The following is a 144,179-nucleotide window of genomic DNA, read 5'->3' on the forward strand; positions in this document are numbered from 1 at the left end:
CTATCCGGAAAACAGCAGACGCTGGGGAACCACATTTTCCACGCCATGAATTGCGCCCGTGGCTCTTGCTCCTTAGCCATTTCTTATACAGTCAGAGGACGGACGACACCGACGTAACGAGAAGAAGAAAAAGATACCCTGTTTCTGCGAAGGGGAGCTCGCTTCGGCGCGCCTGACTCAGCAATGGAAAAAAGACTCATTGAATCAATCCGTAGCTATCAAATAGATCCCCTTTACATCTTTATAAATTGCATTCTGGTTATCGAGACCATAGTAGACCTCGGCCGCATGGTTCCATATGAATTCTTCTTCTGGAACACATTATATGCCGGCTAATTATCACACAGTTTACATGTCGACAAGTAATTGCAAATAGTAATTTTCCTTCAGAGGACTTGGAAACGGTGTGCGTATTCCACAAAAATCATTATCATCATCATGATCTTCTTCTTCTCCTAAACGCGATATCTTGTCCCTGCTGCCATTCTCCTCTACTTTGCTCTTTTTTCTTAATCCCTTGATAATTGTGGCTCTTTGTTTCTTCCAATAAAGATTCTATGTTTATTTTCCATCACACAGCAAACTAACAGATGAGTGATTCATGAGATCATCAATGAGGCCTTAATTGAATGCCATTGTCTTATCTCTTAGACATTCCCCGAAATCTTTGTTATCAAGCACATGACATTAGTTGTTCCGCCATTCTGCCACAGTTACGTGAAAAACGTATGTAATCTCGACCTTTAGTCTCTTGATTAACTGACAAAACGGAGTGGAACGAGGTAAAGACTAGGAAATAGTAATCTGGCCATCCAGATTTGGTTTTTCCATGGTTTCCTAGAACCATGTATGAGCGTAATTAAAACTGGTGCTCAGTAAAGTTAGTTACGAAGATTTTGTTCTTCTTTAAATATGAAGAATAATTCCATGCAATTTACTGCGTGAAGCAGTGCGCATACGAGCAACGAGAAAAAGAGAGATCTGAAAAATAACTAGTTTTTAAATGTCTTAATTAACAACTGTAATTTAACCCTGCAACACATTGTGTTTTATAGCTGTAATATGTAGATATAACATTCACTGGGATCATACAGTGACTCCTTGTGGAAACCGTTGTATATGAAATTGAGTTCCTTAACCGCTTCATATACCGTATTTTAGCTTTCAAAACTAAACGCCTTTTGATCTACAGAGAATTTAGTGCATGTTGTAGACCATCATAATTTGTGTACCTTCTGAAAATAATGATTCATGCATTAGGCAAAAAGCTACCAGGGAAACGATTTTGTAAGTAGGATACGAACTGAGAAAATCAACTTAGACGTTGAAAAAGTTATACTGTATGGTACCTTAGGCTGACTTCTGCGAACAAAAACTGCCCAAGAGAATGATACCAAGTTGGTCCTTCTCCTTTCCTTGTTTCAACTTGTAGTTTTTTGCATACCTTGTTTCCTTGGTGAAACATTCTTCCCTCATTTTAGAAGAGTTCATTTTAAACATGTCTTCATTCTATAAATAATTTACGATATTTGGCTCCACAAGTGTGTTTAGAATCAATAATCTTTAATAACCTTTAATCTGCCATCCATTCAATCACTATAAGTAATCTCATCATCTCTAGTTCCTAATAAAACTCTTCTTACTTCACAAAGTGCCTGTTTCTCTACGTATTTCCCAAACTTTGGAATGGAACAACTGATTAGAACTTTGAGTTCATCCACCCACAAATCTCTTTAGTAGCTTTTGATGACTAGGATCGTGAAAAAGTGATTTAAGTTCTTCCATCACTGCCTGTGGAAAGTTGTTTTTGTGTTTCAATTTAGCTAAAGACTTCTCCTGTAGGCTTCTTGATATAGGCACCAACTATCACCTGCTTCAAGACAAATTGTATGCACTAGCTTTCCCATTGAAGAACTTTTGTGAAACCACACAGCCCAGACACCGCGTTTCCTATCTTCCACATACAAGTTATTAGTCCAAGTTGCATTGCCATACAACTGGTTACAGTAGCTATGCTGTCAAGCGACCTTTGCACGAAATCCCTTTCCCATCTGACGATGTGATTTTTCCCTTACAGGCAAAGCCTATAAAAACAGTGAATAATTTCACTGCTCTGACATACACATAGCGCATACCCAAAAATGCATCTTTTTTATTTACTTAAACATTACATGTGCATTAAAAATTATATTTCAATTGTTTGATGCAGATTCCGTAAAAGTGAAATTGCTTTTCGGTTTTTTTCCCAAAAGAACTTGACGTGTTATGATTATTAGGATTCTCCAGCAAATTACTCTGTTGGTATCTGTGAAAGCATTTTGTAAGATGCTTTGCGCTTTCTCACTTCTAAATAAAAAAGTATCACCTCGCAAATAGCACTAACACAACTACAGAAATAGATCTGCACACTCAATAACGCCACTCAATTACGCTACGAACAGTTCTAAAGAGAGCTATAGAAGAACTTAACCTTGCCTACATGGGATACATCTAGTTCCGATCTTCGACATGCAAATATGAGAAATACATGGTAAAGTAAAATGGAGAGTCAGAAATCTAACACTTAGGAACATTTTTAAAATTCTTTAATTCTACTAGAACATTTAGGAAGTACTGGATGAACTGGGATTATACTGTTCAGATGTCACATGCGCACCAACATATATACTTTCCTTTACAACCTAAAAAACTGAAGAACTCTTCAGCAATTTTTTTTAAATGTGTATTTTGAACCCTAATACCAGTCTCTATCCTTCGGCAATTGTGTTGACGGTTTCTTTGAATACGTTACGGTCTGTTTAATTCCTCATCCTTTACCAGCCCAAATTTGTGCTCTGTGAGCGGTCCCCAAAGATCTCAACGTAGACTCTAGCTACAAACTGCCTTCCGTGAAGCGCTCACGCAGTTTCTGAGAAAATATCATATACGTGCTCATGAACTACTCATGTATTCCAATAACAGAAGTCCAAACACTGAGATGAATGCATAACTGTGCTCATAAACTACGCATGTATTCCAATAACGGAAGTCCAAGCACTGAGATGAATGTTTCCAGTCTAAAAACGTTATTTATTCTGACTTTTTCTTTTACGTCTTGTGTTTTCCGATCAAGACGAGAGCATATGATAATCATTCTTCGATGTACCGCTTGTCTGTAAGGGTGCCACAGATGACAAAAAAAGGATTCCTACTGATAGAATAACTGGGCTGGTTCACAGAAAGAGCATGTCAATCATTACATCATTGATGGGTCACAGGATTTTCCCATACCACCCGCAATCCCACCTCACCCCAGCCCAGCCCACTGACCCCCATTCCAACCCCAACCCAACCCAACCCAACCAGACACAACCCACATCCACACCCCCACTCGCACCCACACCCACATCCACACACATGTCCATCTTCATCTGAGAAAGGCAAAGTGTCCTATGTCTACAAACTCGGGAATTCCAATTCTGGCAATAAATTCAAAATTTTGGCGGAAGTTTCTAAAATAACCCAATTGCAGCAGTACGGAATTACGATTGTTGGCTGCATAAGTATAAACTGGCGAGAAATTCAAAATGGTGCATTGTCATGTTGGTTGACTTTAAATACTGCGACAGGGAATCTGAAACTTGGAACACTGGAACAGGATCTGTGATGTCTTACTACGAGGTGGCTATGCAACATGATGGAGCTGGATAAAATATGTATAACACAAGATGACAAACCAGGAGTTCTGGTGCAGTCTTAGTATGTCGGAAGATAAGATTTGAGTTTTTACGCATTCTTGAATTGACGCTAGAATACAAGATAGCGATACAAGATGTACGACCTTGAATACTGTACGGCGGAGAGGTTTCCTTCGTCCATTACCTGCACCTACCTGTGAACTCGTTGCAGCAGATCGCCCGTAGAAAAGCCGAGCAGAAACTTACCGTACTGCAACTCGCAACAGACTGAATACAACGTAACTATTCCAGAAATCTGGAAAATGTCTTAATTTTGAATGAAAGGTGGAAATACTGGCAATACTTCATATATTCGGAACCTTGATCATGCACACATTTACCGCCAAGCCAGTGCTAATCTTAACACAGTCATGCTCAAATCCTTTCATTCATTTTAGCAAGTTTATGGTAACGTATTTCCTGAAATCTAAATAGCTACTAAGTACGAATTGTTCTTACATGAAAATGCTCCTTGTACTACTAAGTTTATCGGTGTCTAACGCAGTCAAGTTTTTAGTCACTGATATGCTCAAAATGCCACGCGAAATTAACTCACACACAAAATTACTTACAAATCTGTACTTTCTAAAAAAACACAACAGATTAAATATGCCTTCACTTTAGAACACTTTTGAAGCATGTGGCACAACTAAAATCGGCAAATTACAACTTTCTTCGGAGCTCATACTACACTCGACCGTATCATTGAAAGGCTGGCTCCAACCCCTTACACTGTTGTAGGCATTCTACATCTCGAAGAGAAAAGACGTGCGAAGGATATTCTGTTCTGACTGCTCGTTTTTTTTAAGGCCAATAGAAAACCATTATTGACCCGCGTTAGTCCACACTTCTCATGACCAACCAACCTACAAACAACACACTTTCGAACTGTACTTTTTCCCGAAACAAATATTTAACATTCTCATAATTTGTTTATATTCTGCGTTATCAACTACTTTAATTTGCACTCGAATTAGCTTTCCTTTTACCATAAACTTACTAAACATATTATGATACAAAATTTCGCGACGTCTGCATTCACACTGTGTTAAAAATTTGTCAGGTTAGTTCCTACAGCATTTATCAGTAGAGCAGTGATCTAAATACTTACTTTAGACCATATTCACGCATCATTCGCACTACTAAAAGCTTATACAAAACTGTACAAACATAAATAAGCCATCAAGAAACAAACTGAACAATTCACAAATCATTCTCTTGACCTGTTTCTTGAAAGTCTCTGTTCACTACTGTCCTCTAGCAGATGAAAATTAGAACTATATACACGACTGAACCCGCTTCAGACCATCTGTCACTCTACACGCAGGATTTATTTTCCCAATACACAGGCTACATACAGGAGCGATATAAGGTGCCACTCCTCACACCCCCTATGATGATAAAATTTTCTCCAAAAGTTTTAGATTTATAAAAATTATCGATCCAGGCTTCAAATTTAAATCTTTCAAAATATTCTCATTCTTATAAACTACTATTACAAATCTCTTACTCCGGACTTGGCAGTCTACAACTAGCATAGGCTAATATCTTAATTGCTTTACGAAAAATTATTTATTACGTGACAAAGTTGATAAATATTTTCAAAACAAATTTTCAACATTACAATGTTACAAATTTCCAGCCAACCGGTTGCAAATAGAATTAAAATTCCTTAACTATGTTTCAACGCCAACTAGGGGCACATTCCTCAGAAGAAACTGTTACCTTACTTGTGGTTAAATGGAAATTTGAGCGACATCGCTCTAGTCAAAACATTAAAACAATTAAAACATTTTCCAACTGAATACATAACAGGTATAGTCAAAATTTTAAAAAAATATATAAATATGTCACTAAGGCCACTATAGTAGTATAGGACACCAGTGATTATGGCACCTTTGCATTGTCGAGTCCATAAGATTCCTCCATTCTCTACATATCTGTCCTTTCTGGGTTTACATTCATCGTTGTCCCTGAAAGCATACTTCCGTCTAAGACTACTTTCTTTACATGCATCCTGATACACAATCACTTATTATTACAAGAAATTACTTAGAAATTTTATATTATGTTCAACTTGTCTTCAAATGAAAGTAAATTAAAAGAGTGTTGCTTCCTTATTTGACTTCAATCAGCAAGATCAAATCTACTAGAAATTTTTTTAAAATTTATTTCCTTTAGAAAACTTAATCAGTCTTTTTAAAAAACTAGTTGCTGCTGAAAGCAAACCTGGAACTTTTTCTTTACTTTAACTCAACTTGAGAGGATTTAATTGAGAAAAACACATTTCACACAAAGCAATTATTTAAAAACATATTATAATACATAGTTACCATTTTTACACACTGTCACTTTGCATCACTTCTTCTTCATATTCTTAACCACAAGTGAACAGAAATCAAAAATTGTATAACATCTCCACATTCATTCACTTTCCTTTCATAATCGATGTTCTTCAACTTTATCCAGGTATATTTTTCGTCATATTTGTTAAACTTCCTTTAAATGCGTGGTCCCTGTATATCACTTTTCACCATTACAGCACGCCTTTTCCTGACCACTACACTTCAGTGTTCATCATCAAAATTTCCTTTATTAACTGCAATTGTCACCTCATGTTTCTTTCATTTCCCTACATTTCATTCAGCCTTCAATTTAATTTTACATATTCCAACAGGATATTGCTTCCTATCTGCCATTATTTTAACTGATTCATTAATGCTTTGTACACTTCCACATATCATGGGATAACTTCTCATATTACTTAAGTCTATCGTTACTGTCAGCTTTCAGTAGGGTAATGCCCCCTTTTTCTACCTTCCCTTCGTACTGTAATTATTTTCCTATATCAATATACTCATGTCATCACTTCACTCCATTACAATTTGATCACCATTTCTCTCACCATAAAACTTATTACGTCATTAGACACCATAATGCCCTCCGAGGCTGTCATACACTTTACCTTCACTGTAGAGAAGAAAATTAATGATTATAGATTCAGATCAGAATGACAGAGATTGACAATACGGAAAGAAACAGAAATAGCATTGTCAATAAATCAAGCACCTGTTGTTCGTCGAACACCTAGTATTGCATAGGTTGCAACGCCCTATGAGGCCTCCATATTTCTTTTTTATCTTTTGCACCACTTTCATTTCCTCAGGATCCACTTCTACATCATCCCCATTCTCACTGTAGCCCTCTAAATCTTCCATAAATACATAATTGGTATACTGGATACTTCTTCTTTGGTCAAATAATTTTTTCGTAAAATGGTACAATCACATCTTTCTTATTTATTTCAAAAATTACTACATTTCTTTAAAATTTAATTTCCCTTTGTATTGGTTAAATAAATCTACGCCAATTAGCATTCTTATTAATAGCTCAGGGATTATAAGGAAGGTATGGAGTACTTGCACACCATTTATTTTTTCTAGCAACAGAAGTTCGTGTTTAACAGGTTTTTTTAACTTTTCCCATAGCTACAATTATCTGCACCCACATTACTGGCATTATTACTAGTTCATTTCCATTTGGCAACGATTCTAGCCAACTTTTACTCACAACACATTAATCACTGCCACTGTCTGTTAAATATTGCACTTCTTCATTATACAACTGCAGGCTAAATACTAGCTGACTCAACACATTCCATTGATTGCTAGTGTCAGAACCCTCGAATTGCAGAATTATCCTCATCGCTTTTCTTCCCCAGACACATTATTATGTTCACTAATGACAGCTCAAAAATTTTCCGCCGTTTAATCATTGTATCATTCCTCTGTCTCTTCCTTTTTTCCACAATTAATTGACTGACCCATTTTCGTCACCATTTTCCTGCCTCTCCTTTATAGCCTCACAAATGTCGCCATTTATAGACGCTAGTATTTCTTCTACACTGACATAACTAATCTACCGTAATTCTGCAGCTTCTGTACGTCCTCCTTCTCCTGAACATGACTCGACATCAACTTGGTTGCTAAAGACTTTCAGGAAATCAGGTTCTGTCACATTTTCCGCTAATGCATCACCCATTTCGTCTGAAATACAGTGCTTATTTTGTTTATGTCTGTCCAAAAAAATCCCCTAAACTCCCCTTAAATGCACAGGTTTTTATGCAGCTCGTTTCGTCTTTTGTAACTATCTCCTTCTCGTCCTCACTCATAATCCCTGTCTGTTAGTGCTAACATGTACAAAGGGTTTTGCCAGCGGGTTCAAATTACTACTTCCCTTTCAGAGATGGCATTTAGTTTAACGGATTCTGCGATTCTGTACCATTTCTTACGTTTACCCCAATTGCTGTCACCTTGCCACAGGATCATCCTCTCGCACCTGAGAATACGATCGATCATTGTGCACCTGCTCCCCATTATTTCGTCTGTGATTTGCTGGATAGCGCCACCTCCCAGCACCTCTGCTCCTGCTACACTCCTGGAAATGGAAAAAAGAACACATTGACACCGGTGTGTCAGACCCACCATACTTGCTCCGGACACTGCGAGAGGGCTGTACAAGCAATGATCACACGCACGGCACAGCGGACACACCAGGAACCGCGGTGTTGGCCGTCGAATGGCGCTAGCTGCGCAGCATTTGTGCACCGCCGCCGTCAGTGTCAGCCAGTTTGCCGTGGCATACGGAGCTCCATCGCAGTCTTTAACACTGGTAGCATGCCGCGACAGCGTGGACGTGAACCGTATGTGCAGTTGATGGACTTTGAGCGAGGGCGTATAGTTGGCATGCGGGAGGCCGGGTGGACGTACCGCCGAATTGCTCAACACGTGGGGCGTGAGGTCTCCACAGTACATCGATGTTGTCGCCAGTGGTCGGCGGAAGGTGCACGTGCCCGTCGACCTGGGACCGGACCGCAGCGACGCACGGATGCACGCCAAGACCGTAGGATCCTACGCAGTGCCGTAGGGGACCGCACCGCCACTTCCCAGCAAATTAGGGACACTGTTGCTCCTGGGGTATCGGCGAGGACCATTCGCAACCGTCTCCATGAAGCTGGCCTACGGTCCCGCACACCGTTAGGCCGTCTTCCGCTCACGCCCCAACATCGTGCAGCCCACCTCCAGTGGTGTCGCGACAGGCGTGAATGGAGGGACGAATGGAGACGTGTCGTCTTCAGCGATGAGAGTCGCTTCTGCCTTGGTGCCAATGATGGTCGTATGCGTGTTTGGCGCCGTGCAGGTGAGCGCCACAATCAGGACTGCTTACGACCGAGGCACACAGGGCTAACACCCGGCATCATGGTGCGGGGAGCGATCTCCTACACTGGCCGTACACCACTGGTGATCGTCGAGGGGACACTGAATAGTGCACGGTACATCCAAACCGTCATCGAACCCATCGTTCTACCATTCCTAGACCGGCAAGGGAACTTGCTGTTCCAACAGGACAATGCACGTCCGCATGTATCCCGTGCCACCCAACGTGCTCTAGAAGGTGTAAGTCAACTACCCTGGCCAGCAAGATTTCCGGATCTGTCCCCCATTGAGCATGTTTGGGACTGGATGAAGCGGTGTCTCACGCAGTCTGCACGTCCAGCACGAACGCTGGTCCAACTTAGGCGCCAGGTGGAAATGGCATGGCAAGCCGTTCCACAGGACTACATCCAGCATCTCTACGATCGTCTCCATGGGAGAATAGCAGCCTGCATTGCTGCGAAAGGTGGATATACACTGTACTAGTGCCGACATTGTGCATGCTCTGTTGCCTGTGTCTATGTGCCTGTGGTTCTGTCAGTGTGATCATGTGATGTATCTGATCCCAGGAATGTGTCAATAAAGTTTCCCCTTCCTGGGACAATGAATTCACGGTGTTCTTATTTCAATTTCCAGGAGTGTATTTCCTCGGTGCACACCGATTCTGTTAACGTGTGCATTCTGGAGCGGTTCTGCGTTATTTGGTGGACTGACATTACGATTTGCGTGCTCCTTCTCATGCAACACCTTCTCAACTCTCTCCAAATAACTAATGAATTTATGAACTGCAATAGTTTGGTTTCGCAGGTTCATGGACAGTTTACCTTCCAGGCCCATAACAATTTGTTCAGGCTCAACTTTGTTGATTAAATATGATAAATTTGCCATCTACTTTAACGCAAAATTTCTTACGCGTTCTTTTCTGAGATTGAACTTTTCACCAGCCCACAAGCAATTTAGTAAATACGCTTGTATTTGCTCGCTACAATGTTCTTTAAAAACCGCTTTTTTAAAATTTATCTAGAGTATCGTACTGTTCTGTAGCCATAACCTGGAAGTTCTAGCCTCTCCCAAGAATTTTGACGTAGTAAACCCTATTTTTTGTCTGTCTGACCACAAACTAGGTAGATCATCTTAAAAGTCATTCCAAAATTCTTTTAGATGTCCATTTTCTGTTGAATCAAAACGTGAAACTTGTCTATTAGCGTATTATGACATTTCAGACGATTCTGCTACTAAACTACACCCACTACTGCTAGTTCCATGTCTGAGGTTAGTTTCAACTTGGCACAATCTACTGCCACGCTCATCCAACTTATTTTCAACCTCTTCTACGTGGTTAGTTAGCAGAAAAACATTTTCTTCAGACACCCCCCTCCCACCCCACTCGGTCAGAGACACTTTTTACGGCCGGCCGTGGTGGCCGAGCGTTTCTAGACGATACAGTCTGGAGCCACGCGACCGCTACGGTCGCCGGTTCGAATCCTGCCTCGGGCATGGATGTGAGTGATGTCCTTAGGTTAGTTAGGATTAAGTAGTTCTAACTTCTAGGGGACTGATGAGCTTAGAAGTTAAGTCCCATTGTGCTCAGAGCCATTTGAACCATTTGAACACTTTTTACTTCATTCATACATTTGGCACATTCAGAACTGATTTTATTGTCTCACAATCTGTGATCATTTGCATATATAGACTCCACCGCCGCTATTTTGACCTCTACTTTCTGTTCACTTTCTTTTATCAAATCTACCCTTTCTTTGTTTCCAATAGCAACTATTTTCAGTGCAATTGTTAATTCACTTTTTACAGTTGTAATGAAGTGTTGGCAGTTATTCTCAACTGCTGCGAGTGTCTGGAACAGCAGCTGAGTAGCGACAGGTTATTACGCAATTTGTCAATAAAAACGTACACGAGGCAGTTATTTTGATTTTGTGATACGAAGTCTCATTGGAACTGTGATGAACTTTAGAAGAACGGTAGAACTACGTACCACAATCAAGATTCAGTCTAATCGTCTTGGGTATGTGATTTTTTGCTTGATTTGGCGCTGGTGTGTCTTCAAAGAATCACGCAAGATGGCTGTAGAGTAGAATGCAGCTAAGCGAATCTAAATTAATTTTATAATGTGGTAATGTTCAGGAGAGCGAGTATTTGTTGTAGTTGCTTCATTAGGAGTTACGTGTGGCAGTACAAAATTAATTTTTAACTCTGAGTGAAATTGGTATCTAAATTCTGTGTACGTAAAGAGAAGACAGATTATTCTAGAAGGGGCTAACGCATATTGCACTGTTCTGAAGAATAGAGCCAGATTCATTGTGAAGATAATTTATCAGCATAAATGAGAGATGTGTCATCATAAGGCGTGTAAGGAAAGACGTTATACTGGTACTCTGTCATTTGTGTGCTCTCGTATTAAGTACAGGTGCCAATTATTACTGTAAAAGCAATCCCTTGGAGTTGTAACATGCGCTTTATTGTAGAAAACTGCGCCCCTGAGTTATATTTCATTTACCACGTTAGGTCCATGTTCTCATTTCCTGCAACGCCCTTTTCAATTACAGTTATTTACTTGATTGATTTGTTGCTTCTCAAGATTGCTTACAGTGAGTTGTATTGAGAGCAGGACTATCTTTGAGAGCCAAATATCTTCGAGAAATATAAATATCGTGGTCTGTGGTGCTTACGAAACATAACAAACGTTTGGTGGACGTTCGCCCGCTGCGCGCCCGATTTAATAGAATATATATGGCTCCAAGGCTCTCCAGTGACTAACCACTGACAGCGATAAATTACTAATAGTATGCAACTCATGTTATATCACATTCCAGAATTCGGTTTACTCATAATGGTTAGTCAGATGGAATAAATCTCACAGTGATTAACTGATCCACCTACCCTGCTAACGTCCATAGTTCATCGTACTTAAGTGTACTTATACTCAATATCATGTGCTGTAGTATTCTTCGATGCACATATACAGACGTTGGAAAAGAAACAGAGTATATGTGAAGATCTTATAAATATCTAAGTCGTCAGAGGGTGTAGTAGCACCATTCAAGGAAAAAAACTGCCACAAGCCGAAAAAATAGTGAAACGCGTAAAAAGAGACACAAAACACCTGGAAGAATATTAGAGCCCTGTTCAGAGTGCTGATTTAGTCTTTTAGCTCCAACATCACCTCTATCATTAGTACTGAAAGCTAATAAACTACTTTTAGAACGTATCTTGACATTAGTTACGGTGCGGCGAATCTGATTAGGAAACAATGGTTCATTTATTGTTTTATATGGCAAATCATAACAAGGAAGTCTCACACCAGCAACTTGTTTCAGTAACAATTGAGGGAAGTGTTGCGATTGAAAATGCTTAGTATTGTAGACTCAGGATTTAACAAACATTCGCATGGTATACTGATCGGAATCCGAAGCTGTGACATGTATTGTGTAAACTCAAGGTGGAGACGGGAGGAAGGAAATGAAAGGGAAGATATTATTGACGTCAGGCGCATCGACGCTTTATGTGAATTGAGCACACATGTTCAATTGTCGTCGTCGATTCCGCGTAAAGTGCCGGATGCAGTTGACATCAGTAATTCCTTCCCTTTCCTTTCCTTTCTCCCACCTCAACCGTCATTTTACATAGTATAACATCCTTTTGTCGAATGGTAGTGTTCCCTTCTTTCGTTGAGGTAAACAGAGTAGCAGTTGGTTCCAAGGAATAGAACACATAGAACAAACTGAAGACCTGATATTTCTAAATGTCCAGATTTACCAGCTTTCTGTGCGTCAGTTTACCGCGGATCCATTATTCATCAGTGTCGAAGTGAGTACAGTGAGAACCTACGAGGTTGTCTGCCTGAATGATGTGTTCATGTGAAGTGTGATACGCTCGTGTTGGTATCAGCGATTATGGAAATGGAAAAGGGCAGGGAATAAAATTCAAAGGCTCCGCTATTATACAGGTAAAGAAATCCATATTTGTATTTTACTCATTTTATGATCATTTATGTTCGTAATAAAAGTTTGCAGTCATCTTGTTAAAAAGTTATTTTCTTTCCTATAAATCGAATTTGATGTTTTGGTATCTTTCCTTAGTATGTGTCATTTATTTTACTTACCTTAACAGTCACCACCGCTTTTTTCTGTGAGATAAATGCGATATCCGTACACAGATTTAGCAAATATCTGTTGCTGTGCCACCTTTAAATTGGGTGACGCTGTGTTTCACTTTCTATAAACAAAGTCAGTTTTTCATCTGTGTACATAAGTTTATTACTTTAAAGGTCGAGGGCAGCAAGCGAAATTTAAGAGCGATTGACGTACAACGCCGAGCAACTATCGGTAACAGATACGCGTCCTTAAAAACGTGAAGTTTTCTGAAGTAATTCACTTATAATTTCATGGCTGACCTTACTATAACTCCAATGCGTCACTTCACGGGAAGAAAAAGTTGCCGGAAACATTGGAGAACTAGAAAGTATCTCTAAAATTGTTCTAACATTTTTAAGTATGTATTGGGGATTTGAAGCAGAAAAGTGTTACTCTCAGGTAACACTAACTGCATAACATGTTTTCTTAGAACGTTTATTGAGAAAGTGTGATTTGTAGAGGTAATGTTGGTGAGTCAGTACATATCGTAACTGAAAGAACGATGAATCAGACAAGAAGCGACAGAAGGACTAATCCAGTGCGGAAGGCAGTATAATGTAGGTTAACGCGAACTTCAAACGTAGGTTAAGTCACAACAAATGTTTAGAAATTAGTGCTGCTGGACTAAATAAAATTGTCATAGGAAGACTTAGAGTGGATCCTTAGTTAGCTTACTTCTCCTAGTGTCAGAACCTTGACAACTCATCTCTTTGTTCTTTCAACGGATCACGTGAAAAGATAAGCAGCATTTTAAACAAATCACAGTATTTATTTTTTTATTTTCTTTTACATTTACCTGGAGGCACTCAATTTGCAGAAGTGCTTACCTAAGATTGTATTCTTCTCAATGAGCCTCTCGCTGATGTATGGAGTTATTTATTTCTCTCATCACCCACTGACTAAACGTACGTCGCAAAATGTTAGTCGCTATACGACCGTTATAGTGTAGCAGTTATGCCGATTGCTCTTAATAAAAAGGCACAAAACTTTCAATTTCCTGTTTCTTTCATTTGCTTTTCTGTTCTAATTTAAGGGGAAAACCTTGTCTCGATATTTTGAACGTTAAAAATAATTTCATTCTAAAGTACATGAGGTTATGTAAATACGATATTAGAGTGCTTGTGTTAGTCCGAATTACGATGAGAAGTTCCTGCAACTATCGCGACCGAGCACAACTCACGGTCAGGCCCAAACATCCATACGTTGTCAACGATGTGTCTACATGCATGCATATATGTCTGTCCGAAGAAACTTTACATCGTAACTCGGAAGAACAGAGGCAATGTAATAACATATTTATTCGCCAACACAGGGCAAGCGTCTGTCAAGTAAAATGTCTCCTCCGTATGGGAATGTACGTGATGGATGTACGAGTACAGGTTGTAGACACATAGTTGGGTCTGCTCGTGAGTCGATAAGAGGGAAATCCAGTTTCCAGCCTTGGTCCGGCACAAATTTTCATGGTCGTCACTGCATTATACAGATGATAGTCCATATTCGCAACTGCGAGTATGTTTAATGGGTTACGTAAATGTTTAATGCGGTGTTTTATTTATTCTGCGTAAACAGTAAAGCAGGACAGTAGAAACAATACGTGATTATATTTGTAGGTGTTTGTGGGAACACAGAGTCCGGTATTAGTACCCAAGGTTGCTACCTCCTGCAGGAGCGATGGTTCTACCTCACCATAGCATAACCTTACATGACGAAAACTGGTACATCATTCCACGCTGCTTCAACTCTATGTCACAGCTCATCGATAGTGGTGTCTGGCGAGTGGTAGCGGTCAATTACTGGGCAATCCATGACCAGATGTTTTCAGTGTGTGAAGAAACTGGAGAACGTGCTGGTTTGGGCAACAGTAGAACGTTCTCTTGATTGAAGTAAGTCACGAAAGCATGAGCAACATACAGTGTTGAGTTATTTTGTTGAAAGATAACGTGAACGAGACCTTGAAGATAGGGCACAGCCACCAGTCCACACCCGTCATAAATGTAGGAGCAAATGTCCACATTACTGGCTATGCGAAACAGAAGTGATTAATGTTGTGTACACAATAGTATCCCATACCATCATTCAAGGTGCTGGATCCGTACGTTAATGATGAATGCCTTTTGACTACACTTAACGCTCCTATTATCGAATATTCCTTGTTACACTGAATGCTACTGGGGTCTCTAATGAACCCACTAGAATCTATTTTTTACTAAGGATAATTTTAACAAGTCTTGAATATTCCTTACAGTCATTTCACATTCTAAAACTTGATGGTAGTGGAATGTACATAAATGAAAATGCAAAGTTTTTTTTAACCATTTACTTCAGTAAAAAGTAGAAACGACTGTGATGAAACCAAAAATAGTTTTCATCAAATTTCAAAGTGACAATTGTTTATCAACGCACTTCAGGAAAGAAATTTCCGAGTTGTTTTTAGACACAGAACATCTACATATTGAATGCTTATCAGTGCAATCTCTATCCACAAATCTTTGACAGAATGGACACGTTCCTCGATAGTTCGTCTGTGGTGTTGGTAAACGAACTGATGAAATAATATTATTTAGTTTTCAGCCAATGACTTTTCTTCCTAGTTCTATGAGGAACGCTCACCTCTTATAGTAGTTACTCCTTTTTGTCCATCCTGGTGTAAGACGCAGCCATATTATAAACGCATTTGGTGCACTAATCTCAATAATGTTATAAAATAGTATCACTGGCCACTTTCTGCTCATCTTCTTCGTAGTGTACGTTCTGACCAGTTTGTCCATTGTATGTACTCCTGACTTTGATTTATTATAATCCAGAATCATTATAGGCCTGGATTCTTAACGGGCCATCACTTCCTTACTTGAATGCGTAGTACAGAGCGAAGTTACAACGTTGCAATTTTGTGGACAGTGCGAAACGATTGTTTCATGTTCTTGGAGCCCAGAAATGGATGAATATCTCCTCGGATCTGAGTGAAAGCTTCTGGTACTTCTTCTTTACTTCTAACTGTTCCTAAAGGTGTGAGACCTATTTTCAAAAGTGCTCTCGCCAAAGTATGCCTTGTGAAAAAATTGTCAGCCGTTATTACATTTCTGCCGTTGTTTTCTGAGGCTTTCATCACATCTTAAACAATTCTCTTGCCTTGGACAACTTCACATGATTCATGATTTGTTGATTAGTGTAAAGCTGCAGATTTAGATTGTAAAATGTTGCTCTATCATATACAGCCCGTAACTCCAATTCAGATTTCCCTAGATTTGAAGGAATATGTAGCAGAAAAGAATATCTACCACGAAATGTCAGAAGTTGTTCGTCAATTGTTACATTGTTGTGAGGAACATAAGTGTCTTGAAATGTCTCTACCCATATTTCAAACATTTCTCTGATTATAACCAGCTTGTCAGGTGCAAGATTGCGACATCTCTCATCCGCATCCTCAAATTGGATGCATCTTGAAATTTGAGTATAACAGTTTCTGTCATTGTTTCACTAAAAAGGGGTCTACCATCCTCCTCTGTGTTAGTCTACTTTAGTATTTCATCAGCTATGTTCTTCCTAGGAAAAAGTTGTTCTCAGCTGGTGTTGGTTCCACTCTCCTTCTTTGTTTTTTGTTCCAGGCCAAAGGGGAAAATGTTATATTCGTGGCACTAGATGCTATCGAAAGTGTGTAGTAACTTAAAATACAATAATTAACCTATAGAAGTCAGACGTATGTCTCAGTCCCTTTACAGGCTAGACATTTTCGCTGTCCAAATCTTCTTCTGGACTTCCGTCTGATTCAGGAATATTCTTTTGTAAGCCGTCTATGTCTCCATCACTACATGAGACATCAGAATCTGTATCACTGATATCACTATTTGATTCTCTAGGTAGAGTATTATTTCGAGTACTTCCTTTTATGAAAGCTGACGAGCCATTCTCAACTAAATGCGACACGGAACAAGTCTCCACAAGCAGGCAAAAAATAACTGACGGCATATGAAGTCCTGTCAACAATCACACTTTCCAATAAATTTCCAAGAATGTAACAAAGCAAATACAGCAACAATTGTAGAATTTGTAACGATAGTAATGTACGATAAAATGGGTGTTCTACCAGGATTTTCTGCAGAGCTATGGGAAATACATTCAAAATGTTTTATTAATACATTATGAAACTTAATTATTTCAGTAGATGCCCTTTTCCTCACAATTTTGAAAAATTTTGAACAAGATTTATTTTAGAGAAAATTACGCTCCGGTCTCACTACCGACCCCACGGTATTAGGAGGGTTAAACGGTAAGAGCTGTTTCCCAGGATATCTTCGTTCTTTGAGATTCAGTTTCTATGCTGATAACTCACGATGAATGAGAAGGTGTGGATATTGATGTCTGGAGGGACACAGGGGGAATGCAGTTTGACCATCGTATTTCGTCTTTGGCTTGCAGTCACAGCCGAAATCTGTGGCTCTATTGTGTAACCTCATGCCATCCAATAAACGGAACAGACAGGGGCGTAAACAATCCGCCGCTAACCTAATTGTTACGTCTCAGAAGCCGCTTAGGCTTAGAGGATTAGTAGATATCCTTGTTTGCCGGCGCATTTGTGTTGGTTGTCCATTACGGATCTGCGAGTCAACACGGGGCTCTCCTCCGTGTCACCGTGGATCGATCTACCGCCATTCATCAGGCCCGCTGCTTTGTTCCCTCGCTGTCCTCGGGGTAGCTTCGCAATAATAGCGGCCTGAAACCTTGTTCATTGTCCCGCGCTTTTCCTTTGCTGCGGGCCGCCAAAAGAAGTTTCACAAAATTAATTTACTTTTGCCAAGCACTACAACTCTGCAATGTCGCTTTAACGCAGTGCATTATCCGTCACTAATAAAGTCTGAGTTTACAGAGTGTATAGCACACAAGCATAAAACTGTGATGTTTTGCCGATTCGCTTCAGCGCTACTCATAAATGGAGGAAGATATTTCATTTATAAATTGTGATTACTGCGACCAAACGATCCGTTCCTGTGAACATAAAGTTATAATCCTAACTACAACATCTATCAAAGTTCATTATATATACGCTTCTTTTCTTTTCCGCTTTTGCACTTAAGTTTATGATTCAAGCGAGTATTAAATAGTCTTGAATTTAAGAGCTTTCTGGATGTTTCTGTACCATTTTTCATGAGTACCGTCATTGCCAACTTATTAAACGGGCTCTAAGGAATAACTGCGACCTGGTCCCCTTGACCTTCTGCTACTCAAGCACTTGCAGAATCCACCGTAGAGTTCTACTCAAACATTTCCCTTAGCCAGACTGTATTTCAGACAGCCTAACATTTGGATATAACTTTCAGCTGTCAGTCGTTCTTTTTTAACTTTTTCATTGGCAGATCTAGATTTCAGGTAGAAACTAGCCATTCTCAATGCACTATCATTTTTGATCAATGCATGTAATGCCTGTTGGTCGGGCTTCTTCCACAGTTCATTGAACATTGGTAGTATTCAATGAACTGTGGATGAAGCCCGACCAACAGGCATTACATGCATTGATCAAAAATGATAGTGCATTGAGAATGGCTAGTTTCTACCTGAAATCTAGATCTGCCAATAAAAAAGTTAAAAAGGACGACTGACAGCCAAAATCTATTATTTACAAGTCAATATAGCAGTCGCTGAGTGGAACAGCCTTCTGAATGGAAGGTAACATGAACTGAATATAAGTTGCGTCAACGGAAATGTCAGTATTTCATTGAGAGGAAGAAACTCCTTTGGAAAATGTTAGTATACTGTTTCAGAAAAATGTACTTATATTTCTCTACTTGTTAAAACAGGAAATAATAAATCTATGACAATGCCAACGACATTTACAGTTTCCTTATACGTAAGAGATTTTTAGATATGTGGAAGGATATACGATGCCGTTTGCATCCCAGTACACTCCAAGGGATTCCTAGGAGAAATCGCATAAAACTTCTATAATTCTGCTATATCAGTTATGTAAGATACTGTAGCTAGATGAAAATCGGAGAGTATGTTCTATGTTCGACGGCAGATGTTCACTTTATCATCGCTTCTGGTACTTCCAGCACCATTTTGTCTTGAGAAAGCCCGTCATCTTAAAGACAAGATTCATTGCTTTGTTAACCTTATTTCGGAATGACTGACAGAAGACGTACATAGTTCCATTAAGAGCATTTCAAATCCGTCTCAGCGGTTAGTAAAAATGGTGTTTCGTTTTACTACACTCGTTTCGCTCTATTAATTTCAAATGTCGTCAGTGACGTGGGGTGAAACCTACTTAGACGTATGGAGTGCTTCTGGATCCCAAAACAGATCGTTAAGAAACATGGTGAAGCGTGATATCTGTTTCTTGAATTTTTGTGTGATTTTTGATTACATTTGGAAGTTTAGTCTGCATACACATTCTTCATATATTCCTGAGTCACAGATATCACTGTCTTACTACCTTCTTGCAGCAAAAATTTAAATTGTATGCGGTTTGGACCTCAAGCACATACTAAAATAAAGTAAAACCTATAGGTTATCTCTTATGTTCTTGAGTTCCAATTTTCACGAATTAATAAACTTAACTTCTCAAATCTACAGTTCTATGTCATCCGCAATCTCAAGGTTATATGAACAGTACAAAAAGTGACAGGGCAGCTGATCATACACAAGCAAGTAACCTCTATATATGTATATATTAAAATGTAAGGCCATTAACGTATTTCACAGTTGTTATTATTCTCTTTTGTAATACGTTGGCGAAGCACAATATTCACATTATTAATTGAAACTAAACATTATTTGCAAACTGACGAAACTAATAGTGGTCGATCGTCTGGTTTACCCACACTGTGTCGAATTTGATATTACTTCAACCGGAGCGACGTTCGTCCCTCCAGCCTTAACCACGGTTTCCTAATGGAGTACCGGTTACCGGTTTCTCTCACTATTGTCCTTTTCTTCCAGTTTCTTATACTCCACTATTAAACTTAAAGTTTGACTAAGAAATGGCGAATTCAGAATGTGTGACAACACGTAAAGAAATGAGGACACAAGGTCAGGTCATTCACAGTTCCATTATAATCAAAAGCGGCGATTGCCAGGACTGGTAGTTCGGATACATTTACAAATTTGGAAATCCATAACTGTGTATCAATCGGTGTAACAAAGTTATTAGTTATTCATACAGAGTGAAATACTGAATTAAATGGGCATACCAATCGACATATCGTGTACACTAAGAAAATTTCAAATCAGTGTACCTATTGTAAATAATCTTGTACGCAACGTACCACTACGAAAAAAGTTTTAATAGGGATAAGGAATGGTCAGGAAACAATGACACTGAGGAGAAGTAATGCTGAAATAAGTTTAATAAAAAGGAGTCATCATTAGCTTCAATCATACAAGCATTAACCTAAAAGTAGCAGGCATGTACAGTTAAAGGATTACACTATGTGGCCAGTGGGCCAGTACTGCGCATAGAAATAGTATTATAAGCCAGTTTCTATACGTGGAAACATACCTTCTACCAACTGCGACAAGAAAACCTTATAAATCGTGACAGATAATGTTTATCTTCGTAAATCCGACGTCACAGGCGAAGTGGAACTGAACGCGCACATAAACGTGGACGCAGACGTGGTAGCCAACATGGTTTTTGGGCGCTAGAAAACGTCATCTACGACCGCATGCTGTCCAGTGGCAGTTGTAGATTGTATCTGTCGCGTCTGACCACATAGGTTTCTATTTTCATGCAAATGGCTACGTGTGAAAAAACTGTGTTGACTTCGATTTTATCCATATTTCGCAGCTTCAAACGTGACTGTATTCAATACACTGAAGGTATGAATTATGAAAAGCCCTCAGTCACAACTTTTCGTGCTTTATTGAGCACACAATGCATTTCGGACCCTGTGGGTCCATCATCGGGTGTAATTTATCTTAATATATGATTCATTTTTTCTCTTGAGTGACGTGAAAGGCATATTCCTGTCACGCACAGGTTTGATATTAGGTTATGGATTTCGCAAGCGAATCGCGGAAAATATGTGCGAAATAGTGGAAAAGAGGAACAGTGTCTACTTACCACATAATCCAAGAAAAGCGTTCTTAATGTTTTAGCACCAGCAAACATTCTTTTCTCTATCGTTTTCGTACATGTCACTTCATTCAAGAGGCACATTTTCATACAATACACTTCAAAGATGTTTTTCAGACTCAACCACTGCGAAAAATCAGTAATTGCACAATATATGTTGGAAACGAAACATGTCATCAACAGTCTAGGAAACAATTTGGTAGTACTACATAATGAAGCCAATGGTAAGACCCTAAATCAGTTAGAACAACTGGTGTCATACCTCCACAAATTCAAAAGGCCAGCATCTATGACCAAACAGGTTTCGCAAGCCAAAGTTATTTCAGTAATTTTGAAGACCTATTTATTTATTTATTTATTTACTGTTCTGTGGGACCAAACTAAGGAGAAGTCTCCATGGTCATGGAACGAGTCAATCCATGAAATTATAACACGATAGTAGAAACAGATAAAAGAAATAAAAAACGTATTCAGGCGACAAGTCGTAAGTTTAAATACAGAAAATCAAGAACGTAGCACTGGAATTTGCTTAATTTTTTAGCTCTTCCAGGAGCTCCTCGACAGAATAGAAGGAGTGAGCCATGAGGAAACTCTTTAGTGTAGACTTAAAAGAGTTTGGGCTACTGCTAAGATTTTTGAGTTCTTGTGGTAGCTTATTGAAAATGGATGCAGCAGAATACTGCACTCCTTTCTGGACAAGAGTCAAGGAAGTGCATTCCACATGCAGATTTGATTTCTGCCTAGTATTAACTGAGTTAAAGCTGCTAACTCTTGGTAATAAGCTAATATTGCTAACAACAAACGACATTAAAGAAAATATATACTGTGAGAGAAATGTCAGAATTCCCAGACTATTGAGTAGGGGTCGACAAGAGGTTCTCGAACTTACACCACATATAGCTCGAACAGCCCGTTTTTGAGCCAAAAATACCCTTTTTGAATCAGAAGAATTTACCAAAAAGTAATACAATACGACATAATCGTATGAAAATATGCGAAGTAGACTACTTTTCGTGTTGAAGTGTCACTTATTTCAGATACTGTTCTAATGGTAAATAAAGCAGCATTTAATTTCTGAACAAGATCCTGGACATGAGCTTTCCACAACAGCTTACTATCATTCCGAACGCCTAGGAACTAGAACTGTTCCGCCTCGCTTATAATATGCCCATTCTGTCTGATCAAAATATCGGTTCTTGTTGAATTGTGAGTTAGAAACTGTAAAAACTGAGTCTTACTGTGATTTAGCATCAAATTATTTTCCACAAGCAACGAACTTATTTCATGAACTACATTATTTGATACTGTTTCAATATTACACACAATATCCTTCACTACCAAGCTGGTGTCATCAGAAAACAGAAATATTTTTGAATCACCTGTAATACTAGAAGGCGTATCATTTATATAAATAAGAAACAGCAGTGGCCCCAGCACCGATCCTTGGGGAACGCCCCACTTAACAGTGCCCCATTGGGACTGAACATCATTACCACTCCCAATACTGCGGAGAATTACCTTCTGCTTTCTGTTCTTAAAATAAGGGGCGAACCAATTGTAAGCTACTCCCCTTACTCCATCATGGCCCAACTTCTGCAGTAATATTTTGTGGTCAACACAGTCAGAAGCCTTCGTTAAATCAAAGAAAACACCTAGCGTTCGCAGCCTTTTATTTAATCCGTCCAAAACCTCACAGAGAAAAGAGAATATAGCATTTTCAGTTGTTAAGCCATTTCTAAAACCAAACTGAACATTTGACAGCAAATTATGTGAATTTAAATGCTCCAGTAATCTTGTATATACTATCTTCTCGATAACTTTAGCAAACACCGATGGCATAGAAATAGGTCTAAAATTGTCAACATTATCCCTGTCTCCCTTTTTGTAAAGTGACTTCACTACCGAGTACTTTAATCGGTCAGGAAACCGACCACTCCTAAAGGAAAAGTTACAGATATGGCTAAGTACTGGGCTAACATACATAGAACAACACTTCAGTATTCTGCTATATACCCCGTCATATCCGTGAGTGTTCTTGGTCGTTAGTGATTTAATTATTAACTCAATCTCCCGCTTGTCAGTATCATGGAGGAGCATTTCTGGTAACAGTCTCGAAACACTTTCTTCTAAGAGCGCTATATGATTCCATGTTAGAACTAGGTTTCTATTTAGTTAACCTGCTATATTCAGAAAGTGATTATTAAATGCTGTACATATATGCGACTTATCAGTAACACGGAGATTCCCACTTCGCACTGATTCTATATCGTCGACCTGTCTCTGCAGACCAGCAACTTCCTTTACGACTGACCATATGGTTTTAATTTTATCCTGAGACTTAGCTATTCTATCTGCATACGACATACTTTTTGCCTTCCTAATAACATTTTTAAGCACCTTACAATACTGCTTGTAATGGGCTGCTGCATTTACATTTTGATTGTTTCTAACGTTTTGATATAATTGTCACTTTGTTCTACAAGATATTCTTATCCCTCTAGTCAGCCACCCAGGCTGCCTGTTTGTGCTAATACCCTGTTTTGAACGTTCTAACGGAAAGCAACTTTCAAAGAGCACGAGAAAAGTCTTGCGAAATGCATTATATTTATCGTCTACTGTATCAGCGCTATGAAGATCTTGCCACTCTTGTTCCTTGATAAGGTTTACAAAGGTCTCTACAGCAACTGGATCAGCTTTCCTAAACAGTTGATGACTATATTTAACACGTGTTGCAGCGCAAAAATCTTTTAGAGTTAAAATTTGTGCATCATGATCTGAAAGGCCATTCACCTTTTTGCTAACAGAATGCCCTTCTAGTAATGAGGAATGAACACAAATGTTGTCTATGGTTGTTCTACTGTTCCCTTGCACTCTCGTTGGAAAGAATACGGTTTGCATAAGATTATATGAATTAAGGAGGTCTACCAGCATCCTTTTACTTGCACAATCACTTATACAATTAATATTGAAGTCACCACATATAACTAACTTTTTGTATTTCCTATAAATTGAACCAAGTACCTCTCTATTTTTAGCAAAAATGTTGAGAAATCGGAGTCTGGGGGATTGTAAATAACAACAGTTAGAAGTTTAGCTGCATTAAATTTAACCACACCTGCACAACATTCAAACACCTTTTCAGTGCAGTACTTTGAAACATCAACTGACTCAAATGGGATGCAGTTTTTCACATACATGGCTACTCCCCCACACCGCAAAGAGCTCCTAGAAAAGCTGCCACCCAACCTGTATCCTGGTAAAGAAAGCCTCTGAATTATCTCCTTATTTAAGAAGTGTTCAGATATACCTATAATTTCAGAGTCAGCTTCGAATCCTGCCTCGGGCATGGATGTGTGTGATGTCCTTAGGTTAGTTAGGTTTAAGTAGTTCTAAATTCTAGGGGACTGATGACCTCAGATGTTAAGTCCCATAGTGCTCAGAGCCATTTGAATTTCAGAGTCAACATCTATAAGCAGTTCACTAACTTTATCTCTAATACATTGTATATTTTGATGAAATATACTAATTCCCTCATTACGCGGATGCCTAAGATTTGTCGAAAGTAGTTCCTTTGTTAGAGAGACGTCCCTTAAGCAGGAATACCTATCAGCTGACTTCAGTCTAAAAAAGGTGCCGCTCTAACACCCACTACTGCAGGAATTTTCCCATGAGTGATCCCACCACCCCTACCTGTGCTGTCAGCTATAAGCTTTGCCAACCTCCTCTTCCCATACCTGTTGAGGTGCAGGCCATGTCTAGTGAAACCCGTCCTGCTGATAGACTCCACCAACACCACTGACATGTGACCCATGCTTTCTGTCATCAGCGCACCCCCAAGTCTCATGTTATTACGCCTGACGGCTGTATTAAGATGAGGCCAATCGTGACGCTGAAACAGTTCCACGAAATGCACATTCGTGTTGCCAGTCTGAGTGCCTATCTTTTCCAGGTCACCGTCTATGTCATACTCCCCATCCCTATCTATACTATTACCAGCCCCACCCACAATCACTACCTGATCCTCTTTAGTAAAATCCCTGCACCCCCCCCCCCCCCCATGTTAACAGTCACCGGAGCCAATCCTGCATTAGGCTTCACAATGCTGGTGACCTGGTACTCACTCCCCAACACTTCCTGCAACTGCTGGCCTACACCTCTGCCATGAGAACTACCTAACGGCAGAACCTTCTTCTTCCTCTTCGACTTTGCAACTGTCCTAGCCACCGTAACTGCTGAGGTCTGCTGCATACTTCCTACATCTACAGCTACTAGAGATTCGTCTCCACTAGACTCTCACAGTTGGTCATATCTATTGCACACACCAATAGTAAAACTATCTGAAAATCTTCTTCTCCTAGCAGATCTCTAGCCAACCGCCAGCTCCCATTCCCCAACCCCCTTGTCCCTCCTCATCCTATCTAGCTCCTCCTTTGCGTTTTTCAACTGCAACTGAAGGGCACAGATCTTACGCTCCTGCTCCTCTATCAACTTACTCATGCTACATAACCTGCAGTTCCAGGAGAGGATCTCACCGAAATGCCCACTGGCTTCCCCACTGCATTCCCCCCAGTGAAAATACTTCGAACAAGTCTCACACCGCAATCCACTATTCACGAACCTACGGCAAAGCCCACACTTCTCACTCATGGTAAAATGTTACAATTATTGAAACAAGAAAACTATTTTATCTAAGTTCCGCTACTACAATAAGAAGATGTTAAAAACCTGACTACAATAACCACAAACTTACTCTACAAGGGAAGTAACTACTATTATTAACAGTATTAATCAACAACAAATGAGAATATAACAAAAGACTAACACAGAAAGAGAATCAAACGTCTAAGGACGCAGTAACGAAACTGAAAACAGTTCCCAAATGGTTTTTCTGAAATTATTTCACCAGAGAACACCAAAACACCAGTTGAAGACTACTAAAGTTCCTAATTAAACCACTATACACAAACAATTAATTGGTACTTAGCTTTCGATGCGCCGCTACAGCTGCAACTGGTCAGCGCGGAATGTAAACACAGGCAAGAGGTTAAGTTTCTCGATACGAAACACTCACAAATATCAGGTCACAACACAAGAAAGGCAGAGGTGAATGAAGAAACCACTAATAAGTAACTTATATAGTAAATATTATCACAAAAACCGTTAAATTATGTATCTGAAACCTAAAAATATATAAAAACTTAGAGAGCGATCTCACAGGCAGTCACTCGCTTATGACGTTACACCAAAGATCAAATTCTAAAGTTATTTCCTGCTTATTGCGGTTGTTTAATAATTATATCTTTAGCTCTACGAATAAATTCATCTTAGACCACACCATGTGCAAAAACATCTGTGAAGTGTTTACAAACATGAGTATGAAAATGTGCCTGTTGGATGAAGTTACATGTACGAAAACGATGGAGAAACGAATTTCTGCTGGAGCTAAAAAGTTTTCCACTATTCCGCACATATTTTCCACGTTTTACTTACGGAATTCTTAACCTAATATCAAAACTTTTCATTACAGGAATATGCATTTCACCTCGTTCAAGAGAAAAAAATAAAAAAGTATTAAGACAAAGTACACCTGATGATGGACCCACAGTGTCCGAAATGCATCTTGTACTTAATAAAACACGAAAAGTTGCGAGTGAAGGAGTTTTTTAATTCATACCTCCAGTGTGTTGAATTTATCATCTACTGTCGAAGGTGAGCGTAAGAAATGGCGAAGAACGCTGTATGGACCTCAGTGGACCATAGGGAGCATTACGCATTGAAAAACAAGCTTTAAAATTATATATAGTTTCCTTCTAGGCAAAATGAAAACTTCAACAAATTTCAATAAAAAAAATAAATTTTCTAATGTTTATGAGAAGTTAAAATTATACTGTCTGCACCAGAAGCAATAACGGGAACAGACAGAGCTGAAGTCATATGATAATACAAGAGCAAAATCGCTCCGGTAAACATGGCCAGATGAACGAGACGTTTCCGAGGTAAGTGCGAATGCGTGGTTAAGAACCGCTACTGACTTCACAGTGAAACATTGTTCTAGTCAGAAAAATGTATTGGAAATACAGTTTGGTCATAAACAGTCTGACTGAAAATCTTGTAAGCTTGTAACGGTGTTGCTGGATATGATGTGCTGAGAAATAATGATTAAGGAAAAAACTTGGTACGTTGCTCCATTTCCGATTGAACTGGTACTTAAGTTAGCCAATCACATCGTTGCAGCCCAAATTAGAGCAGCCTACCAGAGTCGGTGTCACCAAACGTGTTCATTGTTTGGTTTCCTCAAAAGGAAAAAACGTATCTTTTCTTACCTATCTTGTATTTATCACTTCCGAAAAAGGCACATTTCAACGGCTAATAAGCATTTGAATAAGTGGTAACTCATGGAACCACAGACGTCTGTGCATTACCGCATTTTAACGCCTGTAAGTGCTTGAATATCGCCCGCAATGACCTGACTGGTTGGCGTCAACGGTAATTAAATCGGAAACAATAAAACGTATCGAATTTTTTCGTGACAAATATTTCTCGGCACAGCCCCTTCTGCAGTTCCCTTACAAACTTTTCACACTGCTTCTTCCCGATCTTTATAAATACGGGTAAATTGTTCACAATTCCCAATATGAAACACCATCGTAATTCCGATAGTAGAAATTTGAACCGTACCAGAACTCGAAACCGGATTTCCACCATTACACGAGCGGTCGCGTTAACAGCTTCGGCTATCCGTGCCCGAATCACGACCAGACACAAGCTTCCGCATTTCATCGTCCATGTGTCACAACCTACTCTTGTACGTTACGTATATTCCTGTCCACGAAGGATACATTTATTGAGAGTCGACGACCTAGCATTGGCGAATAAAAACCAAGTAACTGTGCCTGTGTTATTACAAAGGAGCATTGCATCCTAATAATACAGGAACTGTCATTTCGTGCCTTCATAAACTTTTGGTTTAACTCCCCGGTTGATTGGGCTCTAATTTCATAGACAGGTAATGTTATTAAAAATGTAATAGGCCCTCTGCACATTACATGTTACCATTTACTGTTCACTATTTACCTGTTATAAAAGGTTTCCCACGTATCGTTCTCGCATTTTGACGCAATAATGTGCTCGGATCATCACCTAAATCTTCATAAGACTGTGCACTTTGCTGCTCCGTGTCTTGGAATATACCAGCGGGAATACTATACATTTCAAGTTGTGTTTACAGTAGACAGCAAAATATAGGGGATTGAGGCCAGCGCACAAGTCCTGCTCGACTCATCCATGACGGGCTATATTGACGCCGTCGTTATCGTCTTACATAAGCAGCAAAGTGTGCCAACGCCCAACCATAAAATCTATCACATTCCCTAGGCATGAGTCATGGGTGATATCTGAGCCCAATCTAGTCCATGCGGATAACATTGAAAATTTCGTATTGGAAACGCATTAGTACTAGACTGAATTGTCATTCCGCAGTGGAGTGTGCGCTGATGCGAAACTTCCTGGCAGATTAAAACTATGTACGTGATCAGAACTCTAACATTTTTACTAAACTGGACATTTGTAAAAAAAAAAAAAAATGTTTCAATTTCTACTTTTGTACGGAGTCGTCTTGAAAAGTATTGCCTCTGAATATTTTATATGAAAACTCTTAAAGTTTTTAAGTAAAACGAACGTTTTTAACATTTTACATGCTTATTCTTCATGTCTGAACATTTAATTCTCAACATAGTCATCGTGGCGACTATCACATTTTTCCCAACGAGAGCAGTTTGTTGACACCATCCCTATAGAACGTTTGACTTTGTTGACGGAGCCACTAATTCCCCTCTGCTTGCAGAACTACATTAGTATCAAACCGAAGCTCTCTTAGGTGTTCTTGAAGTTCTGGAAGCAGATGAAAATCGGATGGGGCCAAGTCGGAATTGTATACAGGGTGATTTTTTCCAGCGTGTGCGAAATCTGGGGTCTGATCGATGAGAGGATGCGGAACAACAAAGGTCTAATGAACTTGTATCGGCAAATGCATGGCTTCCGAGCTATTATTTATTCAATCATACTTTGTCAGAGAGACTGCGGTCTAGTATGCGCTCTACCATGCAGCTACAGTTACAGTACGCAAGGTTTCCTCCTGGAGGGTGGTACCATTGCTCATACATCATGCACTAACGCCCTCTCCTACCACAGTAATTCGTAATGTTGTTTCCGATTCACTTCTCTTCATGACTCACCTTGTTGTGGATATGATGCAGCGATATACACAACGGTTCCGTATTCGAATCGAGAGCTTGCCGACATGGTTTTTACTTACGGAAAGGCGAATGGCAACGAGCATCGGGCAACAAGATCGTATCAGGGGACCTATCCCCGCCGACAACAACCACAGCATTCAATGTTTGCAACAGTGTTTCACCGTTTGTCTGAAAGAGGGTCGTTTCAGGAAGCAGTAAATCATGAAGGGCGTACACGAAATGTTTGGACACTAGACTTGGAGGAAAATGTGATTAAGATTGTGGAAGGCGACCGCCATGTCAGTACCAGGCAGCTGGCTCGCCAGTACAGGGTAAGCCTGACGACCGTGTGGAACATTCTCCATGGCAATTGTTACTACCGTTATCACTTACTTACAGCGTGTCCGGCCCCGGTAGCTCAGTGGACATGTTCCACTTGGGACGCGACAGCGACCGGACCTGTCGCTACTTCCGCGTAGTCGTAGCGTCGCAAGCCGTGTTTATACAAATTCTTGGATTGTGACCTGTGATATTCTCAGTGCTTCTTCACTACTATCGTACACAAGCTTCTTAATTCACTCACAGCGGTCTCGTCCGCTCATATACTGCAGTTATGGCTCCCAGTGTACCCCGTAAGAATACCCTGTGTTCCGCATTTGAGAAATCTTCCAGGAATGTGCAACCGAGTTCTCTAGAAATACATGACTGGATAGTAGATATTATTGGCATCACGTCCGACCAGGTCCACACAGAACATGATGACATGGCGGAATACTGTTTCTCTGTGAAGTTTTTAGACCAGATACTACTGGAGAAAATTTTGGTGAATACTGGTGGGAAAGCAGAGTTCCGACATCGTGATCAGTAGGTGAGCACAGTTTCAATAACTAACGCTGACATTGACTATAAACAACTGCGAGTGTTCAATTTGCCATCTGAAGCTGAGAATTGTTTCCTTAGAGATATCCTCGCCAAATACGGTGACATCCGACAGATTAGAAACGAGAAATGGTCGAGCCGTCACAAACTCCAATGTTATAGAGGGGTTCGCTCAGTTGACATGGCCGTTAAAGTCAATATCCCATCCTATATAATGGTTTGTGGTTATAAGGCTCATGTCATTTACGATGAACAAGTAGGAACTTGTTTTATCTGTAACACGAGTGGCCATTTACGAGATGATTGCCCACGGCGCGTTGTCGTACTTCGAAACAATCTGCAACAACGACAGAGTTTAACATTGGCTGATGTCCTAACTCAAAATCAGACGCCTTCTGTGATTGACTCCCAACCAAGTGCATCTGTGTCAGAGGACAACGATCTCGATAACGGCACCTTCCCACCTTTACCTCAGAAACCCGTAGCCATTCACTCCTTAGCCACCGGTGTTGCATTATCTGTCGGTAACAAACGACACCGTACTAGTGACGGTTGTGGCTCCGGTGACCAGGTCGTACAAATTGAAACCGATGACGCGGAGTCACGGGGCTCCACACAGGACACGCATATGTCGGATGGCTCAGTTACGACCCGCCAAATTCATATTGAAACTCCCGACGCAGAAACTGTCAATACGACAGCAGTCAAGTGTTTACAGCAATCCGTTCCGATTCCGCTTCTCGACTCGCCACAGGTGGTCAACACAGAAGAGGCGGCAGTCAGTCAACTGCAAATCGTACACACAGCGGATGATGCACGTGGTGTAGAGCATAACATAAACACCCGCCACCTCGGAACTGCTTCCAAACAACGCGAGAAACCGAAAGCTGTATGCAAACAGCCAGTGCAGCTCCAAACAAACACGGTGAGCCTACTGAAGCCGCGTCTTCGGACTTACCGTCACCCGTTCCGAAGCAAGGACTTTCACATACTGCTTACAGCCATGACTCGCCGACTCCGCCGTCTTCTATGACACTTCGAACGTCTGTGAGACGGCAAAATAAAGTTAAACCAAATGACTCCGTGGCTGGAAGTAAGTCAAAAAGTAAAGTCAGCGCAAAACCTGGTACCAAAAAAAAAATGGTTCAAATGGCTCTGAGCACTATGGGACTTAACTGCGACGGTCATCAGTCCCCTAGAACTTAGAACTACTTAAACCTAACTAACCTAAGGACAGCACACAACACCCAGCCATCACGAGGCAGAGAAAATCCCTGACCCCGCCGGGAATCGAACCCGGGAACCCGGGAACCCGGGCGTGGGAACCTGGTACAAAACCTGCGGATGTAGGTTCGAATTCCGACGGTGAGATGGAATGGGCTTCCTACGCTTCCCAACACCCACACTTCTCTGACGACCATGAGTCAAGCTTATAAGTTTTTGTCCCTGAACATTAATAGAGTTAGGACAGATTTATAATTAGCAATGCTACGGCAGTTTATCTATGAGTCCGAAGCTGATATAGTTCTATTACAGGAAGTGTCTATCTTAAGTTTACATGTATCAGGATTTTGAACAATTGTAAACACAGCGGCGGACGGGTGAAAAAAAAGAAAAACTTTTTAGTTTACCACTACTACTACTAGGCTAATTACTGTTTAGCTCTACAGGGCCTTTATACTGAAATGTTTCCCCACACCACCTAGTATTGTCTTTCTATGTGTGTGAGTAACTGTATGTTCACTGTTGAGGGTAAATACATACAGCGTACACAGGGCAATGTGTGAAACTGATAGCGATTACGCGCTTCCGCTGTTGTAGTAATCTGCTCCAGATGCTGCAGATACCGTGTTGAGCTGAAAGTGGTAACCAAAGTACGGAGAAATATTCTTCGGGGCCCTGTTGCATTGCAATCAGATTGCTTTCAGTTCTGAGAAACGTCCAGGTACTATTGTGGATTTCAATGATCCATGAAGTGACTTCTTTTCCGAAGAAAACATCGAACTACACTCCTGGAAATGGAAAAAAGAACACATTGACACCGGTGTGTCAGACCCACCATACTTGCTCCGGACACTGCGAGAGGGCTGTACAAGCAATGATCACACGCACGGCACAGCGGACACACCAGGAACCGCGGTGTTGGCCGTCGAATGGCGCTAGCTGCGCAGCATTTGTGCACCGCCGCCGTCAGTGTCAGCCAGTTTGCCGTGGCATACGGAGCTCCATCGCAGTCTTTAACACTGGTAGCATGCCGCGACAGCGTGGACGTGAACCGTATGTGCAGCTGACGGACTTTGAGCGAGGGCGTATAGTGGGCATGCGGGAGGCCGGGTGGACGTACCGCCGAATTGCTCAACACGTGGGGCGTGAGGTCTCCACAGTACATCGATGTTGTCGCCAGTGGTCGGCGGAAGGTGCACGTGCCCGTCGATCTAGGACCGGACCGCAGCGACGCACGGATGCACGCCACGACCGTAGGATCCTACACAGTGCCGTAGGGGACCGCACCGCCACTTCCCAGCAAATTAGGGACACTGTTGCTCCTGGGATATCGGCGAGGACCATTCGCAACCGTCTCCATGAAGCTGGGCTACGGTCCCGCACACCGTTAGGCCGTCTTCCGCTCACGCCGCAACATCGTGCAGCCCGCCTCCAGTGGTGTCGCGACAGGCGTGAATGGAGGGACGAATGGAGACGTGTCGTCTTCAGCGATGAGAGTCGCTTCTGCCTTGGTGCCAATGATGGTCGTATGTGTGTTTGGCGCCGTACAGGTGAGCGCCACAATCAGGACTGCATACGACCGAGGCACACAGGGCCAACACCCGGCATCATGGTGTGGGGAGCGATCTCCTACACTGGCCGTACACCACTGGTGATCGTCGAGGGGACACTGAATAGTGCACGGTACATTCAAACCGTCATCGAACCCATCCTTCTACCATTCCTAGACCGGCAAGGGAACTTGCTGTTCCAACAGGACAATGCACGTTCGCATGTATCCCGTGCCACCCAACGTGCTCTAGAAGGTGTAAGTCAACTACCCTGGCCAGCAAGATCTCCGGATCTGTCCCCCATTGAGCATGTTTGGGACTGGATGAAGCGTCGTCTCACGCGGTCCGCACGTCCAGCACGAACGCTGGTCCAACTGAGGCGCCAGGTGGAAATGGCATGGCAAGCCGTTCCACAGGACTACATCCAGCATCTCTACGATCGTCTCCATGGGAGAATAGCAGCCTGCATTGCTGCGAAAGGTGGATATACACTGTACTAGTGCCGACATTGTGCATGCTCTGTTGTCTGTGTCTATGTGCCTGTGGTTCTGTCAGTGTGATCATGTGATGTATCTGACCCCAGGAATGTGTCAATAAAGTTTCCCCTTCCTGGGACAATGAATTCACGGTGTTCTTATTTCAATTTCCAGGAGTGTATATATTGTGAAAAGCAATGGTCCCATAACAATCCCCCGTGGCACGCCAGAGGTTACTTTAACGTCTGTAGACTTCTCTCCATTGATAACAACATGCTGTGTTCTGTTTGCTAAAAACTCTTCAATCCAGCCACACAGCTGGTCTGATATTCCGTAGGCTCTTACTTTGTTTATCAGGCGACAGTGCGGAACTGTATCGAACGCCTTCCGGAAGTCAAGGAAAATAGCATCTACCTGGGAGCCTGTTTATAATATTTTCTAGGTCTCATGAACAAATAAAGCGAGATGGGTGTCACACGATCGCTGTTTCCGGAATCCATGTTGATTCCTACAGAGTAGATTCTGGGTTTCCAAAAACGACATGATACTCGAGCAAAAAACATGTTCTAAAATTCTACAACAGATCGACGTCAGAGATATAGGTCTATAGTTTTGCGCATCTGTTCGACGACCCTTCTTGAAGGCTGGGACTACCTGTGCTCTTTTCCAATCATTTGGAACATTCCGTTCCTCTAGATTTACGGTACACGGCTGTTAGGAGGGGGGCAAGTTCTTTCGCGTACCCTGTGTAGAATCGAATTGGTATCCCGTCAGGTCCAGTGGACTTCCCTCTGTTGAGTGATTCCAGTTGCTTTCCTATTACTTGGACACTTATTTCGATGTCAGCTATTTTTTCGTTTGTGCGAGGATTTAGAGAAGTAACTGCAGTGCGGTCTTCCTCTGTGAAACAGCTTTGGAAAAAGTGTTTAGTATTTCAGCTTTACGCGTGTCATCCTCTGTTTCAATGCCATCATCATCCCGGAGTGTCTTTATATGCTGTTTCGAGGCACTTACTGATTTAACGTAAGACCAGAACTTCCTAGGATTTTCTGTCAAGTCGGTACATAGAATTTTACTTTCGAATTCACTGAACGCTTCACGCATAGCCCTCCTTATGCTAACTTTGACATCGTTTAGCTTCTCTTGTCTGAGAGGTTTTGGCTGCGTTTAAACTTGGAGTGAAGCTATCTTTGCTTTCGCAGTAGTTTCCTAACTTTGTTGTTGAACCACGGTGGGTTTTTCCAGTCCCTCACAGTTTTACTCGGCACGTACCTGTCTAAAACGCATTTTACGATTGCCTTGAACTTTTTCCATAAACACTCAACATTGTCAGTGTCGGAAAAGAAATTTTAGTTTTGATCTGTTAGGTAGTCTGAAATCTGCCTTCTATCACTCTTGCTAAACAGATAAACCTTCCTCCCTTTTTTATAGTCCTATTAACTTCCATATTCAAGGATGGTGCAATGGCCTTATGATCACTGATTCCCTGTTCTGCACTTACAGAGTCGAAAAGTTCAGGTCTGTTTGTTATCAGTAGGTCCAAGATGATATCTCCACGAGTCGGTTCTCTGTTTAATTGCTCGAGGTAGTTTTCGGATAGTGCACTCAGTATAATGTCACTCGATGCTCTGTCCCTACCACCCGTCCTAAACATCTCACTGTCCCAGTCTATATCTGGTAAATTGAAATGTCCACCTAAGACTATAACATGCTGAGTAAATTTATGTAATATGTATTCCAAATTTTCCCTCAGTTGTTCTGCCACTAATGCTGCTGTGTCTTGCTGGATCTTTTTCCTGACGCTGCGTAGTCGGAGATTTGATGTTTTATCGGATTCCTGATGTTCACTGTACACTCGTGAAATGATCGTACGGGAAAATCCCCACTTGATAGCTACCTCGGAGATGCTGCATTCTATCCCTTGACCGCCAACTATAGCACCACGTTTAAACTCACTTAAATCTTGATAACCTTCCATTGTAGCAACAATAACGGAACTAAGAACTGTGCCAGACACGTGTTGTCTTATATCGGCGTTGCCAACCGGAGTGCCGTATTCTTCCTGTTTACATATCTCTGTATTTGAATACGAATGCCTATATCAGTTTCTTTGGCGCTTCAGTGTAGGTGTACAACAGTTTACGGCAACTAACTCAGAACGTACTCCAAAGTTAAAGTACGCAGGACAGTATGATTCTTGTATCCGAAACATGTGAACTGCAAACATATTCACGATGAAATTCTGACATCATATGGAGCAAATGCAACATTGGGTCCGGCGGTAGTAAAATAGCGCAAAAAATTTGACCAAGGTCAGACAGACCGGGTGGTAGTGATCGGGAAGGTCGGTCATCGACATCGACCACAGACGAAAATGTATAGGCAATCGATGAGTTGATTTGCAGCAATTGCAGATTTTCGAACTATGAGGGTGTTGACACAGCAATCCTTCACTGGCTCCGCGACCAAGGAGCCGATTTCTATCGTCGAGGGACTGAATTATTTGTATTATTGGTAGGAGGTTGCGACCATTTGTTACTATTAAAATGGTAACCTGTGCTAATTAAATTGTTTAACTCTTGGATTTTCTGAAATATAAAAGCTCCACTACACTATTTGGAGCAATATCTGTCAAAGGTTGTCTGAAGGATGTAAGGTTTATAACTTCTTTTCTAATTTACGATTTCTACTCTTGTGCCTGAGGCCTAGCAGTTTTTTAGTGCTAACTTTCCCGGTCTATTTAACTTCACCATGGTGTTAGCAACGAAGTTTTCTTTCTTCTCTTTTTTTCTTGTCTTCTTGAACTGATTATTACATAACACTTGGCTCAAAATCTTTATGGAGAATATATTGCTTACTCAGTATAATGTTTTGTAGATATAGATAAAAAGAAATGCATTTTTCATTTGACATATTAAAGTTAATGACATATTTTCCCCGTAACGCAATAAATTGCTTGAAATTTTCCTGGCTAACGTGAAAGTATGGCTAGGTCCTATCACTGTGCTGAGAATTAGTTTGCCGGCCGCTGTGGCCGAGTGATTCTAGGCGCTTCAGTCTGGAATCGCGTGACCGCTATGGTCGCAGGTTCGAATCCTGCCTCAGGCATGGATGTGTGTGATGTCCTTAGGTTAGTTAGGTTTAAGTAGTTCTAAGTTCTAGGGGACTGATGACCATAGATGTTAAGTCCCATAGTGCTCAGAGCCATTTTTTGGCATTAGTTTCATTTCATCATTCAAAAGCTTTGTAAAGATTTTGGAGTCCAAATTTATTAAGGTAGCTGTTTTGTTATCCTACAAAACTTTCGTCTCTTGCACTTAAGATATGACACCATACCCTGGGGCGAGGGCTTCCTCACCCCCCTAGCTCTAAGGGAAAGGGAAAATTTAATGCAGTCACGTGTTTTTCTTTCTAAAAAAAATGATTTAAAGTTGGCATAACGCAGGTTTTTAACAGGAATTGGAACTTTTTATGGCTACTTACAAGTCACCATTCGTCTTCCAAAATATTGAAAATACTCCATATTACAGGTTTAAACGACCCCACCCCTCCCTCCGTGCGCCCCAGCAAACACTCACCGTATGGGCGCCCTTTCAGCAGATCATAGACATGTGAAATAATATTCCACCGTACATTTCTTATCCTTAGTATAGTCAAATATCTTTCTCACTTTTAACGGTTAATTGTATTCTAGCCACACGCGTAATCGTGTCAAACATCTCATTCAATAACGAAGGCAAACTATCCAGTGTTTGCTTTAGCGTCCCCTGTACAAAGGCCAAATCTTTTCTGGCCAAATTTGTTTGGTGTACGTTTTCTGGGTGACAGTTTTGTCCAAATATGCCAAACACAATGGTGTGATTAACTCAAGGGATGTATTTCTGCATCTCTTTGTTCATCACATATTACCTGTTACGTAAAATATAGCGAGTTGATGGGTACTGGATCATTCGTGGAAGTGCATTCTTTTATGTTGGCACGCACCTTTCGAAACAAAACTTTTATTAAAATTGGCAGCTTCGCACAGTAATTAAAACCGGAGTCTTGATCCTCTTTTGTGAGCTCATAGTTAAAGTATTACGTGCGGGTGCTCCCTCGCTAATATAATTAGGATTTCTTCTCAGAAAAAGTTTCTTCTACACAATCTGTTGAATGTTCCAAAAAGCTCATAGATGTTAATTAAAAGGGCTCCTGCGTCTGCAGCGCAATATTTATTCTGATTTCCAGCAACACCATTGTGTTGTAAGTATTACATCTAGAATCGGGCTCTACCAGAACTACGGTTCAGTAATTTTGGCCATTACATAAATGCAGTAGTAAGTGGTAGGATTCCTGATAGTATTGATAGAACTGGTAGGGAAACAAGCAAAAATGAATGCGTAACACAGAAACTGGAAGCCGAAGACTTCTCTTTGTTGTTTTGTTTGTGTGTACGGAACATCATTCAATGTTAGTCCATTGTGCATTTCATATCCTTATAGAATATAAAATGCATTTTATAGGTAATAGTAATTAGTTGATCTCGTTACTTCTGCTCTTTAATGTAACCAAAGCAATTACTTTTGATACAAGTACGGTCTACATGAACAACCATAAAATATTTGTGTAATTCTTGTTGTTATTTTGAATTCAATGGCATGTTCTTCATAATAATCAAAGGTGAGAGTTTCCTGATATTATGGATTACTACGAAAACTGTTTATGAAGACCGGAAACATCTTTTTTATAAGTTATCCCAAGTAGTGAAGCCGATGTTTGATATATTTTTGTTTTTATTTATTTTTTTCTTATTTTACCTGTTTAAAGAGGACATCGCGTTTTCTATCGCTGTGTGATATGTGTCTATTGTTGCCTTTATTTTTACAGCAACAACCCTCTGCGTCAAATTACAAATCAGCAATTATCGAATAAAACGTGAATTAAACGTTAACAACTTCAGTTTTTCTAAAAATTTTGTTTATACTTTGCTAAAAATGCTGTTTATTCTATTGTACCAGAGAGGAGAATAACTACGTATTTCAAAAATATTCGATAGGTTACCCAGCTCTTTACATATCGTCACTCACTTCCTAGACAATTCACTCCTTCTGGCTTTTAGGGGAATCTAGTAAGACACTGATCACATACAGAAAGAAAGCGATCGTTGTGAGGTAACGCCTGATACGTTTCCTATACACCTAATGTACAGGTAATGTGGATACGACCTTAACTAACCAAAGTTACTATAATAAATACTGTAGTATACGCTTACTTGAGACGGTCTACCGAAGCCTGCGGTAGATTTTCAACTCCAATTATACGTAAATCCTTCTGGTATTAAAACTGCAGTGTCAAGTTTCAGATCAATATTAATTTTAAAAATCGTATCATTATTGATGCGTTTGATCTATCTTTGTATTGACAGCTTTCTAAAATAACAACACGTAAATATCCGCTAAAAATACGTAGTATTTAAATGCTCGTTTTTTCACGTGTCACTGTATTTCATTTTGACTTTTAATTACGCATCTCAGATCTCATCGTCCCTCTAAGACGTATCTCCATACTTTGGGTATCTGCAGTTCCCAATATTTTCATAGAAATTAGAGTACCTTGTGTAGACGGCCCTTGCCAGTTCATTAGTTCACCAGTCGTATTTCTTTCTACAGGCCTCCATTCGTAATACTCTGACACACTATTCCACACTATCTTAATACTTGTTTCTCGTACTCATTGTTTTATTTCCTCCGTTCTTTTGTGAGTCTTCCTTGTATTGTTCACGTTTTCGATGGTCCTGTTCTCTGGCCTGTGTGAAAGGCCTTTCTATGTGAGGTATTGTTTTAACAAGAATACTTTCAACCTGCACTAACACTGTGATTCAAAGTTTATCTTTCCAATAGAGTTGCATGTACTTCTGACTTCTAGTTTTCTCGTTGTCGATGTCACGCAATGGAATCATACTGTTACGTTTAACGGTCACATTGCCGGGTTGTACGCATTTACTGTTGTTCTCTGTATGTACTCTGTATCAGCCAATCTGCGGCTTTTTTAAACTATATCTTTCCTCTGAAAATTTAACAGACGTTTCCATTTTCATTTTTACCTCTTTCCAGTATAATCGTGTGCTAAATTTGCGTACGAAAAGCAGCATTTTATATCCTAAAATGCTAAAATTGTTTGGAACGTGACATTTAACGGGTTACCCTATGGACTTTTGAAGTAGCTATTACGTTGTCGAAAGTTTCACAGTAAGCGCGGGATCTGGTCTGAACGTCACCGATAACGAGACATCTAAATCAGTGCACCGTAAAATCAGAGCGTAAATGGCATTTGCATTCAGTTGTATTTTTAAGTCCCTTCATCCACGTTAGAAAGTATATAATTAGCCCACTACTAGCGTTCTAAGATACAGTGATTATTTTATTTTTTACTTTTCATCCCAGAGTATCAATTTACAGACTGACAGTGTTATCTCACAACGTCTGATGATGTGTAGTGTGCAGCAGTATGACCATTCAAATCCCAAAGCGGCCAGCATTGTTTAGGATTTCCTTGGTATTGCTAAAGCACCTAAAGTACATTCAGGGAAGAAACTTTAAAAGTACAGGGTCAATGTCCATTCTCATTCTTCCACAGTTTTAGCCTACACTCCGTTTGCCGTGTCGTACTCAACGGGACGTTAAATCCTTTTCTTCCTTCCTTCTGTGTATCGAAAAGAAGACTGATTGATGGAAAAAATACCTGGCACGAAAAATGCTGTAAGAAGGAGCGGATGGAAGACAGAACGTCGAAAAATAGTCTTGGACAGCAATAACATACGTAAGTAGTAGCTTAGATTTTAATTTTCATTCGTGGGTTTGATCTTTCCCTATTGTGCCATAATGTTGTAGCTGCATACCGTTTGCAGTGCTCATAAAGGGACAAAAAGCGGAACAATTAATTCTTGTAACATTCACACAGTGCAATTTACCACGAAATTCCGCTCCGTGCACAAAGTTGCACGACGTAGAGTGCTGGATTGGCACTGAAAAGGGCATTACGCAAGCCAGTGCGGAGATTACTGTTAGCTTAGGCGTAGGAAGCTTTGGAGGACCCCATAAACTTCGGTAAGTTTTTGAGGATACGCCGGAATGGCCATAAAGTTCTTATTTAAGTAGGAATTTTACTGTGTAAATGTTTTAGAGTGATTAATAACGACAAGAGTAACACGTATATCAGTAATTAAAGGTAAGTATCACGTTAGATTTAAAGTCATGGCTACAGAGTCTAAGTCAAGACTATGAGGAGATGTAACCAGGGAAAATGTGACCCCCCAAAAAAATTGTTTACAGATACTACTTAGTTTGATTAGTTTAACCTGTGGTACGGGGCCAATGAATCCGAACAAGAATAAGAAGTCCCGAAGACAATAGTTGATCAGATTTTACTGTCTTCACGTCATGTGACATTGTCTCATATCGGCAAAAGTGCTGAGGTACGAAAAGAACACTAGATACGTTACAAGCCGTGACGTCGTTAATTAAATCGCTCCAGATTCCTCGAGAAGCAATGACCATGACAGCGGTAGATCTTCCAACAACAGCCGAATAAGCGAAGGATATGACGTAGCAGGAAAATCTATCAAATATCAGGAATTTTTTTGGAATTAAACTAATAAATTTTTTTTATTGTACAGGGTGGTCAGAAACAGTCTGAAAAACTTGTAAGGGTGTTGTAGGGTAGGTTGTGACGCGAAATATTTACTAAGAAAAAAATCGATACGTTAAGCCTTTTCCGAGTTAATTGGAGTTGTAGATTGTCAATCAGGCCATTGCACACGCAAATCCAAGCAGCCCGTCAGAGACGGTCTCGCCCAATGTGTTCTTCATTTGGTTCCCTAAAATCGAAAAACAGAGTGATACAAAAATTGGACACGGGGCAGTAGTAAGGATCTAACCCGAGGCAGAGGCTGAGCAGCCGGTTATGCTGCCATACCCGCTATGAGAACAACTGTCACAAATTGTATATGGCGGGCAGCTTCATTTTGCGCGCGTAACGCCTAATTGGCTAACTTCAGTGCTAATGAACTCGGCAATGAACCCGTCGAATATTTTTATTAACAGCTATTTATCGGCACAACCTACCCAGCAACACCTTTACAGGATTTTGAGACTGTTTCTGACTACCCTGTATGCAGCACATTTGGGCCTGGTATACCCCTGTAGCCGGGGAAGAATTAAGGACATTTATAGAATTATTGAGCACCACACGTAACGCTGGTATAGCGCCTGCAGCTGGGAAAATTATAGCATTACCGTACAGCACAGGTGGAGCTTAAGAGTTCGTCTAGTCAAGCCCGTGTTGTTTAACAGCCCTTGGAGTGATACTTATAGATAAATCTCGTATGGTGAGAGGAATTAAAATAGAATTACTGAGTGAGAAGAGTAATACGTTATGTAACTTGGGACACATTTCCCCGTCATCATCTCTTGTAAGCGCGACTAAAGCGAGGTAATCGTGGATTTATTATTATTGTAAATAAATTTTCTGAATTGAGAAGGCACAAAAATACGGTGCAAAAGAACAGTGTGCCAAACGCAAAGTTTATTTATTACCGCTGTAATTAAATTTTCTAAATTGCTAAGGTTCAAAAATAATGTGAAAATGACAGTGAACAAACAGCAAAGATTTCACAGGCCAGCATCACCAATAGGGCAGTGCACGTACCATTTAGTTCACGTGGGACAGTTTTGTTCCCCATAAGGTAAGGAAAGGCTTAGCCCACCCTACGTCGTTAATGATGAATAGTAAATTCGTAGTGTAAACTTCTGGAGGAAGATATCGGTTGAGGAGATAAGAGCAAATCAGATCGAAGTGATATAGAGCTACCCTGCTACCCACGGCCTTCCATGTACTGGATCCAAATGTTGCTAAATAACAGTGAAGTTAATGACAATGGATTGCACCAATCATGAACCAAAAACTCAGTGTGTGTGCCAAACGCTAGTGAAACAGCGAAGGAAGTGTAACTGATCAAGTAAGAAACGGAGGACACAAAGGGTAAATAATTGTTAATATATCAGTGATTATGTTGCAGCCAGTTCACAGACAGGAATCCGGAGGACCGGATTTTTCTGAGGGGAAGGAAGTGTAATGTCACGGACCACATCCACAGGGCCGGCCGGAGTGGCCGAGTGGTTCTAGGCGCCACAGTATGGAACCGCGCGACCGCTACGGTCGCAGGTTCGAATCCTGCCTCGGGCATGGATGTGTGTGATGTCCTTAGGTTAGTTAGGTTTAAGTAGTTCTAATTTCAAGAGGACTGATGACCTCAGAGGTTAAGTCCCATAGTGCTCAGAGCCATTTGAACCATTTTGAACCGACTCAGTATTTGCCACGCTCGCCAGGGATCGACAATAGCAGCACCTAAAACTGAAAGAATGTAAATGAACAGCAATATAGGGCTTCTCGTATCGAGGAGCTGTCTTCTTCAGTTGCTCTCACACCCATCTCCAGCAGAGAATAGCCTCGCACACCAACATACCCTAGACACTCTGTTAAGTAATTTAATTTGTCGTAAGGTCTTACTGGACCCAACTGCTGAGGTCATCTGTCCATAAGCTTACGCACTACTTAATCTAACTTAAACTAACTTACGCTAAGGACAACTCACACTCATGCCCTAGGGAGGACTCGAATCTCCAACGGTGGAGGAGGGGGGGGGGGGAGCCACTCTGTAATACGTACTAACTTGGTTCGCACGCCTGGATCTACATACTTAGTATCCACGCTCAAATACAGCAATTAGTTCGTGCTTACCGTCATTTACTTTAAACAAAGTACATCTGAATCACTCAATTTCATGTTTTGGTCTTGCCAGTAATATCTATTCAACACTCTTTGTCGTTTTGGACAAAGGAAAAGCAAACTTTAAGAAACCGAACTTACGTACAGCTAACTAAACGAGTGTCCGACCCACACATCTGCACACTTCCAGGAATAAGGCTAGACTATGATTCGTACACATGTTACTAACGACCCCTTAGATTGTGTTTTCAATTTGTTTGCCTCTAACCATTCCCAGTTCATTTAACGAATCCTTCACTTTTACATAATTCTAACAGATACAGTCAGACGCCTGAAGAGGTTTGTATTCTCATTCATACATGCCAGTTAGAGGTATAGCAATAGTTTCAGTCTTCGGTTTACCAATGCCGGCACTTTCCAACACAAAATCGTACCTTCGATGATGGATTTGTGATACATTGCAGACACATACTATCTAAATCGATGTCTACAACTGTATACCGCAACCTATTTTATGGTGTGTAGTGGAGGTTACTTCTGGTATCATTTTAATTTCCCACCTTCCCTGTTAGATTCGTGAAAGGTTTATGGTAAGAATGAATGAGGACGTAATAGCATTATTTTCTTTGGTTTTTTCGTTGTGCTATTTTCGCGAGACATATGTGAGACGAAGTAACATGTTGTCCGCCTCTTCTTCGAACGCACGCTTTCCAAAGCTCACTGTGCTACACAACGCCTATCTTGCATGGTCTGCAACTGTTGGACATTTGCGTTCTGATGTAACAAATCATGCCGCTCTTATTTAGATATTCTCTATCTCTTCTACTAATTCCAACTGATAAATGTCCCAGGCTGTGTACTGCTATTATAGAACCGATCCCACAAATGTTTTGTAAGCCACTTTCTTTCTGACTGGGTTACTTTTCTATAACATTAATCGAACGAATCTCAGTCGAACATCTGCTTTTCCTTTAGTTTATTTCGTTTCGTAGTTCTAATTTATGTTGTTTCTGACTGTTACTCCTTCGTGTTATTAAAGTTCTTACTTTTTGCATTGATTCTTCGTCTGTAGCGTAATCAAACAGTAAATGGTCTCTGCGCCAGTTTACCTGCAAATGCTACATTTGTTTACGTTCATAGTCAACTGCCAGTCCCTGCACCCATTATATATCCTTCGCAGGTTTTTCTACATGTCACCATCGTTCTCTGTGGTTGTGAAGGAAGAAGAAAGGAAGATTGGGTTTAACGTCCAGTCGACATCGAGATCATTAGAGACGGTACACAAGCTCGGATTGGGTCAAGTACGGGGAAGGAAATCGGCCTTGCCATTTCAAAGGAACTATATCGGCATTTGCCTGGAGCGATTTAGGGAAATCACGGGAAACCTAAATCTAGATGGCCGGACGCTGGTTTGAACAGTCGTCCTCCCAAATACGATTCCAGTGTGCCAACCACTGCGTCACCTCACTCGGTCTCTGGTTGTAAGCTTACAATAGACAGTATCCTTCCCTGCGAACAATCTCAGATTCTCCAACGCTATCCACTAGATTCGTGCTTTAGGAATATGTTGAACTCTATTTGCATGGAAATTCTGAGACCAGTCAGAAATCTCCTCTTATTCCAGGAATTCTCGTATTTTCTTTACTAAACGACAATGTGGAACTGTAGAGAAAGCCTTCGGAAAGTCAAGTTATATTGCATTGCATCAACCAGGTTACATTTGGCTACGGCAATCTGCATTTCATAGACGAACACAGCGAGGAGTATTATGCGACATTTCTGTTTACCGAAAAGACGTTCATTTTTATTGAGGAGATGTTTTTCTCTTCATAAAGGCCACAATGTGTAAAAGAAACGCGTTCCATAATTTTATAGCAGATTGACGGTATCCAGATAGGTTCGTATTACGTGCATCTGTCTGACAAACTTTGAAACCAGGAAATACCGCCCGCATCTCGTGGTCGTGCGGTAGCGTTCTCGCTTCCCACGCCCGGGTTCCCGGGTTCGATTCCCGGCGGGGTCAGGGATTTTCTCTGTCTCGTGATGGCTGGGTGTTGTGTGCTGTCCTTAGGTTAGTTAGGTTTAAGTAGTTCTAAGTTCTAGGGGACTTATGACCACAGCAGTTGAGTCCCATAGTGCTCAGAGCCAGGAAATACCTACACATTTTTACCATCGCTTAGTTCCTTTCGTCGCTCCTGTGACCTAAGACAAACTGCCGTAATAATGGGAGCACTTTCTTTCACATAATCTCTGTCGAATGTCCAGCCCGGACCTACGGTATTTCCGAACCGGGGCAAAAATTTGAAAGTGGTTGATCTAGAAGCGCACATGTTTCTGAAGCATTTGATACATAAACATATATGTTTTAGGAAAAGTAAGACATGTTATTTGGTCTTAAATTTGCCAAAGTGCAGTGCCACGCCTCTTCTCACAGCATTCTTCTGTAGCACGTCACTGTATTTCGCTCTGTGGAATTCAAACGTGCATATTTTGTAATGGAATACATCAAACCTGCATTCAGAGCAGTGGAAATAAAAATGACCTGTGATGCCTCTCCTGCCCTCAGTCGACCGGTAGGCATCCTACAGCCCTGAAAAATGACATTTACTACTGGGTGGGATTACTTGTGACAAGGAGAATATAATTCTTCATAAATTTACACTCTTTATTGTCTATTAGCTAATAACCTTCTCTTCTGTGTAACACAAAATTAATTATAGGGAACATAAAAGCAAGGCAGTACACATATGTTCAGTCTTTAGGTCCTAGCACTTTTTCCCTTTAATCTTGCTTTACACGGCATGCTTTCCTTTCTGCGAAAGACTATTACCCCATCAAAGGTCGTCAAACGTTTTGCTACATGAAAAATCAAAATATCGTTGTCTAATACCGAAAACGCTAATAACACGAATAGTACATATGACTGGTGCGGTTTCTCGATAAAATTACGTCTACTTTGTCACTGTCTGCTAGATAAAATGAAATAGGCCTTTCTAACATAGCATCAATTGTAACACACGCCAAATAAGCGAATCACTTTTGGCACTAATGGTCATTTTTATGTACCTCATTTACATAAATTACACGGCAGAGAATAATTCACGAAGTACCAATATCAAATGCCTGTTAGGCGTACTGCAAGCAAAATGTTTTGTGTTAGGAAATAGTTTCACATTTCATTCGTATTATCCAGTTTCTAAAGCTTGAGATCGAAAAGTATTAGTACGAAACTTTTATATAAATTTGGACTCGTCATATTCTATGCATATAATTTATATAATGTCCCTGTTTCTTCTCCTACCTCGTTCTAACAAACCATCTTATCATCACTAATTCTGTAACTACTCCTGCCAATATTAAAACTTATTCTCCTGTTAACTTCGCTAACCCTGCCAGAATCACCGGTTCAGTTATCCCGCGTTTATTCTCCGTCCAGGCGTCATTATGTGTTCGTACAACGCGTTTTCCGCGCTATTCCGAGGATGGGATTAAGCGGCAGCTAACCGGAGACTCTACAACTGGCCCTTAGTAGTGTAGCGATCTGGCAAAAATTTTCTGGCAAAATTTAAATTTCTTGGGTACACTGAGAATATAATATGAAAGCTTTCGTACTTTTTATTCCTGTTAGTCGTTTATTTCCACTCTGATATCCTTAGTCTATGGGTATCGCCAATAATTTTAACATAGACCCAGTCGGGTTTATTCAGCTCGGCTCAAATAGCCCCAGCCCCTTTTGTCTGCGGGAAAGTTCTTTATTTCCAGATGCGGCAGGGATTCCCCTGGCAGACCCATCACATTCAATAACCAACTTATAATTCGTTCAGATGTCAACTTAGAATGTGTTCAAAAATGTTCAAAAAGCAACATGGATGCGTTTCAAAAGTATACGTACAATCGAAACACTAACGTGGACTGCATGCCAGGCGGTTTGTGAAACAAGGTTTGCTTCTTCCAGAATATGAATTTGGCGCTCCCTGGGGAAGACACCCTGATTTGCGCCCTGTTAGATCCGGACCTGCAAATTTCACCCGTATCTCATCTCATACAGATGTCCTTCCACTGTTGGGCACTTTTAGTTGATATTCAATTTCGCGATCACTTATCTCAGTGTTCGCCATTTCTACTCCCGTACTTTGACTGGAAGGAGGAAACGTATTACGATGTTAGACGGTGAAATAATTTCAGAAGACCGATTACAGTATTCGACATTATTTCTGTCTTCTTCCACATGGGTATCGGTATCGATCGCTGAAAGACTGAACAAGTGATTTAGATCGGCTTACTGATTTTAAGAACGAGCAAATGTCTTATGATATTTAATGTCCGGTTTGCAAAACATTACTTGCAAATTTATTGAGCACTACTCTCCTCGTGCTCATTCTGGCTTTGTTCAGCTTTTGTTCATCAACTAGACTTCATTTCGCTTAAGTTAGGACAGATTAATATTACTGCTTCCTTGTTTCCATGACTGATTTACATTTGATTCAATTGTTTCCTTTAAATATATAACTGAATGTTCTTGATGCTTGTGTAGGCTATAGTTTTACTTCAGCGATCCGCAAAATCTTCACGAACGTACCGGAATAAGATTTTCAAAATAAGATCCGACGATACCTGAATAACTGATGAAATACTGCAGGAATATAACTAAAAATGTTAGAGTGAAGATAAGTAATTAGCTTAAATAACTTCCCCATTTTACTTATTGCTGAGTACTGTATCATCACTTCACATTTTCGTCCTGCCAGAATGAATAATGTTTTATTACTATTATTATTATTATTATCATCATGATGTTCTGCGATTTTCTGACCGCGTTCACGAACTTGCTGTTGTATGCTAACCAGAAGATTGCTACATTTCTCGACACTGATGTGTCTTCCTTCCACTGTACCTCTCCTTACAGGACAACAACGATAAAACCAAGGATCGGTGCAGTCTCAGCTGCGCGCAGTGGATTACTTCGATTTTAGGGAACTGAGCTCAGAATTTATCACTTGTCTTCCTGTTACATGGATTACGACGACACTGGTAAGATATCGAAACTATTTACCATGAATCGTTCGCGTAGACATATATCACCTTAGCAGGGTGTCTCAGTCTGCTCCCGTGTTAATATCCGCTTTGGAGCCAACAGGAAGTTCGTAATACCGAGAAGTTCCTACGGTGGCGGTGTTCAGCAGTCACAATAGTGACTCCGCCAGCCGGCCGTCTCACCAGCAGGGCTTCATCCCACATCCAAAGCTGATTCACCTCAAAGGGCTCCTTCAGTAATGCGCTTCATCATGAGCCATGTTCGTCTTCGCTTCGCTCAGCTGCACTTACGAATACTGTCCCCCCTTAGCATGAAAGGTGCCCATCTGGAGTTGAAATAAGGGCGCCTTAGGCAACAAGGGAGTACGCGAGGTAGATGGAGACTCTTACAAAACATTTTGGTGAGACTCAGGCGCTTTTATTATAACTGGGGTTAATGAAAGACGCCTTGTAGATATGTCACTGTTAAGCTGATGAAGTCTTAGATTCAAGTTGAAATGTGTATTTATGTATCGTGATTCGACAGTGAAGTAAATGATTTTTTTCCACCCAGATAAGTAATTTTCTCTGTTGTGTCACAGGAAGTTCACTGCCAGTAATATTCTGTTTTATGCTGTGGAGTGACATCAGGCGCTACTAATATGAAAGTTGTTAGTATTTAACATAGACGAGGTAACTTGTTCCCAATGTCAACATTAATTTCAACCACAGAGGAGTTGGCATTTTCCATGACAAATTTTAATGCCGTAAGATTAAGAAGTATCTATTTATTCCATTGTAGCCTGTTAACTATAATTTAAACACTGGTTATATTAATCACACAGAGTTCTACACAGATTATGCAGTATAAATTACACTGAAGTGCCAAAGAAACTGGTATAGGCACGCGTGTACATGTACGAAGATATGTAAACAGGCGGAACACGGCGCTGCGGTCGGAAACGCCTATATAAGACGACAAGTGTATAGCGCAGCAGTTAGATCGGTTACTGCTGCTACAATGGTAGGTTATCAAAGTTTAAGTGAATTTGCAAGTGGTATCATAGTCAGCGCACGAGCCATGGGACACAGTATCTCCCAGGTAGCGATGAAGTGGGAATTTTCCCTTACGACAATTTCACGAGTGTACCGCGAATATCAGGAATCCGGTAAAACATCAAACCTCCGACATCGCTGAGGCCAGTAAAAGATTTGGCAAGAACAGGACCAACGACGACTGAACAGAATCGTTCAATGTGACAGAAATGTAACCCTTCCACAAGTTGCTGCAGATACCAATGCTGCGCCATCAACAAGTGTCAGTGTGCGAACCATTCAACGAATGGTTGCCAAAGGATCACTCGTGTACCCTTGATGACTGCATGACAGAAAGCTTTACGTCTTACCTGGGCCCATCAACACCGACATTAGACTATTGATGACAGGAAATACGTTCCCTGGTCGGACGAGTCTGGTTTCAAATTGTTTCGAGCGGACAGACAGGTACTGGTATGGAGACAACCTCATGAATCCATGGACCCTTCGTGCCCGCGGGGGACTGTTCAAGGTGGTGGAGGATATGTAACAGTGTGGTACGTGTGCAGTTGGAGTGATATGGGAGTCCTGATAAGTCTACATACGACTCTGAGAGGTGACATGTACACTCTTTGACATAAAACTCGACCGGCGGCCGGCCGCTTCAGAGGCTAAGTCCGCGCCGATCGCGACATGGGACAAAAAAACTGGCCAACTCGCTAATTCTCTAAGTCCGGTTATCTGCACAATCTGGCAACACTGTAGACTGCGGCACTTCCTGGAGGAACACTTGTCCCAAGATAGAGAGACTCTAGGCTGATTACGCCTGTGGTCTAGCGGACAGTCGGCTCTCAGCCGTGCTAGCGTGCGGAGCTGCTCCGCGCGCCGTCCGACGCTCCGCTCTCGGTGGTGTTTACTTCCGCGTCGCGGTGTTTGTGTCTATCGAGTCCAGTACTAACGTACACCATGGCGCACTCGTACCGCCGTGCAACGATCAAAGTAACGTTTCAGGCCGAACATCCACGACCCAGAGCTTTCGAAGTCGAACAGTTTATACGTGAGGATCTACGTTTGAACCCCCAGGACGTAATCGGCATACATTTTTCCATCACTGGAAGTGTTGTCTACATTAAGATGTCGACGGAGGAAATTTGCAATGACATAATTCACCGTCATGCCACCGGACTGAAATTTAAACACTCTGATGGACATATGGGTGCTGTGACAGTCGCCCATGCTGGATTCGGTCTCCGGACATTGCGGGTGTTTGAGCTCCCGTTCGAGGTGCCTCAGGATGTGGTCATTGCCGCCTTCCAACCATATGGCACCGTCTTAGGTCACGTCGCGGAGAAGTGGCAAACATTTACGACCTACCCCGTATTAAATGGCGTCCGGCAAATAAAAATTGAGCTGACGAAACATGTCCCATCGTACCTGCTGATTGGCGGTGTGAGGGCCATCGTCATGTATGATGGACAGCCACGAACGTGCGCAGGATGTGGCCAGGAGGGACATGTACGTTCCGAATGCTTACACCGCCGTTTAATACAGACGCCGTTACGTGAAGAGACCCAGGCTTCGACGGTCACGTCCTTACCCATCACCTACGCCAAGGTTGCACAGGACCCCGTCGTACCAATCTCGATTGCGCCAGCAGCTTCGTCAACGCCACCCGCCGCAGCACAACGCGCCGAGGACACAAGCACGGCGTCGCCTCCAGTGCTCGCTTCAGGACCGTCCGGTTTGCAGACCGAAACCGATGTTCCTGTTGGAACCATGGACGTCGACCTCGGTGTCGTGCCGACGTCTGCCTTTGTCCAGACGGGTTCGGCGTCAGACGACGGGCGACCACATTCTGATTCAGAAGGCCACATCAGGAAACAGCGGTCGCCTCGCAAACACAGGAAACGACGACGAACGCCTTCCGATGACGCCCTCTCTCAGACGGCCCCACGAGATGTCGACCTGATGTCTGACGGTGATCTCCCACATTGCGTCCAGTCACGCGATGTGGCAGCAACAGGCGCCCCTCCTGTGACGCCTACTCTCCCGGCCAGGGACGTGTCCTCGCCGTTGTCAACGAATGATGACGGCGATCCCCCTGCCACTCATGTTCCGGAATCCACAACACCCGTTCCGGAAGTACGTGACCGTCACATGTCCACGTCGTCAGCTTCCTGGGCCGATGACGTTGAAGAAGAAGAGGAACAGACTGCCAGCGTGTCTGCACAGGAGTCCACCTCGGCGACACTGGGGCAGGCGTCCCGCCAGTAATTATCACCACTGCGGGACCACCGGCGGGTCTCCACCTGCCGGCTACTTCTACCGCACGTTCTGCAAATACTGAGGATGGCCGCACACAGCAATATCGTATCGCCACGATGAATCTTGCCACCATTCGTGCCCCCCATAAACTGGCCATGTTCAGAGAGACTATTTACTCTGCGGATGTGGATATAGCACTCTTACAAGAGGTGTTTGTGGCTGACTTCCTAGTTCCCACCGGATACAACGCCCATGTTTCCCCCGCATCCGATACCGGTAGCGGCGTCGCCATCCTGCTACGCGACGGCCTCCTTGCAGAGGACGTCATCTACCTCCCCACTGCGCGAGGTATGGCCCTCACACTGTTCGGCGTGCGTATTATTAATATCTACGCACCGTCCGGCACTGGCCGCCGTCATGACCGACAAACTTTTTTTGCCGAAAGCGTCACGCCCCTTTTCACTGGTCCGCAGGACGATTTGGTACTCGGTGGGGATTTTAACTCGACACAGGAGCCCGCGGACCAACTCCCGCGACATTCCCCTTGTGCATCTCTCTCAGTGGTCATCGACCGTCTCCGACTTGTTGACACATGGCGGAAGCTCCACGGACTTCAACCGGGCTATACATTCTACACCTCTCACTCGTCAAGCCGCATAGATCGCATCTACGTTACCCGCTCCCTTGCTGAAGGCACACGTCATGCGGAAATCTGGCCCTTGGCCTTTTCAGACCGTGATGCGTACATCTGTGACGTCACTCTCGCCCGACAGCAAGTGTGGCATAGTCGTGGTCTGTGGAAACTCAATGTCGCTCACCTGACCTCCTCAGACTGTCGCCGTATGGTCGAAGAAGCGTGGGCACGCTGCCACCATCGTCGAGAAGCCTATGCCTCCACCTTATCATGGTGGATCTCCTGTGCAAAGCCGACCCTCCGGAAGACTCTGATGAGTTATGGGAAGGAATTAAAGGCGTGGCAAACTAATACCCTGCACTTCTACTACACCATTCTACGTGACTGTACGACGATGCCTTTCTCGCCAGCCCGGCAGTCGATGGTCCATCGCACGAAGGCGCAGATCTCCATGATCATGCGGCGTAACTTGGAAGGCACTGTAGTCCGTTCTCGAGCTTCTAATCGAATCCCTCAAGAACGTCCGTCGATGTACCACCTCCTTCAGGAAAGACAACGACGACGACGAGCTCTGATCCAAGTCCTCACTGATGTGGAAGGGCGCCGGCACGACACCCAACAAAGCATCGGTCGTGCTCTCCATGCTCATTTTGCCGGGCTATACGCAGCCGTACCGCATTCTGCAGCACTGATCACAGAAGTCGCTCAGCTTACTACGACCACTCTTCCAGAGGATGCAGTGCACGACCTCCAAGACGACGTAACCACCGATGAAGTGCTAGACGCTATCAAGGCGGGTTCCGATAACAGATCTCCTGGACCTGACGGTATCCCCATCGAATTTTATAAAAGTTTTCACTATTTGTTGGCTTCCACGTGGACGGAAATCGCACAAGAGCTGATGTCACCGATGACAGTGGTCCCGAGCGCCTTTCTAGAAGGAATTATTATCCCCGTACATAAACCGCGTGGGTTATCGAGGGTCCAGGACTATCGACCAATTACTTTGCTCAACAGCGACATGAAAATATTCACACGGCTACTGGCATCGCGTCTCAAGAAGGTCGCACGTTACGTCACATCCTGCGACCAGACTTCCCTAGGAGGCGACAACAACATCCGTACGGCCCTTTGCCGTTACAGAGACATGATAGCATTAGCGCATCATCAGCGTCTCCCTGGCGCCTTGGCTTCACTGGACTTTAGCCAGGCTTTCGACCGTGTTGACCACTTCTATTTACGGACAGTTCTTCAGCATATGGGTTTTCCTGGCGGTATTGTAACGGTGATTATGCGCCTGTTGAGTAGTGCAACCTCCAAAATCATGTACAATGGTCGTCTTACACCGTCCCTGGTCATCACACGATCTGTACGACAAGGATGCCCTCTTTCCACGATTTTGTATGCTTTCGCCTTGGAACCCCTGCTCCAGGGCATGCGCCAACGTTTGGAAGGCATGGCTGTGCAAGGCCACCGTTTTTGTTGTACAGCCTACGCAGACGACATAGTACTATATCTGCGCAGTGAAGATGAAGTACGAGCAGCACTGGCATGGGTGGCGACTTACGGCGAAGCGTCGGGGAGCTGCCTCAACGTGTCAAAATCCAAGGTCCTGCTCATTGGTGAGGGCTTGCCGGAGAGATGCGCTGCCCCGCTTAGTGTCTCCGCCACCATACGGTGTCTTGGACTTGATTTCACAGCAGACCTGCGCCGCTCAGCGACTATCAATGGTAGACGCTTGCTACAGACAATCAGAGCAAATCTCGCAGATCACCGGCTACGAGCTCTCGACATTATCCAACGCGCGCAATACGTGAACATGTATCATGCTTCCCGTATACCACACGTGGCTCAAGTACTACCAGTCCCAAATCTCCTGGCGCGACGACTGTTGATGGCTTTCGGCTCCTTCGTCAGCTCGGGGATGTTATTCAAGGTGCAGTATGAATCCCTTGCACTGCCACGAGATCGTGGCGGTTTGGGACTCATCCACGTGCCGACTCGTGTCAAGGCACTATACGTCAGCTCCCAACTAAAACTTTGGCATCGTTGCCCGCAGAGCCTTACTAGCCTCCTGCTTCACAACTTTGCACCGGCCTCCTTGTCCGCCCCAGTACTGGTATCGACCATTCCAACCCCCTTTTATTACATCCAACGATTTTTCCTGGAGTTCAGTTATATCTACCGGTCCTTACCACTTACACGTTTGTACCTCACGAAAACAGTCTCCGAATTGTTACAACAGTGCCGCCCGTCCAACCCCATCGAACGTAAGTATCCACAGTACGTGTGGAGACACATATGGAAGGCGATCCATGCGCGTTTTCTCGAATCAGACGTTCAATCAGCGTGGTACATCACCGTGAATGACAAACAAGTTAACCGCGATCGTCTGCACCGCATCCATCTCGCCGATTCATCCCTCTGCACCCACTGTGGAGTGGATGACACGGATGTCCACCGGTTCCACTGTGGCACAGCGCTAGACGTCTGGACACTTGCACGGCGAATTTTGGCGTTTCTTACTCGCCAGACACCGGCTCAGATCGACGTCCACATGCTTTTGCACCCCGATAAGACTTTCTACCCCTCCGCCAAAACTAACTCTGTGAATTGGATCTGTGGCCACACCATCCGCTATCTTTTTACTTCTGGCGACAAGTCTACGCTAGGATATTGGACTTATCTCAACGAACGACACTGCGCCCTGATACGCAACCCACGCTATAAACAATATTTTTCCAATTTCTTACGGAGCACTTTCGATGACCCACCTAGTAGCTGGAACGTCCAAGCCATGAGAAGCTGAAAACTGTATAAAACGAACCGAACTGAATAGATCTGCTACCCGGAACCCACGCCTACGCCATGAGAAGACACGTTTGGACGAGCTGGCATGCTGTAGGCGGACACTTCAGGAGCTCCTGTAAGAACTGGACTTTAACTACAAGTCGCACGACGACTTAAAACGCTTTTCCTTATTTATTCTTCATAGTTTGTTCTTAAAGGAACAAGAAATTTGATTTTGAATTTGAGAAACTTTTTTTTGTTCCAAAAGATTGCTTCTTCGCCAACAAGATGAAGGAGACTCATTTTTGTTTACTGGAAGGCGAAACCAGTATAATTGGAGTCTTTGTTTTCTTTTGAAAAAAAAAACAAAAAAATTTCCTTATTTATTCCTCACAATTTGAGTTTGGCTTTGAGAAACAAACACAAAAAAAAAAAAGTGGTCAGCGTGAAAAAAAAAAAAAAAAAAAAAAAAAAAAAAAAAAAAAAAAAAAAGAGCAGCTGGCATAAAATATTTTTATAGCCAAAAAAAAAAAAAAAAAAAAGCGGTAGCGTGCGTTGTTTCTGTTCATAATGTCAGTGGATCGAGAGCAGCTGGCATAAAATATTTTTATAGCCTCTTCTGTCTGAATGCTGAAGACGTGAATGTAATGGTAGCGCAGATTCAATCTATTTCGCTTTGTGACACACCGATATCAAAATTTTATCTAGTAACGATTTTGCGGCAGATTTCCTGCAGACTGTCCTCCTCTGGACGCCGTATGCGGCAAAGCTCCGGGATCCATTTGCTGGCTACTGGCAGCGGCGCTTCACTCCCCCGTTCTTTATCGAAAGCGCCTGCTACCGCTCATCGCTTTTGATGATTTAAAACGCTTTATTAAATGTTGCTCCACAGAAAATTTCTACAATTTCCATTCACGCTCAAAAGCAACGGAGACAGACGCCCTGATTAGTAGGCGGGTAATCGGCAAGATCTGAGTGTGGCCCGAAATTAATTTTATAGACTGGGACGAAATTAAACCACCTCACTACATTCGATGAAATTATAAATGCTTCATACCTCGTTTCTTTTCCTTTCAAACTTAATTATTTATGCAACTTTTGGTCAATGTTTGGATGTTTTCGTCAAGCCAGAGTGAGCGTCTGTGGTGTAAAGTGTATTACAGTTCTTGTTTCATTCCTTATGGTAAGTCTATGCGATAAACTGTGTGAATATCTTGCAATGCATGCTCTGTAGCAGTGCAGGCACACTGCACATTTGGAGTTCCATGTATGGGTTCATGAAGTATTTATTGTTGATCGGAAGTGATAGTTAAGGTCATCAGATTTAAACCAGAAAAATTTGTCGTTTTGAAGGTTTCAGAGAATGGAAAGGAATTGCTAACGCCGGTGTTAGAAAACGTCTACAGTTAAATGCTATTGCAAAAATTTAGAAGATGGGAACTATATTAATGAACATGTGCACTTCATAAACAACCTTCTGACATGTTAGACCTATATGACGAACAAAGCTCAAATTTATATCGTTGACAGTCGGTTTGAATCTTTTCAGGACCTATTTTACAGTGAAGCACCTTGGAATTTGCAAAGCAGAAATCCATGATATTAACTTAATTTACTAAGTCGAAATCGGACGAAGATTGATGTTTAAAGGCATTCTTCAGATTTCGCATAAGAAATTTTTACTAGCAGTTTGCAACTCCATTAATTAAAATGGAAAATAAAAGGTTGTAGTCAGCGGCTTCTACCGTGATTCGAACTTATAGTACAAGCACTGCAACGCACAAGGGAACCTCTGAGCTAACGACACACTGGCGGCCAGAGGCGAACTATAGTCACTGTGATGTTGCCTGAGCCTCAAAACGCAACCTTAAACACACAAACAGAGGAGGTGGAGATTACTGTTTTAACGTCCCATCGACAACGATATCATTAGAGACGAAGCACAAGGTCGGATTAGGGAAGGATGGTGAAGGAAATCGGCCGTGCCCTTCCTAAGGAACCATCCCGGCATTTGCCTGAAGCGATTTAGGGAAATAATTGAAAACCTAAATCAGGATGGCCGGGCGCGGGATTGCACCGTCGTCCTCCCGAATGCACACACAAACAGGTGTTACTTATGTGAAGAACGCCGTTCTTGGAGTCCAGAAATTAAATATACTTTCTAATTGTGTCATCTTGCAGTGGATTATATCGTACGAGTCTTCGATGTGGAAAACCAATGTCAAGTGAATTTAGCGAGGTAACGCCGACCTACACCCGGAAGTAAATGCACTATCAGAGTGTTGACAAATACTTGCTACGACGCTGCCATTTCTCGGCTCTCTGACGAGGCAGCTCTTCAGCGAAATGCTTGCCGTGATTCTCCGATACGGTTCTTCAGAGTGGAGACGCGCGCGCACGTTTGGTTTTTATGCGGCGTTCTCCCCTGATGGTTTCTGACGTCGCTTTGTGGGCTATGTATACATATGAGACATTCAATTATCATTAATCCAGAATGATACAAGTTTCAGCTTCCGTCGTGGAAGAAGGCTGTTGACGCCGACATTACATCATTTCAACGTAGGGAAAGCAAAACGGATCATTCAATGTTTCTCATTCAACATAAAGCATGTGAGATAAATTTCCGTAACGTTCATAATCATCTAAAAATACAAACGAAGTAAAAATACACCGGAAGCTTATTCGAATTGAATATAATGTAAGATACCAAACGCTTTGCACCTCGATGTCGAATTTGTCCACTTGCAATCGTTTGCAGCATGCACATAGAATGTCATGATTACCACGAGAATGAAGAAATATGTTGGTAAGGATGGAAGCAAGAAGAGACGCTGTCAACAAATATTCTATTCCTCATGGCATTCATTTCATTTGACACGTAAGAAGAGGTAAAGCGGGAATTTACTTTCGTTAACACGAAAGATGTGCCGCACATATTGATAACGAGGAAGTCTGCGTCTTCATACGTTTCCTCGTGGAAATCTGTATGCTCTATTTTATACTAAGTAGCCCTATCATTGTTTCAGTAATGTTACCCTCTTGTTTGACGCCGTAACGATGAACAGATTCCAAATGCATGTCTCTGCGTGAAAGTAGCTGTTCGAACCCTTCCTGGGTTGTTTTTTGTGTTTTATTACTTGGAATTCCTGAAGCAGACCACTGTGCCTTCCCTCCTCGTGGGTTAGGTCTCAAAACTAAACCGCTTTGTATCCAATGGCATAATTTATTCATACTGCATCAGCATAAGACTCTTGCGAGTGAGAGAATGACAATAACAATCGTAACAAGAACAAGCAAATAATAAATGATGTTTATTCCAACGCAGAACGAGAATGGCTTTAAATATAAAAATCTATATCTATATCCATATCTATTGATCTTTGAGTTGGCAGAATGCAAATATATTTTTAGCATTTAGTTACTGAATTTAGTTCTGGATGTTTGCAGAGAAAAGGAAAAGTCGGTACTTCTCGCTAGTGTAATATAATGTGAACCAGCAACTACCCTTTCCTTAGAACACGACTCAAGCAGGTCCTCAAGTAGGCACTGCTGCATTCTGTTCCCTGACATTGCTCTGATGACGGTTAATGCAGATAGTTCCGATTATGAAATACAAAACGTATTGCAGGTTAGTTCCTAGGATAGTAACATTAAATTTGCGTTGTAGACGGCACATGAACGTGACGACTATCCATATTACTCATCAATGTAAAAAGACAATATTTTGGGAATTTGGCAGGATTACTCAAAATGAATTCTGAAATTGGGTGACTGAGCGCACAGGTGCTAAACATCGTCAAGAGTATACGATGTCCTAATCGCATTAGGAATATGAAGATCGTCTTCGACAGCTCGCAACTTTCACATTGCTATCTCCACCCTACTCCAGACAGCTCTCGGTGGAGTTGTACTACGTTGCCGATGTTATGGAAGGCCTTCAAACCGACAACAGACCACATATGGAAAAATACAAGCGAATTCTCTTGCAGCGTAAGCTTATTGTAACTAATCTAAAAATTATTGGAGAGGAACATTGTCCTATTCAAAAAAAGTAAAATGTTACACACTGTTGACGTCAAACGGACATTATCTATGTCCTGTCTTGTGTCCTACTCATCTATAATATCAAGTGTACTATGAAAATGATTATATATAATGGATTATAAGGTAATGCCGATGTGGCCGTGCGGTTCTAGGCGCTTCAGTCTGGAACCGCGTGACCGCTACGGTCGCAGGTTCGAATCCTGCCTCGGGCATGGATGTGTGTGATGTCCTTAGGTTAGTTAGGTTTAAGTAGTTCTAAGTTCTAGGGGACTGATGACCTTAGAAGTTAAGTCCCATAGTGCTCAGAGCCATTTGAACCATTTGAACTATTTAACACAAAACGACATTAAAAATTTAAGTTATTCACGAGCAGCTAGTTGAGAATATGTATGAACACTAAATGACACGACGAACCGTCTTGTTCTGCATATGGATTCAAACCCAGCTCATGCAGACTAAGCAAAGATTTCGTGACTGACGGAAACTAACAGTCATTCCTGATTAGGCATACAGAGAGTGATATACCTCGATTTTAGACAGTATCAGTTAGCAAATATCAACTTTAAATTGCATAACGCAAACATTTTTAACAGACGCGAATTCCTACCCAGCATCTATTGTCCCTGTTAACGAACTACGAGAGATGTTAAATATTGCTTCTTCACAAGTAACTTACTTGAAATGCCGTGAGGTAAAGCTGTGTGTTGGACACGGATTCGAACCCGGAACCTAATCGGATTGCTATCGAAGCACAGTCAAATGTGACATATCGGAATTTCGCGGCAGTAACTAGATGTTTTAACTGAAATGACGAGACGAAACATAAATTTTTTCCTTCCCAGGACTCCAACCCGGCACCTATCGCTGTTATATTCTAGAGAAAACTAACGTTAAATATGGGTTTGTTGCACCAGCAGTGACATGTGAGCATGTTTGAACTGAAATAATATGACGAAGAGTTCAGCGCTCACTGGGAATAGAGCCCCACACATATCGTTGTTGACTACACACAAAGAGACGTCAGCTACCGAATTTTTCTCCACCAGCTGCTCAGAATAGCATCTTGAACTTACAGTCATCTCGCAAATAGTTCTGTGTCTCACTGGGAGTTAAAAACGTCAGATATCGTTAGTGTTGACAGCGAATGAAAATACATTAAAAATCAAAATTATTATCCACCAGCAGATAGGTGTTCTCATGCTAGAGCTTGATAATACATAATTAAATCTTTAGTGCCGGGCCAGGATTCGATCCCATTCACGCATAATATGTGAAGGTGTTGAGGAATCTGCAGTTTTGAACAAACAACAAATTGTAGCCGAGCTGTATTGCCACGAAGGGATCAAATTCCGCGTTAAGGGCGGTCTGAGTTGCATTCCCAGTTCAGAACCAATTTTATCGACATACAGAAGCTCAAATAAAAGATGGAGTAAGTGTCCTGTGACCATACATAGCGTTTGTGTCGCCACTTGAAATAAATAACTAGTATAAGAAAGGTTACTGGTGATAGAGTTTCTACATGTCGCCACTCCAGACTTTATTGTGGTTCAACCTACCGTCTACTTGGTAAAGAAGGAATATCATCTTTAATGTGAATTTTCTGACCACGCAGCCATTATATCTCCTTCACTTGGTGTAGCCAGGAGAGAATGGAATCTGTCTCTTCCTATCTAAAATCATTGACAGAAGTGGGAATCGAACCCAGACCATAGGTATAACAACCTACCATCCGTCCAACAGACCACGAAATCCTCTTCTCTGCGAGTCATTTTTCTATCGTAACGCAGTTGCGCCACACTGGATGAGAATTCTGACACACAGGCTCCCTGTAGTAATTTGCAGCATGTTCAGTAAATTCATTTACTTGGTTGACCGAATCACCATGAACTAGCTGCCTCGGCTACCCAGTGCATACATTCGACTATTTTGTAATCACAGAAATAAAATCACGTTACTGCCACCTACACACAACTGCCAACATTGTAGGATGCAGAAGTTTAAATAGGAAGTGTTCCTTTCCACTTGAGCTATTCTATTGCGCTATCTGTTACTAGAAAACGTCGTTCAGTCCAAAAGAAAAGCTGTAACTGTGTCTCTCAGAAGTCAAGACCTGGCCATATGCATAATCTCACAGTGCTGTGGAATCCAAAAGTTCTGGAGGAATAGTTGCCGAGCTCTGGAGCTGTTGTAGCTACGTGTCAGCTTGTAGCATAGATAAGATGTCGCGAGTTCGAATACATTCAGTGCTACATTTTTTAAAACGCCATTCTGCTCTCTGCTGAAGTTATCAATCTAATGGAACTTTGAACATAATTCCCTTCACTTCTCAACCCAAAGTAGTCGCATGTGGAAAAAGGACTAACTACTATGACATTTTGTTCTATTCAGGTTTAATAGACAGCAGGCAGCAGATGCATCTCGAAGATGTGCAGGGAGAGCGCATCGTGCCATAATATGTCAGAAAAGTATTTTCTACATTAGCCGTCGTGTGGTAGTCATATTTTATTCTTCTTCAAACTTTGATTCACAGCTTTAACTCAGAACAAATTTTCTACATGCATGTAATCAATAAACTGCATGCACATTGTCAGACTGTCATAGGTAACATCAGGGAATTCGCATATATCGTTGATGATTAATTTCTCTCTCATGTTTACTATTGTTTCAACAACACTAAAGGAAACCTTACGAAAATTGTGCACTGTATTATAAGAAATGAAATAAAACTAACCATGATAACCTTACGACGAAAGTATCTGTACACAAGCATGCCTCTATCGACACGAATTAGTAAAATACTACTCACTTAGATTTTGATTGGGTCTGTGTTTAATTGGTATGCTGTGTCATACTCAAGAGGTATGCAAATGTGGCATCTCATAAATACAGTTACGTATTCCTAGAAACCCAAAATTCGCTTGTCAGCAGCGGAAAGAGGCGTTACCTGTTGTGCAGCATTGTAAGTTTTTCAACATTGCACTATGAGCTGAAAGCATTTTCTTGCGATTTCCTTATTGATGTTTGATCTGACTGCTTGTAGCTCTTTCACAGAAGGGATAAAAATGTTTCAGTCAGTGAGACTGGAACTGCGAACCGTAACAGACACTGTTTCACAGGTCAGCACGTTACCACAGAGCTGGCGAGGAGGTATGGGTCTCAGCTTCCTATTACGACGGCAATAGTAACTAGAACTCGTAAACCGCTATTTAAAGGTCGAGATTAGTTGCGATTTCCACCTGCAACGACTTTCCTGGGCTGAAAACCGTAAATTTTCAATCTTTTGTTACCCTTCAAGCTATAATAACTCAGATTATTCAATGGAAATGACAGGTAAAATCAAGTGAACTTTGAGGCTTAATTCCGTGCACACCAGGAAGTAACTCGTCGATCACAGAGTTGCCAAACATACGTTGCCTTGTTGCCAAATCTCAGTTACAGTACCAGCAGGAAGAAGACGAACCAATGTGATCCTACAGCGGTCTGGGAAGTGACCATAGCTGGTGTCTCCAAGTCGCGGCTGCTACGGCCTGGAATACGTAATGCGTCTGATCCGCTTTCTGTAACTAGGTTTAGGGACTGGAGCGTAGTTACTAATAATACTCAGAACTGACTGCAAACTGAGCATCATAAATCAGTAACTCTCATTGTTGTTTTTATATTTCTTTCGCAAGTGCACTCAAAACTAAGAAAGTCATTCACAGGCGTTTCCGTGCCTCGCCGATAGTCGAGCACAACATACAAATGAAAATAAAAAAGAACGTGTGTGTGTGTGTGTGTGTGTGTGTGTGTGTGTGTGTGTGTGTGTGAGAGAGAGAGAGAGAGAGAGAGATACAGAGAGAGAGAAATAAAAAGCAATGAGAGAGAGTGTAAAAAATTGTTGTAAAGAAATTGAATCATGGTATTTAAAGAAATCTTTCATTAAAATGACACGTTACACATCATTACGAAATGTCGTATTCATGATCTATGGAACAAGAGTTAATCTAATGTAATCTAATCTAATCTAATCACATCATATTGATGATTAGCCATGAAGAGTCATGAATTACCGAAATTTTTGCCAATACCAGTAACCAAATCTAAACTTGAAAATAAAAGACGACAATTTTTGTAATAAACCGTGACTCCTATCAAGACACTTTCATCCCTGTCATCTAACCACGAAAGATGTCTGATATACCTCCATTCTGAAGTAACAAAGTGTGCATGCATTTAAAGATGAAGTGCATGATGTGAAGTTCTGTGATGGAGATACGAACCCAACACGTAATCCGATTGTTCACTAAGAAAAATCAAATGTTACGCATCGGTTTTTCTTACGAGCCGCTAGGTGTCTGAATCTAAAATAAGGATACAAACTTTTGTGCCTAAGCGACAATCGAACTGCACACCTACCGTGCATCCACGAATATAGCTTAAGTATCAGTTGCTTACTCATGAACAGTAAGATGTGTGCGTGTTTGACCAGAAATAACGACACCTGTTGCGATTGTTGGCAACACATGAACAGACATTGCAATTGCGCGTTAATTTTCACTAGCAGGTGGGTGTGCACTTGATAAAGCTAGAAATGAAATTATGAATATTTTTGTACTGGATCAGGTTTCAGACCCACATACTTACCTTTGGAGGAGACCTAGAGAAGATTGCAGTCTTGGGAAAAGGAACGAAATGACTGAACTATACTGTTCCGAGAGATTCAGTTCCTCGAAAGAGGAGATACAATATCGAATCACAGTCCAGCACCAAATATTTAAACGTCTCTAGTTCAATCAAGTACAAGTAAAATAAGAGCCCTGTCCCTTTAAATGGCTATCGGTTCATCAAATAAAATAAAATTTTCTAATGTAAGTAAGCTTACTGGCGACTGTATTTCTTTTTACCATGACTTCCGCTGTGTCATTTCCCAACGTAAACCGGCTCTGCCCAGTTGGTAATTGTTATGTGTCGACAGAAGTGCCGACACAGTGTTATTTAGAAGGACCGAATAGGCACGCTATCAGCTCACCCAGAATATCGTGAAGTCTGAAACAGGATGCTCAATGAATGCTAATAAGAAAAGTACGTTGCTTTGGGAATACTTAACTTTAATCCATCCTTTTGGTGTACATCGTTTATGGTGAATACAAGTAAGACTCTCTCCAGATATGGTTAACTGCGCCTTGCTAGGTCGTAGCTATGGACTTAGCTGAAGGCTATTCTAACTGTCTCTCGGCAAATGAGAGCAAGGCTTCGTCAGTGTAGTCGCTAGCAAAGTCGTCCGTACAACTGGGGCGAGTGCTAGTCCGTCTTTCTAGACCTGCCATGTGGTGGCGCTAGGTCTGCAAGTACTGACAGTGGCGACACGCGGGTCCGACATGTACTAATGGACCGCGGCCGATTTAAGCTACCACCTAGCAAGTGTGGTGTCTGGCGGTGACACCACATTCCTCCCCCGCAAATCGGCGAACGGTCGTGTTGTAAGGCTTCCGCCCGCCGTGGGGAGGGCCCCATGTTGACGTATGCGATGAGGTGGGGAGCCTAACAACAGGCGAGGCTGTGCCACCCTTACCCGGCCATTCGGTCCGAGGGGAGCTAGGAAACGCCTGGAAACCTACTCCAGGGTGCACGTCAACATGCGGCGTATGCGCCCGTAACGAGACAGGAGGGGCCGAAGGGTCGACGTCCATTGCATCGGGGTATCCGACGCGCGATGACGCCATGTGGTCCGGAGCGAAGGACAGCTGGTCACGGGAAGCGATCGGCGGCGCGTGACCCAGGGAGGCGGATGGCGGCTGCAGCGAAGCGTCCACTGCGGGCGGCGCCGGCGGCGGCGCGACGCCATGAGGCAAAATGGAAGGCATCGTCGGTAACACCTGGGGATGAGGCGAGCCAGTAGATGGGTCCCCATGGCGCTGACCGGACGGCTCCGTCGCTGAAAGCAGACGGGGAGCGGCAGAACCCAGGCGACGACAGAGGCGCAGCTGATTGAGATGCCGACGCACCTCACCAGAGGCCCCATAACCAAATACATCGCGCGGCCGAGGCAGCGAAGAATGCGCCCTGCGAGCCAACGCCGTGAACCGCGATAGTTACGATAGAATACAACGTCGCCAGGAGCAAAAGCAGGAGTCTGCTGCTGCACAGGAACCTGATGCGGCGGATGCAGCAGAGACATCAAGGTTCGATGAGGACGACCGTGAAGCAACTCAGCCGGCGAGCGACCATCGCGGGGCTGTGAGCGATACGAAGACAAAAAGAGCAACAACGCGTCCTCCCGAGAATGCGACTCTTTCAACTGCAACATCTGTGACTTGAAAGTCCGGACCAAACGTTCAGCAGCACCGTTTGACTGAGGCGAAAACGGCGCGGATGTCAGATGTTGAATACCATTGGCCTGGCAGAATGACTGAAATTCTGCGGACATGAATTGTGGACCATTGTCGGAAACAATAGTCTGTGGAAGACCTTCAATGCAAAAGATAGCAGACAACGCTTGGATGGTGGCAGATGACGTCGTGGAAGACATCCGGACAACAAAAGGAAAATTACTGAAGGAATCGACAACAACCAACCATCTAGCATTCCAGAATGGACCAGCAAAATCTACGTGTAAGCGTTGCCAAGAGGAAGTGGCGTTCGGCCATGCAAAGAATTTCCGCGGCGGTGCGGATTGTTGTTCGGCACACGCCATGCAAGAAGAGCACATATTCGTAATCGCAGCATCGATTCCGAACCAAGTACAGTGCTGACGAGCAAGTTGTTTCGTACGCACTATACCCCAATGTCCTTGGTGGAGAAGCTTTAAGACAGAGGACTGTAACGAACGTGGGACCACGACCCTAGACTGATTATCAGAACGCAACAACAAAACACCACGTCGTACAAAAAGTCTCTCCTTGTGAGCAAAAAATCGGCGAACCAACGGATCCTCGATCCGCGACTTTGACAAGGGCCATTGCGTAGCAACAAAACGCATAACGGTAGCAAGGACAGGGTCGGCAGCTGTGGCTGTAGCTACACGACGAAAATCAATCGGAAACGATTCGACCACGTCATCGGTTTCCGCATCAATGAACATGCAAGCAAGTTCGGAAGAATCGAATGCTTTATCCTCAGCAACAGGCAAACGGGACAACGCATCTGCGTTTCCGTGCTCAGCAGTGGACCGATACAAGATATCGTAGCGGTACTGCGAGAGGAAAATAGACCAGCGAATGAATTTCTGCGCGGTACGCGGAGGTACAGGCTTGGTCGGATGAAACAGCGATGTCAAAGGTTTGTGGTCTGTGATGATGGTAAAGTGACGACCATACAAGAAGTCGTGAAACTTTGTAACACCAAACACGAGAGCCAAAGCTTCTTTCTCTATCTGGGAATAATTTCTTTGCGCTGACGAGAGCAATTTGGACGCAAAGGCTATAGGGCGATCATGCGAACCATCTTTGTGCGCAAGCACAGCACCGATCCCGAAATCCGAAGCATCTACCATCAACAAAAGGGGTTTCTGGGGATCGAATGGCGTAAGGCAAGTATTTGAAAGCAACGCCGATTTCAACTGGCGAAAGGCGCGTTCGCATTCCGTCGACCAGACGAACGGAACACCTTTACGGCGTAAGCGATGAAGCGGAGCTGAAATGGAAGAGGCATGAGGAAGAAATTTATGATAATAGTTAATTTTTCCCAACACACTCTGTAGCTGGTTCACATTTTGCGGCGAAGGCAAGTCCTGTATGGCACGGAGGTGCTCCGGACTCTGATGTATGCCTTGGGCATTTATGACATGGCCCAGATATGGCAAGTCACGAGCAAAAAACACACATTTGTCCTTCCTCAAGCGAAGACCATTCTGTCGCAAGACCTGAAATAATGTTCGGAGATTTTGTAAATGTTCCGCTTCTGTCTTTCCGGAGATCACTATGTCGTCCAGATAGTTTGCCGCAGTAGGGACCGACGCACAAATAGTTTGTAAATATTGCTGAAACAGTGCAGGGGCGGATGCACACCCGAATGGCAGTCTTTTGAATCTGTACAATCCAAGATGCGTGTTAACCACCAATACGCGCTGGGATTCTTCGTCCACCGGTATTTGCAAGTACGCATCTGCTAGGTCCAACTTTGAAAAATATTTTCCCGGGCACAGTTTGTCAAAAAGATCTTCCGGTCGGGGCAAAGGAAAAGTAGCAGTCACTAGTTGTGGATTCACTGTTGCCTTGAAGTCCACGCAAAGTCTCAATTTTCCGGAAGGTTTTTGCAAAATAACTAAGGGTGAGGCCCAGAGGGAAGCCTGCACACGTTCAATGACACCTTGGGATTCTAAATCGTTTAATGTTCTTGCGACCTCATCACGCAATGCGTGGGGAACATTGCGCGCTCTGAAAAATTTCGGTTGCGCGTTGACTGAGTTCCAAATGTGCTTCATAGTTCTTAGCGCAACCAAGGCCCGGTGCAAAAATGTCTGCAAATTCCTCACATAGTCGAGAAACACTGGCTGAAGGCACAGTCTGGTTCACTGATAGGACCTGATTTACGATAGACAAGTTAAACAATTGAAATAAATCTAAACCAAACAAGTTCACTGCAGCAGAAGAACGAAGAACGTAAAATGACATAAGTTTTGTTTGTCCCTTGTATGTTGCAAGAAGGCTGCACTGTCCTAACACAGGGATATGCTGTCCTGAATAACTAGTGAGCTGAACTTTTGCGGCACGCAACGGCGGGGCGCCCAGTTGTTTGTACGTGGCGTGATTGAGCAATGAAACTGCAGCTCCGGTATCGAGCTGGAACGGTATCACTTTTCCGGCAAAGTCCAAATCTACAAAAAGTTTGTCTTGCTGACGACAAGAGCGATTGTTTTGTGCAACTTGAACAGACACTGGTACAGAATCACTTGCGACGTGACGGGATTGCCGTCGACGTCGACGCACACTTTGTGGGACGAACACAGTCACTGTTAGAGAGAGGAACACTGGGCGGAGTGGCATTAACTACATGAATGTCCATGGGCGAAGGTTCCCGAGCCTGAGTGTCCTTGGTTCGATTCCGGCGAGAAGCAAAGGGCCTGGAACGGTTGTGATTGTCTAATCTGAGCTTTTTCTGGCAAACACTTTGAACATGTCCTTTCCTATTGCAGAAAAAGCAAATAGCTTGGCGTGACGGGCAATGTTCACGCGAATGTCTAGTAGCACACCGCGGGCGTGATTTCACTGCATTTGTGTGCTGGCGCGGCACACCTGGTTTAGAGCGCGGCGGCAGCTGCGTCGAAGTGCGCGAGGGCAGGTTACCGGGCCGCGCAGCGCGTCCAGCGGGCCGGTTAATGTTACACACTGCTGGCGAAGTTTCAAAAGATCCCTGAGCACAGTCAAGTGTGTCTTGCCTATCCAATATGTCTATCACTTGTTGAAGGGAGGGATTGACTAGTTTCAAAATCTGTTCCCTTATGCGAACATCAGAAACGTTCTGTGCTATTGCATCACGCACCATTGTATCTGAATACGGAAGGCCACAGTCACATTCAAATGCGCAGTCCCTAGTAAGGCCTTGCAAAGTTGCAACCCACTCCCGATTAGTTTGACCGGCCGTACGTTTTGTACGAAAGAACGTATACCTTTTTGCAACCACATTAACTGTTTCTTTGAAATAGGCATCTAAAGCCGACACAATTTCTTCATAGGACAGAGTTGCTACGTCGCGTCGGGGAAACAATTTCACTATCACACGGTACGTTTGCACGCCGACACAAGACAATAAGTGAGGCTGCCGCTCGTTACCTTGAATTCTGTAGGCGGCGAGATGGAATCCAAACTGGCGGGACCATTCCGTCCATGTCTCGTCGTCGGCGTTGAAGTTGCGAAACGGCGGTGCAACTGCATGTTGTGGCTGCGGTAGCGATGAAGCGGCGGCGGCCGCATTGTTTTGCAGCGCACGTTGACCCTGGACGAGCTGTCCCAGGGCATCCAATAACGCCTGCGTCTGCTGATTCTGCAAGCGATAAAATTCGGACAGTACATCTGGAGATTGTGGCGAAGCCATGACACAAGCATATCAAATCAGAGCAAGTTACTATCAAAAGGACTGCAACGTGGGCGCGACACTTTTCCTCGTCGCCAATGTTATGTGTCGACAGAAGTGCTGACACAGTGTTATTTAGAAGGGCCAAATAGGCACGCTATCAGCTCACCCAGAATATCGTGAAGTCTGAAACAGGATGCTCAATGAATGCTAATAAGAAAAGTACGTTGCTTTGGGAATACTTAACTTTAATCCATCCTTTTGGTGTACATCGTTTATGGTGAATACAAGTAAGACTCTCTCCAGATATGGTTAACTGCGCCTTGCTAGGTCGTAGCTATGGACTTAGCTGAAGGCTATTCTAACTGTCTCTCGGCAAATGAGAGCAAGGCTTCGTCAGTGTAGTCGCTAGCAAAGTCGTCCGTACAACTGGGGCGAGTGCTAGTCCGTCTTTCTAGACCTGCCATGTGGTGGCGCTAGGTCTGCAAGTACTGACAGTGGCGACACGCGGGTCCGACATGTACTAATGGACCGCGGCCGATTTAAGCTACCACCTAGCAAGTGTGGTGTCTGGCGGTGACACCACAGTAATGAAGGAACGTGATGTTTAATGCGGATTCAGGATTATAACGTCTTTCTCTTGAGGTTACCAGAGGTAAAATAAATCTGTTTGTGCCTCTTAAAAGTAAATGCCTGAACCCACGCATTGCACCTGTGATAGCTCGTTCCACCAGACCATTGTGGCCACATTACCCAGCCCAAGGAGTGTGCTGTAACGGATGGTGTGCTTAGCTTACAAAATTAGTCACGGTGGAAAAAAATGCGAGTCTATTAAATGGTCAAGTAGAAGCAAGCTTCTGACGCAGAGATTATGCTATTCTCATGTCAGCAGGATGTAAAGACTCTTCTAGGCATCATAGGCTGGATGTGAAGCCATTTTGATTTTTCACAAATTCAGCAAATTTCTTAGTTCGAGAAAATCCACTGTGAAGTGTGAAGTTGCCGGATAATTCGATTATTACTGTTATTATTAATATCATTTTGTTCATACTGCTGCTGTAACACAAGTGCTTGAACATCATTTAGTGCCTTTTGGTCACTATAGAAGTAGTTTCCCAAGAACAGGTTCTTTCCCTGTCTACGGAATCCTTTTCATGTTAATATCAAACACCAGCAATTACTCGTAGATTACATTAAAACTAAACTAATTGACGAAGACGTTACTTGGTAACAAAGACGCACTGCCTTTCTTCATTTACTTTCGCCTAGAAATGGCTATCGAGTACTGACAAACCAAAAGGCAAGAGATCTTACTGCCTTCCGATATACGTTGCTGTTAGTTGTTCCACATGATTTGGTCGTTATGATCTGTTTCAAGTAGTGTATGACAGACAGTGTTTTAGAAAATCTATTGTTTCCCTTTGCAATAAATAGAAGTATTTTCATTCTGTCCAAGTACAAAATTTTCGCTATATTAGTGCAAATTTAATATTCGCTTCTATAGTGTATAAAAGTATTTCACAGTCGCAAAACTCGCATCCGAAACGTTGAACTTACACTTAGTCGCTGACCATAAATTCTAGCTCAGAGTGACACCAGTTTAAATAACCTAATGTGGCGAAGACTGTTTGCCAGTGCACAAACCACGATTTAGTGCCGATAAGACGGTTTCTTTAAACATTGTCGAAGCTGAGGGAATTTAGTTTGTGCTTAAATCGTCTTAAGCAGCAACGTTCACAGATATCTCAAATAAGAAAAAGCTGAATATCCAGGTACGAAGGTTGTAAAACAAACTTCCCACAGTTTGTGTCAGGTTGATCTTGTCGTCTGATAACACTGCTTAAGTATTTTGTCTAAGAGGTATCACAAGTAGTATCCCTGTAGCTGTGGGAATCATTGGTTGAAAACGAGTTTAACACCAATGGGTACAGTGCTGCTATATTTTCACAATTATTATCAACCTAAGTCTGAGTTCATCCACAAACTGAGGTGTATTTATAATATTGAAGCTAGACTGTGTATCCTTGTCTTTCTTGAGTGGTCATTGGAAGGCGTTTACACACACGTATACAATACTATGAATACTTCGAACGCTATGATTAACGTTGCTCTCATAAACTACTTTTTTTTTAATTCTTCTGGGTCTTAAGCGTGCAATATGTGTTGTAGATACAGTCTCAGACCAAAAAATTGACCGCCGAGTCGTTCACGTAAGGAGGACAATACAGTCATGCACCTCTCAGAATTCTATGTCTGGCAATATGTTCGATCTAGCAACATGTACTCTGCGGCACTTCCCAGAGGAAGTCTTGACTCCAGTCTTAGTACATTACACTTGACTACGACCGTAGTCTTGAGGTTAAACGCGAGACCAGCTAATATGATATTGTAGATTCGCTTGAATTACACTCATAGCTTCAGCACCGAGAGGAAAGGTGCGATAAAATTTTTTTCGATATGTGCTTTCGGTCGCCAGACGTCATATTAACTGGTCTCGCGGACCTCAAGACTACGGTCGTGCTCCATCAGCGGTATGAATAAAATGATATTAATAATAACAGTAATAATCGAATTATCAGGCAACTTCACACTTCACAGTGGATTTTCTCGAACTAAGAAATTTGCTGAATTTGTGAAAAATCAAAATGGCTTCACATCCTGCCTATGATGTCTAGAAGAGTCTTTACATCCTGCTGACATGAGAATAGCATAATCTATGCATCAGAAGCTTGCTTCTACTTGACCATTTAATAGACTCGCATTTTTTCCACCGTGACTAATTTTGTAAGCTAAGCACACCATCCGTTACAGCACACTCCTGGGGCTGGGTAATGTGGCCACAATGGTCTGGTGGAACGAGCTATCACAGATGCAATGCGTGGGTTCAGGCATTTACTTTTAAAAGGCACAAACAGATTTATTTTACCTCTGGTAACCTCAAGAGAAAGACGTTATAATCCTGAATCCGCATTAAACATCACGTTCCTTCATTACCAACTGGGCAGAGCCGGTTTACGTTGGGAAATGACACAGCGGAAGTCATGGTAAAAAGAAATACAGTCGCCAGTAAGCTTACTTACATTAGAAAATTTTATTTTATTTGATGAACCGATAGCCATTTAAAGGGACAGGGCTCTTATTTTACTTGTACTTGATTGAACTAGAGACGATTAAATATTTTATGCTGGACTGTGATTCGATATTGTATCTCCTCTTTCGAGGATCTGAATCTCTCGGAACAGTATAGTTCAGTCATTTCGTTCCTTTTCCCAAGACTGCAATCTTCTCTAGGTCTCCTCCAAAGGTAAGTATGTGGGTCTGAAACCTGATCCAGTACAAAAATATTCATAATTTCATTTCTAGCTTTATCAAGTGCACACCCACCTGCTAGTGAAAATTAACGCGCAATTGCAATGTCTGTTCATGTGTTGCCAACAATCGCAACAGGTGTCGTTATTTCTGGTCAAACACGCACACATCTTACTGTTCATGAGTAAGCAACTGATACTTAAGCTATATTCGTGGATGCACGGTAGGTGTGCAGTTCGATTGTCGCTTAGGCACAAAAGTTTGTATCCTTATTTTAGATTCAGACACCTAGCGGCTCGTAAGAAAAACCGATACGTAACATTTGATTTTTCTTAGTGAACAATCGGATTACGTGTTGGGTTCGTATCTCCATCACAGAACTTCACATCATGCACTTCATCTTTAAATGCATGCACACTTTGTTACTTCAGAATGGAGGTATATCAGACATCTTTCGTGGTTAGATGACAGGGATGAAAGTGTCTTGATAGGAGTCTTTCTTAGTTTTGAGTGCACTTGCGAAAGAAATATAAAAACAACAATGAGAGTTACTGATTTATGATGCTCAGTTTGCAGTCAGTTCTGAGTATTATTAGTAACTACGCTCCAGTCCCTAAACCTAGTTACAGAAAGCGAATCAGACGCATTACGTATTCCAGGCCGTAGCAGCCGCGACTTGGAGATCGACGAGTTACTTCCTGGTGTGCACGGAATTAAGCCTCAAAGTTCACTTGATTTTACCTGTCATTTCCATTGAATAATCTGAGTTATTATAGCTTGAAGGGTAACAAAAGATTGAAAATTTACGGTTTTCAGCCCAGGAAAGTCGTTGCAGGTGGAAATCGCAACTAATCTCGACCTTTAAATAGCGGTTTACGAGTTCTAGTTACTATTGCCGTCGTAATAGGAAGCTGAGACCCATACCTCCTCGCCAGCTCTGTGGTAACGTGCTGACCTGTGAAACAGTGTCTGTTACGGTTCGCAGTTCCAGTCTCACTGACTGAAACATTTTTATCCCTTCTGTGAAAGAGCTACAAGCAGTCAGATCAAACATCAATAAGGAAATCGCAAGAAAATGCTTTCAGCTCATAGTGCAATGTTGAAAAACTTACAATGCTGCACAACAGGTAACGCCTCTTTCCGCTGCTGACAAGCGAATTTTGGGTTTCTAGGAATACGTAACTGTATTTATGAGATGCCACATTTGCATACCTCTTGAGTATGACACAGCATACCAATTAAACACAGACCCAATCAAAATCTAAGTGAGTAGTATTTTACTAATTCGTGTCGATAGAGGCATGCTTGTGTACAGATACTTTCGTCGTAAGGTTATCATGGTTAGTTTTATTTCATTTCTTATAATACAGTGCACAATTTTCGTAAGGTTTCCTTTAGTGTTGTTAAAACAATAGTAAACATGAGAGAGAAATTAATCATCAACGATATATGCGAATTCCCTGATGTTACCTATGACAGTCTGACAATGCGCATGCAGTATATTGATTACATGCATGTAGAAAATTTGTTCTGAGTTAAAGCTGTGAATCAAAGTTTGAAGAAGAATAAAATATGACTACCACACGACGGCTAATGTAGAAAATACTTTTCTGACATATTATGGCACGATGCGCTCTCCCTGCACATCTTCGAGATGCATCTGCTGCCTGCTGTCTATTAAACCTGAATAGAACAAAATGTCATAGTAGTTAGTCCTTTTTCCACATGCGACTACTTTGGGTTGAGAAGTGAAGGGAATTATGTTCAAAGTTCCATTAGATTGATAACTTCAGCAGAGAGCAGAATGGCGTTTTAAAAAATGTAGCACTGAATGTATTCGAACTCGCGACATCTTATCTATGCTACAAGCTGACACGTAGCTACAACAGCTCCAGAGCTCGGCAACTATTCCTCCAGAACTTTTGGATTCCACAGCACTGTGAGATTATGCATATGGCCAAGTCTTGACTTCTGAGAGACAAACAGTTACAGCTTTTCTTTTGGACTGAACGACGTTTTCTAGTAACAGATAGCGCAATAGAATAGCTCAAGTGGAAAGGAACACTTCCTATTTAAACTTCTGCATCCTACAATGTTGGCAGTTGTGTGTAGGTGGCAGTAACGTGATTTTATTTCTGTGATTACAAAATAGTCGAATGTATGCACTGGGTAGCCGAGGCAGCTAGTTCATGGTGATTCGGTCAACCAAGTAAATGAATTTACTGAACATGCTGCAAATTACTACAGGGAGCCTGTGTGTCAGAATTCTCATCCAGTGTGGCGCAACTGCGTTACGATAGAAAAATGACTCGCAGAGAAGAGGAGTTCGTGGTCTGTTGGACGGATGGTAGGTTGTTATACCTATGGTCTGGGTTCGATTCCCACTTCTGTCAATGATTTTAGATAGGAAGAGACAGATTCCATTCTCTCCTGGCTACACCAAGTGAAGGAGATATAATGGCTGCGTGGTCAGAAAATTCACATTAAAGATGATATTCCTTCTTTACCAAGTAGACGGTAGGTTGAACCACAATAAAGTCTGGAGTGGCGACATGTAGAAACTCTATCACCAGTAACCTTTCTTATACTAGTTATTTATTTCAAGTGGCGACACAAACGCTATGTATGGTCACAGGACACTTACTCCATCTTTTATTTGAGCTTCTGTATGTCGATAAAATTGGTTCTGAACTGGGAATGCAACTCAGACCGCCCTTAACGCGGAATTTGATCCCTTCGTGGCAATACAGCTCGGCTACAATTTGTTGTTTGTTCAAAACTGCAGATTCCTCAACACCTTCACATATTATGCGTGAATGGGATCGAATCCTGGCCCGGCACTAAAGATTTAATTATGTATTATCAAGCTCTAGCATGAGAACACCTATCTGCTGGTGGATAATAATTTTGATTTTTAATGTATTTTCATTCGCTGTCAACACTAACGATATCTGACGTTTTTAACTCCCAGTGAGACACAGAACTATTTGCGAGATGACTGTAAGTTCAAGATGCTATTCTGAGCAGCTGGTGGAGAAAAATTCGGTAGCTGACGTCTCTTTGTGTGTAGTCAACAACGATATGTGTGGGGCTCTATTCCCAGTGAGCGCTGAACTCTTCGTCATATTATTTCAGTTCAAACATGCTCACATGTCACTGCTGGTGCAACAAACCCATATTTAACGTTAGTTTTCTCTAGAATATAACAGCGATAGGTGCCGGGTTGGAGTCCTGGGAAGGAAAAAATTTATGTTTCGTCTCGTCATTTCAGTTAAAACATCTAGTTACTGCCGCGAAATTCCGATATGTCACATTTGACTGTGCTTCGATAGCAATCCGATTAGGTTCCGGGTTCGAATCCGTGTCCAACACACAGCTTTACCTCACGGCATTTCAAGTAAGTTACTTGTGAAGAAGCAATATTTAACATCTCTCGTAGTTCGTTAACAGGGACAATAGATGCTGGGTAGGAATTCGCGTCTGTTAAAAATGTTTGCGTTATGCAATTTAAAGTTGATATTTGCTAACTGATACTGTCTAAAATCGAGGTATATCACTCTCTGTATGCCTAATCAGGAATGACTGTTAGTTTCCGTCAGTCACGAAATCTTTGCTTAGTCTGCATGAGCTGGGTTTGAATCCATATGCAGAACAAGACGGTTCGTCGTGTCATTTAGTGTTCATACATATTCTCAACTAGCTGCTCGTGAATAACTTAAATTTTTAATGTCGTTTTGTGTTAAATAGTTCAAATGGTTCAAATGGCTCTGAGCACTATGGGACTTAACTTCTAAGGTCATCAGTCCCCTAGAACTTAGAACTACTTAAACCTAACTAACCTAAGGACATCACACACATCCATGCCCGAGGCAGGATTCGAACCTGCGACCGTAGCGGTCACGCGGTTCCAGACTGAAGCGCCTAGAACCGCACGGCCACATCGGCATTACCTTATAATCCATTATATATAATCATTTTCATAGTACACTTGATATTATAGATGAGTAGGACACAAGACAGGACATAGATAATGTCCGTTTGACGTCAACAGTGTGTAACATTTTACTTTTTTTGAATAGGACAATGTTCCTCTCCAATAATTTTTAGATTAGTTACAATAAGCTTACGCTGCAAGAGAATTCGCTTGTATTTTTCCATATGTGGTCTGTTGTCGGTTTGAAGGCCTTCCATAACATCGGCAACGTAGTACAACTCCACCGAGAGCTGTCTGGAGTAGGGTGGAGATAGCAATGTGAAAGTTGCGAGCTGTCGAAGACGATCTTCATATTCCTAATGCGATTAGGACATCGTATACTCTTGACGACGTTTAGCACCTGTGCGCTCAGTCACCCAATTTCAGAATTCATTTTGAGTAATCCTGCCAAATTCCCAAAATATTGTCTTTTTATATTGATGAGTAATATGGATAGTCGTCACGTTCATGTGCCGTCTACAACGCAAATTTAATGTTACTATCCTAGGAACTAACCTGCAATACGTTTTGTATTTCATAATCGGAACTATCTGCATTAACCGTCATCAGAGCAATGTCAGGGAACAGAATGCAGCAGTGCCTACTTGAGGACCTGCTTGAGTCGTGTTCTAAGGAAAGGGTAGTTGCTGGTTCACATTATATTACACTAGCGAGAAGTACCGACTTTTCCTTTTCTCTGCAAACATCCAGAACTAAATTCAGTAACTAAATGCTAAGAATATATTTGCATTCTGCCAACTCAAAGATCAATAGATATGGATATAGATATAGATTTTTATATTTAAAGCCATTCTCGTTCTGCGTTGGAATAAACATCATTTATTATTTGCTTGTTCTTGTTACGATTGTTATTGTCATTCTCTCACTCGCAAGAGTCTTATGCTGATGCAGTATGAATAAATTGTGCCATTGGATACAAAGCGGTTTAGTTTTGAGACCTAACCCACGAGGAGGGAAGGCACAGTGGTCTGCTTCAGGAATTCCAAGCAATAAAACACAAAAAACAACCCAGGAAGGGTTTGAACAGCTACTTTCACGCAGAGACATGCATTTGGAATCTGTTCATCGTTACGGCGTCAAACAAGAGGGTAACATTACTGAAACAATGATCGGGCTACTTAGTATAAAATAGAGCATACAGATTTCCACGAGGAAACGTATGAAGACGCAGACTTCCTCGTTATCAATATGTGCGGCACATCTTTCGTGTTAACGAAAGTAAATTCCCGCTTTACCTCTTCTTACGTGTCAAATGAAATGAATGCCATGAGGAATAGAATATTTGTTGACAGCGTCTCTTCTTGCTTCCATCCTTACCAACATATTTCTTCATTCTCGTGGTAATCATGACATTCTATGTGCATGCTGCAAACGATTGCAAGTGGACAAATTCGACATCGAGGTGCAAAGCGTTTGGTATCTTACATTATATTCAATTCGAATAAGCTTCCGGTGTATTTTTACTTCGTTTGTATTTTTAGATGATTATGAACGTTACGGAAATTTATCTCACATGCTTTATGTTGAATGAGAAACATTGAATGATCCGTTTTGCTTTCCCTACGTTGAAATGATGTAATGTCGGCGTCAACAGCCTTCTTCCACGACGGAAGCTGAAACTTGTATCATTCTGGATTAATGATAATTGAATGTCTCATATGTATACATAGCCCACAAGGCGACGTCAGAAACCATCAGGGGAGAACGCCGCATAAAAACCAAACGTGCGCGCGCGTCTCCACTCTGAAGAACCGTATCGGAGAATCACGACAAGCATTTCGCTGAAGAGCTGCCTCGTCAGAGAGCCGAGAAATGGCAGCGTCGTAGCAAGTATTTGTCAACACTCTGATAACGCATTTACTTCCGGGTGTAGGTCGGCGTTACCTCGCTAAATTCACTTGACATTGGTTTTCCACATCGAAGACTCGTACGATATAATCCACTGCAAGATGACACAATTAGAAAGTATATTTAATTTCTGGACTCCAAGAACGGCGTTCTTCACATAAGTAACACCTGTTTGTGTGTGCATTCGGGAGGACGACGGTGCAATCCCGCGCCCGGCCATCCTGATTTAGGTTTTCAATTATTTCCCTAAAACGCTTCAGGCAAATGCCGGGATGGTTCCTTAGGAAGGGCACGGCCGATTTCCTTCACCATCCTTCCCTAATCCGACCTTGTGCTTCGTCTCTAATGATATCGTTGTCGATGGGACGTTAAAACAGTAATCTCCACCTCCTCTGTTTGTGTGTTTAAGGTTGCGTTTTGAGGCTCAGGCAACATCACAGTGACTATAGTCCGCCTCTGGCCGTCAGTGTGTCGTTAGCTCAGAGGTTCCCTTGTGCGTTGCAGTGCTTGTACTATAAGTTCGAATCACGGTAGAAGCCGCTGACTACAACCTTTTATTTTCCATTTTAATTAATGGAGTTGCAAACTGCTAGTAAAAATTTCTTATGCGAAATCTGAAGAATGCCTTTAAACATCAATCTTCGTCCGATTTCGACTTAGTAAATTAAGTTAATATCATGGATTTCTGCTTTGCAAATTCCAAGGTGCTTCACTGTAAAATAGGTTCTGAAAAGATTCAAACCGACTGTCAACGATATAAATTTGAGCTTTGTTCGTCATATAGGTCTAACATGTCAGAAGGTTGTTTATGAAGTGCACATGTTCATTAATATAGTTCCCATCTTCTAAATTTTTGCAATAGCATTTAACTGTAGACGTTTTCTAACACCGGCGTTAGCAATTCCTTTCCATTCTCTGAAACCTTCAAAACGACAAATTTTTCTGTTTTAAATCTGATGACCTTAACTATCACTTCCGATCAACAATAAATACTTCATGAACCCATACATGGAACTCCAAATGTGCAGTGTGCCTGCACTGCTACAGAGCATGCATTGCAAGATATTTACACAGTTTATCGCATGGACTTACCATAAGAAATGAAACAAGAACTGTAATACACTTTACACCACAGACGCTCACTCTGGCTTGACGAAAACATCCAAACATTGACCAAAAGTTGCATAAATAATTAAGTTTGAAAGGAAAAGAAACGAGGTATGAAGCATTTATAATTTCATCGAATGTAGTGAGGTGGTTTAATTTCGTCCCAGTCTATAAAATTAATTTCGGGCCACACTCAGGTCTTGCCGATTACCCGCCTACTAATCAGGGCGTCTGTCTCCGTTGCTTTTGAGCGTGAATGGAAATTGTAGAAATTTTCTGTGGAGCAACATTTAATAATAAAGCGTTTTAAATCATCAAAAGCGATGAGCGGTAGCAGGCGCTTTCGATAAAGAACGGGGCAGTGAAGCGCCGCTGCTGTCGCCACGGCCGCTGCCAGTAGCCAGCAAATGGATCCCGGAGCTTTGCCGCATACGGCGTCCAGAGGAGGACAGTCTGCAGGAAAAAATTGCCGCAAAATCGTTACTAGATAAAATTTTGATATCGGTGTGTCACAAAGCGAAATAGATTGAATCTGCGCTACCATTACATTCACGTCTTCAGCATTCAGACAGAAGAGGCTATAAAAATATTTTATGCCAGCTGCTCTCGATCCACTGACATTATGAACAGAAACAACGCACGCTACCGCTAGACCACAGGCGTAATCAGCCTAGAGTCTCTCTATCTTGGGACAAGTGTTCCTCCAGGAAGTGCCGCAGTCTACAGTGTTGCCAGATTGTGCAGATAACCGGACTTAGAGAATTAGCGAGTTGGCCAGTTTTTTTGTCCCATGTCGCGATCGGCGCAGACTTAGCCTCTGAAGCGGCCGGCCGCCGGTCGAGTTTTATGTCAAAGAGTGTACGTAAGCATCCTGTATCACCATCTGCATCCATTCGAGTCCATTACGCGGACTTGGGCAATTCCAGCAGGACAATGCGACACCCCACACGTCCATAATTGGTACGGAGTGGCACCAGAAACACTTTTCTTAGTTTAAACGCTTCCGCTGGCCACCACACTTCCAGACATGAGCGTTATTGAACATATCTGGGAGGCCTAGCAACATGCTGTTCAGAAGAGATGTCTACCCCCTCGCACCCATACGGATTTATGGACAGCGCTGCTGGATTCATGGTGTCAGTTCCCTCCAGCAGTACTTCAGACATTAGTCGAGTCCATGCTACGTCGTGTTTAGCGCTTCTGCGTGCTCGCGGGAGCCCTACACGATATTAAGCAGGTGTACCAGTTTCTTTGGCTCTTCTGTGTATTACCTCCCTCACAATATTACCGCCCAACACCATCACTATTACTGCTAATAATAATAGTAATAGTAAAAAAATGCTATTTCCACTGTAGATAAAAACAATATTTACTACCAAATCAGCCGCGCGGAGTGGCCTCACGGTTTGAGGCGTCATGTCACGGATTTCGCGGCCCCTCCCGCCGAAGGTTCGAGTCGAGACCTCCCTTGGGCATGAGTGTGTGTGTTTCTTAGTATAAGCTAGTCTAAGTTGTGTGTAAGTCTAAGGACCAATGAAAAAAATGTTCAAACGTGTGTGAAATCTTATGGGACTTAACTGCTAAGGTCATCAGTCCCTAAGCCTACACACTACTTAACCTAAATTATCCTAAGGACAAACACACACACACACACACACACACACACACACATGCCCAAGAGAGGATTCGAACCTCCGCCGGGACCAGCCGCACAGTCCATGACCGCAGCACCTGAGACCGCTCGGCTAATCCCGCGCGGCTAAGGACCGATGACCTCAGCAGTTTGGTCCCTTATGAATTCACACACATTTTTACTACCAAATCGAATTATGTCTACTATAATTGTAAAAACGTCAGTACTTGTCTACTACATTTCACAGTCCATATGCATGGCTTGCTGGTTCACTGGGCGCTGTGGAGGGTGTTATGGTCGCAACTGCCTTTTCTATTGTTTTCGGCTCCGTGGGTGCAGGGGACGATTCTCCTGTTCCCCTGTTCTCAGGGAGCACCGTTTTTGCCCGTCAAGACGGCAGCAACACGCTGACCCAGGTCACCCCGTATTTAGTTCCTTGGGTGTCGAGACGAGCGCACGGCTGATTTCCTCTCTCGGTATTGTTACAATGGCCGTGCATGCGTCGTGGGCTGTTGTTCTTCCATAACTGTTGACCCCAGTTGCCGTCGCTGTGTTGCATCTCGATCTTCCGTCCCAACCAACCGTGTTGCAGTAGACGAGGTTGATGAGAGAACGCGCTAGCCAAGCCAAGCCAAGACTGCCAACCCACTATGACAGGAAGCCGAAAGACACGTGTTTCAGCTCACGCAGGCTGGCGTGAGGTCTGGAACAGTAAGAGGAATTGAGACTAGTAAAAAAAGTACGTAGCTGCTGGAATACTTAACTTTAATCCATAAATGGTTAACATCGCTCTTGACGGTACATGTTTTACAGCATCAATAGTAACTGGTAATGGCGCCTTGCTAGGTCGTAGCAAATGACGTAGCTGAAGGCTATGCTAACTATCGACTCGGCAAATGAGAGCGTAATTTGTCAGTGAACCATCGCTAGCAAAGTCGGCTGTACAACTGGGCGAGTGCTAGGAAGTCTCTCTAGACCTGCCGTGTGGCGGCGCTCGGTCTGCAATCACTGATAGTGGCGACACGCGGGTCCGACGTATACTAACGGACCGCGGCCTATTTAAAGGCTACAACCTAGCAAGTGTGGTGTCTGGCTGTGACACCACATGAGGTGGCTTTACGAAGCGCCCCATCAACAGGCGGCGACACTTGAAGAGCACGTGTATGAAATATGCGGCTGATATTTGCGTTCGAATAGTTATAATACCCTCTAATGAACAAGAGATCTGAAACTGCCATAAAAATAGGTACATACTCTGAAGCGTCAAATAAACTGATGTGGGTATTCGTATTCAAATACAGAGATATGTAAATAGGCAGAGTACGGCGCTGCGGCCTGCAATGCCAATATAAGACAATAAGTATCTGACGCAGTTTCTAGATCGCTTACTGCTGCTACAATGGCAGGTCATCAAGACTTAAGTGAGTCTGAACGTGGTGTTATAAATGACGCACGAGCGATGGGACAAAGCATATCCAAGATAGCGATGAATTGCAGATTTTCCAGTACGACCATTTCACGAGTATACCGTAAATATCAGGAATCCGGTAAAACATCAAATCTCCGACATCGCTGCGGCCGAGAAAGATCCTACAAGAACAGGACCAACGGCGACTGAAGAGAATCGTTCAACGTGACAGAAGTGCAACCCTTCCATAAATTGCTGCAGATATCAATGCTGGGCCATCAGAAAGTGTCAGCGTGCGAACCATTCAACGGAACATCATCGGCAAGGGCTCTCGGCGCTGAAGGCCCACTCGTGTACCCTTGATGACAGCACGACACAAAGCTTTACGCCTCGCTTGGGCCCACCAGCACCGACATTGGACGGTCGATGACTGGAAACATGTTGCCTCGTCAGACGAGTCTCGTATCAAATTGTATCGAGCAGATGGACGTGTACGGGTTTAGAGACAACCTCATTAATCCACTGACCCTGCATATCAACAGAACTGTTCAAGCTGGTGGAGGCTCTGTAATAGTGCGGTGTGTGTGCAGTTCGAGTGATATGGGACCCCTGATACGTCCAGACACGACACTGACATACGAAACGCACGTAAGTATCCTGCCCGATCATCTCCATCCATTTATGTCCATTGTTAATTACAATTTACTTGGGCAATTCCAGCAGGACAATGCGACACCTCACATGTCCGAAATTGTTACATAGTGTCTCCAGGAGCTCTCCTCAGTGTTTAAACACTTTCGCTGCCCACGAAACTTCCCAGACATGAACATTATAAAGTACATCTGGGATGCCTTGCAACGTGCTGTTCAGAAGAGATCTCCACCCTCTAGCATTCTTCAGGATTTATGGACACTACTGCAGGATTCATGGTGTCTATTCCCTCCAGCACTACTTCAGACATCAGTCGAGTCAATTCCACGTCGTGTTGCGGCACTTCTGCGTGCTCGCGGGGGCCCTACACGATATTTGGGAAGTGTACCAGTTTCTTTGGTTCCACAGTGTAGAATAGGGAGAGGTTCATGTGTGGTTTTAAAATTAAGGGTGAAAAGATACGAATGAAAATATTTGCTGATGACTTCGCTTTCCTCAGTGAAACAACTAAGAGTTACAGGACCTTTTGAAAGAAATGAATGGTCTAATGGCCACAGAATACCGACTGGGAGTATACCAAAGGTAGAAGTAAGTAATGCGTAGTAGAAATGAAATTAGCAATCAACTTAACATGAAACCTGCGAGCTACGTTGTGGCATGGAAGCAACATTATGCCTGACGGACCAAGCAAACAGGATGTAAGATGAAGACTAGCAGGCTAGCAGACTAGCAAGGGAAAGGTTTCAAACAGGCTAAAAGAGGCCACCTACCATCAAATAAAGGGCTTAATATCAGAAATAACATCTGAGAATATACATATGGAGTACAACATGGCAGGTAAGTGAATCGTGAAGTGAGAGAAAAATGGAAAAGATGTGAATCGAAGCGTCTGTTACGCGGCGTTACAGAAGGACGACGATAACTTATTTGACTGATATATGAAATGAGGACGTCCTCCGCAACCCGGTGAAAAAAGGAAATTTGGGAAATAGTGACTAGAGGAAGGGACAGGAAGATAGATCATGTGTTAAGACATCAGGGAATAACGTCCATGGCACGAAAAAGCCCAAGACAACGAAGACTGTACAAGATGCCGGTGATTGGAACACAGACACCAAATAATCGAGGACGTTGGATGCAAGTGCTGCTTTGACATCATTAGTTTCGCGGCGGAGAGTAAGCCGTGACAGTCTGAACTAAACCAGTCTGAAGACTTATTTACCCACATTTCCAAGAAATTGCACCGTACCAGACCACAATGAAAGATGATTGCCAGTTGGTTCATCTTACAACCATCTGCCTCCCTATGACAGTATCAGCTGCACAATGAAAGTTTCACTTCTCATTTTATCAACTCTAGTATCAGTCAATAAAGACAATGTAAAACATAAGACAAATTAACTGTTGTACATAGAAGGAAATAATAAAGTCGCATTAGCTCACTACGACAGTCGTTGCGAAACTGGTATAGTGTCACTGAAATGAAAATGACCCAGTAAATGATTGTAAGTCTCACAGGAGAAGAGATACATCTGCTAATGAGCAGGAGAATTAGGTCGCAACAGGTATTTTAAATGAGGACTTTTATCGTCGGTAGAGCACTGTACGTGACTTATAAATACGTTGTTACAATTGCTGAAAATACTTCTCGGGATACTCGTATTTTCGCCTCCATGTGCATCATGTGGTTGACGGCAAAGCTGATGGAAGAAATATAGATCACGCTAATGTCAAAAATGAAAAAGTAACTCATTTTTCATGCGGGTGTTTCTTTCCGTGAAGTTGTGAAGATGGTAAGACGCCAAAGTTCGCCAATCATAGCCAAAGGTTGTTGGTTTAAGAAGACTGGAAATAAAGTTATGAAAAATTTAATATCGCGTTTCCATCCAGCCCTGAAGTTTACCAAGGAAGCCAAAGGAAGTTACACGAACTTTGGAGACGGTGAAGTGTTGCTAAAATTAATTTAATTCTGCCACTTTGTGACCGAACGCAGTCCCGCCCAGGTCGATTAAAATCACATAACTTAAAATTTTCCGCATTTGTGAAAGATTACATTTCATGATATTAACACGGAATCAATTTCGCAAATATCTGAATTTACGTGAACCAGCGATTTGTTTCTAATTAATGTCTGAAACATATAATGGTGCAATGGTGAGCGTTTTAGAAACAGGCTTAAACGTTAGAAGACACATGAAGCCTTCTAATTCGTATAAAATGAAGGCGTTTTAATTTATAATGCGTCTGTTATATATGCAACAAGGAACTCAGCAATGTGGGTTTTGTTTGATAAAGCATGAATTATTTTCTCAGCTAAGTCATTGTCAGTTCCTGACTCAACACTGCATTTACGGTTGATTTGTATTTGTCATTTGGCAGTAAGTGCATCACTCATCCTTCTACCGTCGATGAATTACCTCTTTCCTCAATTATTATTCCAAACTGGTCGCAACTCCGTGTTTTCCAGTATACATTTCGAGGCAGAAGACGCTTGGACTATTCTGTTATGCTATGCACTACCTATAATAAAATTACTTTTAGGACATAGTCGCCAGCCGGTGTGGCCGTGCGGTTCTAGGCGCTTCAGTCCGGAACCGCGCTGCTGCTACGGTCGTAGGTGCGAATCCTGCCTCGGGCATGGATGTGTGTGATGTCCTTAGGTTAGTTAGGTTTAAGTGGTTCTAAGTCTAGGGGACTGATGACCTCAGATGTTAAGTCCCATAGTGCTCAGAGCCATTTTAACCATTTTGAACATACTCATAATATATTACCTGCACGTACAGTACTGTAAATTCAATATTTAATGAATTTATTGAGAGAATTTCCAACATTATCGCCGGTTATCAAATCTGTTTTTCTTTCTCTATGCGTAGTCCATTTATTCTATTCATTCCTGAAATAAATTACACACCGAGCACTGAAGCTTCGGCACTCTTCATAATTCCACCTGTTTCTGTAATATGTAAAATGTGATTTTTCGTGACATGAGCATACAGCACCTTAAGAAAGTTTTTCGCCTGATGTATTTCGTCGTTTTATGACTTTAGTGAGTATTATCAACATCGCGATTGCAAAAAAATGGTTCAAATGGCTCTGAGCACTATGGGACTTAACAGCTCAGGTCATCAGTCCCCTAGAACTTAGAACTACTTAAACCTAACTAACCTAAGGACATCACACACGTCCATGCCCGAGGCAGGATTCGAATCTGCGACCGTAGCGGTCGCGCGGTTCCAGACTGAAGCGCCTAGAACCACTCGGCCACCACGGCCGGCGCTATCGCGATTGCAGCGTTTATACAAAAGGCTTACAAATTAAACGTATAAACGCTGTACTCGTATTTTCGATGTGGGAAATAGCCACTGAATTCTCGAAAAACAAAAGACACATAGTAATACAGGTCGAGTACAAAACAAATACAGCCACTACAAAGTGGCTCTTAGCACTAAGGGACTTAACTTCTGAGGTCATCTGTCCCCTAGAACTTAGAACTATTTGAACCTAACTAACCTAAGGACAACACACACATCCATGCCTGAGGCAGGATTCGAACCTGCGACCGTAGCTGTCGCGCTGTTCCAGACTGTAGCGCCTAGAACCGTTCGGCCAGCCCGGCCAGCACAGCCACTACAGAATTTGTGTGAAGTTACCCGAGACCGTAAGTTTCACAAAATTAAAGCGAAGTACATATGATAATCAAATGCAATTAAAGGAGTAGCAGACTGCCAAAAGCCAAAATAACAAGTCGTTAAAGTGGTATCAAGTTCCTTTCGACAATACCCTCTACCGACAAAGAGGGAAGGAACCATCTGTTATCAGATATATTAAATGAACCCTAAACGCTCTAATTAACGTATATAAATCATCACAACTATAAACAAACCCGTTGTCACTCTATGGCAATCTAATTGCCAAACACTATTACCTGTTCAAATTATTTTCAGTGTTACCACTGATGACGTTTTCCCAGTTAAGTGAAACAGGTGGAAAAGTTTCTTAATTTTCAGTAGGCCTAACAGAGTAAAAGTAAAATAACAATTGTTGTAACAGTAGTTGCAGAAAACTATTGTATTACCGGAAAGAACTATTATTTTACTTGATGATTGAAGACAAAACATCTTAAGAATAACTTGATCACGGTAAGTATGAAAGCGTGCTGAAAAGTCATGCTTCCGAATTTGCCGTGTGTAAGGAAACTATGTCTGTGCGAGAAACTGTGTGCTGTAATCGAGTTTCGAAGAGTCCACACACGGAACACCCTCTCCTTCAGCTGACAACACACACGAACGCTGTGACATCTGCAACTGTCCTACGTCTTGGGTTCACTGTTATCGATCATTCTCCATCCAGTCCCCACTTGGCCCCATCCAATTTTCATTTCTTTCCAGTATTTAAAGAACATCTTCAAGGACTTCAGGCGGTGCAATCAGAGGTAAGGTTGTGGCTTCGTCAACAAAGTCAAAAATACTGTAGTGACCGTATCAACAACCTGGTGTCTCGATGGGAGAAATGTGTTAGTCGTCTGGGAGACTATGTTCACAGTTACGTATGTCGACATTGATTTATTTATTTATTTAGCGTATGGCTCATAACATCACAGTAAAAATTACAGAAACAACACGATTTAAAAAAAAAAAAAATCACATATTTATAAACAGAGCAATAAATAACAGTTTGTATATAAGGACACCGCCAATTGTAAAGTTACACTCACAGAAGACCAGTCACAAGCAGACGTCCAGCTTATATAGTAAATAGTCGATTGCCTCTTGGGTCGCCATTAGGAAATCTTGTGGGTCACCCTCGTATGCCCTTAGTGGGCATTCCTGCACGATGTGTTTGACCGTCTGTCTCTCAGCGCCACAGTCGCAGGCGGCCGAAGGAAGTTTACCCCATCTGTGTAAGGAGTCGGCACATCTCCCACAGTTGGTTCTGATGCGATTAAGAGTTGACCAAACTTTGCGAGAGCAATCAAATCCTTTTGGTTTACTAAAGATGCATGGCATACTGTGGCAGTTTACTACTGTTCTGCTCTCCCATTCCTCTTTCCATCGGTCATTTATTTTGAAGTTGGTTTGGTGCAGAGCCTGTGCGGTCTTTAGTGGAGGATGCCTAGACCTGTGGAGATGGATGAAATCACGAGTGAGGAGGTAGGCACTGCGTTTATTCCATATACAGGCGCACTCTCGGGGAAAATCGCCCGCATTTTGAAGAAACACCGGGTCGGAACTGTGTTTTGTCCTCCGAATAAAACTCGTGCACTGGTGGGGAGCGCCAAAGACCACTTCGGTCTGAGGAAGGCCGGCGTGTACCAGATTCCGTGTCAATGTGGCAAGTTGTATATTGGTCAGACGATGCCGTGAACACCAGAGGCACAATCGACTGATGTATCCGAGCAAGTCGGCGGTCGCTGAACATTGTTTGTCGGAAAATCACGCTATGGAGTATGAACGCACGAGGATTCTGGTACAGACGTCGAGATACTGGGACAGCGTTGTTAGAGAGGCCATCGAAATTCGCACCAATGACGATCTCATAAACCGTGACTGTGGCTATAATCTTAGCAAGGCTTGGGAACCAGCGATTGGGTTAATCAAGAGTAAATCGAGCAAACGTATAGTTGTGACGACCACGGTGGACAGAGCCATCACACCGACGTCATCTCAGACGCCGTCGCAATCTGTTCCACCGCGGGACGCGGACGGCAGAGGGAGTGCGCCGCGGGCGGAGGGTATTTAAATCGGCCGCCGCCGCGACCGAAGCCAGTTCCCCCTGAGCAACCATAGCGTACGGATCTCCGTACCGGCACGTTCATAGGAGCTCAGTCCGTCAGTTCACCTGATGATGGCGACATGTATGATCGTCGAAATATCGTGCCCGTTGGACACTGCAGCCCGGCAGTACACCCGTGGATATTTTGATTATCAAATACGCTGGGAGAAACATAAGAATCACACAATGAATATTGTCATAGCTAGTGTGCCAAAAGAAATTTTTCCAGCAGAGTGAATACGTAGCTGTAAATTAGGGAACATGTGCAGGTGATGCTATACGGAGAGTTGTGTCGTCAGACACGTTGTAACATGTGCGTATGTCAGCGCACTCACATAAGGAGAAAAGACATTCCTGATGTGTGAAAATCATTTAACTGAGTTATAACTAAAAGAATATCGACTTAATGTACGACATTTACACATATGAAATATTATGAAGCTTTCTTATTATGTTATAATGGATATGTGCTAATACTAATACATTTAATAATTAATTTGTCTTTTGGGGTGTCACCGCCAGACATCACACTTGCTAGGTGGTAGCCTTTAAATCGGCCGCGGTCCGTTAGTATACGTTGGACCCGCGTGTCGCCACTACCAGTGATTGCAGACGACAGTTTAGCATAGCCTTCAGTTACGTCATTTGCTACGACCTAGCAAGGCGCCATATTCAGTAATTAGAATGAATTCTGAACAGATAATATTGTGAATCATGTACCGTCAAGAGCGACGTTCATCGTTAATGAATTAAAGTTAAGTATCAAACTACTTACGTCCGCTTTCTGAACTCTAATTCCTTGTCATGTTCCAGACCTCACGTCAGTATAGTTCTTCCTTCCTCTAAACGCGTGCATTTCGACCTCCTTTAGTAAAACGTTGTTGGCTCTTCAGCCAACACAACATCTTTCATCTTTTTTCGCAGTTTTATATGCGAAGATGAACTGTGCATCAGATCGAAACTAGTAGTCTAAATAAAATATAAGTGATAATGTTTTTTCATTGTATTCTTTTTACAGGGTGATGATAAGTGAACTATAAGAAACAAAATCATTATAATTTCTGAAAGGTATGCGTTAGGACGTTCGAATTTCATGATTGGCAGCGGTGCATGATGGGAATTAGTGTGCGCATGAGTACGCGCCTTGTTGCTGTTGGCCATTTCCACGTGAAAATGTCACGGTAAAGCATGCCTGAGCGTATAGTGCTTGTGAAGGCCTACAATGCGAGCAATAACAGCCAAACTGCGTCTCAAATGACGTTTGCGACCGAGTTCAAGCTGAAGACAACCGGTCCAAGTGTACTAACAATCAAGAATTTGATTCGCAAGTTTGAGAGAGCGGGCAGTGTTCGTGATGACGGTGTTGACAATGTCGGTGGTCCAGAAAGGGTGAAAACGACTGAAAACATCTAGAAGAGACGCTCAGTGCTTCAAACCTGCCCCAGGAAATCGATAATCAATCAGACGAGCGGCACAACGTTTGGGAATCAACTGGGAGACATTGTGACAAATTTTTGTTGAAGACCAGTCTCTCATCTCATAGAAAATTCGTACCTATCAGACATTAAGCCCCAGGGCCACAGAACAGCGGTTGTGTTTAGACAACACTATTGTCCACAGAACTGACGAACAGGACTTTGACGTGAATACGGTTTGGTTTAGTGACGAAACCCTATTTTATTTGGATAGATTCGTCAATAAATTGGCGCATTTGGGGGACTGAGAATTCGCATTTCGCGACGCGAAGTCTCTTCACCCTGAACGGGTGATTATGTGGTGTGCAATGTCCAGTCACGAAATAATCGCAGCGATATTCCTTGATAGCGCTGTGAGTGATACGCGAAGGTTTTGGAAGATGATTTCATCCCCATTATCCAAAGTGATCCTGATTTCGACAAGATGTGGTTCATGCAAGACGTAGCTTGACCCCATCGAAGCAGGAGAGCATTTGATGTTCTCGAGGAGCACTTTGGGGACCGCATTCTGGCTCTGGGGTACCAGAGACCACTGGCATGGCGTTCGATTGGCCGCCGTATTGTCTGGATCTGAACATATACGACTCCTTTTTGCGGGGCTATATTAAAGACAAGATGTACAGCAATAACCCTGAAACCATTGCTGAGCTGAAACCAGCCATTCAGGAAGTCTTCAACGGCACAGATGTTCCGACACTTCAGCGGGTCATGCAGAATTTTGCTATTCGTCTCCGCCGTATCATCGCCGATGATGGCAGTCGTATCGAACATGTCATAACCGAAATCCGAATATCTTTAGTGACGTTTATATGTTGAATGAAGCGTGTGCTTGCCGTAGTTTGTATCTAATTTACAGTTTTTTTCAAATAGTTCAATAATTGTCACCCTCTGATTATTCATGTCTGTTATTTCAGTAGAGGAAATTTAGAATCGATACACAGTTGACCCCGTTATCTCTGCTGTTTCAGAATAAAGAGTGTGTTGTTTTTTGGGCTCCATCAATCATATCTAATAAATCATATTGTGTTAACAGGCCATTGCCCAACAGGTATGCCACTCAGTCCTGGCGTTTCGGATGAAGCTGCAGTGGGCTTAATCAGACTTCTGGCATTCCTCTGACACTAGTCGTATTACTCTGCTACCCGTACATGTGTTACGTCTTCGTTTTCACCCCTTTCTGGCTATAAATATGGGAAGCTGTTACGTTTTCATTATGAGATTTTGACGGTGGGTCAACTGGAAAAGGTGAGTTTTGTACAAGATGCTCATATTGAGCATCTGGCCAACAAGTGATCAATACTTGTGAGACAGTGTTATTTAAAAATAACAGTGTTATTTAAAAATAACATATCCAGATATGTTATCTAACGTATGAAACCTAAACTGTTTATCAGATTCGCTAGATAGTTCCTCAGTTCTACAACCCCATCAATGTACAAGGTTCTATTCAGTATAGTAATTCTGGTTTCCCCGAAAACTTTATTTTTCACACTTTCATTTTAAGCTTCTTTACTCCTCTTGACAGTATCACTTTTATAATCATCAGAAAGAACTAATTTTTCCCTCCTTACGTATCAAATGGGAAATGACTTACATGGAATCAGCCACGTGACAGAACACTGTGGAATTCCCTTTATGATATCTCTCCAAGCAGTATCAGTGACATTCCTCTGGAGCGTCATAAGCAGACAGATATTCTCTAAATAATTTGGCTTTGAAAATTCTAATATGATGATGAGTATTATTATTATTATTATTATTATTCATTTTTTACAATGACCCGTGTGGAGTTGCTAGTCTCCCATCGGGCGCCTCCCCAGGTGGCGGATAGGGGAATGCCCACCAGATATGGAGGGTACCGGGGAAATAAAATACCCGGGGTGGACCAAAACTAGCAACTACTGCCTTGTAGTTTAGGTATTGGATTACCAAAGGCTAAAGGAAGAAAACCTTGAGCAAAAATTACCTGGTCCTCCAGGTTGGGGGTTAATGCGATGGGCCAACTCCCAATTCATTGGAAAAACCTCACTGGTTAAAAAGCATATAAGATTACAGCAGGACGGATATAATAGGAGACGAAAATGGCTAAGAAAACGGACTGTCTTAATTGGTGTATGGAATATACAAGGATTACAAAATAAAGTAGGAGAAGTGATTAAAGAAATGGAGGCTAGAAATCAAGATATTATTATACTCCCAGAAACTAAGAAAAAAGGACGAGGTATTGAACGAATAGGATCATATACACATTTCTATAGTGGTGTCCCAAAAAATCAAAGAGCAAAACGGGGGATATCGATATTGATGAAAAACAAATTCAAAAGAATGGTCACAAACTGGGAACCTATTGATGAAAATCTGATTAAAATTAGTATTGATATTCATGGATAGAAAATTACTATTATAGGAGTATATGGAATAAGCGAAGATGAACCAATTTGTAAAAAGGATGATTTCTATAATAATTTAAATGGAATCATAGAGGATATCGGGAAAACCAGGGAGATTATTATTGCAGGGGATTTTAACAGTAGAACTGGAAGTAAAATTGGAAATAAAATTATAGGACCATTTGGAGAAAATGTTATAAATGATAATGGTAATAGACTTATTGATATCTGTGAACAAAATTCATTGAAAATATTAAATGGCTTTTATCAACATAAAGAAATACATAAATACACATGGCATAAAGATACATTGAATCAAAAATCAATAATAGACTATATTATAATTAAACAGCAAACGAGGATAAAAATACATGACATAAGAGTATATAGAGGGGTAACTCTTAGCTATCATTATTTGGTAAACTCCAAATTTTTGTTCCCCTTCAGAGGAAAAAGCACTGAAGAAAATCGAAATTGTCCTATAGAAAATATACAAACAGAAATCAAAATTCGTAAATATAATTTGAATAGTTTGGAGAATGAAAGCACAATATTTTTATATCAAAAGAGATTAGATGAAAAACTGGTAGAAACAGAGTTTGATAATAAGGAAGATCAATATCATTATATTGTAAATAAACTACATGAAGCCGCCAAGGAAGCTTTAGGAGAAACAGAAGAAACACGTACAAACCATCCATTATACTACTGGAATGAAGAAATTAAAAAGGAAGTGAAATTAAAGAAAGAAAAATATTTAAAATGGTTAAATACCAGAAATCTTCAAGATAAAATAGAGCTTAATGCACAACAAGCGAAAATCCGGAAAAAGGTTGCAGAAGCAAAAAACAAAGTTTGGGAACAGTCATGTCAAAAAATTGAATCCTATATTGGTGGTAAAAGAAACACAGAAGCATGGAAAACTATAAAAAATTTAAGAAGGAATTCCAAAGAAACAACACATATTAAACATATTACTCATGACTCTTGGGAAAAATATTTTAAAAGTTTATTAACAGAAAACAGGGAAGAATACTTGGGAAACCCTGAATATAATGAAATGATAGATCTACAAGCAGAGAATTACATCCGTTTGGAAATAGAGACAGTAAAAACTGCAATAAAATCTTTAAAGAATGGAAGGGCTACAGGCATTGGAGGTATTCCTGCAGAATTATTAAAATTAGGAACAAAGAAATTAATGGAATTGTTAAGAAACCTTTTCGAAAGATGTTTAAATAGGGAAGATGTCCCAAATGATTTGAAAGTAGGATATATTTCAGTGATACATAAAAAAGGAGCGAAAGATGAGTGTGAAAATTATAGGGGAATAACAGTGACCAATACCTTCAGTAGATTATATGGAAGAATTATTAAATATTTGTTAGAACAAGAATACAAAGAAAAGGAGGCTGAAGAACAAGCAGGTTTTAGAGCTGGAAGATCAACAATTGATCATATCTTTTGCCTACAACAAATTATTGAAAAAAAAATGGTTCAGGCACAACCTATACATTTAGTATTCATAGATATAGGAAAAGCCTATGATAGTGTGCCTTTATCCAGTTTATGGAAAGCTTTAATATCAATAGGAATAAATCCAAGAATAATTAAAGCAATTCAAAATTTATATAAAAATTCTATTTCAAAAATAAAAATTGGTAAATAACTATCACATGGATTCCAAGTCACAAAAGGATTACGTCAAGGATGTAGCATCTCACCTACATTATATAAAATATATACAGAAGTAACTTTACAGAATTGGAAGAAAAAATGTCACGCTATGGGAATACCAATAAATGATAGAACAATATACTCGTTACAATTTGCAGATGACCAACTGATTATAGGCCAAGACTATGAGGACATAGAGTATATGACCAGAAAATTGATTCAAGAATATAAAAAAATCAGGTCTAAATGTAAACATGAATAAAACAAAGTACATGGTAATTGGTGGAGTGAATGGAGACTTAATATTAGAAGAAGGGATGGGAACAATAACAGCTACTGAGGAATATAAATATTTAGGTGTGAAAATTACAAATGATGGGAAACAGGACAAAGAAATTGGATCAAGAATAAATTCTGGAAAGATGACAATCTCTTTATTGAATGGAATTCTCTGGGACAAACACATAACAACAGATAACAAAATAAGGATTTTTAAAACAATAGTTAGGAGCATTATTACATATGGTTCAGAAGTGTGGACAACAAAATGGCAACTGAAATCAAAATTAATAGCCACAGAAATGGATTTCTGGAGACGTTCAGCAAGAATATCAAGACGAGAAAGAATAAGATATGAAGTAATCAGAGACAAGATGAAATGTAAAAATTCAATTATTGATTTCATCGAGCACAAACAACTTAAATGGTATGGACACATCAGACGAATGGAACAGGAAAGGCTACCAAAATGCATAATCGACTGGGTACCAATTGGAAGAAGAAAAAGGGGACGACCACCTGATACATGGAAACAGGGAGTTCAGTCAGCAATGAGGAAGAACAACATTCCTGAAGATTTATGGACAAATAGAGAAGAGTGGAGAACAATAATTAGTGACTTACTGTAATCTAGAATAGGTGCTGGAAAAATGTACTCACATTGTAAATCCAGAATAATAATAAATAATTTTTTACAATGATGAAATTACAGTGGGAGTTTGGAAGAAAGCACGATTAGTGTTGAATGCCTCATCACAAGAGTTATTCATAAAAACCTTAAACTATTTTTAGATGCTGTCTACGAGTAACTGTAGTAACTCTCAATTACATCTCGTCAAAATACCAACCTGGTGTAACTACTGGAAATTATCTGTCAGTGTAAAGAAGATGTAATGTGGTATTTGTAAACTCCAGGAGCATCCCTCTTAACATTAGTATTGCTTATCAAATATAGTAATACGTACTTAGTATTTGGAATAGAAATCTGACTGGAACCGGAAAATTACGCTGTTATTCATAACAGCGAAATTGTAAATGTGGATTAGAACACATATCGCAAAGATATGAAAGAGACAAATGGTGGCCGTAAAGAGCTCTGTAGTGTCTACTACGGTTATTTTATATTGCGAATGTGAAATAATTTCGGTCAGATTAAGCATAAAATGTGTGTGTTGCACAGGGTAATCAGATGTTTTTATAGACTACGTCGAGAGCAGTTCTGTCCAAGTGTTTCAGAAAGAAGGTGGAGAACATAGAGAGCGAGTTCATTGACAATGCTAGTATAACTGGGAGAGAATTCAACTTGTTGGCTAAAGAATTCGTGAGTCATACGATTAAGGCTGCTTCCAGAGACTCGGATTTGTGTAAGACTGTTCATAATGTACTGTATGAAAATAACTTCGAGCAGATGGTTACAGAACCGAATCGGGAGGGCGAAGTCGTAGACTTCTAAAACTGACTGACTAACTTTCTAGTTATTTACTGTATCTCCCAAGAAATGAAGAGAAATGTAGGACAATATTTTTGCTGGGGAAGAGCGTCATTTCACGAGTCTGGCACAATACTCGGTAAGATCGTATTGTCTTCAATATGGGACATTGTGGGAATGCACAGAATACTTTCTGAAAATAAAAGAACGTTGCCAAAGCATCGTTGCCTACGGCGCTCTGAATTTGGAGTAACAAGGCGAGTTGAGTTCCGCCAAATCTCTCTTCGCGCATTTCATTTCGATTTTGATAGAGGGAATCTTCGTTCTCCATAATAGTCATAACACGTCAGTGTAAAACATGTTATGTAAATCTCACTGAAGGCAATGATTTTGCCTTATAATTATGAGCATTTGTCGGATAACCATTCTGGGAAACGACTATGACATGTGTTTTTTTCTTACCCTTACTTAAATTTCGTTGCCCCAGTGACCTCCGATAAAATACGGTTAGAAGTGGAGCAAGTTTTTTCGCATAGTCTCTGTGGAATCTTAGACTAAGTATGCGGTGGTGCTCAGACTGTTGCAGTGTTCTTTTATTTCCAGAAGATATTGTGTACGTTCCTGCAGTGCCATTCAGTGAATAGAATGCGATCTTTTTGAATATTGGACCAGATTCTTGGTTGTTTTCGAGGCTTTATTATAGACAGAACACAACAAAAATCAAATAGATTTAATGACATTTTCGAGAGTACTCCAAGGCAGTGTAGCAGCGTTGTTACAGTTTATAACAGAAATTGTTGATTTAGTGCAGTGGTTCTATATCTTCTTCATCCAAGCGACCCCTTGTGGCCTTGAAATGGCGGCCATTGCACCACACCTCTCCCATATCCCTCCCTTCCTCCGGAGAATCTACGATACTTGTCTTCCTTTTTTACATGCAGCTGAAGCTTACTTTGAATAGGAACCATCCTACGCACTAATTACTGCCATAATGGCAGATGGAAAAATGGGAATGATTTTATTCGTATTATCTTTTTGTTAAGACAAATTAAGTTTACAAGTGTTCAGTTGAAGTGTACGTCTTATAAATCCTTGCTTTTGATTCATTTTATTAAAATCCGTATAATGTTTCCACTAGTCTGCTGCAGTTAATATGGGTGATGTCACCGATTGCGAAAAACCAGCCGCTAACACACTTCGTAATTTCCCCTATCTCTGTAGTTAGTAGGAAGTTCAAAAATGGTTCAAATGGCTCTGAGCACTATGGGACTTAACTTCTAAGGTCATCAGTCCCCTAGAACTTAGAACTATTTAAACTTAACTAACCTAAGGACATCACACACACCCATACCCGAGGCAGGACTCGAACCTGCGACCGTAGCGGTCGCCCAGTTCCAGGCTGTAGGGCCTAGAACCGCTCGGCCACCCCGACCGGCTAGTTGGAAGTCCTGCACTTCTTGTGCTGTACGAGTCTTGGGTGGGACCTCCATGAAGGAGTTAACAGGGGTCACTGCCGGAAAGTCCCAGAAGCCTCTGAAGTGTATAGGCCGCTTCATATAACCGGGAGACTGGCAGCGTGAACAGTCACCTACACAATGGATGTCACGTAAGCAGCTATCGTACCCTGTATTTTCTGGACTTACGTTACCGTGGTGCGTGCTGTCTAGATTGTACCGGACACAGCCACGTGCTGTAGGGTCGCGCAGACCCTCTAAAAGGAGGCAATATAAACTATCATGTTGCGCGTCTGCCCAGTGCGGAATAAATGATTTTCACGAGTCTGTCTACGTGCGCAAAGAACACACGGTTGGAATGTTGTTTTTCGCTGCAAACCCCTTTCGTAGAAAAACAGAGATTGCCAGGCTGGTCGGGAGATTTTCATCCCTGCTTTCTCGTGGGAAGCTCGGTGGCTGTTTATTTTTAACATTATTTTCTTCTCCCTGTTATGGTGAATGCAGTGAAGACTTCCCTGTCTCGCAAGACCGGAAGGAAGTCCACTGAATATTCTAAAATAATAACTGAGAAGTGGGAGTTTGGAGCTCGGCTTTCACAGAACTGTATGCGCTGGAAGGAATCCCATTAGATAACTTATAAAACATTTGCTTCATGGAGCATGGGTCGCGGTTTTAAAAAATATCTCATTGCCCAATGTTTAAAGAGCCTTTCTGATTGGTGAAGTATTATTTTGTGTAGGTGTTGTCAGAATAGAGAGGAAAGGTAGAGAATGTAGAAGTGGACACTGACCGTGAAGACGCAGAAGCAGAAGGTCGCAGGTTGGAGACGTGAAGAAGAGAACATTCTGAATTTCAGGTGTGGCGGCGGTCGCACTTCGCCGTACGTAGGATTCGATGCTCCAACTCATCAACTATGATGCCATTGTAGACTGACCGGGTAGGAAAGTAGTTTGGTGCTTTTTCGGTCCGTTGCATTTAAATTTGATTGGGTTCCGTCACTCAACAACTAGTCAGGAATCCCAGGGATTGTATATGACGTTCAGGAGCGTTCGGGCATATCATTGAACACCCACCCATTGTTATGAATGTTCTAGAATGATCTAACACGATGGTCACTTCATACCCACTTGTTCTCTTCAGACATCGCCAAACCAATTTACTTCTGATGTGAGTGCGTTGAAATGGTCAAAGTAGGTAATTACTCTCGCTTTGTAATTTATTGCTCACCCTGTTGTATAGTTATTGCTTCCTCGATTATTTATATGCTTGCAAACTATGATTGTAATAAATTGGGATGTAATAGGCTAAGACTTTGAATGCAGTAGTTAGACGAAACACTTTCAGTTCTTAGAACTTTAATGCTTTATGTAAGAATCAACACCCAGGACTCATTTTCCATGGTAATATTCTTCACATTGTTCAAATAGTTTTGTGACAGAACCAGTTACATACCTGAGTTCATGGGGAGCGATCTGTCTCTGGGTGGATCAGCCAGTGCTGATCACTTTTGCAGTGAAAAGTCTTCTAGCTTGGTTGGTGTCTCACATTAACTGGCAACCCTGTACAGGATTTAATCTATTGTAATATTCTGATGAGTAGTAAGAGGTTCCAGCATTAAAGTGGGGGATCATTTGCAGATCCACGTTTAGTTATTTTTATTTGATTGTTTACATCTGGCACAAAAGATTAGTGATACTAATCAGAATTCGCTTGGATGGAGACTTTGATAACACCTAGATCAGGAAAGATTAATTTACAAGTCTGCGGCATTCAATTTTATCATATTTCCTCTCAGAATTTTTATTATATTGTTCTTGTGTGATTTGTTACACTTTGATTTCTTTAGTGTCGTTGATCAGCGTTGTAAAAGTTTGGTTTCTTTAGTCCGGGGAAGTTCGTCCGCCAAGTGCAAGTCTTATTTCAGTCGATGCCACATTGGGCGTCTTGCGCTCTGGTAATGGGGATGAAATGACGATGAGGTCAGCACAACACCGAGTTTACGAGCGGAGAAAATCTCCAACCCAGCCGGGAATCGAACCCGGGCCCACTTGCAACATTGTTTATTCATTAAATATTTTCGCCATTGAGAATATGGTCGTCCATCAGCTGTGGAATGGAATGACAGCATCGAAAATTTGTGTCGGACCGGGAATCCGTATTTCCCACTTATCACGAGCGGTCACCTTACCATTTGGCTACCTGTGCACGACTTACGGCGAGACCCAAACTTCAGTATGTCTTCAATCACGCGTTTAAAACATATTACAGCACGTCCGCTGCGTATATTCCTGTACAGGTGAGACATGTTACTTGGACGTCGCTTGTACGGTGTCGGCGGATAAATACACTGGTATACTAAATTAAAGCAACAAACTGCTATTTCCCCGTCTTGTGTCTGATTCACGATGTACAAAATGACAACAAATGTCGTTACAAACATGTTCTGCACGGAAGATGGCATTCCGATCAACGGCCAGTCACGCCAACAATGACGTCAGGGCTACTTTCAAGCGTAGTAGTATTTGCAGGGTAGTCCCACATCAACAATCGCTCTGTACACAGCCACAGATGGTGTATTTTAACACAGAGAAGACGCCCACAGTTTCTCGGCTGAGGAGGGACGTAGGAAGAAAGGGAGCAGGAAGTCGCAAACTGATGTGGCCCGACGGCTTAATGTGAATCGTTCTGTTGTTTCTCCAATGAGGTGACAGTTTATATAGACCGAAACTGTATCCTGGAGGCCAGGACAGGGCCGACCACGTGTTACATCAGAAATGGAGAACCGTTATTTCGCTGTAAGGGTACGAGGGTACCGCCTTAGTACTGCACGGCAACTGGCATCTGAACTCGCAGGATCCTCTGGACTTCATTGTCAGAGACCTGCTGTATGTGCACCTCCGACGCGTCTTCACATAAGGGAACGTCTGAAGTGGAGCCGTCAACATGCCACCTGGACGGTCGCACGGTGGGCCAATGTTCTTTTCACAGAGGAAACCCGATTTCATCTGGAGAGTGATCATCGTCAGATTCGTATCTGGAGGGCACGTGGGAAAGGATTTCGGGACACAAACATTGTGGAAAGAGGCAAATATCGTGGAGGATCCCTAAGGGTGTGGGCAGGGATTATGTTGACCGCTCTAACACCTCTTCATGAAATTGTATGGATGAATCAGGAAGATTTAATAATTGTCAGGGACAGTGACGAGATCATGAGATCTCATGTGCGGTTGTTGCGAGGTGTTGTGGGTCCAGACTTCGCAATAACGGACGATAATGCTCGACCTCATAGAGCACAGATGGTTAATTTTTCTTTTGGAAATCCCATAGAGCACATCTGGGATAAACTAAGGGGACGGGTTGCCTCATGTCAATATACACCAACCACTCTCCGAGACTTGTGAGCAGCTATGCAGGAAGAATGAGCGTTATTGCCCCAACATGAGAGTGATGACATCATTATGTCAGCATGTCCCGTCGATACCAGGCCTGTATTGCTTCCAAAAGTGGCCACGCCCCATACTGACAACATTAAACAGTTGTCAGAATATTGTCCAAATCCGTTAACTTAAAAAAAAATAACGAAAAACATTTTTGTTATGGTTATGCATGTTGTAGTTGATACGTTCTGTATTCTTTGCTTTGTTTATACTTCACTATCACTTTTTTATACTGTTTTGTAGCAAAATAGACGCAACCTGGCAAAATTTCTGTTCGTTGCTTCAATTTCGGACACCAGTCTACGATACTGCAGTGCCTGTGTTATTCTGAATTACGATGCAAAATTTCTTTGAACGTACATGGATGTCCAAAGCAACTTTGCATCGTAATTCAGAAGAACACGTTCACTGCAATATCATACAGTGCTTTTAGGTGGAGCGTTGACTAGCAGTGCAGCGACAGGATTTTGATTTTACACTCAAATATAAACGAATGTTCACAATGAGACTGTGTAGGGTAAACGGAATATTAGAAAGCGATGTAAATCAGGTAACACGGAGGTAGCACATAGTGGACAGAAAACGGCAGTAGCTGTAGAGCAGGTGTCGTTCCTAGTAGGAAGCATAGATGTGAGTGAACAAGGGGCTGCTCCTGACGCATATGACAGAGTGAGAATCGCGTAACGACATGACGGTGTAGGCAAGAATTAATCGTCGTAGCGTCAGAAAATGAAGACGATACAGAAACACACAAAAAATTCCGATGTAGAAAGCAGCGCTAGAACAAATTTTCCTGCAACTGGAAATGTTCAATTGAATCAGCCTAGAAAATCATCGGCAAAACCCTTTGGGAAAAGGGGAAGTTTTAAATATCACTCAAATTTGTGAATGAAATGCATTAGAACAAAAAGAAGATGTTGACTAAGCATAATGAAGATACAAAAGAACTACCAGACAGACAGAGTAAAGAAACGAAGTAGAGATTGGTAAGCAGTGTGAAGGAGCAAATAAGAATCAGAAAGAGGCGAGACAGATGTTGAATAGACAGGAGGTATGTTTGCTTGAAACTTGGGCCTAATTTGGAGCATCCCAGTAACAGATTATCTGAGTAGAACAGTGATTAGAGGAGAAAGGAGGAGTAGAAAGCTTGATAAATTAAGAGGAAGAAGAAATAGGTTAGAAACGAGAGGAAATCGAAACTCGATTGTATGAAACAATAGAATAGCTCAAATCAGCAGCCAAGAGACGTGACTGGTGATGATAATTGCGCATAGCTCTCAGATAGCCATACGTGTGACCCAGTACATGCTAGTCCAGGAACATGCTATGGATTAATATGTTCTCCTTCCTCACGTAAGTATGACGGAGAACATGATCTGGAAACAATCTGTCAAACAAGATCACAAGAGGATGAATACTTTGACTACAAGTAATTCTGATCGGTATGGATATTCCAAGTCTTAATGGACAATGGTAATGCTTTCCATCCGAAGGCTTGGACTGAACGCTTTGATCAAGCTTTGTCGCGTTCATGGCTACTACGGTATTGCCTGGAATTTCTGGGCAGATATTTCAAGGGTGAAACACCGACGACAACACGACAAATTGTGCTGTAGAGGACTTCATAAAGGGAGTTTAGGATGCTTCTTAGGCAGTTACAGGTCCAGGGTAGTGCAGGAGAGAGTCAATCAGCAGATAACAGCAAGTCGGAACCTAGGGGGAAGTGGTTTCTGAATACCAGTAAAATTCTTGGAAGCCATTCTAATGAAGATTCAGTTCCTTAGCCGGCCGGAGTGGCCAAGCGGTTCTAGGCGCTACAGTCTGGAACGGCGCGACAGCTCCGGTCGCAGGTTCGAATCCTGCCTCGGGCATGGATGTGTGTGATGTCCTTAGGTTAGTTAGGTTTAAGTAGTTCTAAGTTCTAGGGGACTGATGACCACAGCAGTTGAGTCCCATAGTGCTCAGAGCCATTGGAACCAATCAGTTCCTTGATACACCATTCAGCTCTTCCAAACTTATGTGGTTTTGTTACTTGCAGCTACCAGCTAGTTACAAACAGGTTCTTGCCAGGAGTTGTGGAGAGGATGATGAAACCTTCAAAAAAATGGTTCAAATGGCTCTGAGCACTATGGGACTTAACATCTATGGTCATCAGTCCCCTAGAACTTAGAACTACTTAAAACTATCTAACCTAAGGACACCACACAACACCCAGTCATCACGAGGCAGAGAAAATCCCTGACCCCGCCGGGAATCGAACCCGGGAACCCGGGCGTGGGAAGCGAGAACGCTGCCGCACGACCACTAGCTGCGGACATAATGAAACCTTCAGAAGTTTCTTCAGATGTTAGAGTATCCCCAGGGAGGGGATAACGCTGCAATTCTTTCTCACCATGATATCAACTCATGGGTGACTTGCTCGGTGGATATAGTACCTTCAAGATCTGAGACTTATGATCATCAGTGTGCGAGGAACTACCAGTATCATAGCAGATTCAGTGTCACGCTTGCCGATAGGTCCAGTCGAGGGAACGGGCTGAGATACAGTAGAAAACGATTTTAGCATGTACCACAACAAGAAAATAGTACTTGAAAATAATGTGTCCTCCTCTTTGGCAGACAGTACAAAGGAACAGGGCAACTACCCTGCCAACCTGGATTCAGGAATGAATGTAGGGACAAAGAGTAGACTTCAGTTATGGAACATTATTTACTGGGAAAAGAGGTTCTGTTTCATCACCAGGTCTTGGATAAATCAGTCTGTTGATGAGTTAGTGAAGTATGGTGTACAGACAAAAGCAGTACCCACTTTGGACCAAAGAAAAGTTTCCTGAAGCTGTGAACGTCATATCACTTTAATAATATGGATCATAGCAGCCAAAATGTTTTATTCACTAGTAAAGCTGGCCAAAAGGGAAAGCCCTCCTCCACGTCAAATCCGGTGCCTCTTTTCCCATTGTACTATAAAAATTACGACAGTTGGCAACAACCAATCTTCTGACCCACCGTCCAAGCACGAGATGTGGATTCTGCTATATTTTGGTAGAGACTGAGTTAACATCAAAATCTGAATGACTTTACTATGGAATGCTACAGCTAAGAAAGTGTCAAATGCCTTTCAGAGATGCTCTTGAATCAAGTCAGGCACGTAGATAAGGTGATTTCAGATGACTGACCACAATTTTGGTCCTGCTGGTGAATGACAATGCTAAGGTGTCACCAAATGAGGCCTGTTTACATCTCCACTTATCATCCTCCCTCAAACCCCACAGTGAGGAGTTGCTGAGCCACGTAATTCGTGCAGGTTGTACTGGTCTAAAGAGCATGTGTCCAGGGATTTCCAAGATCTCATGAAGGAACTTCCTCACAGCGCTATGGAATTTCTGCTGATCACTGTGTTGAGGAAGCAACCTACCAAAGACCTGTACATGGAGTTGGTGGATTTTCCACCTCATAAGTCTTTAAGAAACGAAGAAGTGACATCTCTGCCCATCAAGCATATCAAATTGGGCACAAGAGAGAGGAAGGAAAACACCAATGGGAAGGCTACAGTATGGCAGTACAGAGTGGGTCAGAAAGTGTTAGTGAAATCCCAAAGGCAAAACGCGCTGTGCCAGAAGTTCATCTCTCTAGGTCAATGGTCCAGGGTGAAATGAGAGGATCGTGCGTGTGATCACGTCTGACATGGAAAATATTAAGCCAAGAAAGCTGTGGAGCATACATCATATAAGTAACATCAAACCGTTTATGAAATGAAACATTCAGAGAAAGTTGGACAACAAGAGCGGGATTCATGATATAAGTAGTGACTGTCTTCATTGATCAGAATTATTTTATTTCTGGAAAGATTTTCTGTAACCAGGTTATGTGCACAGAGATCTCCATGACTGAAAAAATTGAGATTTTGTTATATGTTTTGACTGAATTAGTAGATCTGAATATTATTTGTGAGACGTGGTACTTACTGGAAGTAAGGTAAACGTGGAGAGGAGGATCCCAAATACAACTTTCTTTTCACACAACCAACTTATTTAACAATATATAATCATAACTTTTGTTTTTATTACAAATGAACTAATTTGCGAAATGAATAAGCTTTTGCAAGAGAAATCAAACAACAAATAACATGACAATAATTACAAGACGACCGGACTTTCAGCCCGCCCGTTATCAGGTGAAAGAGTGGTGTTTACTACCGCGCTGGACACCGTTTCTCTTATTAGATGCCCTTCTGCAACACATGAAAACTACATAATCACCATTGATGACAAGAGTGTTTCAATTACTCAAACAGATGACGTAACTTTTAATTTGAAAGCTGTATGTCGAAAGGTTTGGGGTTTAAGATACACAGCTGTGCTTAAAGGTTAAACAAATTAGGAAATAATTATGACAATGATAAAGCTTAGTTCAAAACAGGCAGCCTCGTTTTAAAACATTACTTGTGAACACTTATTACAAGAGAAATCACCCGGCGGAACCACAAGATCCAGCTAAAAATACAGCAATAATGATCTGGTCTTTCAAGTACAGCAACGCACAGCTTAGTACAACAGTTTGTTCAGCTTGTAACTAATGCAATTACGATCAAAGAATTGAACCGGTTAACATCTAAATTTAACCAGAAGACCGCTGTTTTGTTTAATCACAACCTATGCCTTAGTACAATTCTTCCCGCTGTATTTACTACCAGCAGCTGATTCATTAGAACATTATGATCGAGTATAAACCAGAAAGGAAAGGCAATATAATAGCGGAATACATTTTCAAACGACAACTAGTGCCTCAGTATAATACTATATTTACGACCAAAGAGCTGACCAAGTAAAACTCTGAGCGTCAGGTACAAAGTAGAAAATAATCAGGAGGGCAGGTAGGCAATGACACAAATCACCACGAGGATTACAGAATGTAACTCCCCTGACAGCAAGCAACTGTATGGTTCCACGGTGTGTCGCGGAAGTTACTGAGTGGTGCCGATGAAAGGCAGGTAGAAGAGGACAGCCAGGACACGAGCAGTCGTCCGACACAAATGTTGCCAACCGACCGACGGAATGTCGGCCTACTATTGCTATCCGACGCTGACTCAGGCGAAGTACTCCCTCCATTATCTTCGCTGTGTGCAAGCCCTCCTTGTGTAGCTCATGGCTTCGACTGCTCGGACCTCGTGACCACCACTTCTAGCGACGCTACCGCCAATCCCCAAACTTCGTGCCTCCCCCTCCGAGCCAGTGACCACTTATATATATCGCCAAGCAAAGACCTTCTAAGGCAGGGCTTCACAACATACGTGCTCGCGGAGCAAGCTGTGAGCAGCTAGGCGCGAGCACGGAGCAGCGCGAGCACGCTACCCCCACTACCGGACCAGAGCGGACAGTGGGGAGAGTCACGTGGGGCACACAACAGCTGCCACCAGTCAATGTAAATCCGCGGCCAACTGCTGGGATATCACTCACGAATTATTACTGCGACAAATGAAACAAATAAAGGAGAATGTACACGTGCCACATAATTTTATTAGCTTAGTGTTGCATGCCTCTACATTCGCATTAATTTGTGAACTGTTACACAATAAAAGGTGTCACTGAAGTGTGGGATTCTCGGTTATCTTGTACTTTTTGCCCTTTACAATTGCGTCTATGTTCGGAGTAATTGTTCTTGTGCATTGTAGGCGCAGCGTGCAGATTAAATCTCGATCAGACAATGCGTTTCTCAGGCGCGTCTTGTTACATTTCATTGCAGAGAACAGTTGTTCACAAACATACGTGGAACCGAAAACTGATAATATTGTAGCCGCCAGTTTGTGCAAACGAGGAAATCTATCTTGAGGGAAGTGTCTGTAGAATTCCAAAATGTTTTTCTTGTTCTGAAATTTTTCTCTGTATTCTCTGTCACACTGCAGGTCAATAATTTCTTGCTGCAGCTCAGGACGAATCTCTTAAATATTCGCTGAATATGGAGAGAACAGACCTAAAGCACTGTCTAGTACTGTCAGATCTTGAAAGCGCTGATCAACTAAACTATGTGAATAACGTTCACAGTCTTTGTGGACATCTTGCATGGATGATAGTTTAGGAAAATGAGCTAGGTTTCCTGTTTCCAGCTGACTCACCCAAAGTGTCAATTTCATTTTAAAAGCTCGTATTCGATCTATGAAATGAGTAATTAGCAGATCTTTACCTTGTAGTAAAATGTTCAAAGCATTCAGATGGCTAGTTAAATCTGCTGCGAACGCGAGATCACATTCGAACGTGCGCGCGCATTTCCCCTCCTTCCCCTCCCACCCTACTCCGCGACCTTGCACCTGCTCGCGAGCACGTGCCTGAGCAGACGCGAATACTCGCGCTCAAAACCGGCCAGTTGTTAAGCACTGTTCTAAGGACACAACCCACAGATACCAACTCTTCCCCAGGGGCCGCCAGAGGGTAGTCGACACTACTGGCTTATATGGGAGGTGTTTACTTGTGGCTGACTTGGTACCAAGTTATGTCTGTTTTTTGATGCATTTCATCTGAGAAGTGAAGATCCAGTATAGTTTTTTGTGTTGAGTGGAAGGGCGCTTCAACCAAGACGTTGTCGGTGTGTCTCTAAGGAGAATTTTATTGGGTTCTGAATATACTTTGTGTGAGGTGTCATTAGAGGGAAGGAAGAGTTGAGTCAGGTTGTCATTGTTTGGGAAATGAAGTGAGATTATGTTGCGTTAATGTTGTTGCCAGATGAGGTTCTGGACCTTATCAATAGAGGAAGTGTGAGAGGATTTTTGAATTTTATTGATGTCCAGTAACAAACATGTGTATGCATCCTTTATTATGGAAGGATGGTATCTGCTTAGGAGCTCGGAATAAGTGGGGATTCGTGTATTTATTATCAAGTTTTTCTTGCTTTAGACAGGTAGAAAGGGCTGCTCAAAAAAGTAGAAGGGTGTGCTGTGCAGTATTAAGGGTAAGGTGACCAACAGCATGTAACCAAACCTTAAAGGATGTAGAATGATGATTGCGGATAAACTAACCGTAATGCTTCATTTTTTTTCTCTAAGTAACTCCATGTAGGCAGCCACCATGTGGACGAAAATTGAGCCACAGAAGATAAATCATAAAAAAGAAGGAACGCTATGAAGTAAATGAGCAAAAGTACAAACTATCTATGTAAATGGATGCCGTAAATTAAAGTAAGCTAAGCATCGAAGCCAAGTAAAGGCAGGAGCAGAGGAACTCGAAGTTATGAATGTTGAAGATGCCACTCCGTGTAAAGGTAGGCTTATCTGCGAATACGATGGAAGACACAAACCTTGGAGTCTTGGTTGCCTGGTGAAGAAACCAGTAGCAAAGCTGCTCCCGGTGTGGGAAGCCTGTCGCTAGCAAGCCCTGCACACGCTGTAAGTGATAAGGGTAGCAATAATTGTCGTGAAAAATGTTCACATGCTCGTCTTGCTTACCCTGTACTGTCGGGCCAACTGCCTGGTATTGACATGGCGGTAGCCTTCCACAATTTCGGGTACGTCCTTCATGGTATTCTGCTTTCTGAAACGACCCTGTCTCAGACAAACAGCGAAGCACTGTTGAGTAACATTGAATGCTATGGTTGTAGTCATTGGGAATAGGTCTCCTGATACAACTTCGCCTTACCGTAAGTAAACACTATGTCGGCAAACTCTCGATTCGCATACGGAAGCATTGTGTACAACGCTGTATCACGTTCACTACAAGGTGAGTCTGCAAGAGACGTGAATCGGGCACAGTATTACCAATTACTATGACAGAAGAGGGTGCTAGGGCATGATGTATGAGGAACAGTACTACCCTCTGTAAGGCATCCATGCATACTGTAACTGTGGCAGCATGGTACAGCTCGTGTTAGACTGCAGTCTCTGTAACAAAGTATGATTGACCAATGGTCTCTAGCATGGAAACCATGCATTTCCGGACATAAGTTCATTAAACTTTTTTGTTCCGTATCCTCTCACGAATCAAACCTTAGAGTTTGTACACAGTGGAAAAAAAGCACCCTGGTAGAGGAAATGCTGCTAACACATTATCAGCTCGACGGACTTTGTACAGCGCCTGGAAGACATACACATTTTGAATACTTACATAATGATCAGTTCTGGTGCAATTTCTTTCCTCGCCAGAGTGTCACTAAAAGATTCGGCAAAACTGGTAAGAGAAAATTTCGAAAGTGAGACGAAAGACTAGTTCAGGCATGAGCTAATATCCAACTAATTCTTGTACAAGGGATAGTATTATGAACTATACTCAGGAGAGCCAGGAGCAACCCACTATTCTCAATGTTGGCGGATTTGTTTATGGAACACTGAGATGAAACATCTTTAAACTCATTCAGTACAAACCAAATTCATTCATTAGGTATGAAGATGACACTTCTGTGATATGGCTCTATGTTTTGTACAAGCTCAGTGAGATCCATCTTCATGTAACAATCCGCCACCCTAACATCAGATGTACCATGGAAATGGAAAAAGGTGTACATATACTGACGTCCAGTTAAGACAGAGAGTAGATATGTGGCCTGCTCAGCAGACAGGCGTCTGCTCCCTATCAAATTAAGAAAGCTTTGTCTCTGAACTTCAACTTCTACGAGAAATCTACTACGAAAAGTGCTACCTCATTGCGCAAATCGAGCATTCACAGCGTCAGCGCGTTTTCAAACAAAATGAAGAAACGGAAATAGATAAACCAAAGGTGATAGTGTACACACCTTATACATCTGACCAGATCCGCAGAATGGTACAGAAATTCGGAGTTTAATGTGTGGCATGTCTTGCCACTAAGAGAAGCAGCCTACTTGGCAATGCAACGCATAACTCACGCTTAAGAAAGCCATGCATCTACAACGTTCCTTGTAAGTGTGGCATGTCGCACATTGGCCAGAAAAAGAGAACTGTGGAACTTCAATATGTCGATCACCAGCCTCACACTAGGCTGAACCAACCTATTGAGTGTGCAGTAGCTGAGCACTTTCTGAAATACAGTTGTGTAAAGTAGAACGAAAATCTCGACACAGACTCTCAGATTTTGAGGGGAGGGGTGAGGGAGAGCAGTGTCATCAAGGAGGTAACTGACATGTAGCTTGGAGAAAACTTGATCATCAGGGATTCCGGTTACCAGCACAGCAAGCTGTGGTATTCTATTCTGAAATAGCTGAAGCAGCAATGGCATTTGCACGAGTTGATCAGAGTCTACGACAGTGAAAATGAAGGTCCGCATCCTCCTTTGGCGAAGAAGACATACGACACCGTGAATCCGGCCGAGAGAGGTCGAGGAGGGAGGCACGAACGCAGGCGCAGACCTGGGTGCAGACGGCGTGATGGAGCACTGGCGGAGGTAGGAGAACTCATACGTCATTCCAAACATGAATGGCTACCACACCTAAAGGACTTGAAGGTAAGGGCAGTTAAGCAATGCACATCGTAAAGTGCCTTAGGAGTAGGTCCTGGAAAGCCGACAGTGAGCGTCTGCTGTAGTTTTATAAGGCTTTCATGAGATTGAGGGTAGATTAAGGGGGCACAGTGTATTGACCACGGACACGAACTTACATCACGATCATTGACGGTATCCTCTATGAGGACCATCCCCATACCCATTTTTGTGTTGAAGATTGTATCCGGACCGTTCGTCGCTACTTTCACTAAAATTCAATGCGAACGCGTACCTGAACGGTTAGAAATTTATGTTGATGGAAGTACGATCGACTATTTGTTTCATTAGCACTGCAATGTAAGTTTAATTACGATAAACAATACCTGATGCACCCGTGCGCTTGTTGCCATATTCATTAATAAGACTGTACTAACAAAGGGAGGCCATTAAAACAACATATAGTGCAAGTTTTTAGGTGCACTACTCTGCCAATTCCTACAAATTTGCAAGAGCTTTTACGTGTTTCATATGTAACTAATGCATCTGTGCGAAGCTGCTTGACGTAAGAAGTCAATTTGATCAAGTGGTTAACTTTCGCGCTTTGCAAGAGCATCGCGGCGATAATTCGAATCCCGTGAACAGATGTTCCTGATCCGTAATGTTTTCATCATTTGTCACATTATTTAATTTATATGACATTTGAGAAGTAACATCACTGAAGAAAAACCACGTGAATTTTCATGAAGTTGTAGTGACTTTCATATGATATTTGACTATTTACTGTTTGTAATAATTGTCAAGGACGAGGAACAGGGCCGGCCGTCGTGGCCGATCGGTTCTAGGCGCTACAGTCTGGAACCGCGCGACCGCTGCGGTCGCAGGTTCGAATCCTGCCTTGGGCATGGATGTGTGTGATGTCCTTAGGTTAGTTAGGTTTAAGTAGTTCTAAGTTTTAGGGGACTGACGACCTCAGCCGTTAAGTCCCATAGTGCTCAAAGTCATTTGAACCATCTGAACGAGGAACAGGCTCGGAAAGTCCAAGTCAAACATCGATAAATAATGATGCGAAAGACGTTATCACAATCAGTAATGTAGTAAGTAACAATGTGCCATACCACAAGAGCAATGTACAATTATTCGCCGCATGTACTCCCCAACATCACACGTTGCGGGATGGTGTTTGTCATACAGACATGTGAGACATAAATTAAAGCTTCGTGCAACTGCACGTGTTCATTTTTTTCATTTATTACTTCACAAATGTCATATAAATTAAATGATATGACTAATGATGGAAAAAATAGATTAACAATGAATTTTGAGCGTGAGGTGAACCGTCCCATCATACACGTTCGTCTAAACAAGCCCGCATGCTAATCACTTGACCATTCCAACGTGCGGCACAGATACGTAAGCCACATGACAGTCGCATAAAAGATGTACAAAGTCTGAACTAAATCAGTGATCCCAACGTCGTGGCCTCCCCTGGCAAATAAAGAATTTTTTTTTTTTTTTTGCCTTGGAAGAAGTTAAAAGAATCCGCAACTTTGCACTGCAGGCCTTACCGACGCCTCTACCTGTTTTTTCTGTGGATGCCAGACATGCGACCCATGTTGTTGTTGTTGTGGTCTTCAGTCCTGAGACTGGTTTGATACAGCTCTCCATGCTACTCTATCCTGTGCAAGCTTCTTCATCTCCCAGTACTTACTGCAACCTACATCCTCCTGAATTTTTAAATTTTCTGACCTACTTGCCCGATTAAGGGATCTGACATTCCACGCTCCGATCCGTAGAACGCCAGTTTTCTTTCTCCTGATAATGACGTCCTCCTGAGTAGTCCCCGCCCGGAGATCCGAATGGGGGACTATTTTACCTCCGGAATATAGTCACAAAAAATAGCCACCAGCCCTGCCCACGAGCGTATCATTACCCACGCACATTCACCGGCATTCACCCAGTTTTGCCTCTACGTATTTTTACACTTGGCGAAACTAAATCTTTCTCGTCTTTTACGTTATCAAATATTTATGAAACTTATGACCGGTATTCCTAATGTATTTTCGTAATCAGATAAGGCTATTTATGGGATCGAACTTTACGTCCAAAGTGCAGAACTGGCTGGATGGTTCGATCTGTGGTAGAACAATGCCCCAGCCATCACACAAAATGTATCACTGACTACCTTATGTACAACTTCCGTGCTTTGGTGGCCGCAGCAGCAATCGAACTCAGACATGAGGAGAGCTGTTGTTACTTACCACATGCACTTCCTGTAATACTATATCTGAAAAGTCGATTTAAGACAATGAGGAATGGTCACGGCTCTCAGCAAGCATATTTTATTCAACGTTTGTGAATTAATTTTTGAAACTTCAATTTTGTCTGAAATTGTTGTTTAAGAATTTGACTTTAATTTGAAACTGAAGTATTTATGTATTCTTCGTTAAACCTTGGTGCAAACTCAGACACTTGATGGATAAACTGACTTTCATTTAATTGTAGCACACTCAGTACCAACATAAAAAACTCTCTTGCGCAGTTTGATTAGAAAAGTTATAATGTAAATAATGACTTTGGAAAATTTGGTCAATAAAATGTACTTTAAGTGAAAAATATTCCCAGCAAATATAAATAAGAAAACTGGTCTTATAATTTATTAAAAATCCATTAGCTCTGAGGAAGCGTTCAATCTCTTATTCTTACGATGTCAATGACATGTTTCTGACGTAATCGTAAACTTCTGAAAAGCTTTTATACACACAACTTGTCACTTAAATTTACTTGAATAGGGGATACAGAAAAACTGTTGTGGTAAATAAGAATTTGAAGGCAGTCAATTCGATTTACTCTACATTCTAAGACTACATCACATGTGCTGAAATACTAACTGCGCTCTCTGACAATTCTGAAAACGGTTAATAAACGTAAAACTGCCTCTTCTTGAGTGTGCAGATGTTGGCATGAGGTGGCTGAAGAATGATGTCTTCACATCTCAGTATATGGGACCTGTATTACAAGGTCTTATGCTTGTTGGAGCCATTATGTTCTTGGTATCCGCACCCGTGGTTGCCATCAATTTTAGTTCGGTAGATCTAGCAGTCCGTAACTTAAATAACAGAGACGACTTTTTCCTATCATCTGCTGCTACCATTTACGAAAACAGAACTGGGTGCTTTAATTCCGAATTCTCACCGTTATCAATATCACGAAAGAACCTGAAGTTCGTACCCTCTGCCTACCTTGTCCACTGAAAGGAAAATCTGAAGTAGGTCCCCTTCATAAGTGCACTACATAATTATTCTGATCAAAAATTATTAAACCTGAGAAATTACCAGTCAGTTCCTTTTACAAAATGACAATTAATGATCAACTTAAAATTCTTAAGATTTATTGCATTACGTATGATGATTCGGATATGCTGTGTGACATCACTTTTTAGGTGTCCGGGCTTCACTCGATGCGGGCTTACCGTTGGTACGAGAAATTTCTCGGACAACTCTTCTTTATAGCTTGTGGAAAATTCTTAGCATAAATGTAGGTTACAATACATGTGTCCCACTTCTTGATAAAATCTCCTTATGGGATAGTTCAACAGAATTATTCTACGTATCATAACCTTTTTGCATCATTAACTCAACAATTATAAGTTGGTGTATTTTAATAGAACAACACACCCCAAAAATTTTCCTTAACTATAAACCAAAACTACTCGTATCTCACTTTATACATTTGCGTAAATGTACAGAAATTCTTGTCTAGTACTTTGTAAACATATGTTTTTTCATCATTCTGTAGAGTGCTTGTACGAACTTCAAACGCTCAGACTCAGTAACTAAATCACATATTTTGACAAATATACACAGTAAAATATTTTATATTCTAATGTCTTCAACTCAAATTTGAACTTTTTCAAGCGGGTGCTGCACTCCAAGAGAGTCTTTTACCTTTGTACCTGTCCTTCTCCTATCACATAATTTCCACTACATTTAGTGAGTCCTCAGCTTGATCTTTCCACTTCACTGTGTATTTTACATTATGTATACATAAGGCTTGTTGTGGAGAACTGTGTCACATTGCCATACACGTTTTTGGTTTCGATTTTTTCTGTAACTTAGCGAACTCTCTTTGTATATGATGCACATATGAAACGTACATTCGAAGAAACACGGACTAAATACGTGTACCCGTCATAGACTCTGTTTTCTTTATATCTTAAGAAAATTAATTATCCACAGAATTCTTTCCTCAGAGTTTCACAGTGTCTGAGTCAGGTTTTTTTTAATTATAGGTTTCTTGTTCTTTAAGTCACTCATATAGCTGATCGCAGTCGTTTGCCTGTGGTTGGGTGTTCTAAATAATAAGCGTTTATATTCAGATTGCCTGGTGTTTTAAATGGGTCATTGTAAGTAAATCTAAATTTGGTGATCTCATTGCTTATTTTACTTTCATTATCATGGCTTTCCATAAGTACGTGACCGCCTATTTTAAATTTTCTTAGATATTTTGTCTTATCGACATACTTTGCTTGCCAAACACTTCATGTTATCTTTGAGCACTAATATTTTTCACATTGACGTTTAACCCATTTCGTGGTCGAAACTGCAGTAGGTCCTCTACTAAATTCTTGGTTCATTTCCCTTTAGGATCTCTCCCAGAGTGAAACCAGTGCTCTGGTTTGTCAATGGATTCATAATTTGTTCGAAATAATTTACATAAATGCCCCCAGTTCTTATGGTTTCTGCGATACCGCATATTTCATGCATATACCGTTCCACTGCATTACTTGGAGAATGTTAAGCTGAAATGTGGACCACTTCCAGCTATTGCTCAACCATTCCATTTCGCCATCTTTTCGAGCAAAATTGGACAACACTGTCTCGCAGTATTGTCTGACAGTATTGTCTTTAGCTTCCATATCTTCACCAAATAGTCTTCAACCTTCTTTTCAAACACTGTCTTTGTTGCTGCCTCCCTTATTGGGTGTTGTTTAATATGCTTGGAGAACAAATGGACTGCAACTAAAATATATACAAAAACACCTACCGTCTTTGGTAATGGGCCGAAAATGTCTACAGCCACGATATCCAGCACTTATTCAGGCTTTATGGTCTGTATTCAGCCTCGACTGGTTGCATTATCTATTCTTAATATCTGCCGAAGATCACACAACTTTATCGCTTGCATAGCCATATTTACCAAGCTATTAAATGGCACACTCAAACATCTTCTCGGTACATTTCCTTGGCCCACAACGTCTGCTGGCTAAATGAATAGTCTATACTTACCTCAATGTGCTGCAAAGTCAAACACACTCTCCATACACCTGGATTACATATTTTCTTCAAACGTAACACACCTTTGTGTAATATACACAGAGTTCTTATATTTCCAGCATATACATAATTAAACCTGATCTTGAGAGACCTGAGCACATCGTTTGCATTTTGATGCCCTCTAATTTTGGACGTACCTCTCGTATTGTATCTTTTCCCTCTACTGTCTCGAAATAATTTATTTCAAATGTACCATCATTACGTTTTTTTCTCTGTATAAAGCTTCACTGCTCTCTGGCAGTACTGATAAGGCATCTGGTACTACATGTTCCGTATGCTTGATGTACCTGGTCCCCATATCAAATTGCTGCAGGAACACGGGCGATCAAGCCAACCTTTTATGCATCAACCGATAGTTTCTTAGAAAATCGAGGCCCTATGATCAGTGTGAATGATCGTCTTGTTTCCTGATAGGAAATTTTTAAAGTAAAGAAAGTCCCAGACTATGGCTAGAGCCTCTTTTTCTGATTCTGTACAGTTTTTCACAATTAGAGTGCAGCTTGCAAAAGCTATTTGTCTCTTGGTGTCATTGGCTGCTGCCTCTATTTCCTGAAATACCGATACACCTCACCCATGGTCTGAGTTGTCCATAACCTTACAGAACAGTTCAACTGATTTAGGATTCCACAACTTACTACTCTTGGCTAAACCTTCGAGTCAATTAAACGCCGCATTACATCAGTCAGCATGAATGTACCGGTTTAGATGTGGACTATTAAATGCCTGAATATCCACATATTTACGATAAAACGGACATAAGAAAATATACGACTTCAATTGTTAATGTGTTCTTAGTACCGAAGAACCTTGAATTCCTGTCATCTTCCCACGATTCTTTTTCTATTTCTCGTGTTGTAAATAGAAGTCCTAAAGATTTGATTTCTTTCCTGACAAACTCGCACTTTTTTTAACCTCCTCTTATTAGAAGTCTGAACACTGTATCAAGTAATGTCGAACGTTCTTCCCAAGTTTTGGTTTTGATCGTTAGGTAGTATTCATATACTACTATTCGCAAACTGATTTCATTACCCAGGATACCACCTAATGCACTCATGAAAACAGACAAAAGTATTCAGTCTTAAAACGACCACATATCAGCAAACCGAAATGCTGTATCTTTTCGAGAGTCTGTATCTAGGGGTACTCGCCACTATCGTTCCGTAAGACGTAGGTTCGACGTATACTTTACGTAAGAAGATATCTGTAATAGCTCATCCATATTCTCTGGATAGTCCGTCTCTGTTTTGACATTCTTATTTAGTGTGTGTGCATCGATAACTACATGTACACTTCCATCCTTCTTTCCAACAATTACCAAAATGATTATTGTAATGGGTAATGCTTCTTTCTATAACCCCCTTTACAAACATGTGATCTATCTTTCAATGGCATTCATCGTATCATATCACCTTCCGTGGCCTATCTGTAAAAAACTTCCTTTTTATCCTGTAATACTTACAACTATTCTTCCTTTGCATATCCGGCAAACTGATCTACCACTTGTCGTAAATCTGGTTACTTTCCTTCCTCTTCTAGAACACTCCGCAATGGACACCATTTGCACCTAGATTCTAAACATGAATTCACTTTTTCTTTGTACGCTAAACGTTTCAGCTGGTGCTCTTCTATAACACAAGCTGCTTTGAATATAATATTTAAGAGCTCTTGTTCTACATGACATATAATAGCTTGTCTATCACAATCTATTATTACTCTGTCTTATAATCGAATCAGTCCCTACGATATCTTCTGCACTTAATTCTGGTACAGTCAAAAAATGGTTCAAATGGCTCCGAGCACTATGGGACTTAACTTCTAAGGTCATCAGTCCCCTAGAACTTATAACTACTTAAACCTAACTAAGCTAAGGACATCACAAACATCCATGCCCGAAGCAGGATTCGAACCTGCGACCGTAGCGGCCGCGCGGTTCCAGACTGTAGCGCCTAGAACGGCTCGGTCACCCCGGCCGGCGCTGGTACAGTCAAAATTTTGTAACTCAACATCTCTCTTTGTATTCTAAAGTTCAACAACACGTGCTACTTCATGGACTTCCTACTTCGTCCCATAGGATCTACTACATTAACACCCATTTCTGGTATTACTTCAAGCCTAGGATTATGCATAACTATGTCAAAGAAAGCATTCGAAATAGCACTTATTTGCACTGCTCGGTCGAAATGAACAAACATATTATGTCCATATACTCTGATGGAAACGGTTGTTTGCATCATGGTATCCTCCTTTTGGTCTTCTTTATGTTCCCATAACAGATTCTTTTTATTTATACGTCTTTCCATGTCGTCTGCCCTGTCTTTGCACTGAATTCTTACCTAGAGGCTTTTCCTTCCTCTTCATCTTAACACTTTGTCCTACTTTTTCCCACAGCCAGATGATGTCAACATTTTCTACTGCTGTACCCTTCTCTGCTCTATGTATCTGGTCATACCTCTCTGCTGTGGTATCAGAAACTTCATCCTCTCCTATATTTTCATTGACGCTCTAACGATAATGATACCTGGTCACCTACTAATTCTTCTTGCCTCACCTTTTTTAAAATATTTAATGCAGGTTAAAATTGATTTTATTTATTTCCCTATTCATAAAAAGAACTCACCATCGCAGTTGCTTCTACCTTCGTTGTCTTCCTGCAGATGCTCTAATTCACACAAGATGTCCATGAGAATACTATCAGGCTAGTAAGTTTCTTCAGTGTCAGATACCTCTCCACCCTCTCTAACACACAAATCCCTTCCGTGGATATGTACTACTGCTGTAACCAGGTACGTATTCAAATCAATAAGGCTCTAAATGATTTTCATGTCTGTGTCAGAACTAGTTTCTTCGTTGTAAGTCACCTGTTTCTCAGCAGGCTGATTCTTGAGATAAATATTTTCTTGTATGACTGGGATAATCTCTGAATATGGATGCGTCCTTTTGTAGTGCTCCTTTTCATTAAAACTATTTTCTCCAGTGTTACCTCCCTATCGCAGTTGTTCGATTTTTCGATCGAGTTCTTTACTCCCACATCATTCGCTTCCTGCCTCTACTGCATTCTGTGTTGATGGCTTTTAGAACATGATCCATAATCGGCACATCCTTCTGTAATTCCGGTTGCTGACCTCGAACCCTCTTACCTTGTGCACTTCTAGCATGTGCTTCCACGCCATTCGCTTCTATCTCCTCTTCTATACTAAAGACTGTTTCTTCTTCCCTTTCCACTATCTGTTACCGAAGTTTATAATGCTATAATTTCGATGTCGAAACTGCTCTTCACTCTACTTCTATTCTCTCTTTCCCAATACCTCACAAAATGCCTGTTGTTTTTGAACCATTTCTTCTTTCCCGCTTACATTAGGCCCTCCATCTGGACGGCACTTTATTTTCGCTTCTTCTCGCATCCTATTACCAATAAAATCTCTTCTTCCTTGTCAGAATACCTCCTCGACCTGTTCCAGTCATCATATTAATCTGCCTTCCATTTCTTTCACCTCGTTCAGGTTTGTTTCGGTTCCTGAACCCTCTTTGGTCGCGGGTTCCGCTCCATCGATCTTAATTCTCTACTTTTTAGAAAAACTGTTCAAAATTATGATGATTACTCCCTGTGTATCTCTTAGAATCATCGGACGCCTTTTTACTATGCTCCCATAGGATCTCTGATTCAGATCTACGCTTCAAATATTAAAACCTCTTGAACCACGATTCGCAATACTTTTTATTGTAGCCACGCCCATGTTCTGGCATTTTCGCTACTAACTCTCCTGCAACTTGACTGATCAAAACTCTTCCTGAAATCTATTCTTAAAATCTGAAATTTTCTAATTCCCTACTTCCATTTTCTGTCCACAGCGCGTATCATCTGTTGCTCCAAGAGATAAACCACTAGATTGCATTTTTCCTTGTCTGGCATTTCTGCCGGTAAAAAGCTCTCGCAATTTTGAAAGAAGTCGTATGGATGCCAACCACCCTGATTCTTATGAGGTTCAAATTTACCCTCATTACTCAAGATGTCGGATTTTTGCACCACCAATTGCATACACCTATTGTGTGTCTCACTTTGTACTTTTAATCGTAAAATATCCATCTCGTTACGAAGTGTCGTGGCTTCGTGTTTTTCTGTCCAAGAACGTACGCTTTGTTGCACACTTGTCACAGTGTTATGGAATTCTTCAAATTCGACCGTAGTCTCTTCTAAAACTTCTATCTTAATTTGCAGGTACTAATACCTACACTATCCCATCAATTAGCGGTCCCGCTATTTCCTCTATCCTCTGAATTTCAGAGTCGAACCTTTCCTAAGTTTCAGTGACCTCTGTCTGAATGCTAGTTACTTCAGCTTTTACGTTATCTACCGATTTACTTATTCCTGTGGTTCACTGACTTTGCGCTGTTAAAATAGCTGAATTTCCATCAATATTTCCTGAGAGGTTTATACTCAAATCGGATATCATGCCTGCTAATTTAACATACACAGTCTTAATCTGAGACTTGATTTCAGTTTTCCATTTTGAATTTCCTACTACAATTGTGGTTTCCCACTGAATCATGTTGGTTCCCTTCTGTTTGTTAATACCTACGTTGTTCATATTATTGTTCATCTGAGTGACCTTATTGTTTACGAAAGTCACTAAACGAACCACAGTATCCATCTCTTCGGTCACCATTGTTAGATTCAGTACATATTTATTTTGTACCAAAAACGTTTCTTCCTACACATTTCGAATCGGGGTGGATTCGTTCAGTGAATGACCAGAGCCACTGACATTTTTCTGCTAACACCTTCTCTGCTTGTGACGCTGGTTGAAGCATAGGAACTGTCTGCTAAGCTATCGTTCTTTCGTAGTTTATCGTCAGCTATCTTGTGATTTATGCACAAAGTCTCATCTAGTACATAACGACCCGACGTCAATTTCTACTGCTCCCGTTCGTGCACAGTTGAAATTTTCATACAGTCGAGTATTAACTCTTTAACTGTTCTAAGTGGTCATTCGCCTACTGTTTTCCAAATTGTCCCTATCGAACAACCAATTCTGGTATCAGGTGTACAACGCAAAAATTTACGAAACCATAGTTATGTCTATCAAAATTTTATTTTGGCAAAACACGAAATTAAATAAATCCTGTCACGCAGTGCTATATTTAAAGAAACGCCTTGTAGCAATTTTCACTACATCCTACGCAAACACGTACCTGAAGAATTAGATATTTAAGTTCACGAAAATGCGGCCCACTAATTCATTTCACAGAGCTGCAATTTACGTTTAATTACGATAAACAGTAGCTTATGCGCCTATGCCCTTATTGACATATTCATTGATCCAATTGTACTAAGTAAGTAATTTTTCACTGTCTGGGAGAAGGTTAACGGAATTTACAGCCACGTACAGCAAACAACACCGTCGCGTCAGGCTGTTTTTCAGCGGATACTTGACAAATTTAAATCTTCCTCGATTTTACGTTACTAAATATTTATTCAAATTTTTATAGGTATTCGTAATGCATTTTCATAATGAGATAATGTTCCTCATGGTCTTCAGCTTTACCACCAAAGCGCAGAACTGACTAGATGATTCGATTTGTTTTAGAGAAGTGCCCTAATCATGCCACAAAATAACTGTCTACCTCACGCACAACATCTGTGGTTCGCGGTCCCAAACAGCTGCTACAACACCATTTGGACTCAGGGAAAATTGGCGAGAGCTGTGGTTACTCACCGACGTAATGCCTAGCCATAAGACTTCAACTGAAAAATCAAACTTAATGTACGAGGAATGGTCGCCAGCTCTGAGCGAGCAGAGTTCATACAACGTTTATGAAGGAAACGCGAATTTTGAAACTTTAATTTACCTGAAATCTTTCTTGGAAAAACTGACTACTTTGAGACTGAAATATTTATGTACTCTACATTAAACCTTTCTATAAGCAAAGTAAAAGAAACTATGTAGCACAATGTGACTAAAGAAGTTATCACGTTCAAAATTACTTTATCACGTTCAAAATTACTTTAGAAAATTCAGTCAAGAAGACATATATACTTTGAAACATATATCAGAAAATTTAAGTGAGAAATGAGACCACAGAATTTATTAACGACTTTTTAGCTCTGAGGGAGCATTCAACATCGAATTTTAACACTGCACCACATATATATTGCTGTATTCACAGATAGGTCTAAGCCGGCGGAATTCCTTAGCTGTTCTTTGGTTTCCACTGAGCGTGTCCTTAATATCTGGTTACTTAAAAAATTAATTGTATGTGATGTGGAATCCCACTCATTTCTGACGGCACTGCAACAGATGAGACTTGTTGAGACTGCCGAGTTCCTCATCTGCTAGGACTCACTAAGTGCCTTACAATGTCTTCAAGGTATATACCCAGCAGACAGAGTACTAAAGAATATCAAGGACGCGTTTCTCTGCCTACCAAATCTGGAGAAGGTGATCTTTCTGCTAGGTGCCTGGGCATATGGGAGCTAATGGAAAGGAATTTCCAAATGTAGGAGACAAGTGGAAGTGTAGTGAACGTCTGACTGTTTAGTTTGCCCTCGCCCTACATCCTATCACCTCACTGTTGAGGTACTGAGGCGTGTATAAATGGAAAGTATAGTCGATGGAAGCGACGGACGATAAGCTCTGGCTATTATAGTCAACAACGCGGTCGTGGTGTACCTCCTTCCAGCAGCACGCACACGAGGTGAGTGTCATTACACTCTTCTTCGCATGCGACGCAACACTATAGCGAATGGCTTCTTGCACCGGCAAAAAGAACTTCCAGTGTTTGTTCTTGTAGCGCGCAGAGTACAGTGCGCCACCATATTGTTGACTGTGCTTTATGCTCAGACAAGACTGTAGTGGCTAAATTACCTGCAGATTGGCCCCTATTTTAGCAGACAATGAAATGGAAGTGATACAATTTCCATGATTTTGTGAAATGCACGACTTCCTCCTTAAAATGTTTTTAAGGTATTATTAACAGGACGGCTTGCTCATCCGTGTTTTTGCAAGTGATCATGCAGCCACATATTGCTGTGAAGCTACTTTTGCCTATTCCATGTATTACCTGCGATCTATTAGAAGGTTTTGGGACGATTGATCAAATACGTAGTATGTTGAAAGATTCATAACAGTTTATATATACAGATACATGTGAGTGAGATTAAGAAAGAATGAGTCTACATGGTCTTTTACCAATTTTTCATATTTTAGACGTTTTAACCACCTTATATTGAATATCTTTTCGTTAGAACCCTGACAACACACACGTACATATATGGTGGTACGATAATTCATAAGCTTTCAACACCGTGGTTAAATTTCATCAAAGTGTATGTAACGTTAATTTTTTTATTTGTTTCAAACTTGTCTTCTATCTATTTTTAATATTTTAGACTTTTTGACTACATTCCTTTCTACTTATTTAGGATGAAGGCGCTCACAACACACTCATGGACAGATATCATGGTATTTAAGTAATTTAAATAATTCCAATACAAAAGTGAAATTACGTGAAAGTTTATGTAAAGATAATTTCATTGTTCTATTTCAAGCTTTGGTGACATATCTGCAGCAAAATTCCATGTGTTTTATCATCAATTCAGTTAGTCATATATTAGGAGCGCAAAGATAAATGACTGTTTGTAATTCGTCTCAAACCATTCGCCATCGACATGTCAACTCTATGTACACCCCTACGCAATATAGTCTTTTGCAGTCTCACTCTATTTCGGTTCGCGTTGTGGTTGCCAAAAGCGGAATTTGATGTCTTCATTAACAATGCTTTTCCGAAAAAATCTAATTCGCCAGTAACAGTTTCTGATATAAGAGCGAACGGCGCCTGGGATAACGAACCTCTGTTGCCACTGACAGGAGTGCTAATATACCACTTTAAGAAAGTTGGAGTAGGTTTCTGTGTCGAGGATCAGCTGCTAATTAGACTTGCCTCAAGTTAGATTGGGTCCCCGCTTTCGCCCGGCGTCAGCAGCTGCAGCGCAAAGCTGCCTTTTGGTGTCTTCCACCGAAAAGTAATCCGTTTTCCGCCAGTTCGTTCAAAGCGCTGTCGACTTTTCTTTTGGAAAATTCATTTCCGGCAATTGAGGATCATCGGTTTTGTTTTATGCCGCTTTTTGACATTGCTTTATACTACATGTTTTTAGATCATGTAAACTGATTGTAACGAAGTATAAGTATTTTGCATATTTCCATCTTTATCTGCTTAAGAGAACGTATTTTCATTTCGATTCAATACAGTGTACTGTACTTTGCCATTTTTTTATAAAACTGTACTGAACCAAATTCTTGAATCATGCTTACACTTCTGTAACTAGGTGAGTATGGAGTCTCGCTAGAATTTCATGACATCCCTCACAAAACCAATACAGACTGTAATATCGATTGAGCTATTAGTAAGTAATTGTATAGTTTGGTAGTATGTATGTAAGTGGTCATCAGAACTGTAAATAATGATCATATGACGACACGCAGTGACTGAGACTAAAATCTTACTACATGGAAAATGATAAATATCCTTCTGGAGAAATCGAAATATGGCGTGGCACTAAATTACTGATACTATCTGGCATCAAGCAATGCCTGATAAAGAGTAAAATGAAGATGAAAATTGTAGGTGCATGTACTTAGGTTCATACTTTCTCACTGGTAACTAGTCTACGACATTCTAAACAGTATCGTCTTCCAAAATCGAGAAAGAGCATTAATAGGTTGTGGAACAGCTTCTTATTTACATTTTGCCATTAGGTCCATACTGGAGCACTGTCTTATGTTTACGGTTGCTCATTGTTCAAGCAGATTCGACCACCAATTTAGCACCATAAGTTGCCTGAGTGAAATTTTGTTGTTTTTAAATGCGGATGAAATGGACTTACCTTATTCGTACCATAGTCTATCACAGTAACGGTGACAGTGACAGCCGCGGCATGCAAAATTTCACGTGTACTTCACGCGTGCAGTTCGAGTCTCAGTCTGTCTCGAAAGTATTCGCTACGTTTCAGCTTCGCTCGGTCTTTCTCAAAACTAGTTGGCACAGCGTGACATTTCCTTTAGCATTGCGATATGACGCTTTATCTTCGGGAATCTGTTGCGTCATTTTTCGGTTTGCACGACATTCTTCAGTTTGGCAGAATCGTGGTGTCAGTGTTGTTTATTCTTTGCTATTTGTTCGTGTTATTGAACGAAGTTCATAGGTCCAGTGGCTGTCTGCACCAAAAATGCATATTGGTGATCTATCGTCACACCTATAATTGGTATCACAGAAAAGAATGGTGTAATCTCGAAGTATCAGTTACACTGGGGTCTCGCATAAGGACGGGAACTGCAAATTTGTTATGGGAAGAAATTACGCTACCACAAAGAAAGATATTAAAGATGAAGTTGATGAAGAAAGAGTAAAATATTACGACGATGGACGTGATGAAATTGAGAATAGTAAATTATCTGAAGTCACACACAGTATTATACTCTCAGTTGAAAAAACATTTTGTAGAACGGAATGAAAAGTATGGAGACGATATATATTACTGCAAAAAACTTTGGTTAAGCAAACATCTGCATGACACGATTTTTCGGATTAAGACACACAAGTGATGAATTCCTGAAGGGAGAAAAAGCGAAAACGAAAATTAGAATATCGGGTATACACTGAGGACCTCACATTTTAAATGGACTTTACTGCACTATGCTCACAATATAACGTTAAACAACTTATTTCTTATTTGTTGTGGATGCATTTAAAAGGAAAGGAAAACTTCTGACATAAAGCAGTCCCTACGCTCATTGGGAATAAATGAAATCCCCATTTCGAAAAATTCATTGCAGTGTTGAAACAATAACAAGTGTATGTTGCTTGAGGCTTTCCCGATGGCCATCTATATATGGTTCTCAGGCGAAACGTCAGATGTCATAGAGAAAACTCCACAACATTTCATCAACACAACTGGTCGACCTCTTCAGGTGCGACGAACACACTGCTAAGGCAGGTTTTTCTTTTCTTTATTGTGATTTCAATCCCCTGCCCCATATGGGCCCCATATGGGCAGGGGAGGACTGTCAGCGGCACAATCCGCCGCTCTTCAGCCGAGAGACATGACAACTTAAAATAAGAATAAAATGTTACATACATAAGGCGAAAAATGGGAACTTAAAACAGAATAATGGGAGAAAATGGAGGTAAATAATAGACTAACACAGAGACGTTCATAGCGGACAGTTAAGAAAAGTCACCAGGAAGTTGAAGAACACAGTTGGCGATTCTTCAAAACTCAGAGAAGACACTGAATGGACATGCACAGGTTAAATGTCGGCCACCGTAGTAAAAACACTCCAGAAAAACCCACTTAAAACCCACTTGGAGTACACATGAGGAAGAATATAACTGCCAGATGGGACCTGCCAAGGGAAAGGGCAGAGAGGATGGAAAATGAGGGTAGAGCAAGGGCAGCAGGGGAAGCGGCAGGATGAAGAGTGGAGGGGCATCAGTGGGTACACGAAGAGGCAGGAGACACGTGGGGCGGGAGATGAAGAGGGAAGACAGGGCAGGAGGGAGTGCAGAGACACTGAAAGGAGGCACAAGAGATGGAGGGTGAGTAGGAGGGGGTAGCCGCTCAAGTGGAGGGAGGGGGAGGAGAGGGAGCCCTGAGGAGGAGGCAGGAAGATGGGGTTAGAGTTGGTAGGAAGGGTAGATCTCAGGGTGAAGCCCATCATCTGGGAGGGGTAGATGGTGGAAGTTGTGTTGGGAAAGGACATTGAGGGTGTGGGGATGGAGAGAGGGTGGGACACAACGGTAAAGATGCGGCAACTGGTTGGGGGTGGAGAGGAAGTGAGACTCCAGGGGGTGAGGGGGATCAAGGCGGCAGACAATATATAGTGTGTGGATGTGTTCAAGGAAAAGGAGAAGGTGGGGAAAGGGGATGAGGTCGTAGAGGATGCGCAGGGGGGATGGAAGGCGGATGCGGAAGGGGAGGCAGAGTGCATGGCGTTAGAGGATTTGGAGGGCTTTATGGAACTGGGGAGGGGCGGAAATCCAAGCTACACTGGCATAACAGAGGATGGGGCGGATCAAGGATTAGTAGGTGTGAAGGATGGTGGAAGGATGCAGACCCCACGTCCAGCTGGACAGGAGCTTCAGGAGGCGGAGGCGGTTGTGAGCTTTGTTTTGGATGGTAAGGAGATGGGGTGTCCAGGTGAGGTGGTGGTCGAGTGTGAGGCCAAGGTATTTGAGGGTAGGAGTGAGTTGGATAGGCAGGCCATAAATGGTGAGGTAGAAATCATGGAGGCAGAAGGAGCGGATGCTGCGGTCTATGATGATCGCCTGGGTCTTGGAGGCATTGACACGGAGGAACCACTGGTTGCACCAAGTGGTGAATTGGTCAAGGTGGGTTTGGAGGGTACGTTGGGACCGTTGAAGGGTAGGATAAAGGGCTAGGAAGGCGGTGTCCTAAGGCAGGACCAGAGCCCCCTATTTATGCCAGTCTTAGGCAGGAAGTGCGCATGCATGGAGGCGCCAAATTCGATGGCCAATAGCGACGATGTCAACCGATAGCTGTAAGGACAGCAACGCCACCTACAGTATGAAGAACCAAAGACTTCGGCGCACGCGCAGAGGCTGCCGCCGCTGCTCTGCGCTAACATCGGCCGCCCCAGCGACCTCTGTCGGAAGCCGCAAGCAAAAATGCGCGTCCCGTAGGCGCCTTGATTATCCCTCTACAAGATTCATCGAGCTATGTATTTTCACTGCTTCCTTAATAACACTGTCCCAGTACGAACTCGACAATGCTAGAATTTTTGTATGTGGATAATTAATAGGATGGTCTGTACTGGGACAATACTCGGCCACTGAAGACTTTTCTGGTTGCTCCAGACGAGTGTAGCGTCGGTGTTCACTACATCTCTCTTCTACAGTGCGACAAGTTTGTCTGATGTACGACATGCCGCAGCTGCAAGGGTCTTCTTTGGCCAAGGCTGTCCTTAGATGAGCCCAAGAGAGCTCTGAGTTTTGCCGGCGGACGAAAGACACATTTAACGTTATGCCTCTTCAATAATCTTCCTATTTTTGAAGAGACACCACTGATGTATGGCAACGTGTCCATTCCTGTTTGTTCTTCGCCTTTTTCCACAGTGAGCTACTCCATCTGCGTACCGGTTTCCCACAAAATGGATACTCCGGACGGAAGATTCGCCGTGCCTTACTACCAAAGCAGGTTACCCAACATGAGGAAGTGGAAGATGGCGAAGAAGGCGAAGAACAAAGAGGAATGGTCATCTTGCCATACATCGATGATGTCTCTTCAAAAATAGGACTGGCATAAATAGGGGCTCTGGTCCTGCGTTAGCGCATCTTCAGCAGTACCACAATCTGATAGTGGCATTCGCCTCTGATCGAAGTGTTAGGGCTTTTACAGGGTCAGTCGTCCAGCCAGCCAGCAGCCGTCCAGCCAGCCAGCAGCCGTCCAGCCAGCCAGCAGCCGTCCAGCCAGCCAGCAGCCGTCCAGCCAGCCAGCAGCCGTCCAGCCAGCCAGCAGCCGTCCAGCCAGCCAGCAGCCGTCCAGCCAGCCAGCAGCCGTCCAGCCAGCCAGCAGCCGTCCAGCCTGCCAGCAGCCGTCCAGCCTGCCAGCAGCCGTCCAGCCTGCCAGCAACCGTCCAGCCTGCCAGCAGCCGTCCAGCCTGCCAGCAGCCGTCCAGCCTGCCAGCAGCCGTCCAGCCTGCCAGCAGCCGTCCAGCCTGCCAGCAGCCGTCCAGCCTGCCAGCAGCCGTCCAGCCTGCCAGCAGCCGTCCAGCCTGCCAGCAGCCGTCCAGCCTGCCAGCAGCCGTCCAGCCTGCCAGCAGCCGTCCAGCCTGCCAGCAGCCGTCCAGCCTGCCAGCAGCCGTCCAGCCTGCCAGCAGCCGTCCAGCCTGCCAGCAGCCGTCCAGCCTGCCAGCAGCCGTCCAGCCTGCCAGCAGCCATCCAGCCAGCCAGCAACCGTCCAGCCAGCCAGCAACCGTCCAGCCAGCCAGCAGCCGTCCAGCCATCCAGCTGCCTTCCAGCCAGTCAGAAGCCATCCAGCCAGCAGCAGCTGCGGCGGCGGCGGCGGCAGCGGCGGTGGTGGCGGTCCAGCCACTGCAGCAGCAGCTGCAGCATTCCTGCCAGCCAGCCAGCAGCAGCGGCGGCGGCGGTCCAGCCCGTGCAGCAGCAGCTGCAGCACTCCTGCCAGCCAGCCAGCCAGCGTTGCAGCCAGCCAGCCAGCGTTCCAGCCAGCCAGCCAGTGTTCCAGACAGCCAGCCAGCCAGCCAATCATCACGCCAGCCAGCGTTCCTGCCTGCGGTCGCCTCCCGCCTGCGCCAGCGGCGTGGGGCTTTGGCCCCAGTTGGCATTCCACTGGTCCTTCTTCGTCCGTCTTCATCTGTCTTTGTCTGTCCCCTGTTTTCTTCTGTATATTTCGTCCTTTCCTGTCTATTTTCTTCCTTACCACTACCACCACCACTGCAATAGTATATACCTCTCCCTCTGCCACCTCCACTGCCATTACATGGTGTGCCCAATCGCCCCCCCCCCCTCCTCATTCTGTCGCTGTCAAACGCTCTAGTGGCATCCCTGCCTCCTCTGCTTCCTAAATGGCCCTGCCCCATCCTCCTCCCCCCCCCAGGATGCCACTGATGTCTTCCCGCCTGGACATGCTACCTCCTCCATCTCCTCCTCCTCCTCCTCCCCCTCCTCCTACAATTACCTCCTCTCTCGTTCTGATCCTTCCCTCCTCGAGGCCAGGAACCTCTCGCTCTTCCTCCGCCAATACTTTCCTGGAGCCCCCATCTCCTTCCTCACTCCCCGAAGGGACTCCGTTCTCTTCTCCTCCACCAGCCAAACCCTTCACACAGACATCCTCTCCCGCATCCCCAGTACCCGATTTGGCCCCAATGCCCCCCTCACCCCTGCTCCTTCCCCATCCCCCTCCCGCCAACCCCAACCCCTGCGTGACCCGCCAACCCTCACCGCCGTGATCTCTCGGCTTAGTCTGACAATCACGGAGGTGGTGTTGGCGGAGCTCAAGGCGCATCCCTCATTGGAAATACAGGCAGTCCACCGAATCTTTAACCCAGCCAGCCCCACCTACTTTATGCGGGTGTTCTTGGAACATGCCCCATCCATTGACCGTCTCCTGAAGGAGGGTGCCCTCCTTTTCCACCAATGTTACAAGATCGACCACTCCTGTTCCCCTCCTCAATCCCTCTGCTGCCAGAGGTGCCTGTGCTATAACGCACATACTACATCTGAGTGCCATGAGGGCCCTGTCTGCCCACACTGTAAACAGGCGCATTTCCTCTGGCAGTGCCCCAACCTACAGTCCCGTCCCTCCTGCAACACCTGTAATCACCCATATCCCATCTACTCCCAGAAATGTAAGGCCCGGACCTCTCCCATCACTCCTTAACTCACTGTCCTTGTCCGCCCTCTGGACGCCCCCACCCCTCCTCGCAATTCCCTTCATCCACCCCCCACCGCTGAGGACATCATCGTCCTTCAAAATGGCTACCCTTTCCTGATCCCCCACACCCTCCAGCAGATATCCCTTGCCGCCTGATCCATCTTCCACCTCAACATGTATGCCACCTACTCCCATAATCAGGCCCATTTCACCCTCTCCCGTCTTGACACCTGCGTTTAATTCCCTGTCATGGTGCGACAGCATTGTATCTTGTTCAATAACATATGTTGCCTTCCCGCCAACAAGAACCTCTTCCTGCACACCCTCGCAACCCACTGCATGGCTGCCTTCCTCATCAATGAAACCTTTCTTCAGCCCCAACACACTGTACAGACCTCGCCCTACCTCCTTCACCGCTCTGATAATTCCCTCCCGATAGCATGCGGCAGAGTAGCCATTGGTCATCCCCGCCAGATCGCTGTTCGGCTTCAACCTCTCCTTCCTGACTCCACAGAACACCTTACCCATAGTCTCTTCTTCCCTGGCCTTACCATCACCTGCGCCACCATTTATATCCGCCCCAACGCCCCTATTCCTTTTGACTTCCTCTCCCACATTGACTGTACCTTCTCCTACGTGATCGCCGCCGACCTTAACATCCATAGTCGTTCCGCCGCCCAGTTACGGCGGTGGCATCGGTTCCTCTCCTTCCTGCACAGCGATCTCGTCGCCATTCCCCATCACACCCGCCCTGAATCCAATTCCACTCCCAATGTCCTCTCTTTCCCTAACCTCCTCGGCCGCATAGCGGTGGATATCCTGGACCCCATTGGTAGTGACCATCTCCCTGTTGTCCTCACTGTTTCAGACAGTCATCTCCCCCGTCCTGACCCTCGTACTGACCCTCCCCCAAAATATATCTATGATTATTCCCGTGCCGACTGGAATGCCTACCGAGATACCCTCTCTACCCATGTTGATAGCCATCTCCTCACCTACCACTATCGTTATGATATTACCCGTGCCGCCTTCTTTCGCCAGCAGACCTTGTCTGAGGCCGTGGAGGCCCATGTCCCTTCCGTCGCCATCCACCCCAACTGTCCTACTTAACCCCCACAGGCCATCGTCCTTCTCCGTGAATCCCGCCGTCTCTACCTTGCCTTCCTTGACATGCACGATCTGGACACACTATGGCGCCACCGGCAACTACAACGACACATCAGAAACTTGCTCGCGGCTAAGAAATGCCAGGACTGGCGACAGACATGCATCCGTCTTAATGCTACACTTCCTATCAACTCGTCCAAATACTGGTCAGCCTTCCACCTCCTTACCACATCTAAGACCCCTCCCTACTACCCTCTCCTTCATGATGATCACCCATTCCCTGATAACCTTAGTAAAGCCAATCACTTTGCCTCCTACATTTCCGATGTGTTTACCATCCCCGATGATCCCCAGTTCGATTACTCCCTCTTCCCGGATGTCCACAATCGAACTGACAGCTCTGTCCCTCCCCTCGCCCCTGGTTTCCAGTACTTGGACAACATTGCACACATCGAATTCAATGCCCCTATCACTACTCAGGATATCATCACTACACTCTGCACGAAACGCAACGCCACTCCTGGTCACGATCGTGTCGCCTATCGCCACATTCGTGAAGCTCCTGCCTCCTTCCTGTCCAGTCTGGCCAGGCTCTATAATGTGGTCCTGTCCACCGGCTGCTACCCCGACATGTGGAATACCTCCCATATCCTGATGTTCCTTAAACCCAACAAACCGTCATCCGCTGTTTCCTCCTATCGTCCCATCAGCCTTACCTTGGTCTTCAGCAAAGTCCTGGAATCCATCCATACCTGACACATCCACTAGCATCCCCGCCAGCAACGCTTCCTTCCCGTTACCCAATGTAGCTTTCGGCCGTCCTTCTCAACCAATGACCTTCTCCTTCACCTCACTCATCTCCTCTCCGAACAGCTTAATTCCCATCGCTCCGCTATCTTCCTCTCCCTCGACCTCGAACGGGCGTATGACCGTGTGTGGCATTACGGTCTCCTCTTGAAGATCCAAAATTTCGCCCTTCCTTTTAACTACGTCCGTCTGATCGGGTCCTTTCTCTCCCAACGTCCTTCCTACGTCACCATCCATAACACGGATTCCTACACCTTGTTCCCCTCTGCTGGTGTGCCCCAAGGTCCGGTCCTCTCTCCTCGTCTGTACCTTTTGTATACATCGGACATGCCGCCGCCTTCAGCCTCCATCCACCTTCTCCGGTACGCCGATGACACAGCCTTCCTTGCCCTCGCCTCCACCCTGCAGCACTCCCAACACCGTCTCCAGTCCCATCTTGACCGATTCACCACTTGGTGCAAGCAGTGGTTGCTTAAGGTCAATCCTTCCAAAACCCAGGCGATCATTGTAGGCAAAACCACCCCTTCCTTCCGCCCCCTCGACTTTTATGTCATCATCTATGGCTGTCCTATCGCCCTCACCCCCACCCTTAAGTACCTTGGCGTCACCCTAGTCCGTCGCCTCTCCTGGAACCCCCACCACCGGACAATCCAAGTCAAGGCATGTTCCCAACTCCGTCTCCTCAAGCTCCTTTATGGCTGTTCATGGGGTCTGGATCCCTCCACCATCCTCCACACCTATAAATCCCTCATCCACCCTATCCTCTGCTACGCCCAACCTGCCTGGATCTCTTCTCCTCCTACCTTTTACAAACCCCTTCAGATCCTTGAATGCCATGCTCTTCGCCTCGCCTATCGCATCCGTTTCCCCTCCCCCACGTGGATCCTGTACAACCTTATTCCATTTCCTCACCTCCTTTTCCTCAAACGGATACAGATCCTCTGCACCTGCTGTAAACTCAATCCTCCTCACCCGCTTGTCTCTCCCATCCTCTCCCACCCCCGCCCTCTGCCACGACTGTATCTCCACGTCCCACCTGCTCTCCATCTCTCCACTCTCCTTACCATCTCTAAAGGTGGCTTCCGACAGCTCCCTCTCCCTGATGATGCCCTCCTCCCTTCCATCTACCCCTCCTACCAACTTTGATACTCCCTCCCACTTCCTGTGTTTGTTCCTATGGGTACCCTCTCTCCCTGCTCTCCCCCTTCCCTCCCTCCTCCCTTTTTCCTCCCTCCTCTCCCGGGCTTCCCCTAACCCCATACCTTCATTCCTCCCACCACCTCCTCTGCCATTGGCATCTTTGCTCTTCCTCCCCCACCACCTACTTCCCCTCTTGGCAGGTTCCCGGACTTGGGCACGTTACGTGGACATTCGCTCGCTGGAGATCATCGCCATCAGTTTCTCGTGTGTGTACCATCGTGTTTGTGATTTAGTGTTTTTCGCCGCCACGCTCCTTCGTTCACTTGTACCGTCTAAGTCTTGTGTTTGTGCGCAGTGCCGACAGTTTTTCGTGTTTTTTTCGTCGAGTGTGAACGGCTTCGTGCTTTTAATTTTTGTGTCTACTATTTTCTAACCACCAATCTGTTACTTTTCTGTCTTCCTTGTCTCTTTTATTGTAATGCTTGTGGCTGAAGAGCGGAGTAGATTAATCCGCTGCCAGCCCAACTTTGTATGAGGTGAAAAATAACAATAAAGAAAAAAAAACCTGCCTTAGCAGTATGTTCGTCGCACCTGAAGATGTCTGCCACTTGCGCTGATAGAATATTGTGGAGTTTTCAATGTGACATCCGACGCCTCGCCCGAGAACCATATATACAATAACAAATATATTTTGCTAAACGTTTATAAGACACTGTTTTTGAGCTGTTTTATTAACCGTTTTTTATTCTAGTTGAGAGCGCCCCAGTGTATGTACAGATAGAAGTGATCGATCTGCAGTGTTGTACCCGTAGAAAAGAAAAATTCTTTTACGTCAAAACTGTTCAGGAGTTCTAACTTTTTTTTCCTCTGGCAGTTTTCACATCTCCATAATGAGTTTGCAAACGTAATAGCATGTTTCGATTAACGTAAGTGCATTCAGGCTTTTTCAGATTATGAAATTACGTAAGTCACGACTATGTAGCAAACTGACAGTCAGAAAAATGTGAAATTGTCATCAACTCTGTGTATAACTACAGGTACCAGATATAAACTTTTATTGTGTATTCAGCGTGCCGAAAATAATAATAGCGAAACTTCGGCGCTTTTAGTTTCGCCCTTTCTTTGTTCTCTTCCCACTCAGACAGCGCGGAGTGGTAGAGGGGAAAAGTGCACGCTGGCAGTAGTGCTCCACATGTGTGGACGAATCGGCATGCATGCCAGTATCCGTGGCTGTCCCTGGTCTAGTGACTGCTACGGTATACTGCTAAATCCGAAACAGCATTGATCATAGAGGAGATAACAAGTCTCATTTAATTAATAATTTCATCGTCCGCCCCGATAGCTGGGTGGTCAGCGTGACTGATTGCTGTGCTACGGTCCCGGGTTCGATTTCCGGCTGGGTCGGGGATTTTCTCCGCACAGGGTGTTGTGCTGCCTTCATCCTCGTTTCATCCCCAACCTGCGCGTATGTAGCCCAATGTGGCGTCGAACGTAATAAGACCTGCACCTTAGAACATATATTGTGTTCGAACATTAGGAATTACCTCGAAGGAAACGGTCTATTGACACACAGTCAACATGGATTTAGGAAACATCGTTCCTGTGAAACGCAATTACCGCTTTATTTACATGAAGTGGTGAGTGCTATTGACAAGGGATTTCAGATCGATTCCGTATTCCTGGATTTGCGGAAGGCTTTTGACACTGTACTAAACAAGCGGCTCGTAATGAAATTGCGTGCGTGTGGAATATCGTCTCAGTTATGTGACTGGATTAGCGATTTCCTGTCAGAGAGGTCACAGTTCTTAGAAATTGACGGAAAGTCATCGAGGTGATCAGAAGTGATTTCAGGCGTTTCCAAGGTAGTGTATAGGCCCTTTCCTGTTTCTTATCTATATAAACGATTTGGGAGACAATACGAGCAGCCGTCTTCGGTTGTTTGCAGATGACGCTGTCGTTCATCGACTAATAAAGTCATCAGAAGATCAAAACAAACCGCTAAACGATTTAGAAAAAATATCTGAATGGTGCGAAAAGTGGCAGTTGACCCTAAATAACGAAAAGTATGAGGTCATCCACATGAGTGCTAAAAGGAACTCGTTAAACGTCGGTTACACGATAAATAAGTCTAATCTAAAAGCCATAAATTCAACTAAATACCTATAATTATGAACAACTTAAATAACAAGGAATACACAGAAAATGTTGTGAAGAAGGCTAACCAAAGACGGAGTTTTACTGGCAGGACACTTAGGAAATGTAACAGACCTATTAAGGAAACTGCCTACACTACGCTTGTCCGTCCTCTTTTAGAATACTGCTGGGCGGTGTGGGATCTTTACCAGATAGGACTGACGGAGTACATCGAAAAAGTTCGAAGAAAGGCAGCACGTTTTGTATTATCGCGAAATATGGGGGAGAATGTCCCAGAAATGATACAGGACTTGGGCTGGAAATCATTAAAAGAAACGCGTTTTTCGTTGCGACGGAATCTTCTCACGAAATTCGAATCACCAACTATCTCCTCCGAATGTGAAAATATTTTGTTGACACCGACCTACATAGGGAGGAACGATCACCACGATAAAATAAGGGAAATCAGAGCTCGTACGGAAAGATATAGGTGTTCATTCTTTCCGCGCGCTATACGATATTGGAATAATAGAGAATTTTGAAGGTGGTACTACGAACCATTTGCCAGGAACTTATATGTGATTTGCAAATTATCCGTGTAGATCTAGAAGGCGGCCGGACCTGCCCCTCAAGGGGCCTCTCGGCGAATGACGCCAAACGCTCATTTCCATTTCCTATATCATCATCTAACATGTCATCATGAACTCTATGACATGGATAAACTGATATCAGTCATAAATGATAAGGTGAACTTCAGTTGAAATTGTACACAGCGAAAGGGTACAGTACCGCCCGACATTGAAAATAGGTACAACATTCTTCGTTATTCTTGTCAGAACAACATATTTTTTGTAATAATAACTCAATTTCACTTAATACACCGAAGCTGGATACCAGTGTAGGAAAGAATGACAATTTATTTATTTAATTGATCACATGTGCACTCCCACAAAATAAATCGCAGGAGAGCTTCTGTAAAGTTTGGAAGGTAGGAGACGAGGTACTGGCAGAAGTAAAGCTGTGAGGACGGGGCGTGAGTCATGCTTGGGTAGCTCAGTTGGTAGAGCACTTGCCCGCGAAAGGCAAAGTTCCCCAGTTCGAGTCTCGGTCCGGCACACAGTTTTGATCTGCCAGGAAGTTCCCCACATCCAATTTGGTGAGATCTGCGAAATGAATGAATGTATGGTCGTCTGCTAACCACAGATAGTGAATGTGCAAGATATGATCATCTTTGAGACGGTCCTTTGGTCAACTTTGGTGGAACCAAAGAGACGAAATTTTCCTGATCTTTGAGCGCCTGAAATGTGGCTGATCAATACGGTAACATGGTGCGCCCCCACCTCGACGGAGGTGTGAGCTGACCTGAAGAACGGCCATGTTTTCGGCACTCTATCGCTGGATCTTGTGTTGGTAAGACCTGTCTTAGGTGTGCTCCGTAAAGACAAAATAGTGGAGAGAATGGTATGCATGTGGAATACTTAAGAGTAGTTTAGAATAATAAGTTCTCTATTTCATGAACTTTTGTGGGGAGAATTAATGTCAGGCAGGTAATATTAAGGGGATCGTAGTAATCTTTGGAAGTGACCAACGGTCACAATGAAACCACGTGTAGCAATAAGTTGAAATACTTCCGAGTGCTAAAGTTAAGCTGAATTACTGGCGTGTGTACTGTAAGTTGGAAATATTTAAGAAATGCCGTGTGCAGGACTTGAAATTAGAGACGAGTACTTCCACGTGGTGAGTACTGTGTGAGTCTCAATCTGTGTATGAGACAAAGGATAAAGAGAAGTACTCGTCCATGGTGTCAGTTGAGGACTCGCGTGTGTGACGAATATGTTCTTAACATTACTTTGCGTGTTATGTTTCCGTGTGACGCTTGATTCAAACTATAATACTCTGAGAGTGAGGCAAGGTGAGTAAGCCGTCTATCCAGCAACGCCACTTGGCTTGCATTGCACAGGAAGACGTGCATATATCCTCCAGAGTTCATAGTAGGAACAAAAAGTTACGAAGTGGGGCAGTGTCGTGTGAAACTGGGGTGAATACTAATTGAAGTGGGAAAGCTGAAAGTGATGTGATTATAACGTTGTGACTATTCCTTGTGTTGCATTCCGTGTTGCCAGTGTGGTTTATTTCATGTAATTTAAGTATGCGTGGTTTGCATGGGAGAGTAGCAAGATAGTTTCAGAGGCAGTGGGTTATGCATGTTCCTTTTTGTACCGCTCCGTCTGGAGGAAATTTTCGTGATGGTGGGTGTGAGCGTCGAAGTGTGAGATATAGAAAAAGATCCACCATCCTATCCAGAAAGTGCACTGTAATTACGAGACCATAAGATAGAGAATCACCAATGTAAGGCCATGCCCACTGGGCGGAGTTTCTCATGTGCAATTGTTGTTGAAATTGTAATGGTGTGTTTAGGTTATAGAATTTATCGGAATAAAGAAGATAGTGAAAAGAAAAAGATTGGTGGCCTTTTCCTTCGAATTGTATGTTGTCATGATATTAAGAATTTATAATGTGTGTGTCATTCATATTCAGTGCGATGGCCACGTGTTGATCAAAGCCGTTGGGTAAGAAAGAAAATGTGGTATTGCCAGTGCGTAGTGAACAGTCAGAGTTGTGTAAATTACTAATAGTCAAATGTGCGTTGTCCATTTCCGTTGCGTAATATTCATACAGGAGAATAATTTGTAACTTAATTGTGAGTACTAGAGCTCATGTTACTCGATAAATAAGAATGAATCCACTCGCTTGGCAGACCACTCATCTTGCAGGCCTGACTGTTTGATGCCACAGTATGAGCAAGGCATGTGGGTGCCTCCCCACAGGAAAGAACTAACGACCGTATGAAAACCAAGAAGGATTCTGACATAAATGGCAGGTACTTTACAGTAGTAAAACTCGATTATGAATTTGATGTATTTAAAATAAAACAGAATACGAGAAGATAAAGTCCAGTTGCTTCCTTAAGCAGCAGTGCTCAGCATATAGCTGTGAGGAACGGATGAGTAACAACAGCAATAGGAGGAAGAATGAATTAAAGACTCCAGAATAGTTACTGGAAAAATTACGAAATTCATACCGCATCTTCTAAGAGCTTTTCCTGCAATACTCTTGTCCGATATGTTTTTCCATATCGCTCTAACTGTTAGGAGTTCTATGAAACAAGATACATTACGTATAAGATGAAAAATTTATGGGGCAGACGTAAGAACAGGAGGGTAAAAATAACCTCGTACGAATTGTGGTTCTGGCTGACCGCAATTATGGTCAGTCATGGAATGTCATAGAGTTGTAGTTCCAGGGACGCTGCGCGGCCTCGGCAAATGATATCACAAGACGTGTCGTGGAAAGGAAGGCGAGAAGATTAGGGTTCAACATCCAGTTAACATCAAGGTCATTACAGATGGAGCTCAAGCTCGGAATTGAAAACTATGGGGAAAGTATGGGAAAGGAATGATCCTGACGTTTAGCTTAAGCGACTTAGGAATGCCAACGAAAACCTAAATTTAGATGGTTGGACGGTGATTTGAAATGCTAACTGCACTGGAGCGATACATCCGGAAGAGGGCATCACATTAACCATATATTTGCTGTGATTGACAATATTAGCCCATCCGACAATGACTGTTTGTCTTCAGGATTCCACTGTCTGTGTACTCAAGATAAGCAACATGGATGAGCACAAGTATGAAAAGGGGAAAGGGGGAAGGCCAGAAAAGCCCTGACTGTAAGAAAAGACAACGCTACGGCTTTATAACATAGTTCATAATGGGTACAACTTGATCTGCAACTGAAATAATACGAGGTGGCTCTCAAATAAAAAACATTGAAAAATAGTGAGGAAAATGCTGGAACTTAACTGTGGAAATGAAATTTAAGTGAAAAATCGGTCAAAGGAAGTCAAAAAAGACTCAGAAAAGTCATTGATACAACCAAAAAACTGTATTAATATGGAATGAGCAAAAACAGGTTCTCGGGAAGATTCTTAACTCAGCATTTGCGATGTAGATATGAAAATAATCGCCGACAGAGATTTATGAATACCTAAAGTCGATTGGCAAAGAAAAGATATCTTTCAAGACAGAACCGAATTTCAAAAAAATGGTTCAAATGGCTCTGAGCAGTATGGGACTTAACATCTATGGTCATCAGTCCCCTAGAACTTAGAACTACTTAAACCTAACTAACCTAAGGACATCACACAACACCCAGTCATCACGAGGCAGAGAAAATCCCTAACCCCACCGGGAATCGAACCCGGGAACCCGGGCGTGGAAAGCGAGAACGCTACCGCACGACCACGAGCTGCGGACAACCGAATTTCGAAGCAAAAGTAACAATCACGAATTTCCTGAGTAGCCACCTGGACCAGCTGCAGGATGCACCGCCGAATGGAAGAAGACATTCAGCGAACGGTTGAAGAAATATTAGGTGGAAACGAAAAAAAAAAAAAATGCTACGCCAGTTGAAACGCGTTCAGCACTGGATCCAACGAATAGAAGGAACGTTGGAAGTGTACTGGTCGTTTTCTAGTAGTATCACCATTTTTAGTGCGTTATATTCTTCAGTTATTAAATTATTTTAATTTCTTCTCCTTATGTTTCCGAAGTTTATATTTTCTACGCTATAAGTACCATAAATACTTCATAAGTGGAGTCATTCATATTGGAACTCTGTAAATCCTGATGGGTAGCTTCCTGGGATCCTGAAGGAAGTGTTCTTGCTGTGTAAGATACGTAATCGTAATTGAAATATATACTGAAGAAAGAAAGAACGTGGTACACCTGTAGTATCGTGTAGGGCCCCCGCGAGCACGCGGAACTACCGCAACATGACGTTCCATGGACCCGAGTAATGTCTGAAGTATTGCTGGAGGTAACTGACACCATGAATCCTGCAGGGCTGTCCATAAATCCTTAAGGGTACAAGGGGGTGGACATCTCTTCTGAATAGCAACTTTCAAGGCTTCCCATTGTAAGATGGCAAGAACTATGCCCCTTACATGAAGTCATTAAAGATCACCTAACTCACGTTGAGTGAACAGTAGGGCTGAACAAAAATGACTGACAAGGCACAATGCATCTTGTATAGGGCATAGTATGGACGTATTGGACTAGTTAATGTCGGGTGATGGTTTTAAAGTAATTCACACGATATGAAAACTTTGTGGAAATGCGTTGATTTACTGGAGGCTAGTTTATCCCAGGGAAGTATTCGAGTTGACTGTGGCTGGCTGGGGAGCAGCGAAGGACGGAAGCGACAATAGGCAGCTTAGTGCGGCTCAAGCTCTGAGAAAGCGGTAACGGGGCGCGGCCTCCAGCTGCCTTAAGATGAGTGACAGTGAGTGTGTGGTTGACCCAATACTAGTGTACTGGGAAGCAGATGGAGATCTTGTACACCTGTTGATGAATGTCCGTCATCCCGTTTTCAGTGAAACATGCGAGAAAGCCGCGCAAAGCTACGGTGGAGCAGTCAAAAGAGGCCAAAATAAGCGTGTTCGTGACTATAGCAACTGCACGCTGAATTCATGGTCCGTAGAGTCTGAAGTAAATCAGGTGAAGAGCGACAGAATGAAATACGCCGGCCTCTGATGGGAACGTAGGACTGAGGAATTTGAAGTACTCTCCTGGGAGTCAGAATTCCGGAAAAACTGTTGTTTTGTGCAGACGCTAAACTTGATGAGTGGCCTGGGAGGAGCTAAATAGCAGAAGTTGAGAGGAAGGGAAATATTGTGGGAATTGGTTCACTTCCCAGAGCAGGCATTGGTCAGCACTGGCAAGCAATGCATAATTGCGCGACTTGCGCTGCAATTGGCGTAAGTGATTTTTCTGGAGGGGAAACTGAGGCGGAGAGCGTACTGGGAGAAGTCTCCATAGAGGTCTTCCGTTCCCAGCTTGCCTAAAGTGCGGACGTGGCGTTTTTTACTCAGCTTGCCTGAGAAAGAGTGAGCATCTCTGCAGTTTAGGACTTAGCAAATGGAACGATTGAGCTTGGAGATAGGAAGTTTTGGTTCAGCTATGTACTGAGCAAGATAGCTAGGAGTGAATAGACGAGCGCAGCCTTGCAGCACCACAAGGTTGGCCGACGTCCGCACAAGGACGCCGCTCCGCCACGCTGTATTCGGTGACATTGCGCCCGCTCCGGCCACTGATTAATTTGTTGGATCACGTCGGCAAAGTTTCCATGAGGGTTTCATGGGCCGTGTATTGTAGAATTCTTCTCGCTCTTCGCATTACGCCTGGGTCAGTCGATAGGAACTACTTTTGAGTTATCGCGCTTTACTCCATGAAAACGCAATTTATTACCACTGCCTGATAGGAGAGTCTTGTAATGTGATGATTGAAGGTCGTGAGTTATAATAAATTTGTGCTAATCGACTGCATCTGTTTTCAATCAAGTAGTTGAAATCCCAAGTCACTTTCTTAATTAATTTTATGTTCAACATTTGCATCTGGTGTTCAATAGCTGAATATAACACCAAAGTGCACCCCTTTTTAATTAAAAGTGATCAATTATGAATCAATTAATGTCAACACTGCCACCGCAGTTAAATCAGGAGTCACAGGGCCTTATCACTGTTTTTTGCATTATCCGATATTGCGGCAGTTTTGCACACTCTGTTAATCTGTTAGTCAATTAGCTGGGGCGAACACACGCCAAAACCAGATAAGTGACGGGTGGGGTGTTACACCATATATGCTCAATAATGTTTATGTCTGGGGAGTTTGGCGGCCAGCGGAAGTGTTTAAACGCAGGAGAGTGTTCCTGGAGCCACTCTGTGACAATTCTGGACGTGTGGGGTATCGCATTGTCCTGCTGGAATTGCCCAAGTCCGTCGGCATGCACAATAGACAGGACTGGATGCAGGTGGTCAGACATGATGCTTACGTTCGTGTCACCTGTCGGAGTCGTATCTGACATATCACGGATCCCGTATCACTCAAGCTGCACTCGCCCCACATCATTACAGAGCCTTCACCAGCCTGAACAGTACCCTATTGACATGCAGGGTCCATGGATTCATTAGGTTGTCTCCATACCTGCACACGTCCGTCCGCTCGATATAATCTGAAACGAGACACAGCCGACCAGGCAACATGTTTCCAGTGATCAACAGTCCAAAGTCGGTGATGGCGGGCCCAGGCGAGGCGTAAATCTTCGTGTCGTGCAATCATCAAGAGTACACGAGTGGGCCTTCGGCTACGAAAGTCCATATCGATGATGTTTCATTGAATGGTTCGCACGCTGACACTTGTAGATGGCCCAGCATTGAAATCTGCAGCAATTTGCGGAAGGACTGTACTTCTGTGACGCTGAACAATTCTCTTCAGTCGTTTGGTCCCTTTCTTACAGGATCTTTTTCCGGCCGCAGAGATGTCGGATATCTGACGTTTTACCGGGTTCCTGATATTCACGGTACGCTCGGGAGAGGGTCGTACGGGAAAATCTCCTCTTCATCGCTTCCTCGGAGATACTGTGTGTGTCCCATCGTTTGTGCGCCGACTATAAACACCTCGTTCAAACTCACTTCAGTCTTGATAACCTGCCATTGTAGCAGCAGTAACCGATCTAAGAACTGCGTCAGACATTTGTCGTCTTATATAGCCGTTGCCGACCGCAGCACCGTATTCTGCCGCTTTTCATATCTCTGTATTTGAATATGTATGCCTATACCAGTTTGTCTGGTGCTTCAGTGTATGAAGTTCCCCTGTTAGCCAAGCTCATTCTGTGTGTAAAAGACAACAATTCTTCCTGCTTTCGTACTATGTGGGTATGACATAATGAACTTACAGAGATATTACTGCAGTCTCGTTAATTGTATTACCTCCTCTATGTAGCTGAACCACACCTACTGACCCCTAAAGGAAATACAAAATTTAATCTTCGACAATGCTGGATCCCATATGGCTAAGAAAAGAACATAAAGAATCCAGGTACATTATCGGAAATGATCGTTTTGACGTTACTGATGTTATGATGTGGGAAGGTATTACGTTTCATGGGCATACTGATATCCAAAGCTTTGAACACGGTACTCTCATTGGTCAATAGTGTTGTGACTCCTCCTGTAAGCGCATCTTTTCAGGGGTTCATTGGGCTCTGACCACATTTCTCTGGGTGACAATGCGCGACCGCATCGAACAGAGCAGATGGAACGATAGGGTGGATTAGGACGTGTGGAAAGCGTCGGGGAGACGTACTGGAGCACGTCCAGCAGTTGTCAGCTGCGATGGTGGAAGAATGGAAGCCATACCACAACAACACTTTACCAGCCTTGCGGCCGGCATGCTTTGCCGTCCTATTAAGAACCATGGCCTGTCGTTTTTAATGTGCAGATCACCATGATAAGTTACATTGACTTCAGTGTAAATAAGCTCTCTCATTCAGTATTCCTCTAAAACTTCCAACTTACATTCCTCACGCCATAGCAACATGCTTACGATGTAAGAAGGAAAGTCTCATTGTGAGCAAGAACTGTGGTTGGTGCCAGTAATATCGCTGACAGTGGTTAATCCTCAAGCATATCACAGCTGTTGGTAATTTACGCATTTCTGTTAATACGAATATTTGTTGCGAGTCAATGTAAAGAGACGATTTGTTAGTAAACCATGGAATTAAGCGAGCCACAACTTGTTGAATAGTTATCAGATCTGTTGTAGCCGGTTTACAGTAGTCGACACTTCGCGTGCAGTATATTAAAAGAAAACCTATGTTTATGTTTCCGACTCCAAGGCCTGAAACGATTTGAACACTCTTAAGCAGGTGCTGCCAGTCTCAGACGCAACTGATTTCACAAGAATTCTTGGGAAAGTAGTGGTGCGGGGAGGACTTCACGGGTGATGCTTGAAAATACATTTGCATATATTACAAGGTGTCCTCAGTAAGTAATGCAACACATTTTTATAGGCCATTTTCGGTTCAAAAAACGCGAAATCTATTGTGGGACATCGTGCAATACTCT

This window comes from Schistocerca cancellata, chromosome 4 (assembly GCF_023864275.1).
Source record: "Schistocerca cancellata isolate TAMUIC-IGC-003103 chromosome 4, iqSchCanc2.1, whole genome shotgun sequence".
In the NCBI taxonomy this organism is placed as follows: domain Eukaryota; kingdom Metazoa; phylum Arthropoda; class Insecta; order Orthoptera; family Acrididae; genus Schistocerca; species Schistocerca cancellata.